The sequence below is a fragment of the Ursus americanus genome, chromosome 10 (genome assembly GCF_024610735.1).
Source record: "Ursus americanus isolate L20-20 chromosome 10, mUrsAme1.1.p, whole genome shotgun sequence".
Taxonomy (NCBI): Eukaryota; Metazoa; Chordata; class Mammalia; order Carnivora; family Ursidae; genus Ursus; species Ursus americanus.
In genome coordinates this window covers 21,406,734-21,550,912 of record NC_142136.1, presented here as the reverse complement: position 1 = coordinate 21,550,912, position 144,179 = coordinate 21,406,734, and positions in this window count along the sequence as shown.

Sequence of the window (144,179 nt, the reverse complement as noted above, 5' to 3'; positions counted from 1 at the left end):
GGATTTAAAATCAACTCTCTTGTTTAAGATTTTATTTTGTAGCATATATTTGTTTTTCTCTCTTAATGGCAAATAACCGGGGACAAAATGCTTTCCTGAAAAGAATGATTCTATTCACTAACCTCTAACCTGTTGTTCCTCTGTTAAGTTTTATAGGGTCTGAATTGAAATAAGAAAAATAAGGTCAGTGTACCTATGTTTGTAAGATGACCCTTTTATCAGAAGAGCTATTAATGTTGAACATATTACCCTATGAATTTAGGCTGATTATAAGTGGATTTCAAATGGATTTGCTTGGGAAAATAAGGTATTCACAAATTTGATGAATATTAAACACAAAACAAAACAAAAACAATAATTTACCCTTTTAAAATAACCACTGCTTCTGTATCGCACCACACATTTTCACTAAATAAATTCACCAAATCAAATCCCATGCATACTATCACAGAGAGCAACTCAAAGATTAGGGGCATTTCACTTGGTGTTAGGAGCTGGATTCAGATTCACATAATACCTGAGTTTGAAACAGTACCCCCCATTTACTATGTTAGGTAAGTTATTCAAATCTCATTTTATTTCCAAAAAAATGGAAACATTGAGATCAAAGCCACTTTTAATGTAAACAATAAGGAGATAATACATACCCAATGCCCAATCTGACTTGAATGTTGTAAAAACAAATTAAATAATACCTATTACTGTATTTTGATAAGTTTTTTTCTAACTCCATTGCCTGAATGTAAGTACAAAAAATGAATTGAAAAGAGCTGGAATTATTATAGGTAGAAATAAAAACAGAGATTTAAGTAAGGAAAAAAAGGAAAACAAAAGTAGATATCATATTTATGTCAAAAAGCCCTTCAAACCCATGAGTAAACAAACAAACAAAAAAACCTCATTATATTTGGTCAATTATTTAATATTTATTGGTTTGATAAAAATTATGTGACTATAGAATTTTCACTTTGAAATCTTGTTTGCATTGGTTTTTAAAATATGTAAATGTAAACATAAACTTTAAAAATGATAGGCAGTTATTTGAAAACTATAAAATAATGTAAATCAAAGAGCATTGAAATATGTTTTGAGATTCATCTGAGCCTTCTATTTGGTAGAATAGTTGTTTGTGCAGCAAAATGAGTATTTTTATAAACTATTATGAGCTGTTTGCTTACCAGTGGAATTTGGGTATTTTACATTTTCTATATGTTGATTTTTTGCATTATCTACATTTTCTCTATATTTGTAATTTCTTTGTATAAAAAGTGATACTCAATATTTTTCTTTTTCTTTTTCCCTTTCTCTTTCTCTCTTTCTCTGTTTTTCTTTCTTTCTTTCTTTCTTTCTTTCTTTCTTTCTTTCTTTCTTTTTTTTTTTTACTTTTGACAGAAAAGGCAGAAACTTCAGAAAGATTAAGATTTTTTTAAAAATATTTTACTTATTTATTTGACAGAGAGAGAGACAGCCAGTGAGAGAGGGAACACAAGCAGGGGGAGTGGGAGAGGAAAAAGCAGGCTCTTAGCGGAGGAGTCTGATGTGGGGCTCGATCCCATAATGCCGGGATCACGCCCTGAGCCGAAGGTGGACGCTTAACCGCTGTGCCACCCAGGCGCCCCAGAAAGATTAAGATTTTTAAAATTTACTACTTGAGAGAGAGAGAACGAGTTGGGGGAGATTCAGAGGGAGAAGCAGACTCCCTGAAGTGCAGCAAGCCTGACACAGGACTCAATCTCAGGACCTTGGGATCATGACCTGGGCCAAAGGCAGATACTTAACCAGCTGAGCCACCGGGACACCCTAATCTGCTATATTTAAAGGACAGGAGGTGATTTCACAGCAGGCCAGATGGTACATGCGGAAGTTTGGAAAAACTCTGTTAACATCATAGTGCCTTTACAGATATAATGGTTGAGCTGTCAACAAAGTTGAAGACTAAAGGGCTTTCTCTAATGCTACAAACAATCAATTTCACTAGTTTCACTGTTAACATTCAAATAGATTAACTTGAGAACCAAAAGGAAAACAGGAATTTGAAAACCCTAAATGAAGACTTCTGAGTTTATTCTTTTTTTCATGTCAATTGGTTGGTAAGAACAGTAGTTGCAAAGCAAGTGGATTAAAGGAAAGACTTTTACTTTTCCACATGGAATATATTTGAACATATTTAAATGCTAATGGGATAAATCTTCAGCAAGAGGTAGAGTTGAAAATAAAGAAAAAAAAGAACATAGATTATTAATTTAAACAGCCAAAGAGAATGGGAAGTAAATCTCAATCACAGTAGGAAAATTGTCCTCTGATCAGGAATAAAGAGTGCTATTAAAAGGATAGAAATGAAAAACAAAAAAGGATAGGAATAGTAGAGCATGGGTCCTATGCTAGTAAATTTCAAGAATTTAATGGAAAGATGGAATATTAATATATGTTTCAACATAGAAAATTGTATCTATTGAGACTGAGAGAAGAAGAAGGATGTGAAGCATGAAGAAAGTGGAGAAAATTGAAAATTGTAATTGCAGGGAGAATGAGAATGCAGTTGAAGATTGGGACATTTGGGGAGGAATATGTGTTCTAACTCAATAGTTTTCTTAGCATGAGAACTAAGGTTTTGAGACATGTAACTTGGAATAGTGTGGAGGACTTATCTTCATACACAATTAAACAATGTCAACTTTATTTCAAGAGTTGGCTCAAATGTCACCTTTAACCTCTTAACTTTTTCGAACTCCCATTAAAAGAATTAATCATTTTTCTGGAGAGCATAAATCTTGGCCAATAAGTATGTTTACCATCCAATATCACATTGTACAAAATATTTTCATGTGTATATCAACTTTATGTCTGTTACTTGAGCAATGATTATCTTTACAACCTTGTAACATGTAGCTCATTATCTGAAATAGAGTCGACCCTAATTAATGTGTAAGATCTTGGTTAGGTTAAATGTTCGTTGAGAACAGGGAGACTCTTGTTCTATAATTTGCTTAATTAGCGTAATGACTGAAATACAGAAGGGCAAACACACACATGCATACACAGATATACACACATACAGAGCTAAACAGAAGACAAACTCTGATCTCCTAATTGATACAATTTCAGAACCAGTACTCTTTTTATTCCATTTGTTATCTCACTTGGTTTGGCTGATCTTCCTGAATTACCATTCACTTACCTGTCTACAACTCATTTTTAGGTTCCCATATCTTTCCAAAATTTGTAAAGATATAATCTATAATTTTTAAGAGCCGGGGGTTTAGAGTGACATAGTAATGGTTTTAGAATCTTGCGTTATGCCTCACTAGCTTTGTGAACACAAAGGGATATTATATAATGCTCTTTAGATTTAGGTTCTTTATCTTTGAAGCAGGATTAAAAATTGTGAGGATTAATAGCAAAATGCCTATAAAGGCACTAGAATGTCTCCATAGTATTTAATACATTGTGTGAAAAAATCTGTTTAAGTATTATGCCATGATTCTTGGTGTTTAGTGTTCCAGACAGTGGAGAACAGGTTGACTTTCTGAATTATTTTGAATTGTGACTTTTTTCCTTTTTGTTACCTAATAAATAAAAATATCACCAATATATGTTTAATCTTAGTGCTATTCACTAATATATTATGGCAAATGGAATATTAACTATGACTTTCCAGTTACTACTACAATCCCAGTAAATTATTTTCTATTGGATCTTTATCCTCTCTACTTATTTTTCTTTTGGTTCATTTTTGAAAATCATAATTATCAAACAGATCACTGTTTTTGATATTGCATATCAATCTTTTTCTTCTATTACTTGAATAAGTGAGTATAACGAGTTTTCACTCTCCATGTTACTAATTTTATTTTTCCACTGTGCCATGTCTGCAATATATTACCTGTAGCTAAAGTTTTATTATACTGTAAGGATATGTCTTCTGTTTTCAGTTTTTTCGTGCTTTAAAAAAATTTTTAATGTGCCTATTTCAAGACATTTATCTTTATTTAAAGTATATGCTTTCTTATGCTTTATTGATATTAAAAACTACATGTATTTTCGAATCATCCTCTATATCCTATATCATAATTTTTACAATACATTTATACTCTCCAATTTCTGAAAACTCTCCCACCTTTTGCCTGGAGAATAATTTAAATCATAACACATTTTTTCTTATTATTTTGACCTTGAGTCAGACAAAGCACATGCTTAATTTGTTATTTTCCTTCAACTGAAGGATTATAAAAATCTTTTTTTTTTTTTAAAGATGTGTTTATTTATTAGGGAGAGAGAATGAGCATGGACAGGGGGAGGGACAGAGGAAAAGAATCTCAAGCAGACTGCCCCTTGAGTGTGGAGCCCTAGGTGGGGCTCAATCTCAGGACTCTGAGACCCTGAGATCATGACCTGATCTGAAATCAAGAGTTGGAAGCTGACTGAGCCACCCAGATGCCCTGAAGCTTACAAAAACCCAACTCTGTTTTCGAGATGGAAGACAGCTGCTAAACTAAATGTTATTAAAGCAGTTGATTTTCAGTTATACTAGGCTGTGATAATGAAGAAATAGCATGCTTTTTAAAGTAATGAATTTCTGTTTATTTGATTGTTTTTCTTGAGAATGTGGATTGTGATTTACTCTTTGATAACCAAAAGCAGTTCAAAATTTTATTTTCTACTCCCCAAAAGAGGATGAATATATATAGGCTGCAACATTAGTTAATTTTGTGGCAAATCTTTTACTGTCTTTTTCCTGACATGTAGCTCACTTCGAAAGCCAGCATGCGATTAACTCTTGCCTTTCCCACCTTCTCTCCAACTGTGTTGAAATAAGAGCTCTGATCTCTTAATGGCTGCCCAAAGACTGTAACTCTAAATGCCTGGCTGGGTGTGGGAGCCTGTTCTATTTTCTTGGGAAATTGTACAGGTGCAATTGTACAAGAGTATGTTCTCTTTCTTCTGGCTGATATAACATTAAGTTTCTGATAAATTGGTCACTAGCTACATTCATAGGGGGTGTTTCAGAATTTGAACTATGCATTGGCTTCCAAAAACTTTATTTATTTTGCTTTACCAATATTGATATGCTAATGCTTTTCAGATGATAATACAATCAGAAAACCTATGATGGATAATCATACTTTTGTTTACTGTTTGTGAATTTGTATGTATTTCTGGTTCTACATGAGTTTAGTTATATAAATGTAAAGGAGATTTAGAAATCACCAGAATAGTCATCAAGAACAAAAAAATAGAGATAAATGTTGAAGAATCTGAAAACTATAGCCCTATGATCTATTCATGTTGATTTCTTTCAAAATTACAAAATCCCATGTAACATTTGGTGCCTCCGTGTGAGGATATTATACTACAAAACTTTATATTCTAGACTACAATCAATCAGAAAAATTTTTCCTATTTTTGCATTTTTAATTATATATTATTAGGTCAGGAAGTTAAATTGCACAAAATCATAACAGCATTGACATTACAATCACCTTCATTAAAGCACAATATATTCACATTTATATATTATAATATATTTTAAACATGTAAGTTGTGTACATATTATACAAATATTGTATTTATTCCACAACACTATATTTTAATTAAATAGCACTAACGTCAAAAGCATTTGCATTTAACATTATGATTTTTTAATAACAATAATTATGCTTTCAGACATATTTCTGGGCTTTAAAAGTTTTAAATGATTCCCAAAAAATCATTATAAGTGAATGAATAAGTAAGTAAGTAAATAATGGCTTACGGGTATATATACACATATATTAAGAAAAACCAATCAGTACAGAAAATCTAATAACATATTAAAATTTTTATTATGGAGTTGTATAAACTGAGATATCAGACATATTTCAGAGCATAAGCACAATCATTTTCTGAGGTCAGGAGGATATTTCTTCAAGAATTAATACAGCCTAACTGCCCAGCTCAAAAAGATTGAGGCTGCTAGTATTTTTGTTTTCAAAAATATATGGAACAAGTCTTGCTGAAAACAATAGCTCTTTGAGTCCTGCTAAGAATCCCATCCTGTCTTTACAATCCCCGAAATCATTTTAAAAGTTTCTAGTTATGGTCCTCTGATATTTAATATAAAGTGAATCATTCATTTTTTTAATTTAAAAGCAACATACCACGTTTCAAAAAAGCATGTTTGCCACAACTTGGTGACATTATAGTGTATACCTTTCTCTTGCAGTCTCTGGAGTTCAATTTGGCAACCCAAGTATGTTTCAAAAGAAAAAGACAAAAGCAATTGCTCATTTCACTTGTGCTTACCTCAATTCGGATTTTTTCCAGCGTCTTAAAAATATGTTAGTACCTGTGGAATTAAAATACAAAGTTGATATTTAATACTTACCAATGTCTTGTGAGTACGATCATCTTTTACAGCCGCATAAAATGCAATTTGCTCAAGTCATAAGTCAAAGCCCAAGGATAAGTACATATTAATATTAAATGGTTCAAGAAAGGTAATAAAAAAAAATCAAAACATGCTCCCATTCAAATTTTTCTTTCTTAGAAGGATGTGAAAATTGGATATATTTGCCTTAAAGTTGCTGGAATAAGTGCAGTAAAAATGTACCAAATAGTGAATTAAAATTAAATCAGGTGTATTCACATCCTTAGAAGAGATAGGAAATAATTTTAGCATGGTTAGTTTTTTCATTTTCATTTTACAAGTGTTCCCCTTTATTATGCTAAATACAACAAATATGAAATGATTGCTATATCCTTGATTCTGCAAAACTCTAGCATTATGGATTTTGCTATACGTAAGCCATATGTTCGGTGCTATAAAACGGTAAACATGCCTGAGATTTGTCATGAAGTTTATAACCTAGATCTCAGAAGAAATGTGAGACATTTACCAAATTAATATTGTAGTAGATACAAACATCCATTTTCTGGCATTGTGGAGGAATGGGGATTTTGTCTCATTAAGAGGACACGCTCAGACTTTCAGAGGAGTGAAGACTTGAAAGAGATAGGAATAATGCACAGATGCTGTGTAAAAGCATCTGTTATGTTAGAAAATGGGAAACAGCATGTGTGCGTGCACATACACGATCTTTGCTAAAACAAGAGATGGTGCAGACTGACCCAGTAGGAATGAAAATATAAAGAACACAATGGACTAATAGTGTACATCTAGTTTAATGGTTATGAAGACCATCATGTCACTAGAAGAAGCAGGAGATGGCTCTGTTTCTATAAGGAACATGATTCAATTTTTTGATATTTGACGGCTACAGCTTTTATGCCTCTCTAACCTCCCTTCCCCTTCTGCACCACAGTTGGGCAATCTATTAGGAAATCCTGGGTGCTCCCTCTTTTGGCACCAGTGGGAGATTCAAACTAAGCAAGATTTTGCTCAAGTGTGGTAACCCACACACCAGCCTCATCCCTAAACCATAATAAAAACCCTGAGCTAGGCTCTTTGCCTATTTTGCAACCACTTGAGCCTTGCTCTGCTCTTCCTAGAGACTCCAATTATGTAGATAATAAAATTGCGCAGGCAGGCTACAACCAGTTTTAGGCAATTCTCACATAACAGTGTTAGGTACCTCTGAAAAAGTTCTTAAGTGAAAGTAATCTGAGAATTAAGTAAAAGTTAGACACATTGTCCTTTGCTTCGAAATATAAAATGTTACTGAATTAAAGCATAGGGTATCTTTAAAATAGCCTACAATGACAATTTTTTAATTAAATTTTAGATCCCCTTTTAAGAGGATTCCTAAGATGGTCAACAAAATGTAAAGGCGGGTCACTTCATTGTCGCTTTATGATAAGCTTCATTGTTCAATTTACCTATAAAGCTACAGGCATAAGGTGCTCAGAGTATAAGACACCTCAATATTAATTTCTAACCTTGCATTTTTTTAAAGGTTTTATTTAGTTATTTGACACAGAGAGAGATAGTGAGAGGGGGGAACACAAGCAGGGACAGACAGAGAAGGAGAAGCAGGCTCCCCACTGAGCAAGGAGCCCGATGAGGGGTTCCATCCCAGGACTCTGGGACCATGACCTGAGCCGAAGGCAGACGCTTAACAACTGAGCCACCCAGGTGCCCCTAATCTTGCATTTTTGACTCTTATAAACAATGCAGATAATAAATCAAAGGTGAGTCGTCTCTATATACCACTTTGTCTTCCCATAACCAGTATTCATCAGTGATTAACTCAGAGTATGACTGACAATTCTTTCTCATGACATCTGTGTGCCATTATAATATTTTTAACGGAAGAGGTAATTTTCATTCTCATCCCATTGAGATTGAGCATAAATAGTATACAGAAGTTGTCTTAGGATATATTTATTAGATACAATTTCCATTTCCTAATCTTTCACCTAGATGTTATTAGCTAAAAACAAAGAAATATTTGTCCAGAATGAGTTAGGAAAGACAATAACATGCATGGGAATCTAACCAATTAGAATGTTCATTTTTTCAGAAAAGAAATGATGGGGGGGCCTGGGTGGCTCAGTTAAGCATCTGACTCTTGTGTTCAGCTCACGTGATGATCTCAGGGTCCTGAGATCAAGTCCCATGTCGGCGGCAAGTCTTCTTGGGATTCTCTGTCTCCCTGCCCCTTCCCCCCATTCTCTATGTCTTTCTAAAATAAATAAATAAATCTTAAAAAAAAAAGACAATATCTTATGTTTTCCATGTATTTCCAGCATTTATTCCCTTATCCCATCAAACATAAAATTCTCCACTTACTTCCACTTCCATTACTGTTAATCGTCTCAGGGATTCTCTGATTATTTCCTTTCATTTCTATCATGAGTTTTTCTCTCTCAACGATCACTTTTGTCAACCAATAGGAATGTTTTGAAATGTTTCATCTTTTAAAAAGTAAAACAAGTGATTTGTTGGAAAAGTAGGTCTCAGTTTTACTATCATATATTTCTTTATCAAGTCACCTCAAAGCTATAGTACGAAGCTAAATCCAGTAGTAGCTCGTCTAAACCTATTTCACCTAATCTTTCCAAAACAGTTATACAACTGAAATTTTATTCATGCCTGAAACTCTTTCTTACTTCTTTCCTGAGGCAACACTTTTTATGGCTTTCCTCCACAATCCATCCCTCATAACCTCGCACTCTCAGAATTGTACGTGGGCTCTCCCATCCTGGCCAGATAACCAAATTTTCGGTTGCTTGAAGGCTTAGTGCTATTATTTCTTTTTAATTGCTCTTATGAATGTAAATGACTCTTAGTGCTATTATTTCTTTTTAATTGCTCTTATGAATGTAAATGACTCCTAAATTAATCTCCATGCCAATTAAGAATAGGTATTAACTTTTCGTTAAATGTTTGGTAGAATTCACCTGTGAAGCTGTCTGGTCCTGGTCTATTGTTTGTCAGAAGTTTTTCATTACTCTGGATTATTTTTGATTGAATTAACTATAAATGTTTCTTACATCTATTTAAATAGACCACATTTGAAAATTTAATTAAATAAACTAAATTTTGGAAACTTACATGCTAGACAAAAACAGAACTGTGTTAAAGCTAAAAGAAAGAAATTTAATATATATGCACCTGAAATAAATCCCCCTTGCTTATTTAAATTTAAAAACTGTTTTTTTCCATATATGTTTATAATTCTCCTGCCATCAGATTTGTTACTTTGGAATTATGATCGCCTTCATTTAAAATATTTAATTTACTTACACCACAAAATGTATATTTACAGTTAATGAAAAACTATTATGATGCCTGTTATCAATAATTACTTTTTATTTATATGTGGATGATTATTTTTATGACTGAAGTCAATAATTATTTTCTAGGAAATAATACTCTGACAAAAATACACTGCACAGAGAAAAGCGTTCACCTCTACTTTTACAATAATTGCTATTCAGCAAAACTTACTTACTGAAATAAATCAGTATCAATCATCCAAAATGTCACAGAAATATATGTATGTAATTACTATATTGTCCTCTCAGATTAATTGGTTTATATATGCACATTTTAATAAACCTATAGTATTTAATGATATTAATTTTTATAAGTTATTCAATTCTAGAAAAATATTTCTTTTTCATATCTAGCTACTTCTCATACAAATGGAAAACTAACTGAAATATTATTTTATTTATAAATGTAATGCAATTACATCTGTTATTTTTTTATAGTTAATGTCAAGTTTTGTAAGTGCTAGTACTCTCTATTTAACAAAGTTGCAACCACACTGAGCAAAGGACAAGTCCTCAAAATGTGTTATACATTTTGTCCCCATATTATCCTGTATAAGAGAACTAGAAAATATATTTTGACAAATTGACTGATGGAGTAATGGATGGAGTGAGTGTTGAGTCTCTTTTCCTGTCTTTGGAAAGGCTGTCCATGTGCTTTGTGTTATTTTGCTTTATTTCTCAACACACCATTACCCTGGGAACTTGGGTATCTTAGTCAGTTAAGTGCCCAACTCTTGATTTTGGCTCAGGTCATGACCTCAGGATTGTGAGACAGAGCCTCACCTCAGCCTCTGCACTCAAAGTGGAGTCTGCTCCAGACGCTCTCTCTTCCTGTGTCCCTACCCCCACTTGGACATTCTCTCTCTCTCCAAAAAGCAAAATCTTTTTTTTAAAAAAGACACCAATGCCCTGTTACATATTGTTAATGTGATTTTTCTTAACATCAATTTTCTGGAATAATGCATGAGCGATCACTAAAACACTCCCATGATACTTATTTTCATTTATCTCAGAGGCTTACGGAGATAAATTGGTATTTTTCATTTATTTATGTATTTCCGTTTTGGACAATTAGCTAATGTTTAAAGGAATTATGAGGGATGCCTGGGTGGCTCAGTCAGTCGAGCATCCGATTCTTGATTTCAGCTCAGGTCATGATCTCAGGATCATGAGATGAGTCCCATGTTGGCTCCTTGCTCAGCACAGAGTCAGCTTGAGTTTCTCTGTCTCTCCCTCTGCCCCTCTCCTTGCTCATGCTCTTTCTCTCTCTTTCTCTGAAATAAATAAAATCTTAAAAAAAAATTATGAAGCCAGTGGTTGGAAGCTATCAACCTCAGGATTATAGAAATCCTTTTTCACTTGACAAAATTAGAATTCATTTTCTTTTTTCCTTTCTCTCTTCATCTCTCTCTTTCCTTCCTTCCTTCCTTCCTTCCTTCCTTCCTTCCTTCCTTCCTTCCTTCCTTCCTTCTTTCCTTCCCTTCCTTCCTCCTTCCTTCCTTCCTTCCTTCCTTCCTTCCTTCCTTCCTTCCTTCCTTCCTTCCTTCCTTCCTTCCCTTCCTTTCTTCCAGTTTGTAATAATTCCTTTGGCTTATATAAAAATTACCACAAACCTAGTGGCTTAAAAAACCAGAAATTAATTATGTTATATACAGTTCTTTAATATATATATTAAAAGTGCAGCACAGTGTTAAATTCATTGTTTCAAAATCAAAGTGTTTGCAGGGCTTCATTACTTTCCAGAAGCTCTAGAGAAAATAAGTTTCCTTTCCTGTCCCAGTTTCTAGAGGCCACCTACAGTCCTTACTGGTAGTCCCCTTCCTCTATCTTCAAAATCAACAACAACAATAGTCTCTCTGACTACTTTATAGTGATACCTCCCTGACTCTGACCTCATCAGAAAAAAGTTCTCTGTTTTTAAGGACTCACATGATTAGACTAGGCAGGCCTGGATAATCTAGGATAATTCCCCTGTCTCAAAGTACTTAATTTAATTATATCTGTAATATGTCTCTAGCCATGTAAATTACCAAAGCCATAGGTTCCAGAAATCAGGATGTGGACATTTTCAAGAGACTGTTACTCAGCTCTCTGTGTAGTTTAGCACCTCTGATTGAGGGTGTATAGTACATAAATATCACCCAGCAAAGATGAGTTGCTAAGTATAATAATAAATTAAGGACAGAGTTTTATATCAGTTTTAGCCATCCTGTCAACCAATATCTATATATTATTGGAAGACATCATAAAGAATTTTTTTCCATAAACTATCTAAAGGAATGTTTTATACATTAGTCCTTTGGCAATGTGTATCATAAATTTTGAGTTTGTTTGGTAGATCATTTGTATATGTTTCATGTTAACACAAATTTTTGGGAATGGCTAGATTTTTGAGCAATGGTTCATACCTTAGGAAATATGAGGGAAATACTTATAATGCATATTATAACATCAACAGTATTGGATATAATTGAACTTATATTTTCAGTAAGAATTAATGGCTATGCATTATAGATAAGTAGTAGAGTATTAAGTGAAATAATTAACTTATAATTTAAAATCAGTTTAGTTTTTTTTTTCACTTTTCAGTTATAGGACCTAAAGTTTTAATTAACCTTTTAACCTATCTGAGTGTTAAACTTCTATGCTCTGTTAAAAAGAAATGATATGGTTAACTTTTGGAGTGTGTGTATGTAGATTATAATTAGCCAACCCAGAGTAAATATTCAATAACTATATGAATAAGCACATTAACATTAACAATAAGTTCCTTATCTAGTGTAATGGTGTTGCTCCATTTTTAATTTCCTGAAATAGTTCTTTAATAAGGAGTCTGACCCCATGTTTGGTGTATGACTGCTGACAACTTTCAAGCCTCACTCCTCCATCTTCCTGTTTGTCCTATATCTGCAGAAGTGGATAAGAATGTTGGTCGCTCCTACCTGTGGCACCAGTGGAAAATTCAAGCCATATCAGCTCTTATCTACGTAGGGGGACCCTCACTCAGGCCTCACCACTAATCATTATAAAATACCCTGATCCATGTAAGACTTGCTTGAGAGGCCTGCCTTCCTTGTCCCAGAGATCTCAAGTATGTCAGTGGCAAATATTTTCATACCCTCTGAATGTGTGTTGGCATCATCAGTCTACACATCTGAACCAAATTATACGTGTGTGTGTAGGGGGCTTCCTCCTGTTTGTGCAGAAGTTGCTAAACACTCCCATAAGTTGCTATAACCTGTCTAAATACTGTTTCTTACCATCTTCCTCATTAACTTCTACTTGTTTTTGATCTTTCATAGGCTCTTTACAGTTTCTGTTTCTCTGAAGCACTGGAATTTATGTTTATGAACAGAGCCCTGTACTTACCAATATTTAACATATTTTAAGAAATACTGAGGATCAGTGGAAAGCAGTAAGGTCATAGAATGTGCCCTATGTCCCATCTAGATCAGAAGTCCCCTAGTAGGCTTTGTATAATTCTTACCTCTAATTTGTATATACATGTAATTTTTTTCTGGCAGCTATAGCCCTATTTCAAAAAATGTAGAAAATAATTAGAAATAGGAGTGGCTTCAGATATATTGTAATTTCAATAGTGCATATCAAGATTGCAGAAGGTTTTTTCTTTTTAGTGAGGTTTCTATGTGTACAGTTATATATCCTCAGTAAACACTATTAATTTCAAAAACCTAAAGTGAGTTGTAGAAGATAACTAAGGTATGGAATTGTTAGCCAAATATGTATTTCAGTAACACCTGTACATTTGAGAAAATTCCATCTCATTCCTTTTCTTATATTCATTAAACCACAATTATCTTAAATATATAAAATATTACTTAAATGATAAATTCTTATTAAATGTCTACTGGATGTCATACATCTTTATGGAACTTTTGTTACCAAACAGATTTTCTCTCTCTCTTCTTTTTTTAAGATTTTATTTACTTATTTGAGAGGAGAGAGAGAGAGAGCACAAATGGGGAGGAGGAGGGGAGGGGCAGATCATGACCAAGATCGTGACCTGAGCCAAAGGTGGACGCTTAACCTACTGAGCCACCCAGGTGCCCCCCCAAAAGATTTCCTAATATTTAGAATTTCAACAGATCTTCCTCTCCCACAGAACTTTTCATTATAATAACATTTCAAAAAATATGACCACAAAGCTCCTTCATAAATGATTTTCCTTTTTTCGATGTTGTAACTTTCAATATATTAGATTAACCTTTTATTTTTCTTTGCAGGTACTTAAAAAAAAAATTGAAGTATTCTCTATGCCAAACATGGGGGTTGAACTCATGACCCGGAGATCAAGAGCTGTGATCTACCAACTAAGCCAGTCAGGTGCCCCTCTCCTCTACTTAATACATGAACCGTTTCTTTACTCACTGTTTTGGAAATACAACCTGGACAATATCTCATGTCCCATTTTTTACATCTGATTAGTAGAAGTCAATCCCCAAAGCTGAATTGGTAATAATTCATAGAATACTTGTCAATACTTGCTAGATTTGGCAGATGGTATCTGCAATGAACCCTTGTTGACACTGTTGGTGATACAGAAACCAGGCATATTGGGTTTTGCTGATTATTATGCAAAGACTCAGTGTGAAATGATGTGAATGATGGTGGCTATCTCTTAAAAGTTTTGGAATTTCTGCTCGGTTGTCAAGCAATCCACCTAGAGGAAAACAAGCTGTGTGCTCAGTCTCAATGCAGAGTTGTAATGGACTCTTCATATGAAAAAAGGATATTTGCTAAACACTATTTAGTATAAGAAATATCCTGTAATTTCTAGAAATGTGGAAATATGAGAAGCTGAAACAAACAAATTCAACTGAAAATATAGCAATAGAAGAATAATTTGCACATATAAAATTTTCCCTACTAAGGCAATACGCATACTGAAGTACAGAGGCCACATAGTCATGAGAGAAATGACTGTATTTGGTCATGATAATAGGAATGGAAACTAAACTGAAATGAACACTGAATATGATTTCAAGTTCCCTTTATTATTCTCTTCTCAAGCTATTTACAAAGTACTTCTATTGCTACATCATTACTATAATATTATTTTAATAATATTTAAATTTATTTAAATAATTAGCTCAACCAAAATTTGAGAGGTTATTTGCTATTTGAGAAATACATTGCATATTTACAAATGAACAAAAAAAGTGTCTCATTTACAAATAAATTTAAGTGGAAAATTATTGGATATTTTTAGATTTCATTTTGAAATTTCAACCATCCTAACATCATCGTCCATAGTCCATTGATAATTTCCATATAATTCAATAGTAGTAGGTCAAGACATACAGTGCTAATATATGTATTTTCCCCTATAAGAGCATATATGACTAAATTGCTGCTTCTCAAATTCCCAATGAGATTATTAACATATAAATAAGAGAAAAAGGATTGCTAGGATATACTTTATTATGATCTAAAATCTTCAATTACACGGGAAGTCTTGATTTATGCAAGAAATGATAATGGAATATTTTTTATAATTTTTATTATGTTATATTAGTCACCATACAGTACATCCCCAGTTTTTGATGCAATGTTCCATGATTCATTATTTGCATATAATACCCAGTGCACCATGCAATATGTGCCCTCCTTAATACCCATCACCGGCCTATCCCAATCCTCCACCCCCCCTCCCCTCTGAAGCCCTCAGTTTGTTTCCCAGAGTCCACAATATTTATGCTATTTTATTTATTCCTAGATTTTTATTAAATTTTATGAAATAAGAAATCAATTTCAGTAATACAGAAAGGTATATATGTAATTAGGTTTAAAAGAATGTCCCAAATAAATGATAGATAAATATATGTTCTGTATTAGTTTACTAGGGCTGTCATACAGATTGGGTGGCTTAAATAACAGGTAATTACGTTCTCACAACTTTGGACAGTGGAAGTTTGAGTCCAGGATCAGAGGGGTTGGTTTCTTCTGAGGTCTCTCTCCATGCCTTGTAGATGGCAGTTTATTCCAGTGTCTTCCCACAGTCTTCCCTCTGATTGTGGCTTGAGTGCCCACCTCCTCTTCTTATAGAGACACCTGTAACACTGGGTTAAGGCCCACCCTATTGACTTCATTTCAATTTAATTACCTGTTTAAAGACACTAGCTCCAAATACAGTGAAATCCTGAAGTGTTGGGGGTTAGGACTTCAACATATGAATTATAAGAGGTCACAATTCAGCCCATAACACATACATGTATACTTTCAAATTCTTTATCAAAAGAATACCATAACTAAAATTATAATAAAAATCAAAACTGGTAAATATGTGCACTATTTTTGGGTGATATATGCCATGTAAAAGATATTCAATTGCAATAATAATCAAACACCTAAAACTCAAAGAACAATATGTGGGATATATTTCTACATGTTTATAATAAATGGACAAAGTTTTAAAAGAATTATAAGGAACCATGTCCTATCCTTGCCACCTGTTACCTGTGTTACCTGAGGCATGTCATTTAGCTTCTTGCCCAATTTCAGATAAAGTAATTTAGTATCTAAAATATGCTGGACATTTGTAGGGTTTTAATGAATCACACAAGTAAAGTGTTTATCATTACTGTCAATTCTAATTACAATTTTGTATTATGATATAGAATATTTTTAAAGAAATTATTCTAAATATTTAAAAAGAACAGTTTTTAAATTTAAAATAGCAATTATTCTAAGATTTACTGAATTAATGATTACTTTTTTAAAATTTCAAACAAAATATGTTATTGACATGCCACATAAATTGGTATCAACTTGTACGCCTTGTACTCACATCAATTTGTCCAAAGTAGTCTTTTGCTAGCTTAGTACTGCTAGTTGTTAGTTATATTCTCTTGATGGGTGAGTCCTTTCATGAGCCTTTTAGGGTTTCTGAAACATCACCTTCTTCTGTATTTTGAAATGTTTTCCAATGCTAATTATTGCTCTTTCTAATATCGTCTTTGAAATAAAAAGCTAGGTACTAGTTTGTTTGCACTCCAATCAGAGATACCATGAAAACATATAAAAGATTCAAGGGAATTTTTTTTAAAGGGTTATTGGGTACAAGATGCCTAATTCAAAGTTGTGAAAAATATCCCTGTCTACCTTAAATCAAATAATATCTTATTAGGTAAGTCCAACACATTCTCTAACCAGAGAACATTACTTTTATTGATTTTCTGTTTTTTTTACTTATTTAATTTTTAAAATTATGCAGCATCTATGTGGTACCTTTCCAAGTTGCTAGCAAAACCCATAAATGTGTTTACATTATCATCTCTTCAGTAGCATTTTCAAGGTATGATAGTTTGTTTTTGTTTTTGTTTTGTAAGGAGCTTACCACCACCACCACCACTAATTGTAAAAGCTTTAAGCCTCATGAAACAAAGATCTGCCACTATAATATATTTTATATACAGAAATATCAGACAAAATGCACATTGTCATTTCTTTCAGTATTGTGACTGCAATAAATCCCTTTCATTTTTATCAGGCATTGACTGACTTGGATTTGTGCTGGGAATTTCTAAATAACTCTGTCTCTCAAGGTAATGCTCCTAAAATAAGGCCGAGGAAGTAAAGATATGCAGAATTTAGGATGATTGGGAGTAGGAGAAAAAATCTGGACTGGATTGTCGTCTGATATTAATAAACTTGTGTAAAATCCAAGGAAGTAAATACGGATATTTTACATAATTGATATAATCAATTAATGATCCACTCTCTCGTAAGTCCTTCCATTGTCTTACATCCATATGTGAATAAGTGTTAAATGAGTATCTCATCTCAGAGTTCTAGTTTTAGAAAAGATTTGACATTTTTTTCACATACTTATGAGAGGGAAACACGTCACTTTTATAGACCTATCACATTCAAGAATGTTAGTTGTCCTCCATTGCTTTTCACCAGATGAAGAGCTTTGGATATGGATTGACATTGTATTACTAACTAATAAATATTAAAACCACTTCTTTATCTCCTACTTTTCTTCCATATTTCTCCAATGATTGACTGTGACTCAGATCAGGTGAAATGGGAATGAAGTACACACTGAACTGGCAAGAAAAATTAATAGAAATGTAATTCACTTCATTTTATAGGAAATTTATTTAATTGTCATAAATTATTCATGATCTGATTTTAACAACAAAGTAATACGATTCTGGAAACGTAAGTGACTATTCCTAATGAATAGATGTGTTGACATATTTTGTATACATATTATATATTACTCTACAGATAAAATAATATTATCTGTGTTTCCAGACTTAATGGCCACCCTACATGTTTCATCAGTACAGCAGATGTTCTGTTATGACATGATTGATTGGTGTCTGTTAAAATAAGTCCTCCACATGCTGTTCCAGCTCATTTACTCTTGAGAAAAATGTTTTGGTCATTCTTATTTTATGTTTCTCGACAAAAATAGCCCTGCCAGAGAGGATTAGAAACTGGAATAACTCCAAACTCGACTCATAAAATTTAATGTTTCAAATTTCTCCTATAAGTAACCATTAAGAAAGTATTCCCTAAACTCTTTCCTCAGTTCCCTGAATACCCTGGAGCTCCTTTAATCACTGGTAATTACAGTCAATAAATACAAAGAGAATATTAAAATAATTTTACACAGACTTTTTACTGTCTAAATATCTGTTAAAATTTGTGTTTACCCCTGAGGACATTCAAATAGGCAGCCTCTTTAACCACTGGACACAATGGCCTATCCACATTATTCATCCTCTTTCAACACTGGAACACTATATATATTTTTTAATTTCCCACTTTCCTTCAGTGACATTATATCTTTGGTCCTTTCTGGTATTATTTACTATCCCTCCTTTGCAGTCAACATGTTTTTTCTCCCATAAAAATTAAAAACTGCTACTTCAAAAATTACTAAAAGCCATAAGTATAAAGTGAAAATATAAGAAAAAATAGACAAAACAGACATTAAAAAGCTAGTTTTGTTGGAGGAGGTGGTGGAGGTTTCTTAAACTTAGAGGTATTCACTAACTGCTTAAAATTAAAAATACATTATACATCAGGTCATAGTAACCTATCACTTATCATTTCCTATAATTCAGACTCTTGGTATATCTAATAAAGTTCTTTGAAAACAAATGTCAAATTTACTTTTTCTAAATACAATTTTAAAACCTACAATAAATTCTGCTCCATTCATCAGAGTGCCTTTCAATAAATGAGTATATGTTGGCATATTTCATTCTTCCTCAAAAAAAATTAATTTGAGTTACTGTAACTCCATCACAGTTAATATTTGGATTTTGATTTATTCTGTATATTAAAACAGCTTCACAATGGTATAATTCATTTTAAAAGACAAGTTGATAGACATATTGAAATATATACAATCAATATATTAGAAATATATTTTAATTTATAAATTATATACATATTTACTTCTAATAAATATTTCAGTGCTTTTAAGTGTATATCCTATAGCAATTTCAAAGAAATTAATTTAGTTAGGTAAAAAAAATTAGCATTATTCTCCATTTTGAAAATCCTGCAACACAGATCTACTCTCCAGTATCCATTCTGGAAAGTGTTTTAGTTCTGTGGGCAGCCAAGAGTAAAAGCCAAAGAGAACCTTGATCATTTACCTCCCATGTTTTTTTCTTTCGGCCTATTTAACTTTCCATTAGCTCACTCAACCTCCTGAGAAGTTATCAGTTAAGTTAAATGGAAATAGGGACTTTTAACTGTTGAATTCAGTTTATATGTTCTTGTTTGAGCACTTAAAAGCTTTGTTAGGGAAATATGAACTGAAACTAAATATTCAGTGGTTCTCCTCACATTTGGATAAAGGGACCTACATTAAATTCAACAGAGCCAGAACAATCAGCTTGAAAACTTATTTTCTTGGAGAGTTATGAAAAATAAATAAATAAATAAATCAAGGTATAAGAAAATATATTGATCAGCTGAGACATAATTTTTTAACAACCTCATAACCATTGTTGCTCAAAACACTTGCCAATATTGTTGAATTTTCAAATTAACAAATGTTATGCATTAGTCTACTGCACTACATTTTTAAAAATATTTCAGAATGTATTTTAGCCATGCATTGTAAGTACTGAAGGACATTTCAAGTTAGAAGGTAAGGTATCATATAGGAAATAAAAATTAATTTAGCTCATTTAACATATGAAATTAGTTCAGCTTATAAGCATAAATGTCTATAAATGATTTTGTGAGCTTACACGAAATTGTGCAATCATTTGGTCAATTACTAGGAGAAAGAATGACTACACAAAGGGCTCGTTCAGCTGGGAGGCACCTGTCCAGCCTGTTGATCAGTGTCCCCTCTGCACACATTAAATATCGTCAATGTCATCTTGAATATTTAGCCTATCAAATGCTACTATTTAAGAAGGCACATTTGTCAAACATGCATGAGTATTTATTATGCGCTTAGTTCATAATTACTAACACACATGTTTTCAAGTCTTTCCTACTAATTTAAAATGAATTTTGCCTAAGTGGCCATGTTTTTAATTGAAATGTAGTTCAACCTTTAAGTTTCTAGATTTCCATTATCTAGCACAAGAGCATAACCATCATATGACACCAACAGGAACAGGGGATGAAAGACGAATATTGCCATGCTGCACCCTCAATGAGAGAAGGAAACAAATTTTCCATTTCCTATCCTCTACTGCTTTCACACCACAGACTAAGCCTCTCAAAACTTTGGAAACAATTAAGCATTTAAAAATATTGACTGTAATTTTTCTCCATCTTGATAAATGATTCTCTAAAATTCTCTTTTATAAAAGCTTCCCCCAGGAGTAGGTTGTGTAATATAATCTAAGAGATAGCTTCCCACCACTCCAAAAAACTATATCCTATATACTTAGACTGTTGTATGGGGTAGATTTGTGTTGATGGTATTTGCCTACATCTTTTGTAGAATGAAGTCAGTCCACCCATTTTCACTTTGCATTTTTATTTCTTGAAACGATCAATTTGTTTTTGTATCTAACAGTCATGAAGCAATGTGAGTTTCATGGGGATAGAGGTAAGAAAGAAAAGAACAAGGTATATTGTGGGGTTATAGCTGATTTAGACCTAATGGGCTATTGACATCCAGAGGTAGCAAGAAGGCACGTATCCTGAGGGATGGGAAATAGGGGTAAAGTGTGTCAGACATATATAAAGTTAGGTTAAATGTCAAAGAAAAAAAAGAATTAACCGACTCAGAACTCCTCTAGTCAACCAAGGCCTTACATCTGCTCTTCTTCTCTAAGATACTAAACAGAATTTTTCTTTTATTCTTAAGTTCTTATTGATACTTGAAAGCACTGCAGCAGTCTGGAAGGGGAAGGCTGTGGGAACAAGAGAAAACAAATTAGAGTAACTCTGATAACAAAGGTGAATTCTGATCCTGCTATGAAGACAGTAACATAAGTTTATCGTAAGTTTATGGTCTATCTACCCATATTTCAAAGTACCTGATTCTGCTCAGGTTTTCCAGCTATTTTATTTGGATTTAGAGGAAAGAAAGAGTGTGGAAAATTGTCTAGTTGTGAGAGTCTACAATTAAAACAACTGTGTCTGGTCTCAGCAGAAAGTGATCCCACTTAAGAGTATTAAATATGTGTTTGTGGGTAAGTAAGTCATTAAAGACTTGATGTCTTGGAGGGAGTAGGTGGAATAACATCATGCCCAGAAGAATTCAGTTAATGAAATACCAAGCTCTAAACCCCATAACAGCTGGAGGCTATCTATCACGAAAGTTTCATTTGCTGCAGGGGCTCTTGGAATCACTGCATCTCAAAATGAACCCAACATCAGGGAACTAAATGGTAGTTCCTGCTTCAGAAAGATGGGAAATATATTTTGGCATTTCTTATTTTTTCTGTAATAAATTATATATGTGATTTCTAATGAAACATGCTCCATATTTAAGAATATATTTGGATAAAATATCTAATTTTCCTAAGGTGAATATTTTAAACACATTGATTAGAAGAGAAGCTCACTACCATGTTTGAACATCAAAGTTTCTAAAATAAGATCTAGAATTAGCTGTGCCAACTGCAAGTGTTTGCTGCTTAAGTGAAAACACACACACACACGCAAATATGAGAAGTACATAAAAACAAAAATGAATACTGGTGTTTTGTAAATATAAGAACTGAAGATACAAGAAGAGATACAGATGGCAGATGAAAACTCTGTTCCTCATCCAAATCCTCACGATTTGCTGGTGGGGGTTGGGGGTAGGGAGAAAAAGTTAAAAGTAGTATCTCCAGGAGGAAAAAAAAAATCATAAAGATCTTTGAGATACAGAAGTCCTGTAGTAATTGCTCTGGGGAGAAAACATAGTCCAGGACATAGGTGAGAAAAACTGCCCAAATGGGGCACGTTTTAACGGTGGTTAAAGATACACTGAGGCACATTAACATTTATAAGAATTATTTGAGCAAGCATCAGTTTGATTCTGGTGGTGCCAGACTGAAAGTGATTGGGAGCTCTCCACCACAGAAACTAGGAGGGAGGTGTTTACAGAGGAGTTGGAAGTAACGCAAAGACATTAGTGGATTACCTACAACTGAAGCATCTGCTTTGTTTTAAAAAAGCCCAGTTGACCGTTTGTGATCGGTTGTTCTTAAATTTCATTTTCTTAGATTTGAGTGCGCTGACTCTGGCTTAGATTTTGGTTTGCCCCGTGCAGGCTACGAAAGCAGAGAACCACCTCAGGCTTATGAGCACCTTGTTTAAGTTCTTTAACAAAGGGCTTCTCCAATCGGAGAATAGGCGGCGGCAGGAAGAGGGAAGCGGAAGGACCTTAGGACACCCTTCAGTCAGTGTCTTGGTCAGAATGCTACAGTAGATCCTTCAAAGTGTGCTTGCCTTTTCCCTCTGCTCACTGCGCCCAGAATCAGAAAGGATAGGTGGGTTTTGTTTGTTGGTTGGTTTTTGGGTTTTTTTTAAGGCTTTTAAAGGCAAAACAAAGATCACTAGGATGGGAGCGTGGCTACTAGGATAGGAGGGACACGCTCCAGGTTTGGTGGCTGGCAACACTCAGAAGGCAGAGGAAACTCCTAGGGCAAGAACTTCCAGATCACTCGTTTGTGCGCCCCACCAAGCAGGAGGACATTTGGTCTTCAAAACCACAGCTGGTAGATTATGTCCAGATATTGTATCAATAAAGCAGAATGGACTTGACATCTTAGAAAGTAACGATGCTCAAGTTAAAACAAGGGCAGAAACAAAGATGTACTGAGCGTCTAAAAGGGTACAGTTGTAGAACACCTTGTGATAGAAAAGATGGAACTGAAATTTGTCATAAAATGCAACAAAAAGGTCAATCTGATGGGTGACATGTTATGCTCATCGTAATAGATCAAGAGAAAGTAATTGATAATTCTTTTTTAAGATTTTATTTATTTATTTGACAGAGAGAGAGCCAGCGAGAGAGGGAACAGAAGCCGGGGAGTGGGAGAGGAAGAAGCAGGCTCCCAGTGGAGCAGGGAGCCTGATGCAGGGCTCAATCCCAGGAACCTAGGATCAGGCCGTGGGCCAAAGGCAGACGCTTAACGACTGAGCCACTCAGGCGCCCTGAGTAATTGATAATTTTGAACATGAAAATGATTAAAACCCTTTGTAAATATATGAAAACTGCTTTTAATTATAAAAAATAGCTTCCAGAAACATACATTAATCACCAAATGTGTTATTACATCATTGGCTGTGTTCCCATAAATATCAAGAACAGTATGTTATCTAGTATTTATATTCACAACTACCTTAAGAAATATACTATAAATATAGTAATCGGTTAGATGCTGTAGAGAATAACAAAAGATAAAATCTAAAGCTCAGAAAGAGGACTTTCACTTATACTAGGAGGAGGGTTCCATATTCCCCTAAAATTTTTGCAAATATATCATCAATAGAGGTAATTTGGGTGGAGAAAGTTGAGTGAGCTAATTCATGGTGAGCTCAATTTCTCTGTAAAGAAAATTGTGGGTTCTGAGAATATTGATGGACAGCACACTGACTTCATCAATGTTCAACCCACTCAATAAATGAGAATTACATTCACATATTTTAATATATAGTAATTATCAGAATCTTCTCATTAAAAAGAAAGAGCACAGTTATTCTTAAATTTATTACACATTTTTACTAAATAAAATCTGTTTTCTTTCTATATTTCAAGTAGAGAACATAGAATATTTATTTATTGTGCTTAATTCTACTTTGATATATGAACTCTAAATGCCTCATGATTTTTAAATATTTAAGTTACATAGTATCAGGCTAAATGTATACTGGCTCAAATCCAATGTCCTCTCTTGATCTTCTCTTAGTTGTTTTAGTTCATGATGATCTCAGCCTCATTTTAAGGTCTTTAGTAATTTTGAAAGTAGCTCTTCATATCACCCTTTACATGTATTGTCATGATTTCTTTTTATTAAGAGCAATAGAGCAATCCATGATCAAGTCTATAGACCTATTTTAGCTTCTACCCTTTACTTCAGTAATGTTTTTCGTTTCTTAAACAAATTAATGCTTATAAGTAAATGCTTACTTTGATGTTGCTTTTTTTATTTTCCAAATTTGATTTGTAATTCATAATGTGTTTTTGTGGATCGAATCAATGATGTGGGGCGCCGGGGTGACTCAGTCAGTTAAGCATCTGACTTTGGCTCAGATCATGATCTCAACAGGGAGTCTGCTTGTCCCTCTCCATCTGCCCCTCCCCTGCTCACGCACTTTCTCTCTCAAATAAATAAATAAAATCTTTAAAACAATAGAATTAATGATGTGAATTTACTAACTTTATAGATTTGAGAAGACCAAAGGGCTTTTTCAGAGTTCAAGTAATCAAATAGCAGTAGTATTTTTAAAAGAATTTTAATTATGATATATATCTCAATTTTATTTTCCAATTAAAAGTAAATCAGAGTATAAAACTGCCATTCATAATCACTCATATGTAAAAATCTTGACTATTTTCAGCACATATATATATGTAAAACTAGATAATATATAGATAGAGATAGATGATAGATAAATGGATCTATACATAGTATAGATAGATACAGACATATTTATAGAATTAAAGAGCTCTACCTTTTTTCATTAACATTGATATTTATATCATAAAATGTAACACTATATTTCATGGCATGTTTTGAGAACTTTGAGTAGGTCCAATAAGTATTACCCTTCTTTTCTGTTTTTTTTTGTTTTTTGTTTTTTGTTGTTTTTTTTTAACAACCTGCAAGATAGTAACACAGAATTGGCTTATAGACTCAAAATGTCATTTTGTAAAGCTGACATTTGGGAATATGCATGACTGGTCATTTCATATGTGGGGCCTGGCCAGGTAGACAGAATGGAAGAGAGAATCAGAGGGAAGAGGAGAGGAAAGGAAAGAACAAGTTGCTGCATGACAGTTTTTCCTGACATAATCACACATCAGATAAGTCGACCTCTCACACACAGCGAGACTAAATATGGGAACAGATGATAGACAGGGTTTTTGGGGCTCCTGAGGTTCCATTCACATGAGTGAATAATAAGCATGGTTTCGCACCTTACATGGAATTAAGCAAGAAAAGTTAAAGGAAAACAAATCAGATATATTTCTAGTCATAGTAATGAATTTTTTCTATATAGAAAATATCTTGAAGTCAATGAATATTTTATAGCAGGAGAATATTTATAAGGTGATATTCAACCTGTTTCCCATCAAATGCAAGATAAATTATAAAACTCTTCCCAAAGGCAGCAAATTATATACTTTGACAGTGCATTTATAACAGGATTTTATTTTGTATTATAGAAAAGTGAGCTTCATTATATTCCAGAATTGTGAGCGAGTTTGTGGAACATGGTATAAGCACAAATACCTCAAGCTAGAGTTGGTGAAAATTCCAAAATTTCAACAGAGTTTGAAGAATTTATGTGGTTCCTTTAAGTTTTATTTTTTGGTTCTTCTTATAGTTTTGGCATATAACTGTTGCACAATGTTTTAGTAGTTTCAGTTGTAAACACTGATTTGACAAGTTTATACATTACACTATGCTCACCTCACGTGGTTTCTTTAAAATTCACATGCAAAGACCTGGTATTTTTAGCACATAAGGCATAAATATGGTAGAGATAGCATAGAATTTCAAAACAAAAAAAAAAAAAAGGAGAGAGAAATTTGGGTAGGTAACAAACTATACCTTATCTACATTTGATAAAAATTTCCCCCATTCTTTAACAAGGAGCTATAGGGAGTTAATTTTTTACCTGTACTTATTACATAAATATCTGGCTTGTGCATATGCTGAAGGAACTTTTTTCTAAACTTTTCTTACTTCATTATAATATTGTGGGATTATTCACCCTATAGGGACATGTTGTACTCTTAAAAAATTCAGTTTGAATTCTAATTGGAAGTCATTGAAGAGAAATTCTTAATTTAGGGATCTCAAAAATCTGACAGGTACACTTAACACACTGGAGCTAGCACTATGTGGGTTAAGCGACTAAAATGGAATCACCATGAGCTCTGTTTGTCATATATTTTGGGGCCAAGGGGAGGTGGGAGCATGTTTCATAAAAGTCTCTGTGGTAGGGAGTGATATTTGTCCACATTTGGAGACAATGGTGGTCTCATAGAAAGAATTAGGATGTGTTCCTTAGTCCTTATTTTTTTAAAGTTTGAGAAGAATTGGTGTTGGTTAATCTTTAAATATTTGGTAGAATTTATTAGTAAAGCTGTTAGGTCCAGAATTTTCCTTTGTTGGGAGATTTTTGAATACTGATTCAATCTCCTTATCAAATCTATTCAGATTTTCCATCATGATTTAGTCTTGGTAGGTTTCATATCTCTAGGAATTTGTCCTTTTAATTTAGGTTATCCTGCTTTTTTTTTTTTTTTTTTTGGTGTACAGTTGTCCATAGTACTCTTTTATAATCCATTTTTATTTCTGTAGCATGAGTAGTAATTTCCCCACTTTCTACTATGATTTTATTAATTGTTATCCTCTCTCTTTTTTCTAGGCAATCTAGAAGGTTTGTCAACATAGTTGATCTTTCTGAGGAACTAACTTGCTTTTGTTGATTTTTTTCTATTTTCTATTCTTCATTTCATTTATCTCTTTTTGAATCTTTAGTACATGCTTCCCTCTGCTAGCTTTGAGTTTAGTTTTTTCTTCTTTTATTAATTCCTTAAGTTTGAAAGTTAGATCATTGAATTCAGATTTTTCTTTTTTAATGTAAACATGAACTATCTAATAATATAAATATTATAAAATAGCTATAAAATTTCCCGTTAGCATTGCTTTTGTCTTTCACACAAAGTATATCCAATGTACAAGGAAGACAGTCCTCACTTTCATTAGCAAATAGGGAAATACACAGGTAAACCATAATGGCAACTGCTATTCAAACACTAAATTTGTAATTATAGCAAATCTAAGGATTTGGATTAAAAATATATTTGGGGGACGCCTGGGTGGCTTAGTCGGTTAAGTGACTGACTTGATTTTCACTCAGGTCATGATTTCAGTGTGCTGGGATCAAGCCCTGTGGCAGGCTCCATGCTCAGAGGGGAATCTACTTGAGATTCTTTCTCTCTTTCTATCTCTCCCCCTCCACCACTCCTCCTGTTCTCTTTTTCTCTCTCCAATAAATAAATAAGTCATTTAAAAACGTTTGGGAAATGCTGTGGTAATTCCCCTTTTAAGTTTGGAGCAGAATTTCATTATAATCGAACTTGAAAACAACACATGTCCATTAACAAATGACTTGGTAAATCAATTGTAGTCAAGTCATTCAACAATAAAAATAATAGATTATAAAAATGGAAACTATAAATTAAAGTCATAAATATAATATTGAGCAAAACTAGCAAGTTACAGAGGAATATGTGTAACATGATGGTGTCAGACAAAGTTAAAAGTGGAGAGGTTAGGTTATGAGTGAAATGATGCAAGTTTCTGTGTGTTAGAGAACTTCAGTTGGACTTTATATCATGCGAAAACCTCTTAAATAGTTGATGATCGAAACACCTTGACAATCATAATGAAGTAGATATATCTTTCCTAATAGATTTTGTGTTAGGTGCAAGCCTCTGTATATAAAATGTGTATCATCGAGTGTATCTCAATGATAAGGTGAATATTTTTACACTAAATTAGCAAATATGATTTCTTATGATGGCTCTAATTAATGCATTCTGTGTACAGAAATCCAAAAGACCATTTGCCTTTTGACATTTTTATTTATGTGCAAACACTGTTTTTTAGTTTCCACAGATTGGTTTTTTAGCTGAGTTCACAAAGAGAGACTTATACTTTGATATTTTCAGAGGTCATATAAGCAATGAAAACCAGGAACTGCCTGCACTAAGTGACATCATAAAGTTTTACCCCAATAAATACTAATGGAAAATGTTGTAACTGCCAATTCCACAATGACCTACTTCAGAGGATTAGAAGAAATTTAAGACTTTCAAAAGATGATGTCATTTTTCATAAAAGAACTTCAACTCTATTTCAAGCCACAAAAGAGTATTAAGGCTGTTGGGAAGAAGAATTTCCTTTATCCTTCAAGATCCTTCTTTTTTTTTTTTTTTTGAAGTTTTTATTTATTTATTTGACAGAGACAGCCAGCGAGAGAGGGAACACAAGCAGGGCGAGTGGGAGAGGAAGAAGCAGGCTCCCAGCAGAAGAGCCTGATGTGGGGCTCGAGCTGCTCTTTCCCAGAGAAAGCACACCCTGAGCCGAAGGCAGACGCTTAACGACTGTGCTACCCAGGCACCCCCTTCAAGATCCTTCTAACTGGACTTAGAATCAAATTCTCATGAAACAAATTAGCAGGAAGGTGAAAGGAAACGTTTAGAAAACAAAAGTTGCCCATTTTGGTATGGCCTGTCCTTGGTCCCTACAAGGCCAAGATAGGCTACATTGGCAGGAACATTATTTTGAGTTAAAAGCCATTCAAATCCAGCAATTCAGAAAAAGCTCTTTACCCCCCTTTCAACTGCCTGCTTGTATGAGGAAGAGAATTATTAATAGACATTCCTCTTTACCTAAGAAATTTATCTGCATAATAGAGCGACATTTGTTTCCCAAACATTTTTACTTTCTGAAAATGTCAATTCACATTAATAACTTTGATCATTTTAAAGTCATTAACTTAGCAAATATTTGTCAACTCATACTCTGTTTTGTTTAATGTAGAACTGTAGTTAGATATATGGTGGGCCTTCTCCTGTGTCTACACACTTCTCTTACGTTATCGTTCTCCACCATAGCTGCTTGAGGTAGAGTGTTCAAAACACATTTTTACCTTGGTGTTTAACAATTTCACTGAGTTTTTCATTTTATTCTTCATATTTTTGTCATAAATTATATTTATGTATCCATCAGTATTTCTGGCCATTTTAATATACTGCTGCTCGTGACTCGTGTTTTTACTCATTCTTGCATTAAATCACATTATATATATTATCCATTTCATATACTAGACATGAAATTCCTGTTATCTGGTTTTGTATTGTTTGTTTTCTGTTGTCGTTACTACCCACTCTCACTTAGCATGATATCTTTCCTTGAGTGTTTTAATTTTTGTTTTGTTTTGTTTTTCTTATTGACTCTATAGTGGTAATTATGTATGCCTCAATTAAGGTGTATGCATGTGTACACTTGTGCATTTGTGCGTGTGTTAGAGTCCATGAAAATAGCATAAAATAGGGTCACAGCCCATGTGGGACTAATCAACAGTGGAAACTTTTCAGGGAATTCATTTTTTCTTTATAGAGAGTTAAGTCTGAGATAAACATTTAAATATTTTATACATGAAGTGCTTTATGAAAAGTGTTTTTCCTATTGTTCCCATTTTCTGTGTTACAGGTCTATGAGGTATAGTCTTTTACTCCTCAAATTTAGCTTTAATCATCTTTCTATGCACTAAGATTCTAAGCTACTTTAATTCATAGGTATATTTGTGATATACTACAGATCCAGAACTCTCTTAGCTTCATAGATCTATGACCCAGGCTTGCTTTTGGCTTCAGATAATTTCTCTTAATTTCTTCAAGGCCATTTTCTCAGTTAGAAATGTTTTTTTAACTTAATATGTATAGTGTTTATAGTGTGAAGTTTTCACAATATTGTTTAGATGTTTATAGTGTGAAGATTTCACAATATTGTTGTAATTAGAGTTCAATATTTTCCTTAAATTCAATCAGCAATTTAGACACACAGTCTTTATAACCAATGTGAGAAAACAAAGACCAATTATCCCATGATATCATTTAATTTATTTTAAGACAGAAAATATTAATATTAGCCTAGATACAAATACATTTCTAGAACAGAGCACAATTGCCATATAAATTTGAGTGTACTCAACAATTTTAGAAATGGAGTTTTTAATTTGTAGCATGGAAAAAATAAAAGTTTTAATAAAACTATGAGTATTTTCATAACATTCAAAACACACATGTGACATTATATTTGAAATTGCATTTGAGGTTCTTTTAAAATAAATATTCTTAAAAAGTAGTAGGGAATATTCCTGAAATCAGAAGTTTTAACACACTACGTTAATAAACGTATTTTGGCTGTACGATTTCTCTTGAGAGCAAATTGGAATACTTAATATTTTTTGGAAGCTAATTGCACTCTCATTTAGTTTAATGAACATTTTCAGTAGCAATATTATGATTCATGTTTCTCTGGGAAAGAGCAGCTCGATACTTATGAAGTGTCGAGTTGTTCTGTGCATGACATGTGGCTACTTTGGGAATTTTTTTTAACAATCAGCTCAGTTTTACATTGCCAATTATTTCTTAAAGAAATCTATTCTTGTATTGAGAATGTGCTGTTAATACTTGAAATAATGAAGCTCATCTTCAACAGCACTGTAACTGTCCTAGAGAGAATTTTACTTGAATGTATCAGTCCCATTCTTTTCCTTTACTAACAAGATTCCCTCTGGAAATGATCATCAACCAGCCGCCTCGGTTATCAGGGTCCGCCCACTGCACTTAATCTCAGGCAGTACTTTGCAGCACTGATTGCTGCATGCCTTTAACTTCCCCTTTGCACAGATTCTGGAACCTCGTATTTCTTCAATGAATGAAGCCAAGCCAGTTTGGCAAGGTATAGAGAGTGACTTCAAGTCAATATCCTGCAAAGAACTGAGACTTTCCGTCCAATGGGCATGAGGACCTAATCCTCTGCAACAACCACTGGCATAGGATTATCATGTGGCTTGGAGGAGAAGAACCAAAAAGAAAGAAGAAATTGCAGACAGAGGTGCTAGGGAAGCACCTCTTTTCTCTCTATCTGCTACTTTAGGAACCCCTGTCGGATAAATTCCAAAATGTCTGGATTCATTCTCAGTTATATCTAACTAAAACATTTGAAATCAATAATAAACGGATAGTATGGTAGAAAAATATAAAGTAACATAACTGGGGTGCCTGGGTGACTCAGTCAGTTAAGCGTCTGACTCTTTCAGCTCAGGTCACAATCTCAGGGCTGTGAGATTGAGTCCTGCATTGAGCTCCACGCTGAGCATGGAGCCTGCTTAAGATTCTCTCTCCTTCTCCCTCTGCCCCTCCTCACTTACAATCTCTCTCTCTCTCTCAAAAATAAAAGTAACAAAACTGTTTGAGGTGTGAAGCTTAAATTAAGATAACATATAAATTCAAACAGTGGATGCGTATCTCATAAGAAATATATCAATCATAAATAATATTAAGAGTTTCCTCCAACCAGTAGGAAATTAAAAATCCCTTTAATATATTCACCAACTTGTTTATAAAATAGAAATTTTGTTTATAAAATAACATCAAATAACAGAAATACTGCACAATATTCACAGCCTAATTTTAAGTATAAATGCATGTGCAAAATTCTTAAAAATTTAGCAGATCAAATACAACTGAACATTAAAAGAAAAACAAAGTCATGATTAATTTAGTGTTTTCAGGAATACAAATGAATAGCCATAAGGTATTCTATGAACATTTTATGCTTTAACAACATTTTACAAAAGGCAATCTTTACAATGTCATCTTTATATTTCACCTCCAATAAGTGTTCCAAGTATTCATCATTATTTATTGATAAATAATAAAATGAATACATCTATAAATATAGAATTAGTTATTCGTGGTAGAGGAGTTGCTAAGAAAAAGGGAAGAGAGGTATATTTTCCCACCTACACATGTACACCACACCCTTGGGAGTATGTTGGTTTGTAACCTAAGGAGCTTTCCGGGTGAAATCTGAAACTGGCCCCCGGTACATGGAGGCAAGGAGAGACCAAAGAAAGATGCAAACCATTCAAGATTGGTAGGTGGCAGTTTTAATAAGCAAGGGAACTTACCTAGGAGGCTTGTCCTGGTTGGCTACAAGACAAGTACATCTCCAGATCGACCTGTCAGAATCTTTAAAGTTTTTATAGAGGTCTTAACTAGGTTCAGTCACATATTTACTCCAGATGGTCTCAACAACCCCCTACTCTCTCAAGGCTATGTCCTTGAAAATGGCTCCAGCTATGGGAATGGTTAGCTGAAAGTACATTCCAAGGACAGAGGAGGGACTGAGGAGCGTCTGGCAGCCCAGGTCCAGCTCAAAGGCCCACTGGCCATCATGTCCCCTTTAATGACCTCTTCCAACAGAGTGACAGAGGCTTTAATATCCTGGCCCAGAGGTTTCTGTCCATTCCATTGCACCATGTAATAATCTTGTAGGTAGACATGCAAAGAGGTCCCAAAATTTGACCAATAAACCATGGTCCCAATACATTTACCCTTATCATACATATTCACCTAGAAAAAACTTAAGGACCTCTACTGTGTTTGCTCAGAAATAGACTTTTGAAAATTTAATTCATTTTAAGAACGGAGTATATGTTTGCTTAATGATCCACAACATTCCCTATAAGATGTTATTTACCTACCTAAGATGTTATTTAATAACATCAATAACTATAAAATATGATTCTAGATCAAGAATAATATTGTTTTATTTCACATAACCAGATTATACCGCATACAATTTTCAGTACCTTAAAAATGAGGTGATGTTTTCACTTTCTTTAGAAAAAAGATAAACACGTTTAGTATTACTAAGTACATTTCCTCTGATAATTTCATTTTCTAAAAACAATTAGATAAATGTTTGAGTGTGTTGTGGTTTTTTGGGATTTTTTTTAAAGCTTCATTTATTTATTAGAGAGAATGTGTGTGTGGAGGGGGGAGGGAGAGAATCTTCAAGTAGACTCCCTGCTGAGAGTGAACCTAGGGGGCTTGATCTCAAGACCCTGAGATCAGACCTGAACAGAAACCAAGAGCCAGAGGTTTAACCGAGTGCCCAGGTATCCCTGAGTGTGTTGTATTTATTGCATAAATTAAATTTCATATATGCTTTCTCTCTACATATTTTTTAAAGATTTAGTCATTTATTTTATTTTCTTAAAGATTTTATTTATTTGAGAGAGAGAGAGAGAGAGCGAACAAGTGGGGGGAGGGGCAGAGGGAGAAGCAGTCTCCCTGCAGAGCGGAGAGCCCGATGCTGGAGTCAATCCCAGGACCCTGGTATCATGACCTGAGCCGAAGGCAGATGCTTAACTGACTGAGCCGCTCAGGTGCCCTATTCATTTATTTTAGAGTGAGAGAGAAAGAGAGCACGAGCAGGAGGGGCAGAGGGAGAAGGAGAGAGAATCTCAAGCAGATTCCACACAGAGTGTGGAGCCCAGGCCAGGCTCAATCCTATAACCCTGAGATCACGACCTGAGCCGAAACCAAAAGATGGTTGCTTAACCAAATGTGCCACCTGGGAGTCCCTGTGTGCTCAATATATTTTTAAAATCATATAGCTTTGGTGTAAAAGCCTTCTTTACCTTCTTTTACATATTTGGAATTATGAGTTTTTTCTTGACAACTATTTTTTAAAGAGAAAATACTATATATATAAATCTCTTATCCAAAATTCTGTGAAAGATATTTTATGCATGCATAATCATAGAGCTAAGAATACAAAGATGTCTGTAAAATAATCACTGTTATTGAAAAGTTAATAAAATAAGGAGAAAACAGAGGTAAAAGAAAAAATGGCACAAGTGAGCAGTCTATGCCATAAGATACAAAATTTATAAGTCATTTATAAAATTATATTTATATAAATCAAATAGAGAGAAATATGTATATATCAAAGTTATATTTATATATAATATAATTTATATTATATTTATAATTTATATGTATATAAACCAAATAGAGAAAAAGAAAAATTTCATTATTATGATATGTGTAGATATATAATCATGTAAGGACACATGTAACAATAAATGTAAAACTGTCCCTTTAGCCAGTAAGAACAGATGCCCCTAACTTCTCATGATTCTCTCAGTCTTGTCTCATCTGTGTTATTCCGTGGCATATCTGGGTACTTTAATAAAACAATATTGAAAAAAATACAATATTGAAAGATCCATTTTATTGAAAAGTTCTAAAGACAAAACAGAGAAATGACCGAATCCCCTGATAGATAATATAAACTAGTGGATAAGTCATACAAAACATAAAACTTGGTTTAATAAGTTATTAGATCATAAAAGGAGTATCTTATAAGGATTTTGTTCATTTGTTTTAATATAGCTAAGTAGATATCACATATTTGTCTTTGTACCAATTGGCCAAGCATAGCCAGCTTTTTTGCTCTCATATATCTATTTCTTCATTACTTCCATAAAACATTTTTTTTGAGTAGGAAATGATGCATACAAATTTTAATTTTATAACAATCAGAAGAATGCTTAGAATTTGTAGAGTACAAAGAGGCTGAGCACAGAAAGAAATATATTTTATTTAGATCATAAAGTTGTACTTTATGGACATAATCTCCTTTTCAAAATGGTAACTGAACTTCTGGAAAAATTGGCTAAAAGAAGGATACTTATCTATGGAAAGCCTTTAAAAGGATGTCCCTCATTAAGAACTGTATATAGGTAAAAAGTCCAGAATCTATGAATTAGTAAGGCATGACTCCTGAGAAAATGATCCATAAACAGTCATATACAATAGAGATATCTTATCAACTAAATGCTCTTCTACTGTGGATATAAAACCATGACCCACAGGGGAAGACGTAGCCTGTTATTCTAGGCCAGATGGTCAAGGTTTGATATGGAGAGAAATGATCTGGGGAGCCACTCTCGATATGCCAGACTGTCCAGGCTTTTTCTGGGACTGTTGATTGCCTATATACTTGTACTTAGATCAAAGTTTAATTTTTTGTAAGAGCTCAGATTTGTGTGTTCGATTTGACAATTCAATCCTTGGTGTTAGTTTAATCAAGATTAATTTAGACTGTTTTCAAATTGTATTTAAGTAGCAGTGAATAGTACATATATGTTTGTATATGATTTTTTGCCTTCATATTATCTTTATGACAGACATTCATTCATTGGAGTCTGTTTTTCTATGCTTGAGCCAATACTATTACTTTATGATTTACTTCTACTTTGCATATATATGTGTATATATACATTCTGAGAGAGAGAGAGAGAGAGAATCTTTCAGCTTCACTCTTCCAAATTGCCTTTGTTGTTTTTTATCTTTTATACTTCCATATAAAGATTAGAAATTGTTCATTAATATTCATAACAAACATGTTGGAATTTTTACTGTGATTACAATGATTCTATAGGTCAGCTGATGACGTCTTAACAATACTGTCTTACAAGTTATGCGTATGGTACATCCTTTCACTTATTTAGGACTTCTTTAATGTCTTCCACATATGTCAAAAATTTATTCTTGGGTATTTGATGCTACTTAAATGGTATTATTTATTTTAGTTTCTGGTGGGTTTTGGTTTGTTTGTTTGTTAAACATATAGAACTAGAATATTTTGTGTTATACTGATCTGGAAACTTGCAAACTTGCTAACCTCAATTAACAATTTGATGTATTACTTCAATACATACATTACAAACTATTTGAAGTTAGTTTTACATTATCTGGGTCAGTTCTGTTGATTTTATGAGAGGTTAGAAGTAGAAAGAAATAGGAATTATTGTTACCTTACTTGACCAAGAGTTAATGCTAAAATTAAATGTATTCACATTAAAAAATGAAAAGAAATAAAATTTGTAAGGAAAAAGAACTTGTGCTTTATGTTCTGTTTATAAACTAGGGGAAATAATTATTTCTGATCAATTAGATTATTTTGAGGATTAAATTAAGATATATACAGCTTTTAAAACATACCAAGAACCGTAATTTTTGCTGGTACATTTTATGCAATATTTGCTCATGTAGACATGATTATAAAGTGAGTGATATTTGCAGAAAAATAAAAACTTAGAAGGAACTAAAACAAAATATTAAAGAGTTATCACTGAGAATGTGACTGTTTTATTTTATTTCTATACTCTCCCCTTTTTACTTTTTTTTTTACAAGTGCCTGTATCACTTACTATTTGTGACAAAGGTTTGTTTTTTTTTATTTTCACAAAATTTATATGATAAAATGGGAAATATTAGAAGCATTTTATTACTTTAACTAACACAAGGTAGAATCATCCACATGAGAGGTAATATTTTTTTAGCATCCTTGACTTTGTTTTTCTCCTATCCATAAAGCTCTTTGGCAAAAACATACTGTCACACTTGCCTGTCAAGCCTGCTGTTCCATCAGCTGATTGATGTCAGCCAATACTGCTGTTTTGTAGTTGGTGATTTATTAGATTGTTATTTCAACCCATATGGATATTGGAACAAGAGAGTACACTAAATTGTATAATTTCCATAGCTTTTCTCAAGGTAGGAGTTAGGGAAATTACCACTATCGAACAAATGGGTAACACCAGTTAGTGATGCAAACGTGAACATTTCACTTTTCACCGCGGGAGCAAATCCTTTCCTCGTGCTGAAGGTGGTGGAGCCAGGTGTCTCTGAGCTTCTGCTCTAGACGACAGTAGACAGAGTGGATTTGATGCTCGCCTTACACTTTCTACCCCTGTGACCTTAGGAAAGGAACAATACTTGCATAAGGATTTTTCATTTTTTGTAAAACAATATAGCAATTACTACATAGACGGTTTAAAAGTTTTCAGAGAAGTGAAGAATGTGGCACATTGGTACTTTATAAATGTTCAGTAAATGTAACTTTAACCAATATTATTATGTTTCAAATAAGATAAATAGATTTGTTTTTAATCTAACATTTGGATGAAGGTTTTACCTAATGTTGCTGTGACTTTGCTAATTGATAAATATCTTAAAATATAAAAGCATGTTAATTAGCTAATTTATAGTCCTTTGTTATTTTCTGGCTGAAGATTTTAGAAAATGTATCAGATATTGATGTTCTATATTGTCTTTAGAACACCACCGGGAAAGCCGTGATAAGTAATGCCCTTGATTTTCTTTTTGGATTTAATCATGGATGCAGGTCTGGGGTAGCAAGGGGATGTCAGTCTAATTCTGATTGTGGAGAATATTGTCACTTGTTGAAAATTCAAGATAACTTCAAATTAATTGTTTCTAAACCATTTCAGTGAACTTATCCATTATTGAGTAAAATATTACTGTTATCATGTTTCAATAAAATGTGAGGCTACAATGATTTTTAAAAAGCAGATCTTAGAAAAACGTCAGTTGTTGTGGAATACATTTATAACTTTTAGTGACCCAATTTATGCCACTAAGTTTAGGCACTAGAGGAAAATATTTTAATATTCCCTTTAAGTTACATTTCATAGTTATTGGGGTGCCTGGGTAGCTCACTCGGTTAAGCATCTGCGTTCAGCTCAAGTTATGATCCCAAGGTCCTGGGATGAAGCCCTGTGTCTTGGGCTCCCTGTTCAGCCGGGAGTCTGCTTCTTCCTCTGCCCCTGCCTCCACTCGTGTTCTCTCTCTCTTTCTCGATCACTCTCTTTCTCAAATAAATAAATAAAATATTAAAAAGGTTACATATCTTAGTTATCATTTTACTCATCCAAGTTAATAATATCACCATCAATATATTAGTTTTTTTAATGCATTCAGCATCATTCAGTTAATCTCTATATCACATAGTCAGATTAAATTTTTTTCTATCTTTTTATCTATGCCAAAAAAATCCATTCTCTTGTGAAACTTCAAATTGCTCAGTAAGGAACTAGCATATTTGAAATATGTAAATATGTTTCTGAACAAATATTTTGGGTCTTTGCCCAATTAAAATGTCAGTCAGGCTTGTGATAAGTGGTATCTTTAAGGAGAAGAAGACCACCTTTATTTATTTTTTTTTGTTTTAGCCTTCTATTTTTTGCTAATGAATGAATTGTGAAGCTTATTTAAATATTTTGTTTCATATAAAATGAGTGCCCAATTAATATAATACTCTAAAAATAAAAAAAGTGGGGGCAGTGATTAAAAATTCATTCAACTCTAATGCAATTTCCAAGTCTTATTTCCAATAGAATTTGAACATTAAATCATAGATTTGCTCTCAAAAAGTTTATTATAAAAGTGTTTCATATATCTTAAAATGCATGCCCGAGGCACAACTAGACAATACTGCTCACTATTAAGGTTTGCATCTACACTGTAGGAAAAAAAAAATCAAAGAAAATATTTCAGAGAGACAACCTGTAACATAGGCTTTGCATGTTATTTAAGATGAAAAAGTTTTCCTGTAGTAAGCAGGAATCCATTATATTGTTAGCCCTGTACCCTCCTCCCAAGATGATGTAAAAACTCAAAACAAAAACAAAAAATGATGAGAAGAAAAATGCCCCACCTCTCATGTCCCACGTTGCAAAGTATAAATCTCCTCCCGTTTGGATTGCATCTCCCATGGCTGGACCTAAACACTTTCTCATCCCTTTGCCTACATGCAGAGCTGAAAGTTGAGAAACAATCTTTAGAGTTATGCTGATAGGGATAATCTTCTTCATGATGTGCTGATCTCAAAAGTATCCCTGGTATCCCTGGGGTTGAATTTGGAAAGATGTAAATCGGTTTCCTAACACTACATTTTGCAATGTGTAAATTAATAACTTGACATTTCACAGCTGTTTTAAAGGCTGTGCTTTAAAGAATGAAATATCAATCACAAATATACATCTACCCAGAAATGTCAAATCCCACCCAAATGAATACCACTGCAAATTAGCAGCAGGTCACATTGTTCTGCTGTCTTTCACCTGTGATGCATTTCCTTCCTCTCCAGGTTAAGAACTCCCCTGGAGAGGCTTAAACCTATTTTCTACCTCATATAAAAGATGCGTGGTGAGCTGCTTTAATAACAGAACATAGTATCCAAATGCTAAACCTATTTATAAGGGGCAATGTGGTACAGTAAAAAGATAAATTAAAATAGGAGTCAAAATACCTGGATTGAATTCCCAAGCCTGTGCTCAAGAGTTACTCAGACCAAGGTCTCTCATGGCCTCAGTTTTTACATCTTTAAAATTGGCCTTGACTATTTTACAGGATTATCTAAAATTGCCTTGTTTATCTCACGGAGGCTTGCACAGTTAGAACAAGCTAATAAATATTCCACTTTAAGAAATAAGCTTGGAGAATTACAACGGATTATTAATACCCTAAAGAACAATGTTTCCTCTCTCGTTATATTCGCTCTTGTCATGCTGTGTACCTTGCTCGTCAAGTCACTAGGGGAATGACAATTTGTCCCACATAAGGAGTAATTTAGTAAAATAAACTGTAATTCAGTGATTGAGTCCATGTGAGTAAGAACAGGCAAGAGCCACTTAATTACATTTCATGTATAAAGGACTTCTGTCTTTTCATTAATTTTCAAAATAGTTTGAAAGTTTAAGTTTAAGTTGTGTGTCTCATATAACATTTCTGATTCCTAAGTAGTGATTAACCCTTGGAATTCTTTCGAATATTCCTGCACTTTTGCTCTATGGATGGGGTGTGTATTGTATTATAATTAGCTATTGCATTAAATTTGTTTCTTCCAAACTAGGTTGTAAAATACGTGAAGATAGGAGTATTTTATTAACTTCTATGTACCCTTGGTATTGAGCAGTGATCTACACACAAAAGGATTCAAAAGAAATATACTTTGTGATTGAATAAAACAGATTAATTGCACATAATCTCAGTTATCCGATTCTTGGGAGAATACCTTGATTTTCAATTTAAGAATTTTAGGAATGATGATGCAAAGCTGTACTTAATCCCAGTCAGCACCAGAATTAACCAATAATTTTTGGTGGTTTTTTTTTTTTTTAATTTTAAAGAGTTATCGATATGAAGGATGTACTTGTAATATATTCCACCATTTATTAACATATTCATTTGAATGAATTGCACTTGATTGTTTAAGAACAGATATTTATCTGGAAAGAGCTATGCATTGATGCACTATTTCCTTAAGGAAAAATTTCCCAAGCCATGGGAAAAAAATTAACATTAAAAAAATTAAATTAAATTTGTCATTTAAATTTTTCGTACTTATTGTGTTATATGTGTAATGAATTTACCAAACACATGTGAAAGAGTCAAGAAATGCAATGAATGTGTTAGTGTCTATACTGGTCAATTGCTTTAAGTTGGAATCAATTATATATGCCAGGTTTATTATTACTGTTTCATAAATTATTTTGATTTAATTCTGTGTTGTATTATATGAAACAAGTCACTCACAAATTAAAATAAAAATAATATTATCTTTCTGTGTCATTTTCAGGACAGCCATGCCCTAAGGAAGTAATAACAAGCAATGTGTCTGTAAACTGGGGTAGCAAATCATAGATCATTCAAAGAAACTATTAAGCATTAAGATTCAGGAGAAATTAAAGACACCCACAGAAATTACAAAAGTGCCTAAAGGATACCTACTTTCACATTTCACAAAATTGTATTAAAATAATAATTATAAAACAAACCTAAGATCAGCGACATCCCTCTCTATCTTTATCAGTAAAGCCATAGAGGATGGCTTCGTTTGTTAATGTGTCCGCAGTAGAAATAATGTTATATATCTTATCCTGCACGGAAATTAGCTTTACATAATTATCTCCACACTAATACAAAATAAAATCTTGTTTTAGATTCTTCACACTAATATAAAACCAGTTTTCAAGATACACCAATGAAATGGAAGATTTTCTGATACACAGTAGGACTTTGCTGATGTTCCTGTGAAGATTCAAACACAGAGCAAGGCTAAAACACCCATAATTAAACACAAAACCAAGTTGAGTTTTGAATGACTATGAAGTCGTAACTTGAAAAAAAAAGATGATTTCTTGCAAGGACATAATTGCTAGATGTATTTGCTTAATTTTATTTATTTATTTATTTATTTATTTATTTATTTATTTATTTTTAAAGATTTTATTTATTTATTTGACAGAGAGAGACAGCGAGAGAGGGAACACAAGCAGGGGGAGTGGGAGAGGGAGAAGCAAACTTCCTGCTCAGCAGGGAGCCCAATGTGGGGCTTGATCCCAGGGTCCTCGGATCATGACCTGAGCCAAAGGTGGACACTCAAGGACTGAGCCACCCAGGTGCCCGTATTTGCTTAATTTTAAAACAAGCATGCACAGCCTAACTTGGACTCATACTTTTCTTTTCTCACAAAACATAAGGCTAATAACACTCTGAATGACACTCTAATTCAATGAACTGTCTTTGGCTGGGACGGGAGAATGGTTTCTTCAACAATTACTAATATTTACCTCCTACATAATACCCTGCTTTGTCGGTAGCAGGATTTAATGTTTTCTGGTCCTATCTACAAATGTTGAAAGAAAGAAAACAAACAAAAAATAAACTCCAGGCATCTGTCCACAGTTTCTAGGCCTGATTTATCTTATCTTGGATCTTTTTTAGCTTGATAATGTTGGAAAGGGAGACCTATGTCTGGCCTAACTCACCTTCATAGTTAGAAGATGCTGGTAAAAGTGGCAATTGTTAATATCTTTCTGAAAATCATGAGTATATATCAAAAGTCTTACAATATCCGTACTTTTCCAAAAAAATCTGTATTTAGGAATTTAGTTAAAAAATAAAATAGAACTTCTATATCTAAATTTATGAATAGTGTAGCCTATTTAAATGAAAAAACAGAAACATGGGTTAAATATATGAAGATGCAATTAGAATACAGTATGACACTTATAAAGTTGAAATTCTTACTTATAAAGCACTATTAAATTAAAAATACAAGACTAATAGGTGATGGGGATTAAGAAGGGCACTTGTGATGAGCACTGGGTATCGTATATAAGTAGTTAATTGCTGAATTGCACGTCTGAAACTAACATTACACTGTATGTTAACTAACTAGAATTTAAATAAAAAACTTGAGAAAAAGAGAATATTATGTACTATTTTAATGAAAATAAAACAAAAGAACTGTTAGTAGATAAATATGCAGATGTTCTTTTTTTTAAATAAGCAGGTGTTCTTAACCACAAATAATTAGGAAAGGAATTATCTTATTACTTATTGTATCTTGTTTATTTTCTAAAATGCACATACATGTGTTTTGAAATTAAAAATTTTGATTAGGAGCAAACTAGAAGAAAAAAACCACAAATAAACATGTTTCTATCATTTGACGATGCAACTCCACTGATGGAAGATCTTCAGAGGAACGGAAGAAGAGATGTTCACTTAGATCCACGCAAAGTGCTGTCTAAGGCAGCTTCATTCATAAAAGTGAAAAAATAACTTGAATATCCAACATTAGGAACAGCTAAAAATACATATGGTAAAAACTTGTAAAACATCATGCTCAAAATATATATTTTAGGAGACTTTTCCTGAAATGGAAAATGAAGAAACGGTTGAAAACTATACTTCAAAATATGTGTAGTATTTCAAGGTTTGGTGTTTTTAAATCAATGTACTATGAGAAAAAAATTGCAATTATAAGACTGAGATATCATTGGCTTTCAGGTGCATATCCGATTTCAGAAAATTTTAAATGTGAACAATTTACTTTTAGAGTAGAGGTCAAACAATATATATAGAGAGAGAGAGAGGAAGAGAGAGAGAAAATATGCAGAACACCAGGCTAAAAAATACGGGCAAAATTTCTTCCATGCCTTTTATATTTTGCCAAAAAGCAAAAGTAAAATTGTAATAACTTTGCTCTAAATATGTTGTCTCACTACTACTTCTATCGCTGGTAGAACTTCCACTATTGTTGCTACTTTGTTCACTATTAATATGAATACAGTTAATTCAATATTACCTTCTCTCCATTAAATCCTTTCCAACTCATCTTATTCTTACAATAACCCTGCTGTCCTGATACTGACTCCTCGTTTTAATAGATAATGAAATTAAGGGTTTTTTTAAGAAACTTTAAGTAAATTACCAATCTTGCCCAGTCAGTAATAGAGAACCAGGATTAAAACCCAGATTAACCTTTTTCTAAAGAATAGAATATGATAAAAAGTATACAATAAATATACACAGTATAGTCAAAACAAAATATTATGATTGTTATTTGTAAAATACTTCGGATGGGTAAGCCTCTTTTTTTCACTAATAAAATAGTTTTGATTTGATATAACATTAATATGTTAAAATAATTATTCAAATTTTATTGTCCAGTTCAGTCATATGGTAGAAAGTATAGGTGATTTTATTCATTTAAAAAATTTAAAATTTTATTACATGTATGTGTGTGTGTGTGTGTGTATATATATATAACCATTTAGTCAAAATGAATAAATAAATATGTATTTTTATGTAGGTTTTATTTTGGTCTTGTCTCTAAGCACATGGCTGACTTTTCTAGTACTGTTGTCCACACGTCTGATGCATAATCACACAAATATTATAAGAAAGAAACATAGAGGGTTGATACACATAGGAATTATTCTGTACCTCTCATTTTGGGGAATTATTAATTTAGTGGGGGTAGATGATGCTTACATTATTCCAAAGAATTTTAAAGATGTGCAAAAATAAATTCACTTATTTTTTTTCCTCCATGTATTGATTTTACAAACATTCCATATATATACTTAAATTTCATAAAGGATTCCCATAGATTGTGTAATTCAAAACTCTCAGAAACCCCTTTGTATTGATTGGTGTAGCAGTTATTATTTTTCAAGTGTAATAGTTGAAACACACGAATAAGAGATGCTTAATACCTACAGAACATGCAGTTGAGCGCTAACGTTTTCTTCTGCTAATGAACTCCATCCAGAGATGAAGGAAGAATCACAAAGCAAGGGCTCCTTCCATCTCTACACTTACTAGTTCTGTGTTCTTGGGTGTGATGCTCAGTTTCTTCTCCTCTGAAAGAGGAATGAAGGAGTACCTGGTAATGGTCTAGCAAAACAATAGCTTCTGACAATGAGAGTCAGGTAGTGGGTGGACATAAATGCTAGTTGTTATTAGTCATGTTGTAGTAATAGTAGCAATAGTGGTAGAAGTAGTATTAGTAGCTTCAGTAGTATTTGTCTTTGGGTATGATACAAATATTTCAGGAACCTTACAAAACCCATATACCCATATTGACAGGGTTACTCCTAATGATGAGAATGGTCCTAAAAAGACCTTTTTAAACAGCATTTTTTTCTAGTTCCAATATTACCTATTCAGTAAATATTCCAGACATTCTTAAAATCTTCCCAAATCATTCTAATTAATCATAATGGACATTTTGTTGACATTTTCCCAAAATATTTAACTTACTACATCAAGAAAATTTCTTCTTTCTGCTCTTACCAACTCCTGATATCCCATAATTGCCTAATGCCTGTAAAAAAAGATTTTCACCTAAATGTTGCTGATGCCTGAACCAAGGAAAGCCCAACCTTCCATCATTGCCAAAGGGGATGGCGACCCACGTTCTCAGGTACATCAGAGATGGTTGCAGCGATGTAAATATGGTAAATTCAATAAATAAAATCTACATAAATAAAAGCTTCTGAGGCCCTCAAAGGTTTTCTTTAAAATGCAAAGAAGTCCTGAGAGAAGTGAAATTATAATGAATATGTTCTTATATAGACTAGAAGTTATGGAATATCCACTGCAAGAGTAAGCCCTAGCTATCAGCCATGATCACTTATGTGATGGATGCTGTGGGGATTGACTGGTTGATGAGCTTCACCTTTAAAATAACTGAATTTTCATGTCCGGCATCAGTTGGGCCAACATCCAACAGGTGTCCTTCTGTTTTCCACCACCAATCACTTCTATCGTGTAGGACAAAGCCCATGTGAGGTGTTTTTTTGTTTTGTTTTTGTTTTTGTTTTTTACCAATAATGAGGAATTGGGAGAAAGATTTGGTTGATGCCACTGCATCCATTTTTCTAAAAGACTCACTTTAAAACATTGTATTTCAACGACCTGTATGTGGGATGATGACCATAATCATTCTTCAGTCTTGTTGTGCCTGCTTTATGTAATCTGGTTAGTTCACCTGTTATAAAAATATGAGGCTAGAAGAATGCTGAGTTTCCAATTGCTTTAATTCACAACTTCCGGTATAAGAACTCCAATGCCGGGACTTTTTGAGTTGAATTGTTAGAAGGAAATATGGTGCCCTGCATTTGTGATTCTTCTTAACTCTCTAACCTTTTTGTGTACTCTGTGCTTCCCACAAAGCCTAAGACTGGCTCTGCATACAATGAATAGATACTGGGAGCATAAATTATCACCTTTTAAAAAAATCCTGACTACGTACATTCCTTAAATTATACCAGTCAGGAATCTACTTTTCCTTTATTCATTTCCTCAATTAAAATATCCCAAGCATCTTTAATATTGCTCTTGAACAACAAATTTTGAATTTTCTTAGCTGCAAAAGAGTTAAGTATTTGGGGAACTTTTGTTCTGGCATTGTGATACTGAGCTGTATATCTTTGTCCACCTGTCTTTGTAATAGCATTGCTATTTTTCTACCCACCAGCATAACCCTTGTTTTATGCAAACTTAGTTTTATCTTTAAAGGCCATAGGGACTTCCATCAATCATTCTTCCCACCTAATTTTCTAAACAGTAAAAGCTGGCGATTTCTCCTCCTCTAGTTTGTTATCACAATACACTCTTGAAATCTTTAATGAGTTTTTTCTAAATCTGAACTTGCTTCATGAAACAAAACCTTATATGTTGCAACTAAGTAGCAACTCTCTTTATTAAATAAAACTAGTGATGTTCTGCAATAAATAGTTTCAGCAAATTTTCATATAAATGGAGGTAATAGATAGTAGAGGGGTAGGCTATTCATTCAGAAAGTTGTCCTTAGAAAAGTAGCCAACATTTTCGTACTGCACGTCTTCCCAAGAAACAGTTTGAATGATCTTACTGGTAGAAACAAAGCATTTAGACTTGCTACAAAATGTATGGCTTTAATTTTTAAAAGGCTAATTTCTAGATTTAGAAAATAAATTTAAAAAGTACTTTGAGGTCAATGGCTCTGTTGCATGACAAGCAAGAACTTCCTACATATTTGCCTTGTTATTTTATTTTATTTATTTTATTATTTTGTTTTACCTTTCCTATGGTGATAGAGTCCACAACATTTCAGCAAGAGTGTTTCCTATTTCCACAAACAGATGAATTTGATTTTAAGCCTAGCCAAGACACCTGGTTATATTCTCTTGCCCATGAAATATTTTCAGTCCCCCAAAGCTCCGGAAGCTCACCTAAATATGCTTCCTGGAAGCAAGAGCACTAAGCAAAATATTTCCCAAAAGATATTTATTTTTATAATTCAGCCATCAATTTAATGTAAACATCAAAGCATTCTTCTTTGAGTTATTTGTATTTATACTCAGAATAGTAAGTGCTTGCTGTAACCATCTTATTGATATTCATTGAAAAATATATGCACAAATTATGAGTAAAACCCATAATTCCTCTCTTAGGCAGACTATTCATTCTTGTTGCTAGACATTGCAACGCTTATACAAAGGCCTTCTCCTTTTATATTTATATTCATCAGCAGATGGCCCAGACCAGCAACTACACATGAGCCTCTCTACTGTCACTTCTTTACATCTTTACAAAAGTTAGTGACTGACGCTCCAGCCTTTCTTCTAGCATTTAGAAAAACCCTCACGTTCTCTGTTTTCATCTCTCTCCCAAACCAACAATTTCTTCTTGGTGGCTTCCATCCTCACCCCCAACCTCTAAATAAATTCTCTACCAGCAGCAGCACCACAAAGAAATGCAAGAAAAAAGAGAGAGAGCCTTGGGAAGCTGCTCAAAAATTTCCAACTTTTTCGGAGGCATTGCTCTTCCAATATAGTCTTTTGAACAGACTAAGAGTTGGACATTTGAGTTGAACACCTAGAATTGTTTACTATACGAAAAATTTTAAAGCAGAGGAATAAGAATTGCCAAATAATCTCCAGAGCTGAATTTGCAGGAATAAATGAGGCTTATTTTTTGCAAGTACTGTGTAGAATTGGTTTTAAAAGGACTGTAATTGGCAAAATGGAATTTTTGAGTTAAAATAGGAAGGTTTCAGATGATAAAATATGATCTCATACATGTGTACTGGAAACATTTATATTTGGGTAAATTCTATTATTTTAATATTATTTTTCAAAAGAAAAGTTTTAAGACAAATACCAAAATCAAGTCTAAAATAGTTGCATATAAAGTTCTGCAAGCCATCTCATCTTCTAGGTACAAGTTATAATGGTAAAGGCGCTCAGCTCAGACCACCAGCTCTTCCATGGAGTTCTACTTCCTGAGATTCAAGAGAGGGGAAAGAGAGAGTGTAAAGGATCATGATGGCTCACAGAAATTTGTTATTCTCTCTCTTTCCCAACCTCATAGTTCTTTCAGAATATTTTCATGGTGTTTAATGCAAACAACTTCAACGGTAGCCACCCCAACCCCTCAAAAGGGCGAATGTTTATTCATCTAGAGGGTCCTCATCTACCTTCCATATATGCATGCCCAAAAGAATGTTTTTCCTTTCTTCTCCCTTCATTATGACACATTAGATGAGGGATTTTTCTGTTCCTAAATTCTCTGCAAAACTTCCTCTTATCTCTTTTGTATCACCTATCTCTTCCCCAAATCTCCATAAGTTGCAGGTTTTGAAGGCATGAACATCAGTCTCATATACTTTCTTTGTAAAAACTCTTCAATTAGACCCTAAAAAAACAAAAAGCCATGAGAACAAATAAAAAAGATGAAAGAGACAAAGAGAATTATTCAAGGAGCTCAGTGATCAATTCATCAAATTGGGGCTTAGAAGACTAAAAGAAACATAATTTAGAAAGGCTCCAACCATATAAATTGGCAGTTTTTAAGATTAATCATGACCATATTTTAGGTATACTAAAAAGTTTTCCACGGCTTATATGGACTCAGTCAGTTTTCCCACAGTCCAGAGCACTGATAAAGCATTTAAGGAGGTATTGACCATTTGAGATTGAGCTCTCATTCAGCCAACGCACCAAGTTACATTCACCCTCCAACCTAATATTTGCAGTGCTTAACAGGTCTTGATGCTCATCCAAAAGTCTCCTTTGGAGGCAATAATGCTGAGCCAGCAGTCTTTTACCTAATGTCAGATACTTATTTGGCTCAGCCATTCGTGGAAAACTGCTTTTACAAACAAAAGAAATACAGACTAAAAAGTTGTTGAAGATTGTTATAAATGAGCTTTCTGAAGATTTTTAAATCTTTTTGACAAGATCTTATTTTTCAACCAAGTCATTTTAGGGTACATGCCGGTCCTTGTGTTTAACTATATTCTAACTTTCAATATCAAGTCTATATCACCCATAGTGTGTTAAAAATTTTTTGAGGTCTTTTTTAATGTACTGGTGGTTGCCAAGAACAAAAGTATAAGATAAGAACTAGCATATGGAAAAGTCAGCCACACAGACTGACGTATCATTTAGCAATACATTTTTCCTCTGGTCCAATATCTACTTTACCTGCACTCTTTCTTGATATTTCCAGAATAACCAAGATGTAATTTTCAGCCAGTTCCCTTAAGCAGTGGTCAATTACAGAGTACCCTTGACCTATTCACCGATCCCATTTTCTGCACAGTTTCCAGAAATTGAGTGCACAGACCTTTGAATTTTACTTTTGGACAATTTCTAGGAAGATAAGCAGGAAGAAAAGAAAGCGGAAATGGAAGGAAGGAAGGTGTGAAAGACAGAAGGAAGGAAGCAAGGAAGGAAGGAAAGAAGGGAGGAAGAAATAAAGAACATAAAAATTAAAACGTGAGATAAATACATATTCATTCTCTATTTTTAAGTGCCTTGAAACCTTTATACAAATAATTTTGAAACTAATGGGAACATGAAATATAGGACAATTTTTAAAAATAAGTCAAGAGAAAATATTAAAATTAAGCTATTGTTGATACTTCCTACCACTGCTGATATGAAACCAATGTCTTTAAACACACACAATATAAAATCTTGGAAAATTTTAGCAAAGTGCTTCTAGCTTATACAAATTGTTTTTGTGAGTAGAAAAAGAGGAAAGATGATCCAAACTATTTTATGTTTTGTCAAAAGCATACTGAAATAATAAAATAAAAACCAAAAGTATATACTAAGTTAAAAATATACTACCTTGACACAATCGAAAAGTTATAAATAAGACATTAGCCAGTAAATTTAGTAATATTACTGAATATATTTGTCTACATGTGGGATCTATAGAAAAGAAGAAAGAAAGAAAGAAAGAAAGAAAGAAAGAAAGAAAGAAAGAAAGAAAGAAAGAAAGAAAGGAAGAGGGAGGGAGGAAGGAAGGAAAGAAGGAAGAAAGGAAGGAAGGAAGGAATTATGCATCATTCATCATTTCTGGGCACAGAACCAACACACACAAATCAAAAGCATTCATCAAAACAAAAATAATCATTCAGAAAACATCATATATAATTTGAAAAGAATCCCACTTATATTGGCAAGAGTTACCTTGGAAGAATATATTTTTAAAATTATAATTAGTGAGAAAAATTTATAAAACTGTAGACATAGATTATCAAAATAATTGGAAAGTAGAATTAATATAGATATTTTTAATGAAAGCTCATTAAAAAACCCAAATAAATAATTACCAAAAAATATTCACAAAACCGCAAATGAAAGCCTGGAAAAAGACATCAACCATATGTGTCCATTCAATTCCCAAATGTTGGCTTTGAGCCACTCAAAAACTATGGGCCTTCATGCCCCACTATATAACGGAAAGTGTCAGTCCTCCCCCTCTGGAAATGGGAGGTACAGTTCTAGCAGACGTGGAATTCAGAGCTATTTTAATTCCATATCCATCTGTTGTTTGCTAACATCTTTAACTGAGATTTACCTTTTGAAAAAAATTGATAGGGGGTCTCTTATGTTCCACAGTTATTTTTCAAATCTCTTACTTCTTCATAGCAATTTTAATTAAATTTCAAGACTTCTCAATTGAGTATAAGAATCACTTATATCTTGTATACATTACTGTGATTTAAATATTTTTATGATGGAGCACCTGGGTAGCTTAGTTGGTTAAGCATCCAATTCTTGATTTCAGCTCAGGTTATGATCTCAGGGTCATGAGATGGTGAGATTGGGCTCTGTGCTGGGTGTGGAGCCTGCTGAAGATTCTCTCTCTCTCCCTCTTCCTCTGCCCCTCCCCCCAATGAATGAATGAATGAATAAATAAATAAATATTTTTATGATATTATCACTTTATTTCAAAATATCCAAAGACATTGACCTTTTTTATTATGATGAAGTATATTTTTATTTTTATTTCCCTGTATCATTCCATCTTTAGACATCTACTTTGTCTGATATTAATATAACCACACCAGATTTCTTAATACAGTACATGTATTATCATTCAAGTTGTAGAAGACACCCCCAAAAAAATCCCAAACAAAAAAATCTCCTTTCTTCTTTTCTCATGTTAGGAAACAATTGGTAGATAGGTTAGTCTGACAGAGAAATCAAAAATTTTGAATTCTAATAAAGACTAAAGATTTAAGCTGCTAGGCAAGTCATTCCAAGATAAAAAAGTCTATTGCTTCTATGACCAGATGGGAATGAATAGTATATGAAGGAGGCCCAAAAGAATGAGAGAAAAACAAAAAGAGCAAGAAAGGGGGCAGAGAAAGGCTGTTAAGTATTGTGCTTATTCTTTCCCCTTTTAGGGAGAGGAGTAGGCATTCTCTTCTTTCTAGATAAACGTGGGAAGTGAGAATGTGTTCTGATCCAACAAATGCCACCCTGTGAGATGATATCCTACCCATCTTTCAGATGGAAAATCAGAATGTTATAGAGTCATATTGATTGCCTTAGTTATAGAACTAGTAGTGAAAGAAGCTAAAGTTAGAAACCAGGATCACCTGGACAAAGACTATTCCTCATTCAGAAAGCCCACATTCCATATGTACACTAGTGTACATATTCATGAAACATTTTTTGGGAGGTCACTAAGTAAACAACTCAGAATTAACAGTAGAAAAGAAGATAATAATAACAGAAACCATGGCTTCCCTTATAAAACTATGATGTAGTGGAAAAGTCAATTAAAATGTTGTGTGGTAAAGTGTTTTGATAGTCAAGTTTGGCAAGTTATACAAATACATGGGAGGATACAGAGTCTTCACCCAGGAGCACCATATAAAGCTGGTGAAAGGCTGTGATCCCTCCACAATGAGTAAAAATTGGCAAGATGAATGAATCATGGATGGAAGTAGGAGTACCAGTAAAAACAAACAAACAAACAAACAAAAAAACATTTTGGGCAAAACATGGGGGGAAAAGAAATGAGTCATTCAGGAAACAAAACACATTTGATTTGTGTGAATAACAGATGACTTGTAACAAATGCAAAATGTGAGGTTGGAGAGGTAAGCAGGAGACACATTACTCAGGGCCATAGAAGCTCTCTTAAGGATTTGGGATTCATTAAAAAAGCAAAGGAGAGCCCTTGAATTTTTTTTTTTTTAGTACAGTAAAACTTGATCTAATTTACATTTTAAATGATTCATTTAATGTGTTATTTTGGAAAATGGATTAGATGAAATTAAGACCTAGTTATATGAAAATAATTAGGAGGAGTTAGTAGCAGTGAGGACAAGAAAGGATGATGCTGGCCTAAACTAGGAAAGTGACATTATAAACAGAAAAATGTGAATCGACTCAGAGAAAATACACAAGAGAAGGATGGGAGGACTTTGGCATTATTTGGATAGAAAAGAAAAGGAATTGGAGGGGAAATGCTAAGTCTTCTCTTGGGAGCAATTAACTGCATGGTGTTTCTATTCATTAAGAGCAAACTGATTTGGAGGGCACAGGATAAATGAATTTTCTATAGTGGACAAGTTGAGTTTAAGGTTTCTGTGAGCCAACCAAGTGAAAATGTACAGTAGAATGATGAATAGTCAGATCAAAAGTGAACACCATCTGAAATAATGATACTGATTTGGATGATGGAAGTTCAGTTTACAATTCGGGGATGAATGCCGAAGGATAATGAAAGGGTAAATGAAAAAGAGAACACAAATAAAATTCAAGAGAAAACTGCTGTGAGGAAAACTGGAAGTGATGCGTTGGAAAAATAACCAAAGATTTTTAAAAAGAAAACAAGTGCTTAATGGAAGTTACAGATAAATTAAGTACGACAGTGTGGAAAAAATGATAAATTTAGAAGCAGCATGGTGGATTATAGAAGACCATAAATACTTCATTGCCCCGCCTGTTAGAGGTGGAGGCGAATTTTCTTTCTCTTGATTTTGGGTTGGCTTAAAGAACATATACTTGACAAATACACGATAATGGGGTAACATGCTAGGACTTCCAAGGCAAGTCCATGAAAAGCTTTGTAGCCTGTACCATAGCTACCAGGATTCCTAAACCACCAGGGAAGAAGTTCAACTATCTTTCAGGAGATATCATGTGGAGAAGTGCTAACAGTACAAAGAGAGAGAGAGGCTCTGGCTTTCGGCTTTCCTCCAAGGCACCTGGCATATGAGTAAAGACATCTTGGAAACCACCCCATGCCCAGCCCAGTTGCCAGCTAAATTCCACTGAGTTACTCACGTCAATGCCATGTGTGACAGAAGAAATGTGCCAGCTAAGCCCTGACTAAATCTATGACTCATAAAATCATAATATATAATAAAATGGTTGCCGTTTTAATTGACTAAATCTGGGTGTACTTTTTAAATGCAATAATAAATAATGTGAACATATATTGGAAGTAAAGTGATGACTTCATGAAAGCCTAATATTGAGCATTGGCTTTGGTACCTGGAGTCAGATGGAAAATATAAAGGCCTAGAGGGGACCGTTAGTGATCCTGGAGAAAATGGGTCTCTCATTACGCAGTGGCAAAAGTATTAGTGAAACTGTATTCTGCGGTAACACACTAAATAGAAAATATGGCTAATTAAAACAGGGGGATTTAGCTAGATGGAATTCCAAGTTGGATGCTAAATGTGACAATGGATTACATTTTCTTGCTCGTGATAAGGAACAGATAAAAAATAATGAGCTAAGAAAGAGCTTACAGCATTCAAGCAGAATTTAGAGAGAATCTAAAGAAGCCAGAACTTGTTGAGTTCAAAAATAAAATAGTTTCTCATACCTACGTTCACCAAGGAGAGAGAAAAATAAAGTTATCACTTAAGGAATGGATTCAGGGCAAATGTTCAATATCCAGGACACGACCAGTAAAGCAGATAAAAGAGTAAAGATAGCAAGAAATGTGACTGTAAGATCTCTTCTTTGTTGAAATTTTAGAACAACTTAAGGGTAGAAGGGGCATTAAGTATATTAAGACACATATATCCTTTTACGTAGACAAAGACATCTGCGAATCTTAAAGAAACAGTCCACAGCTCTGTGCTGCTCAAGCGCAGGTATAGGAGGACCTTTCTTTCAAAGGAGAAACAAGGGGGATTTGTCTAATAAAGCAGATTATAACTGATATGTAAGCAAGTATTGAAAGAGAAAGAAAAAAAAAGTGAAAATGTATCGAAGAGAATCTGGGCTCCCCGAATTCTATAGGCAGCAAGCAGGCTGAGAAGTCTACTCAGTCACAACCACCAACGAGTCATGTGTTATTTAAAGGAAAATCAGACCAGAATGTAGAGCCAAGAGTGGCAGAGAGTCATTTCCAGGGAGCAGAACTTGGCGTTAAAGAAGAAACTGGGGAAAAGGTAGATTTCATAGATCGTTTTCAATCCAGAGCACTATTTTCTTTGTAACCCATTCTTTAGTTGACTTAGGGAACAACGTATTTTTTGGATTTTTTTCTTAATTCATTTTTTGATTGATCTTAGCCTTCTTTGATCTAGCAAAACTTGTATTTCTTCCAAACTTCATCATGTTCGATTACACCAGGTTTGATAATCACATCTACTCTCCTGGCTTCACATATTGCCAGAATACTGATAAATACCAAGTTTAAAACACAAATTCTCTCTTAAATTCTCAACTCTCTTATCCAAATATTTATGTGATGTCTACCATTGGATATGTAACAGATTTTTCAAGCACACCCTACCTAAAATCTAACTCCTATTCCCCCCAAACCTCTTCCCACAAAATTTGCCAACTTATTTGATGGCACCATCCATCTTACAGTTGCTCAATATAATTTTTTGAAATGATTCTTTACTGTTATTTTCCTCTCTCATCCACATTCAAACTATCAAAAAATTCTATTTCCTTCCTCTTTAGAATAAATCCAAAAATAAAATAAAATGAAATATACCCATCTCTTCCTCCACTGGATTCTTCTATTGTTGATTAAGTTGTACTCAAAATACATTTCCCAGAACACTCTTCCTCTAAGATTCAGGGTTACGTTAGACTTGAAGAGGTTCTTACATAAGATTTGGATGCAAAAGCGAAGCAATGGCCATTGCTCTCTGAGGACATGGCAATTAATTGTGATGACAGACAGAAGCATAGAAGCTGGTAGGTTCAGCTTTTCCTAGCACTCCTCAATGCTGTATCCAGTTCTTTAAGCTTTTGACACTGTAGCAGCCCAAGCCCATATCAGACTCTTGGTTGTGGACTCGTCAGTATCTGTCACGGACTACTCTAGCTGTTTTTTGCTTCTCAAACTGACTTAGTGACTCCGCCTGATCCCCTATCCCTCCTCTAGAATTTTAACTTCCAGATTTTCTCCAACAATTATGTAAGGCCTAATATATATAGTATGAACATGGGCTATATATATTATATATGATATATCATATGTCATATACCATATATGATATTCTGTATCATATATTAGCTCTGTTTCCCTGGAGAACCCTAACTGGATTTTGGTACCAAGAGCAATTCTAGAGGAACACATTTTTAAAGAGCTTTATTGAGGTAAAAATTGATATACAAATGCTGCGTGTATTTATTGTACACTCTTTCATGAGTTTTGATACATGCACGCACATGTAGTAGACAGTCATCAGTTGTAAAGCTTTCCTTGCATAAAGAAACCGATTTTTAGGATGAAATTTCAAAATCGGTTATAAGTTTTCTGGAATTGACTCTCTATTATGATTGTATTTTGCAAAATAATGATTCTGTTTCCAGTAATAAAGAGAACAGTGATAATCCATGCCAAGATCTGGCAATATAGATATGCAAACTATCACTCCACGTTATATATAATATATCCGTATATCCTCATAAATTATTTACAGGCTATATTCTTATATGTAGTATAATACACATAAGGAATCGATTCATGTGATTATGGAGACTGACGTATTCAAAGACACGTAGTCAGCAAGTTAGAGACCCATGAGATCTGATGTGTAGTTCCATTCTGAGTCCAAAGACCTGCTACCAGGAGAACTGATAGTATAAATTCCACTCCAAGAGCTGGCAGGCTGGAGACCAAGAGCTGTTGTTTCAAAAGTGTGGTCTGAAGGCTGGAAAAGACAAGCGTCCCAGCTCTTTAAGTGAGGCAGGAAAAGTTCTTTCTTATTCAGCCTTTTTGATCTACTCAGTTCTTCAATTGTTTGGATGAGGCACATGTACGTTATGAGGACAATTTATTTTACTCAGTCTACTGATTCAAATGCTAATCTCATCCAGAAACGCCCTCGCAGACACACCCAGAATAGCGTATGAACAAATGTCTGGGCACTGCATATTCCAGTCAAAATAACACAGAAAATTAACCATCACATATGGAAAAGCAGACGACCCAGAATAGTAATATGATAATAAAGAAAAAGAACAAAGACAGAGGACTGACTCTATCTGACACCAAGACTTGTATAGAGATATTATAACCGAGACATTGTGCTATCAGTGAAAGAATGCATGAATAGATCATGAGACAGTTTGGGAGACCAGAAACACAGCCACACAGATATAGTCAACTTATCTTTCACAAAGGAACAAAGGAAATTCAAGTGAGAAAGAGTAGTCTTTTCAACAAAATAGTACTGGAACAACTGGATCTCCATGAGAAAAAAATTGAACCTAGGTACTGGTGGTACACCTTTCACTAAAATTAACTCTAGTGGATCATAATTTTAAATGCAAAAGCCAAATGTATAAAACTTCTAGAAGATAATATAGGAGCAAATCCAGGTGAACTTAGGTTTGGTCATGAGCTTTAGATATATCATCAAAAGCAAGATCCAGGAAAGAAAAAATAATAAATTGGACTTCATGAAAATTAAAAACTTCTGCTCTGCACTGTAAAAGACATTAAAAGAATGAAAGGCAAGCCGCACAGGCTGGGAGAAAATATTTGTCAAACTTCTATCTGATACAGGACTTGGGTCTTTTTTCCACCTTGTGATAAGAACGTATAGGATTTACTCTTTTCACAGCATTAGCGGCAGTAATCATGTTGTAAATTACATCTCTAGTGCTTATCTGATAAAGTTGAAGCTTGTACCTTTTGACCCCTTCCTACAAGCTTCCCTTCTCCCACCCTCCACCTCTGGTAAACCACAAGTCTGATCTCTTTTTTTCTGTGAGTTCAGTTTTGTTTTGTTTTGTTTTTAGATTTCATAGATGATACAATACTTGTCTTTTCCTGTCTGACTTATTTTGCTTAGCATAATGCTATAGTCCATCCATGTTGTTGTAAATGGTAGGATATCCTTGGTTTTTTTTTTTTTAATGGCTAAATAATATTCCGTTGTGTGTGTGTGTGTGTGTCACAACTTCTTTTTTTTTTTTCTCTTTTATTTGAGAAAGAGAAGGAGAGAAAGACCATGAGTGGAGGAGAAGGGCAGAGGGAGAGGGAGAGGCTTACTTCCCACTAAGCAGGGAGCCTTAAAATGGGGCCCAATCCCAGGACCCCAAGATCATGACCTGAGCCGAAGGCAGATTCTTAACGCACTGAGCCACCCAGGCGCCCCAGTATCACAACTTCTTTATCCATTCATCCATCCATAGACATTTAGATTGTTTACATATCTTGCTTATTGTAAATAATGCTGCTATAAAGATGTGTGTACAGGTATCTTCTCAAGTTAGGGTTTTTTGGTTTTGTTTTGTTTTTTACCTTTGGGTATATTCCCATAAGTAGAATTCTGAATCATATGGTAATTCTAGTTTTAGTTTTTTGTGGATCCTCCATATTGTTTTCTATGGTGGTTATACCAATTTACAATCTCACCAACAGTACACAAGGGCTCTCTTGTGGATGTGGGGAACATCTACACTGACATTTGTTATCTCTTGTCTTCTTTATCATGGCCATTCTAACAGGCATTAGGTGATACCTCACTGTAGTTTTAATTTGCATTCCCCTAATGACTGCTGATGCTGAGCCTCCTTGTAGGTACCTTGTTGGCCCTTGTTGGCATACCTTCTTTGAGAAAAAGTCTATTCTGGCAGGACATGTATCAATATACAAGAATTCACAAAATTCAACAGTAAGAAAATAAGCAATTTAAAATTGGACAAAAGATCTGAAAAGACACTTCACCAAAGAGGATATGCAGATGGCAAATAAGCACAAAAGATGTTCAATGTCATTAGGGAATTGCAAATTAAAACAGCAGCGAGATATGACTACATACCCAGTAGAATGGCTAAAATCCAAAACACTGGAAGTAACAAATGTTGATCAGGGTGCAAAGCAACAGGAACTCTGCATTCATTACTTGTGAGAAAGCACTTGGAAAACTTGGACAGTTCATTACAAAGCTTAACATTGTCTTACCATTCAATCCAGCAATCACGCTCCTAGATTATTTACATGAACTGAAAACATGTCCACACAAAAGCCTGCACACAAATATTTGTAGCAGCTTTGTACATAATTTCTTTAAAAAATGAAACCAACCACGGTGGTTTTTTTCAATCGATTAATGTACAAAGTATGGTACATTTATACAAGAGAACATTATTTAGAGATAAAAAAAATAAATGAGGTATCAAACATGAAAAAACATGAAAGAACCCTAAATGCATATTTCTAAGTGAAAGGGGACAGTCTGAAATGACTACATATTCTTTGATTCCAATGATACATTTTGGAAAAGACAGATCTATAACTAGTAAAAAGATCAGTGGTTGCTGGGAGTTGGAGTAAGACAGGATAAATAGGTGGAGGGTGAACAATCAGAGCACAGAGGACTTTAGAGCAGTAAAACAATAGCATAATATTGTTATGGTGAATACATGTCAGACATTTATTAAAATCTATAGAACTTCACAACAGAGGGTGATTCTTAAAGTATGAACTTTAGCTAATAATTATGTATCTGTATTGGTTTATCAATGCAAAAAAATGAACCACAGTAATGCAAGATGTTAATAATAAGGGAAACTAAGTAGAGGGGATAGGAGATACATGAGATAGGAGATACTCTCTGTACTATCTGCTCATTTTTTTCTAAACTTAAAATTGCTTTAAAATTAGTTAGTGTTCAGGGTGTCTGGGTGCTTCGGTTAAGCATCTGCCTTCAGCTCAGGTCATGATCCTAAGGTCCTGGGATGGAGATTTGCATCAGGCTCCCTCCTCAGCAGGGAATCTGTTTCTTCCTGCTTCCCCTGCTTGTGCTCTCTCTCACCCTCTCTCTCAAATAAATACATAAAATCTTTAAAAAAAATTATTAGTCTTGGGGCTCTTGGGTGGCTCAGTCAGTTAAGTGTTTGACTCTTGATTTCGGTTTAGGTCCTGATCTCATGGGTTGTGAGATGGAGCCCCACGTTGGGCTCCCTGCTCAGTGGGAGTCTGCTTGGATATTGTCTCCCTCTGCCCCTGCCCCTGCTCACACTCTTTCTTTCTCAAATAAATAAATAAATAAATAAATAAATAAATCTTTAAAAAATAAATAAAATAAAATTAGTCTTATTTCAAATAGAATCTTAATTTTTAATTTAAAAAGAATTCATAAATTATTTTCCTGTGGAATAGAAATATTTCTCTAAAGTCCAAGGGAAAAACATGGATGAGTGCTAAGAAAACTATACTCAAAATATGAACATACATAAACGCACACACACACACAAAAGCATATAGATATTTATAAAAGCATATATCTTTTTTATTGATAATGTTTTATATGTGGCAGTATTTTTAAAGCACACTTAGGAGTATTTGGCTAAATATTAAGAACTGTTTAATGTGAAATTGGTAGCTCATATAAACTTTATGAGTATTATAAATAAATAATAAATATGTCAAAAATTCTATTATAATTTATGATGAGAAAATTCATATTAGAAAACAAAAATTCTTGTGTATGTGTGTTTTTGACTTATAATTAGATGTAATTATGTTGTGGCATTATGGCCAAACAAAATATATATGAACCATACATATTGTAAAATGCTCGTTGTAAGGTACAGCATAAGGCAAAGATACAAAGTTTGCATTTCACTGCTAAATAAATTTAGCAGTTTTGTTTCCTCCTCAGAGAAGTTTGTGGCTACTTTTACTATATTTGTGGGGCTGATATCACCTTCTTTATCTGGCAAATAAAATTTTCATTTCAATCATCTATAGTACCTAAAAGAAAACATGAAATTTGTATGACTTATATTCATTGAATGTATTTTTACAAGATCTATTTCAGTCAAATATGTAGGTAATAGTGTTAATAAGATTTATATAAGTAATTTCATTTTTCAACTATTGTAGTATGTATTTAATCTTTAGATAGGCAAATACTGATTATACAATAAATGTGTTTGTAACTAAAACTGATATATTTTGAAAATTCAAGCTTTAGTTACATTATAAGTTTTAATAAAGTTTTGGTGTAATTAGAAAACAGTTAATCTGAGGAAACAAACAAGAAAGAGTTTGTGGGTTACAATTCGAAAGAAAAAATAATGAAAGAATGGGAGGTTTTCCCTCCCATGTAATAAATATATGTTGAAAGGCAGTATTGATGTTTTTCATGGATTCAGATCAGAAAGAAGTAAAAAATTGTTTACCATATTTTTAGTTGAAAAATCTTTAATTATAAACCAAAAAGTTATATTGCCTACACACTTTATTTACCTCTGAATCAAGTTTCCCCCTCATTATCACTGAAGTTCTTAAATAATCATTTGATTGAGAAACTTATTTTATACATGTTAAGAATGGAACATTGTAAAAGCAACATTTTAATTCTACTACTAGAAATGCCAAGTTTAAATACATGAAAAGAAATTTTCAAAAATTTGAATGCTAATTATGAGCATTTGGTGATATTTGAGAAAAGCCATCATTTAGTAGTGAAACATTTGAAGAAATAATGTTTCCTTCAACATCTTCTATTTCTTAGAGATGAATTCCCTGGGGAAACCTTGCTGATATAATTAGCAGATAGTTGACGATAAAGCAATTACATTAAAGGTCATTTGCCTTACCTCTGAACAAAAAATTACCATCCCTGTTAGTCTATTAGTTGGTGGACTAATTTGTTTTATAAATGATTCTGTTCGTGCTGAAAATCAGCCTAACTCTCATAGTAGAATGCCCTGGTTGAACCTGGTATACACAAATTGTAACACCTAGTGCTATGGTTGCACTTTAAACTGATATGTTGTCACTTCAAATTACTTTGCATTGGCATCTGTGGTTATTTAGAATTACAAGTTAATTTGGATGACTTCCAGAACAAATAAATAAGTGCAAAACTGTCTCAATGCATTTATTGTGCTTGAATGATTGAAGGACTTTTTTTTGTGGCTTTAATGTTCCAGAATAATTTTATCTAACAGCAGGAGGTGGCTAGACTTCCAAACAAACTGTTCTTTTATTGTAAATTATATGACATCTACACGAAAAAGGATATTTAATTTTAATTACAGTAATAATAAATAGAACATGACTAAAGCATCTTGCAAGAAGTTCCATGCATAACATAATGACAATAATAACTATAATAACAAAATATAAGTGGCAATATTGATAGAGAAACTTAATATAATAAATAGAAAAATTAAGTATTTTGAATTACTCATAATAAAGAAATCATGGTTGAACGAACAGGATATGGGCTATTCAAAAATATTGAACAAAGGTAATGTGATCCTAAGACAGTAATCTTATTTGGGAAACTAAACAATGTTTCCTATGAGAATTTACCAGTTCAATGCCATCTAAGGAACCATGGACAAAATGAATAACATCCATTATATCTGTGGCCATATCGATGTTCTCAGCAATCTGTTACCGTAAGAGTCACCCCTACTTCGCCATCCATATCTTAAAGTGGTTCCTGCAGCTGTGCACCGTGGATGCTGCAACATGGGTTGGCTTGTTCCTGAGGCACATCTTTTCTCCATCCGCATATTCATGCGGGGAAATCTCCTCAAGTTCCCGCCTTAATCTACATGCATGAATTTACATCTCCTGCCCTGATCTCCCAGTTAACATATAAAACCTCCGAAGTTGAAATACCGTGATGCTTAATTTTATTTGTCAACTTCACGAAACTATGGTTCCCGATCGTTTGGTCAAACATCAGTCTAGATATTGTTGCGAAGATATTTTTTAGATGTGATTAACATTTAACTCGGGAGACTTTGAGTAACGACTGGCTTTCCATTGGCCTTCATAGTGGCAATATGAGACTCATCTAATGAGTTGAAATCCTTAAAAGCAAAAACTGCGATTTTCAAAAGAAGCAATTTTGCCTCAACCCTGAACATAGAGACCATAACGGTTTCCAGCCTGCAAGTTACAGATTCAAGACTGAAATGTCAACTTTTCTCTGAATTTCCAGGCTGCCAAACTGGTCAACATATTTCCAACTTGTCAGCCCCCATCCAATTCCTGAAACTCATATTTTCTGTCTCGCTGTGTCTTTCTGTCTCTCTGCTTCTCTCTCTCTCCAATATATATATATTTATGAATAATATATTTATATCTATATATATATGAAAATTAAAATAACAATACTTTTACCATAGGTAATTATACACGAGTGTTTTCCAATAAATGAATGAAATTTGGAACATCCTTAGAAAATAATAGAAGTGGAAAGAAAAGCAATAGTTGAAATATTTAATAACAAGGGCACCAATAAATCAGAAAGGACATCAGGTCTTTAGAAGATAGATGAAGGTATCCTAGTAATAAAGTGCACTAGTTGTTATCAACCTTGCTTTAAACCTTTAATTAAATTGATTTTATAATACAAATTATTTCAGAATGAAACTAACTCAAAATTTTCTGTTTTAACATTCACAGAAAAATCAACTCAAATATGAAGCAAGCTTCTGCAGAGTATAGTAAAAGAAAGGAAAATTTTAGACCAGCCTCATTCCCAAATTTGTGTGTAATTAATTTTTTAAATTTGTTCACAAATAAAATCCAGTAATATTTAAAAATTACAATACATATTGGCAAAGTGATTTCATCCCAGGAATTCAAAAATTTTTTATATTAGAAAACCAATTAATTTAGTTAACTAAATTAGCAGAATTAAGTAGAACAATCCAGAAGCTATGTTCTATAACCCCTTCTACACAAGAAGAGCATAGATTTCTTTATTTTGTTTAAGTAATTGCCTTTATTTTTTTAAAATAATGTATCATTATTTACAAATGTGTCTGGCACATTTGTAGATCCTCGGTAACGTTTTTAAAATGAATAACTACAGGAAAAAAATACATCAAAATAGAACTTACGTTCATTATTAAAAAGAAAAAAATAAAATAAACTCTTAACAAACTCCTAATAAGAGGGAACTTCCTTAATATGTTAGAGTAACTTAAAAAAAAAAAAAAGAACAAAAATAGTCATATAGGTAACACAATGCTAATTGCTGAAGTATTGAAAAAAATCTGTAAAACTGGTGACTATAAAATCAACATTAAAATAATTTTATTGATAAATGGGCAAAGAGAAATGATTTCATATAATACCTTCTACAATTGCATAAAACTACAAAGTGCCCAATAAATGGCAATCTGAAGTTATTTGATATTTTACACATAAAATTATAAAAAGTTTGAAAGACTAAAAAATTCTAAGTAAATGAAGGTTATATCATGTTCTCTAATTTAATACTTAATAGCATAAAGATATCTACTTCCCTTATTCCTTATTCCTTATTTCACCTTATTATTTAATAAAATTCCACTCAAAATCAACACATCATTTCTTGAGAATTTTCACAACCTGATTTAAAAATGTGTATGCAAGACAAACAGTCCCAGAAGTACAAGATAGTTCTGAAGAAAAATAACCCGGGGAATATGCTTTTCTACGTTAAAACTGTATGTTATAAAGTTATATAGGAATTGAGGTAATGCGGTACATGATCAAGAGTAGACAAGTTTATGTATAAAATAGACCATGTCCAGATGAAACTTCGGTATGGCAGGGATGCTCTGTCATATCAGAGGTAAAATGAAGGACTACTCAGCAATGTAATCAGAAAAATGGATTATATGTTAAAAAAAGAAGAATTTGGATCCCTAACTTCCCATAAACAAAATATGACTCCAGATGAACGAAGAAACTAAATATCTAAAATCCCCAGCAAACAGATGAAGAAAAACCATGTACCTGATTGAAATAATGGGCAAAAAACATGATCAGACAATTCACGAAGGAAGGAATCATGTAACGTCCAGAAAACATACAGAGAAATGTTGAAAACTATTAATGATTAATGGAATGCAAGTTACAGCATAATTAAGTGATATCTTAGTGTATATTCAATTGGCAAAACTTGTTAAGGCCTACCAATGCCAAGTGCTGGGAAAGATACAAATCTACACCTTCTCTCAGGCAGTGCTGGTGAAAGTTGGACTTCATACAACTGCGTTAGAAAGCTTGTTTACATGGGGAAAATTTTTTCCATAAAAACTATGCTCTTCCAAGTTTTTCAGGCCAAAATATTTGGGACCCACCTGCCACCTGTCTTGTTCTCAGGAGTATGGTGACCAACCACCCAGTTTTCTCAGAACTGAGAGGAGTCTCAAGTCTCCAAGTGGTACTTTCCATGCTGTAATTGGAAAAAATCTAAGTTAAATCAAGAGGTTAGTCACCTGAAGTCACACCTCATACCCAATTTATCCAAAAATCCAGTTTGTCTCAACTTCAAAATATGTTCAGACAGTACTCTCAATGCTATCTCTACCATGGCCAGCCTGCTCAGACTCCCAGTGTCTCATTGTGTGAGGTAAGAAGTCTCCAAAGACAAACTGATTTGAAGTCCAGTTTTACCCATTACTATGATTACTGCCAGAGTTAGCTAATTGCCAAATGCAGACACAGGGTTTAGACATATCATAAAAACCCTGAAATGTAGTCCTCAGAGATGCAATTAGCTCCAGCTCGTCACTCCTGGAGTCCAACTCCATCTCAGATTTTTCCATAATTCCTGGAGTTATTGTACACATTGGATTGAGAATAGAGAAAACAGAATCTCAGAGGTTCCCAGTAGTGGAAACAAAGTGAAGTCCTTCCTTTGCTACTTGACTTAGGTCATATCTCATCTCTAGCCCATATCCAAGATTAACAATAAGGTGTGAACGTGGCAATCAGATGCCAAATTTAAATGTTTGCAGCCCACTTTCTTCCTTCAATGAATTTCAGTACTTTGATTACAAGTGAGTGAACAGAACCCAGAAATTACTGGCAAAAATGTTTCCCATTAAATACTTAAGTTAGTAAATTAAAAAAAAAAAAAAACTGGAAATTGCTGAAAACAGGTTTCGATTTTCAAATACCCAACTGTATTCTATTGTTTAGTTTGCTAAATCTCCTGTTTATATGGCTCAGTGTTGATGCGATGCAGTGATTTCATTTTAAGAAAATTGATGCTATTTCTACAACATTTTACCTAGGAAAAAAAAGCAAGTATTTAAAAAAACTAAATTCAAGCACGTTTTACTTTAAGTGTGTAAATAACTTAATCTATTTGATTCATAGTGATCTGTAAACTTTAGGCATTAAATACATATGAAACAAAAATAATAACATGCTTTATTTGTGTCGTTTGAATTTATACATAAAAGTTTTCTCCAGATGCAAAGGCAGAAATGGAGCATTTTTTCCTTTGTGATTACTAAAGATATGAGAGATAACACTGCATTCGAGATACAGTGTGTTATTTTACACAGGTCATATCTGGAATCTATCAATTGGTCAGGTGTTAGTACAAAGAGAATCTCTTGAACTGGAAGGAATTTTTACCATTCCTTCAGAAGAAAACCAACAATCTATTCAGTGCCTTTTATTCTAAGTTTTTAAAAAATGCTCTCTGACCAGTATGATTCCTGGTCTTTTTTATTAATACTTTAGTGTCTTGTGTGAGATAATAGTTTTTTTGAAATTAGTGACCAGTAACAATTTGTGAGCTCCTGTTACTGGGATCCACTTGCACCTAAAAAAAAAAAAAAAAAATAGGCTTGCTAATTTTATTTTGTTCAGGGCTCTTTGGAAAGACACAACTGTCTTTAGTTGCACTGGTGTCACCTTGACAAAATGTTCAAAACTACAAGAAACCCCAAATGACTTTGTGGAAAATACTATATAAAAACATTGGTATTCAGTGATTACCTTCGTAAGACAAACACATTAATCATAACTTTCATGGGAATATACTAGTTTAAATACTGGGCAAAAAACCTATTTATTTGGCATGCTTTCTTTCTTTTGATTAAAAGGTATTTCTTTCTTGAGTATAAAGGCAATGTAAGGTCCATAGTTTACATTCCCATCTGTATATTCCTTGGGAAATGACAAACATAAGACAAGGGCAAAAATTAATTAGTGCTAGAAAGAAGGAAGGATGCCATCCTTGAGAAGCAGCCAGCTAGGATGCTAGGTGTAATGTGTACTGAACTGGATATGTTAGAAAAGACAAATGGGGCATCTTAAAATTCTGACTCTCATTAAAGAGCAGAGTGGGTGTGTGGAAAAGATCTTATCAAGGTCTCATCAATATTGCCAAACTTGGAATGAGGGCAGATGGAGTACAGGCAAATAGCACAGGAATGAATTCTGCATAATGAGATGGGTCCTTCCTTCCTGAGACAGTGGTCACAACAAGCAGAAGGGCAATGCTGTTGGGATTCCTCATGAATAAGTTAGCAATGGCAAAAACTAGCAAGACTTACGAAAACATATTACAAATTTTAAAGAGGGAATAATACTGAATTGGCAGAGGAAATACATTTATTTTAGATTAAATTACTAAAAGAAACCATAATCAAATTTCCCAAAATATTCCCAGGGGGAAAAACTCAGGCAAGCGATAATGAAGAAAGAAAAATTTAATGACCATAGAGATAATGTGACGATGGCCTCTGAAATAAAAGAATTAAAAGTAGATTGCTCATTATTGAAAACTGACTTACGAAAGAGGATCTAAACCTAAAGCGGTTCTCAAGTAAACATTTAGCATAATGTTTAACTATGAAATAACAAAGATAGTCCTGTAGGAGTCAGCAATAAGATACTATATTTACCCTGATCTCAATTTTTAATGTGTGTATTTTAAAAATCCTGACCAATGAAATGGCATAAGAATAGACTTAAGGAAAACTTTTTAAAAAACATAAAAATTATTATTATTGACTGCACATGAAATTACTGTCTTCCTTGTAAACACAAGAGGTTAACTCTCAGGGAAGTAAGTTCCATAACATGCATGAAAATGAATGCATATATGAATAGAGACATATGCATCATACAAATATATAGCTAGTATTTACATAATTTTATTTTTCAATCAACTAAATATCAATAAAGATGTAAAAAACTTAATGGATTTATTTTCTAAATGCACAGGATCTGTTCAGAAAAACAAAAAATCATGTGACATGGAAAAGGAGGTTTATGTATTGGGATACTAAAACTTAGTTTGTGGATCAAAAATTTTCTTCAAATTAGTTCAAAAATGAAATGCATTAATTACAAAAAAGTTAGCATTTTAATTAATTGTGAAATTCAATAAATATTATTGCTTAACTATTTGGAGAGATTTTTTTTTTTTTTTTTTAGATTTTTTAACTTACCTCATTTCTCCATATAGTTTATATGTATTGAGTACAATGAAAACACAAAATTGATGAGTGGCTAGAAAAAGCTATTAGTGATCATCTCTTTAACTAGAAAGGCTTTTGAGAAAACAAATGTGGAAATCATTCATTATGCTAAGTTTACATACTTTGCTTATTCATGAGTTTGAACATTTCATCTAATTATTAATACTTTTTTCTTCTTTCATGAATTATCCTTCCATGCCCTTTGTTCATTTTTCTATATAGAACTTCATGTTTTCTAATTGATCCATAAGATCTTTTTAATAGAGAACATTAGCTTTCATTTTTTCATACATTTTTAAATGTAATTTGCATTATAATCCATCTCCACTTTCCCTTTTTTTGTTGTTGTCGTTTCCTTACATTACTTTTATGTTTAGAATCTCCCTAATTCTTAGTGCTAGAAATTATTGTGTGGTTGAGAAAATCCCATTCAGTAGACCAGGTGGAGCATCACTGATTGAGAAACACGTAGCAATAGGAGCAGTAGCAGGTGTGAGGTGCTTCTCCCCCCCGCCCATCATCTCTTAGGCAGTGCACAGCATTCTAGCAGAGCTGGATGCCACTCCTGACCAGAAAGAAGGCTGTGAGGAATTAGAAATGCATGATTAGGAGAGAAGGGTCTCTCTGATGGCTCAGAGACTAGGATACAGCAATAATATCATGTGGCAAAGCTTTACTGAACCCCAAACCTTCCAGCTCAGCCTTTCTGACTGTAGACATAAGTAGAAGACATCTGATATGATATGATTGTAGGCATGAGTATTCCATTGTTACCACAATGTGGTAAGAAGCAGTAGGATTTGCCACATTGGTGTTCATGATTAAGGAGGCACCAACCTCTTTTCTGCATGTTTGCTGGGTGGGATTCCAAACTTGCAGAAGTCTGCGTTTCAATGATATATGCACTGGGCCATAGCCAGTTTCCTTGGAGCTTTTCAGGGTCCCAGCTTCTTTTTCTGGGATGTAAGTCTGCATGTGGTCAGTTTAACACAAATAAAACTTGACATCTTAATCCACTTCCGAGAACCCAAAGACGAGCCTCTAAGCATGACCATCCATTAACAATTCTTACCATTTCAAATTATAAATTTTGTGAGACTTGTCACTGACAACATGATAGAGGAAGTTTAATGTATTTGCTTCGTAAGTTGTAAACGTAGTCTGAACTGTGTTGCAAAAAATTCCTTTCCCTTTATGCTTTAGTTTGGGTGGGCCACAATAAAGATTCTCATATGAGAGTAAGATGGCAGAAATGAAGCCATATCCATATTGGTTTTAGTACTCACTGGTTATGACAAGATCATCAGGAGCTGGTGTATGTATATACCAAGAGCCCATCAGTCATAGATTGAGAGCTGTTCCTGGGGATCAATTTTCCTGTAGCTCTGGCCTATACTTTGCGTGGGCTAAGTGTATTGCACCACCAGAATAAACCCTCAATATGCACTGGAATAATGTGCTATGCAAATATTACCACCATCATCACAACCCCCAGCCCCTGGGTTACTTGCATACATCCATCTGAAAACAAAGAGAACACTGTGTGGGATGGTTGTACTGAACAGCAGGTAAGTCGGCTTGCCAGGGAATGGTGAATGTTAGGCTGATACAACTTGTCTATGATTTGGTTACTTTGGAGCTGTATTGATTCCACTCTGTGGAAATGAAGTGCTATGGGATAGAAAACACATTTTGGGGTTACTTGAAAACTAAAAAAAAAAAAAAATATTTCAAGAGTGAATACTAGCTAGATATTCCAATACTAAATAGGAGTTCCAACATTTACGCCATGTGTCATGGCATCGGCAGTTGGACAGTCAATGCTTCAGAGTCAATACGTGTATATTCAGATTCTCATAGTCAAAGCAGTAGTCAGCCAGCAATAATTCAAGGGACTGGTTATCAGACTGGTTACTTTACTCTCTTAATCTCACAGGAAAGGTGCAGCAGTCCCTGGCTGAGACCTTATGCTAAGGATATAATAGGAAAACATGGTTTGTGACCCTGTGGGCTCTAGCGTAAACGTCACAGCATGAGCAGCTGGGAACTCCCGGCTTGCTCAGGGTGGAACACTGCCCTTCTGGAAATCCCCTCAGATAACCAGCGGCCAGGAATGCCTGGTCTGCTAAAAGGCGGAGCGCCACCCCAATGGAAACCCGATTGCTCTTGACAATAGCCCGCGAGGTCCATAGAAACATGTGTAAGAATAGGCCTCACTTGCTGAACGTTACATCATCTAATCCCATGACCTTCCCCGTGATGTACTACTATTCACTAGGATCACAAGACTCCCCTTGATTATATTTGATTGTTTATTGCCAATAAATACGCGAGGTTGCAGCTGTCCGGGGCGATCGCACTCTTGGCGGTGGCACGCCTGGCAGTTGTCCCCTCCACCCACGCTTTCTTTCGCAGCTGACCTGTCTGTGCCTCGTCCTTCTCCTGAATCACGCTGTGGCTCTATGGGAGGTGTCGTGGCAGGAAGGGATATAATTGTTAAGGTCTTCCTTATCTATGGACTCAATATTCTGTATCCTTCCCCATTTTCCCCACTGTCACATGTGTGCAAGCCTTCAGTGATTGCAAAATGAGCGCCACGTATATCTGTGCATTATTCAATCAGTACTTCTGATTTAACATTCTATGGTGCCCTTTCTAAGCAACTCACACCAAAGTCATTAATAACAATGACCAAACGCCATCCAAGGTGAACTTAATCCTTCCATCTCCTATTCCTAGAAGTTTTGCTGAGATAGTACTCAGAATCAGTGACCAGCAATCTATATGCCTGGTCGTGTTGCCCCAAGTAGACTTACATACTTCCAAAGTGAATCATTGATTTCTAATATCTTGATTTACTTCTAAAAACCATCATGAGTGGTCAGGCCAGATATCTACCCCACTGCACCAATTGCCATCTTATTAAGATAAATGGCTAGATAGCACACAGAGTAGATTAGCCTAACAAACAGCATGCATCATGGAAACTTACAAATAGAGAAACAGTAGCACATATGTGAGTACCTTACTTTTCTATCACACTCTAATCAACACTAGGGCCTAGGTATACCCTGAAATCAGGACCCATGACCCTGGCTTTTAGGCTTCAGGACTTTTAAGCTGCACAATTAAATAGTGTCCCCTCTCCTAGAGTAATTGGGGGTAGAGGTAGACTAGCAGTATGAAGTGACAGAAACTTAGTTCCAGTCTATCCTGCCAGTCCCTTATATACAGATTTCAGTTTGGGTGGGGGTAGGATGGGGGGATTGGGTAGGGTGGACTAGCCCTTTCCCTGGCTCTGTTATGAATCTGTTTTGTGACCAAATGATTCATCCTTTAATTTTTCCTTAAAGATGATTACAAACATCACACAATGTCTATTAAAGGACTTCAATCAAATGACCCCCTGTGCTCTCCCATTCCTGTGTAAATATTTAAATGTATGAATCTTTTTTAAAAAAACTAAAATCTATTAATTCTTTTTGCTTAAATTGAATTTAAAATTTATACTTTGGGTGATATACTGGTCCTTTCTGGTTTCCTCTCTTCAAAGACATTTCAAAATACCCAAGATATGGTGTGACTCTCATCATCGACAATAAAAGTATACAGAAAAAAGGTACGTGCACATTATAAATAAAGGTAAAGTATATAAGTGTTTCCCAGCTGATCTCTTAGAGTTTTACTTCAACATGTACTGAAAAGCCAAGCCATTAAAATCCAATAATGAAAGAATCCCACTGCTACAAATCATGTGATTTTTTCCCCCTTACTCTTCCTTTTCCTCCATCTCTCCATGCTTGAACATCATACTGAAGGGGTTTGGGACAGCCTCCCAGCGGAATGTGCTGCTTTGACATGTGGATTATTTGGAGCTGAAGGCTCACAAGAAACTTTTGTCCTCCCTTAACCACAGAGAAGCATCTATATTGGGGGTCTTTCCCAGAATAAGGATTATTAACAGAGATAAATTTTATCTGAGTGACACATCTGCATGGTAGGGCCAACATCTAATTAACAAATATATCCTTTTCTTATTGTCCTATGACATGCATTCCTTTTCTCTGAAGTCCCTGACCTCCACCCACTTCTTCTTAGTTCAGAATGACATATATACTTCATTTTGCCTGTGTTTGGAATATCCATGTCTATGTGGATTCCCCATAGGTACACCTATTAAATTTGATTTTCTCCTGTTAATTTGTCTCATGTCAATTTGATTCTTAGTCCAGCAAGAAGAACCTTTGAGGGAACAGGAATTCTTGATCATTAACAAATCTCATTGTCTTTGTTTTGATTCTTCACTGCTACCACTTTATACCAACTGCTCCTCAAACTGCAACTCCAATTATTAAATTAACAGTAAATTATTTTCTATTAAGTAGAGAAAGGTACATATAAAGGGAAAAGAAAACAAATGTTTTCCTCTGATGAACAATCATAGAAACTACATTTGAGGTATTTTGTCAACCAAACTCCGTAAACTTGTTGACCAGTTAAAATCCTTTTTAGGCACTGTAGAGGAAGAAAAATAATTCTCCCTCTCTGTTGCAGGTTCTTAGCTGAGGCCTCTTAAAATAAAAGACAGATTAACAAGAGAAAAAGCAAAGAGAAGTTTATCAACATGTATGCCTCCTGTATACACAGGAGGTACCCAGGAAAACTAAGCAACTCCCCAAATTGACCCCTATAAATGTAAATATCTCTTACAAAAGGGCACTTCTACTTGGTGTTCAGTTTCTCTTGTGTTTGCTGTTTCTTAAAAATAAACAGCACAAGATAATCCTTACACAAAAGAAACATATATTAAGGTAGCAAATTCTGCTCCCCTTCAGCACAATATGCTAAAATTCATGTAAAAAGATGTATAATTTTTATTGTATGTAGGAAATCAAGTAGAAAAGTAGGAAATGATCTAAATTGATCAGTGATATAATTAAATGTATATTTCACAGAGTTTTGGGTCCATTTCATATTAAATGCTTAAAAAATTATTTCTATTTTGAATCAATAACAATTAATATGTGTGATCTTAGATTGTAGAAAAATCAATGAAAGGTTATTTTTTGTTACCTGGTTAAAATAAGGACTATCGATAATGTTAATTGAATTCATTTACAGTAAGTCAAGGAAAACGTGTCAAAAAAACATAACAAACCAATCCACATATTTACATTGACTTTGACAAAGATTATATGTAATAAAAATCTATTACTCTTGATAAAAGAGTCAATTATATAGAAGACAATAGAAGCTAAATGTTTTGGGAATGGAAATAGCTAAATTCCCAGGAAAGTAAAATAAGAATAGCTTTTTTTCCTTTAAAGGAAGAAATTTGGGTTTGCTATTAAAAGACTATTATTACAAATTAGACTTCTTAGCAAGAATTGTTTTTAAACCTTAACGAGTACAATTTGTATGTAAATACATTTGAAGTTTTAATAGCATGTAGATCTTAAAAGTATTTACAAGTGAAATATAGTTTCCTTTGTGGCTATATATCTTCCTCAATATATCTAACTTTATGAGTTTTATGAGACAGAACTTTGCATACTGCATTACCAAATGAGAATAGAGTAGGCCTTTATGGCAATAGTTTCAAAAAGAACAAATACTTTAAAAAAAATACCCTTTCCTACTTCCAAATGAAACAAGTTAACATTAATATCAACTTATAAAGAAGCAGGAATATTTTGTTTTACAAGTTTTTGAATCCTTTTTTCTAGATCCTGGCACTTTGGGTTATGATTTATGGACCTGCCCTGAATGCAGGTGAGAATTGCAGAACCTAAAGGCACACTCCAGACTTATTGAATGCATCTGCAAGTGATACATATGCATATTAAGGCTCAGAAGCATCTTTCTAGAGAATTCTAACATACTTAAGCCTATTTCTTGTTCCATCAATTTTGGTCAGGATCTAGCCTCTACCATATTTGAGGATGAGAAGATACTTGATACAAACTTCTCTCCTCTAACTCAACTAACTTTTTTATTGTTTGTTTCTTGGTCAAGGTCAAAAATAATTCAATGTGTAGTCTCCTATAATTAATTCATGGGTTAACTGAAAAGCCTAAAAGTGGAAAAGTTTACATCATTATGCTCTGAAGGGATACAGAATAGACTTGACTGTAAACCGGAGCAGAATGGAGTGCTTCTGGGAATTTTACTTGCATGAGCCATTAAAATTCTTTTTTTAGATTTAAACCAGTTCACTTCTTGCTTTCTGTGAATTAAAACTAAGAAAACCATAGAATTTATCATTCAAATTGGTAGATTTTTTGAGAGTGAAAAGGTTGGAGCATTGACTACAACAGATGTAAACTAGTACTGTCCTGGATAGACTGAGACATATGGTCATCTCTCATTTAATTGAAAGTCTTAACTAAGAAATATCATTCATACTAAATGATTTCAATCACAAATAAGCTGAATGAGTTTTTAATTGTCATTTTAGAGGTAAGTAACAACTATGGTCTTTCTGATATTTATTTACTATAAACCATATAACTATAGCCTATGGGACAGAAGAATTTATTTCAAGAATCGAAAATAATGAATTATAGAAGTGAAAATTATTTCTATAAGTCATATTACATTTTGTATATATATGTACTACTCCAAATGGAGAAGAAAACTCAAAACTATTTCTATATATCCCTTCAAAATGTCTAAAGGGATTTACAAAAAAAAGTAATTTAAATTGAAACTATACAGGCTTCTATGTAAAAGAGAGAAAGATCATTTTAATATATACAGAGATAGATTCAAAGTGGGTTTGTTACTAACTTTAAAAATGTTTCTTTTTTTTAAATTCGGGACCTTAGAAAATGGGGATCTTTGATTGAAGTTGAAGATTTTTCATCAGGTAATTCTAAACGAAGTTCCTCTTTTGCTTTCTAATTTTAATGTAACTTTTGCCTATAATATTTCTATTAAATAAGACTATATAAAGACTTGATCTTCAAAGATGCATTCTCAAAATCATAATTTTAAATTTTATATTACAATTACTTGTGTACATTTATATCCAATGCCAGGGCCCCACTCCCATGACTGCATCCATCGGCTTTGGTATACTTCTGTCATGTGAACGTTCCATATTTGACTCTAATGCACAGACAGAGTTTAGAACCAATCTGTTAAAATATGAAACACAAAATTTCCATTCAAATGGACGTAACTAAAGCCATAACTCTTATCTCTCCTAATCTCCCTCAAAATGCTGATGAAAAACAAAAATAAAGTTACGGTAACATCAACAATGAAGAAAGTATAAAAATAGGTAATTTACAGATGCTGGAAGTAATTTTCACCAACTATAAATCAGTGGAACTGGAAACGAAAACTCTTATACTTGATCTAAGAAACAAAACTCAAGTTCATAGACACAGAGAACAGATTGGCGGTTGCCAGATACGGAGTGGCGGTGGGCAAAATGGGTGATGATGGTTAAAAGGTACAAACTTCCAGTTAAAATATAAAGTCATGGGGATGTAATGTATAGCATGGTGATGATATTAATAATATTGTACTGCATATTTGGAAGTTGCTAAAGAATAGATCTTAAAAGTCTTCATTAGAAGAAAAGATTTTTGTGTAACTATGTATGATGACAAATATTAGCTAGACTTATTGTAGTGGTCATTTTGCATACACACACAGATCAAATCATTATTTTGTACATCTTAAACTACTATAATGTCCATGTCAATTATATCTCAATAAAATAAAATAAACTTATTAAAAAGAGATTCATGTATATCATCAAGCCACAATTTTTGCATTGATAAATAAATTAGAGTTGGATTTCTTCACTTTAGATTTACTTCTCCCTCTGTCCCTACATTTGTAAATTCTTTATTTTTAAACACATTAATAACTTGCTACCTGTCAAAATCAAAAGACATACCCAGTGTGAGTTTTTCAATTTTTAACACTTTGTGTGTCTTTCTGAAAAATCTTACCCATTGCTATATTTGAAAGAAAGCTGTATATGCTGACATCTCCAAATTATTGACCTGGATTCCAGCCTAAAATCTAGACATGCCATGTTTTTTTTTAACTCTTTAATTTATAACTATAGTTACATGTTTCACAAGTACTTCAAATTAAGATGTCAAAAATGAAAGTCAATATCTTATTAACCCAACACTTCTTTCTTCTAAATTGCCTTTCTGGTCAATTAATTGGGTTTTATTCATTTATTAAGCTAGCCAATCATTAATTTAAAATATATAAAATATTAAGCATTTCTGAGTATCAAGTGCTGTTAGAATCCAAAAAAATATGGCATGATAAAATAGATACTTTCACCACCTTCATGAAATATATATTGTCCTGGAGTAGAAAGACATTAAACTATTCACACAAGTAAATGTAAAATTGTGATCTGTTTACTGCCATGAAGTACAGGTACTTGAATTTATGTTCATATATAATAAAGGAGACTTGGCCTGGTATGGAGCAGTCAAAGAGAAGCTTCTCTGATAAATTATTTTCACAAGGCAGAGTGTATCTTGGTGGGAAGAAGAATAGTGCAGACAAAGGAAACCGCTGGCAAATATACTGTGGTGGATAAAAGATGATAATAATTTAAAAATCTTCCGTGGTAGACAGAATTTAAATATGGCCCTGTATTAAGTTGCTAGGACTGCTGTAAGAAAGTTCCACAGCCCAGGTGGCTTAAACAGCAGAAATTAATTTTCTCACAGTTGCAGACACTAAAAGTCTGGAATGAAGGTGTTGGCAGGGTTGATTCCTTCTGAGGGCTACAGGAGGACCTGTTCCAAGCTTCTTTCCTTGACTTATGGGAGGCCGACTTCTTGTTTGCATGGTGTTCTCCTCGTATGCATGTCTGTGTCCAAATGTCCCTCTTTTAAAAGGACACCAGTTATATTGAATTTGGGGACCACCCTGCTTTAGCATGATGTCATTCTAACCAACTTAATTTACAATGACTCTATTTCCACATGAGGTCACATTTTGAAGTGCAGAGGATTAGAACTTCAACATATGAATTTTGGGGTACACAGTTCAATCCACAGTAGTCCCCAACATCCTCACTGAAGTACACACGCCTTCTCCCAGTTAGTCAGTGAAACACTAATGTAAGTGCTGCCATGAGGGGTTTTTGCAGATGCAAATAAGGTCTGAACCCAGTCCAGTGAGCCACTAAAAGGGACGGAATTCTTCTTGGCCAGAGATATTCCTATGATATAGGTTTTTCTATGATGTCGTTTTTGTAGTGCTACAAATTATTTTTACAACCTTCTTGTATTTTTTACATTCCTCTGCAGAGTACCATTTGCTACAGGCTAACATTGTATTTGGTAATCTATAAGCCCACCCTGATCTTTACAGAAATAATTTTTACTACAACCCCTTTCATTTTTTTCCCACAAGTTCATTGAACCGGAAGAGACTCTCGGGTGTACCTTGGTATGTTATGTCTATAAATCTCTAAGCACACCTTTGTCTCTTCCTAGAATGTGCTTTCTTATTTTAGCACCTAATAAGATTGCCAATCAATCTTTTAGAATTTAATTGCTAACATTTTCTGTGATGTCTCTATTGCTTTCTCTCACAGCCAAAAATAAGCTTATTCTTTTTTTTGACATGTTTCTAATATAATTTATTTAATTGTAAGCTTATGTAACTTAATTTTAAACAAAAGCAATGTTTAGCAAACTGCTCACATTCCTTCAGGTTAAACAGTTGGCTCTCCTGACCTGATACAAGCCAGTTTCAACATGCCTCTATTTACCCGAGGGAACACAAAGGAAAACTTGGCTTCTGCCTATGCAGACTGCAAGATTCTAGGCAAACTACATAACCTCTCTATCTTCAATTTGTTCATGTAAAATGGGGTTAATCATATTTGCTCACATGGAGGTGGGAGGGTCTTCTATATTAAACAAGATATATGTTCATATACACTTGGTGCATGATAGGAATTCATCCATTTGTTGTCTTTCCTTTACCTCTCACAAAACTCCAATCTCCCTCGTTACATCTCTGATTCCCTTTACTGTGAGGTAGGGATAATTTGATAGAGTATCTCCAAATCAAGATAACGAGCCCTGACAGAGTTGCGACTTTTTCTCTCTGTGATAAGCGCGTGCATACCCAAGTGCCCACATGTGTATGCAGCATTTCTTGTTTACATTTCCCTCTTAAAATTGACTCTATCACTCTGCCTCACTCCGCTTTACACTAGGGCTTAAGCAACATTTTAGGCCAAAGTTGTGAGGCCTCGGGGGATGCTTATCTTGTGATGTCTTAATCCTGTGAAGCCAAAGAGAAAAATATATTATGTGGTCATTAAAAAATTTGTATTATTTAAATGTATATAGCTACCCTGGCCCTGTATTAGTAAACAAGAAATATGAATAAACTGAAAAGAGGCATTTCAAAAATAAATCTTATTATTACTACATATTCAAAATTAAAAGTTAAATGATGTTGTATGCATCCTGGACATTTGTCTTAAGATAAATGAGACATGTTTGATGATTGATTTCACACAAATCCCACCAATCTGTTCTATTGTAAAAGGAGACAGAAAAATTCTCTCACGCATCGGAAAACAAAACAAAGCAAAATTTGGTCTAGGAAACAACATGTTCATTAGTTTGTAGTAATTCCTTCCAAATCTTTTCTATATCTTTTTCATAACCACCCTCCATATGCCTCTGATCTTCTTTGGCACATCTCCAGCTTTCGTATTCTCTTTTACGTAAAAAATATATATGAAATACACTCTTCCTCAAAACTTGCCCATTGCTTACTCTTTTAAAAATGCTTTTGGAAAAAAATACTTTTGGAGTAGCGTGTTCAATGTATTATACAAACTGAATTAACCACAACTCTCATAATGATAATAACTGACTTATGATCATTACTACCATATTGGTCTCAATATTTCCCATCTTTGTGAAATACCAGGTACTCCATTTAGTACAAAAATGTCTAAAAATAAATTTAAGATATTTAATTTTCTTTAAATTGTTGAAAAAAACACTTAAGCAAAAAGTTGCGCAGTTTATTTTATCACTATGTGAGCAAATGAATCTCGAAAGTGACCCTAACATATGAGAAGATATTTTTATATTAGTTTTGTTTAAGGTAATTGCATATAGGTTTGCATTCTGATTTTCAGTGTATTATATTTAGGTTTAAAATGTCTGATTTCAGTAACATCTATGATTTAACCATTAAAATGTATATTTACATTTATAAATTTACATTTTCTGTCTCTGGTTATTCTGGTGATGATGAACTTAAGAAATTGGAATAAGTAGGCAAAACTGTTTAATCTTTACTCTGCCATTCTTTTATTACTAAGTCCCTGTAAAAATTATGATTATTTCTGTTGTTCTCTTTTCATCTTGAGATTTTTCTGATGTCTTTGTCTTGCTCAAGCCCAGCTGCCTGCAATCTGACTGTCACTTACCAGCCTGGTCACCTGGCTAATGATGTTTCACAGGCATTTCCACTGGTGTCACATAGTCTGAGCTTGGATGCCACAGCTTCTGCCAGCCATTCCTGCAGGTCCTGTCCTGCTGTTCTCCAACCTTTGCAAATATTCAGGCTTGTAGAGTTGCACTGGAGCAAACAATGCTGACAGACTGGCAGTGTCCCAAGTCCTTGTTGGTACAAAGCCCATCTTGCCATTTGGTCCCTCTCTTAGGGCTGACAGGAGTTCCAAATCATCCTGCATTTCTTGGCCCCCAATTAACTATCCTACTTCATAGAAACCTTCCTTGAAAAGTGTTTCCTTAAACAATAGTGGTAGACAACTCTATATCAGATGAACACGTAAATAAAAATTTAAGAGGAATTATTTTTAACTTTTTATTTGAATAATTTCAAACTTCATAAAAAGCTATAAGCATAGTAAAAAGATTTTGCATATGCTCCTCAAAGAGATTGACCAAATGTTAATATCTTGACACATTTGCACCACATTCTACGTGTGTGTGTACATGTATATAGATACATAGATACCCTATATGGAAATAGGCATTCAGCTACTCAGCTTCCCAAAGGCTGAGGTTAAAACTATGTATATAAAAACTATACATATGTGTGTGTGCATATGTCTATATCTATATACACTCTCATATAGCAAACATATATATATTTATATATTATGTATATATAAATATACACACACAAGTAATTTTCTTGCGAATCATTTGAGAATAACAGGCTTTTTAATCCAAATACTTCAGTATTTCTTAGAACAAAAATACATAAGCGAATCATTTGAGAATAACAGGCTTTTTAATCCAAATACTTCAGTATTTCTTAGAACAAAAATACAAATTTAGCAAAAAAATGTATTCAATGCTATTTATATAATTAAGTAATATTATTCAATTCTGTCAATTGTCCAGTGATGCTTTTTTTTTTAAAGATTTTATTTATTTATTTGACAGAGATAGAGACAGCCAGCGAGAGAGGGAACACAAGCAGGGCGAGTGGGAGAGGAAGAAGCAGGCTCCCAGCGGAGAAGCCTGATGTGGGGGTCGATCCCAGAACGCTGGGATCACGCCCTGAGTCGAAGATAGACGCTTAATGACTGCGCCACCCAGGCACCCCTACTGATGCTTTTTAAAGCCCTTGCTTCCTTCATCCCCACATTGGTTCTGGAGTATACAATGTATTTAGTTTTCACGTCCCTTTAGTTTCATTCAATCTGGAATGGTTCTTTTACATTTTATTTTTTTATGAGTTTGACAATTTTTGAATAGTATAGCAGACAGCCCAAATGCTTTTTATTTGGTAGAATATTGCTAAACTTTGTGGGGTTTGTTTCCCACCAGATGCCTTTGCAAGATTAGATTCATGTGTAGTATTTTTTGGCAAAAGTGATAAATCATGTTTAACTGGAATAATCCTAATAATCAAGGATGTTTAAAATATTCCCTCCAGAAACTTTAACTATGTAACCTCATTATTCACTAAAATAATCTGAAAAGACTATGAATAGAATTTGTGGTTCAATGAAAAGACATATTATTTAAAATAAAATGGAATATAGCTTGGAAAACATGGAAAATCTATAAAGCTAATAATAGTTTCATGGTGTAGGTTAGTATGTTGAAAAAAATTTAACTCATTAAAAATTAATGTATATTACATGAACATTTTCAATGTGCATTTCCAGAGAGCCAAATATGTAGAAAGCATTGCACTAGGTAATGACAAAAACAGACAGAACTTCTGAATTCCAGAAGCTTTATTTCTGGTGTGGAAGCATGTACAAATCAAAGAGTTGTACAAATAGATTTAAAATAAAGAGTCTGGTGGATACCAATGAATGGTTTTTCCATCATCCATTTCAACCACCTTCTCACACAAAGTAATTGGGAAGCTAACATAATATTTTCCAGACTTTGTAAAATTTAGAGTTCAGGGCAACTTATTTTTACCTATTGACCATACTTGCAAGAGACTTTGATATGAAACTGAGTCACATGGGAAGAGGAGCTAAGTGCAGGGTCTCTCTTTTGATCTCGCACCTTACAGTATCAGTGGTAGTCTTGTTATTCAATGATCAACTATCACAGTAACAGATTCTTGCAGTGGAGTTGGATGCTTTCTCGTCCTTGTCAAGCAACATGCTTCTGGATAGAAATTCTCCTGAAAAGTTCAAGTTAAAGCCTCCTTCAGCTCTACCAATAAACTTATATGCCATAAAACCCATGTGTTAGATTCCTTTTTGCATCACCCATCAAAAGTAGATTCTGTTACTTGGCATCTGAAATTCACTCAGTGAAATTGTTACGCAAAACAAAGGTAGGTAACGGTCATTCTAGGATTTGGGATTCTGGGCAGGTTGTTTCTCTTATGTGACTTAAATGTTTTTTTAAAAAGGTTTTTTTTTTTAAGGTATATTTTATATACCAAATAAACATAAACATGTAATTAATGCACCGTGGTAAGTCATCCGTGACACTATTGCCACAATCGGGTTAATAAACATATCCATCACTTCCTGAAGTTTCCTCCTGCTCCTTTTGTTTTTGTGATAAGAACAATTAACATGAGGTCTACCATCTTAGATGTTTAAGTGTACAATACTGAATTGTTAACTTTGGGCACTAAATGTATAGCAGACCTCTAGAACTTATTCATCTTGTGTGACTAAAAATTCATACATGTTGAACATTTTCCCTTTCTCCTAGTCCTTGGCACCCACCATGCTACCCTCCATTTCTGTGAGTTTGACTACTTTAGTTACCTCATATAAGTCAAATCATGCAGTATTTGTCCTTTTGTCAAATACTGACTTCTTTCACTTAGCATAATGTTCTACAGGGTCATCCATGTTGCCGCATGTGGCAGAATATCCTTCTTTCTTAAAGCTAAATAATTTTCCATTGTACACCACATTCTCTGTATTCATTCATCCATCAATGGACACTACAGTTGTTTCCATATTTTGGGTATTGTGAATAATGCTGCAACAAACGTGGCGTGAAGATATCACTTCAAGATAGTGATTCAAATTCTTTTGGATTTATACCCAGAAGTGAGATTGCTGGATCATGTTGTAGTTCTACTGTTAATTTTTTGAGGAACCACCATACTGCTTTCCACTGTGGCTGCATTATTATTTTTATTATTTTTTTATATTCCAACAAAGATCATACAAGGATTCTAATTTCTCTGTATACTCAATAACACTTGTTACATTTTTAGAAATAGCCATCTGACAGGTGTGAAATGATATCTTATTCATGGTTTTGATTTGCATTTTCTTGATATTGAGCACCTTTTTATATACTTGTTGGCCATGTGTATGTTTTCGTAGAAATGTCTATTCAAGTCCTTTGCCCATTTTGTAATCAGGTTATTTGTTTTTTGCTATTGAGTTGTATGAGTTCCTTATATATTTTGGGTATTAGCCCCTTATCAGATATACAGTTTGCAAATACTTTTTCTTATTCTGTAGGTTGTCTTTTTATTCTGTTGATTGTTTCCTTGGCTGTGCAGAAGGTTTGTAACCATTGGAGAATTGAGTATTGGCACCAAGTAGCAATTTAGATTATCACCTGTGGTCACACACATTGAAATGCCTATTGAAAAACTAGTTTTGGCAGCCTGAGTAGCTACCGTGTCAGATGCTCATGGAGATCATAGGGGACAGGGGGATGTCAGAGATGGGCTTGAACGTTTTAACTGCGCTAGAGATATTTTGAAAATAAATGACAAACAAAAGGTTTTAATTCTTGCCTAAAGGCATGTTCAGGAAGACAGGGAATTTCTATGAAGAGTTTAAAAAACTCCAATCTCACAAATTTCTAAAATTTGGACATTAAGTTTGTTCCATATTTACTGAGTTACAACTTAGGTTGTATTTGCAGCCCAAGAAATCCACCAATTGAAATATAGGGCATTTTTTTGGGAAAGTGTGAGATTCTGAAAAGTAGAATTGTAATATTTGAAACTATTCTGTTGACTGTACCTATACTTAGACTCCAAAAACTCATTAAGCTTTCTAGACCATTGGATTAGTTCGATCTTCACCTGTCTGATGAAATTTATCCTGCCTTGCCTGAAAAGCCTATAATGATATTGTCAGAAGTAGTTTCCCTGTAAGGGGACAGCAATTCTCTTTATATTCCATGCCTGTCATCTTCACTGCCACCAGAACATATAATTAGTATCAGATTTTTACATGTTTCTTGAGTTATTTGCAAAGCAAAAGATTACATATAAATAATAATAATAAATAATTGCTAAAATGTGGTAATATGTCTTACTTAAGCCTTAGGGATTACAGTGCAGAATATTTCTTAGGGTATTTAGACCAGTGAGGGGAGAATATAATTTTATTTCAGTTTGAACTTATCAGTATGGTTAAACTGTCAGATATTAAGAATTCAATTAAAACCTGAGCACTTTGGGTTGGTTTGACATTTTTTAAAGATTTTATTTATTTATTTATTTATTTATTTATTTATTTATTTATTTATTTATTTGAAAGGGGTGGAGAGGAGCAGAGAGAGAGGAGAGAGAGAGACAAGCAGAGCAGAGCCTGATGCCAGGCTCGATCCCATGACTCTGAGATCATGATCAGAGTTGAAACTGAGAGTTGGATGCTTAACTGACTGAGCCACCCAGGTGCCCCTGGCTTGATTTTTTTTTTTTTAACTCAATAAAACCTTTACTTAAAGATTGTATTTATGGAATGATTTTGCAATATCCAAAATCTATAATGTCAAGAAGAATGAAAGAATCCCAAAACTATGAAGTTACCATCACCATCAGCCCACAACCTTGATATCTGATAGGGTTGTTAGAAAGCGTCCTTCACCAAAACACTGAGAAACACACACCAGTAACTCTCTTATTTGAGATGAGGGGGAAAAAACCCAAATAGTACATGTAAGTTTTTGTCTATATTGCATTTTTATCTCAAGAGGGTGGTAGTTTCACTGGTATTTTTACTAAAAGTAATCTAATAAATGTATAAAAGGAAGTATTTATATGAGTTGATGATGAGAGTATGTGAAGAACCAATGTTTATGATTCATTAAGAAAAGAAAGGAAAGAAATATATTGATAAGGAAAGCAAAAACATCATTAAAATGTAAAAGATGGGATGGTCTGTATGGTCCAAAGATGAATATGGATGGCTCTATGATTAATATGAGATTTCTGATAACAATGGGATCCTAGGGCAATTTGAGCCAAAAAGTTGCATTTAACCACCAGAAGCAAGATGTACATTGTTATTGTAATAGACAGAGGTATATACGTATAGTCAAAATATTTTCACATGGGAATCATGAGATGTTACTCAGTGATTATGGGAAACTTCACAGTTTGAAATACTGGACAGCATATGAAAGCACTAGCTGTTTGTGTAATCAAAAACAAATTCTATTTATGAGGAAACCTGAATTGAGTTACCATGATCAAAAGTGATCTCTCGATCATTAACTATGCCTAAGTTAAAACAGAGATTTAAAGTCAAGTAATCAAAGGGAGAAGGGTAATCTTTGAAAGGACCCTTACCATCACAGGAACATTTATAAATATTTTCATAATCATTCCTAGAGATGCTTGATACCATTTATTTGGTAAATATGCCGTTGGGGAAAGAGAATTGTCCATAATGTTGGAATAAGAGGACATTGGCTTTGAGGTAATTCTAGTCACTATTGTCCAAACAAATGTGGTCCCATGTTCAGTATAGAGATTTATGGAAATCATAAGTAAATGGATTGGGTGAAAAACTATCCCTATGGATTCAATGATTTCACTTAGTGTTTATTTTCTTAAATCCAAAATGTTCATTTAGTGTTTATTTTCTTAAATCCAAAATGTTAGCTTGAACAAACATACTTAGAATTTGGTTGGCAAAAATGCAAGGTCCTCTAGTTTTCTTGGGTTACAGAAGTAGTGCTTTCAATTCCCACAGTTGAACAGCAACTCCATCTCCTCTTGATATTTAGATCTGTTATGTCAGCCTTCAATATCTTTATTTTTCTGCTAATTTGCTGTTAAAAGGGGTCTCAGATGGCACAATGTAGGTCCCTATGTCAGGTTCTAAATATGGAAAGGAATAAAAATGCCAGGTTCTATATTAGGTGTCAGATTTACGATGATCTCATATCCCAGGTTGCCTGGGACCATCGGTCCCTTTTTATGTAGATTGTCCCAGCAAACTATCCAATTAAGCATTCATGCCGGATTTTTCATTTTTAAGGAAAGTATCATTAATATTAATATTAAAATAATTACAAATGAGCTTGATGGGCCTGTACATAATACAGTCAACTGCTGCCATGAACTCATACAACTTATACTAATCTTTTTCCTATTCCAACCTTTCTAGATATTCCCACAGATACTGCAGAAAAACCTATTGATCATATAAAGTTAAGTGTATTAAAATTTTTTCAAAAGGGACAAACATTATCTTGATAGAGTCTCTACTGTAGTGACTTAAAAGATAGAAGCAAGCAAAGGATACATAGAAGACATTGAGAACTATGACTAGTCATGGTGATTTTAGGGCAGAAGTTGGTAAGCAAAGTCTGGGCAGGGATCACCAGAGTTTGAAAACTATAGGGTTACTGAAATTGCCAGAGGACTTATTTTTGGAGCATAGCAGTCTAGGGTAATCACTGTTGCTGTGTTTTATCTTGGACACTTAGATCTGAATAAACTGGTATTAAAACAACCTGGACTTGTATACTTCAAGTTCAACATGATAGTTTGGTATTATTTAGTTTGTGAATCATAGATATATTGAAAGCTGTGATTTCATTTTATTTCTCTACACTGTGTAATGAACACCTCCCTTTCAAGAAAAAAGGTTTAGTGACACTAATTTGTAAATGAATATAAATATCAAATATTATATAAATTTTTATTATTTTAATGTGCCTCTTCACTCTTAAAATTTTCCATTTTAATGAGATAAATTACATATAATCCTATTTTTTTTAAGATTTTATTTATTTATTTGACAGAGAGAGAGACAGCCAGCAAGAGAGGGAACACAAGCAGGAGGAGTGGGAGAGGAAGAAGCAGGTCCCCGGGGAAGAGCCTGACGTGGGGCTCCATCCCAGAACTCCGGGATCACGCCCTGAGCCGAAGGCAGACGCTTAACGACTGAGCGACCCAGGCACCCCTATATATAATCCTATTTATATTCAGAAGTACTATTCTTATTTTCAATCTTGTTCTCAGAGCCATGTATTCAAGCAATAGGAGATATGGATGGTGTTGTACCACATCACGAACCTCATTCTGTGAGCCAGCACCCCAAGCTTGCATGATGCTGTTTTCCAACTGGTATCATAACTAAGGCTCCAAGGGAATATTCTACAATTCTATAAAGCCAACCTCACGTGGATACTGTGGAACATAGGTGAGAATAGTGAATGTTGCAAACAGTAGTACACAACTATAATTCTTGTTTTGAACAAAATTTCCTTGTTCAGAATCATATTGCATGGCATAGCATATTAAGGATATAATTTCAAAGGAAATAAAAACAACAGAACTTTCACAAAGTTAAAAAGGTCTGTCAGCTTAACACTTAAAACAAATCTATAATCACCAACCTAAGGAGAATGGAGTCAGGCTGCGGTATGACGATTACTTTTATTGTAGATTCCTGGTTGAACTTTCAGACTTTATGGTCCACTATTGTCTATGTTGCCACTTTAGAAAAATCTGGCCCTCATAAGGTTTACACCTTATTAGGGAAAATAAACATTTGTATTTTATCTAGATTCAAAGAAACTTTGTCCCTGTGAGCCAGTGATTTCTCATCCCAAAGTTGCCTCTTGGGAAACCATCTCACTCCTGAATCTCGATCTTTGCTGTTGGTGGAGTATAAGGTTGAATGTATCTCCATAGTAGTAAGCATTTGAATCAAGATTGGCTAAGCACCATCTCATAATTCCTTGGCTCCATTGACTGGTTCAGGAAAGACAGCAATATACCTAACTATGCTATATGTTGATAACAGTGGACCTCACAAAATTTGTTATAAAGTTGAAATTTGATTATCATTCTACCAATCTTTCTTATGTCTTATGACTTCATTTCTTCTTTTCCCAACCAGTTTAATATTATAGGTATTTAGGAAAGGTATAATAGATACTGTTAACTCACATTCAAGTCAAATGTACATGTTGCACTGGATGTATTTCTCTCAGTCTGGACCATAAGCACTATACCTTAAAGCAATATCTCTGATCTGGAGATAAGGCATTATGTCAACTGATATGAATATATTGATATTTCTGTTTTTCAAAGAAAATATTTTTTATATTGTTAATATATGAATTATGAAGATTAATTTTCTAAGTTCTCATGAGTTGTTTTTCGTTTTTCTCACTTCATGAAAAATTTCCAGAAAAGTTAGAAAAGGATGAATCACAACATACTTGTCTAGACCATCACAAAATCTTTTTACTTTTGCAGTATAGTAGAAATCTGTTATTTTATCTATTTGTTTTAAAAAGTGTTAGCACTCTCATTTTTATAGCTTTATCGTATTTTTCTTTCTCTATATTTATAGTTTGGTTTCCATCTCCAATTCTTGTATATCTATTTATCCTTTCCCTTTCATTTATTGCTTATATTGTAGAAATATAAACCTCCTTATACAGGTTTTACAATTTTTTTAAATTGTTCTTCTTAACATCTATGTTCTACTATTGTCAATTATGTTTTTCTTGTGTCTTGCTATTATTTTCTATTTTCTGTTATCTTCTACTTTGAAAAGTATAAGTATAATGAATGAAATTTGTGCATTTGTGTTAAATAAGAAAATTACACATATCATTTTATGCAATGGTTTATCAATTAAGTGCCCACTACTCCATTCTTTCTCTCCTTGGATGCTGGACACTTTCTCTTACAGGATATAAAGTCAGAAGTCAAGTTGGTTGATGCATTTTGCTCCTGTATCAGTTCTTAGTGTCTAACAAAATATCATATGTTGGCCCAAGATGGGATTTGTGCATTCTCTGACTACCTAAACTGTGTAAACTCTAAATATATCATGTAAATTAAAGCTATAACATAAAATCTGCCCTGGAAATAGGATTCTTTCTGTCTCTATAAATGCTCTATGTAGCACCTATATATTTTAAACTAGAAATCTGTGCTTCTGCCACATGGCAGTTTGGAATATGTAGAAAATAAAGAGACTAGGGAAACAGTTTTGATGTGACAAAATGGAGAAATTGTGCAGAGAATGAACAGCATAACAGTTGTCAGTTCAGTACTGTCTTTATATCTCTTCGGTATTGATATAATGTGGATTAAGATTTCATGCTTATGTTTCCCAGTCATGCTGTTGTGTCACTGCAACCCAACAGTATCTACCGATCCAGGCGATTTCATTCTGGTAAATAAAAGTTCCTTCCGGATTTGCTAATAAATTGATTACCAGACTTAGTTTTTAGTATTGTTGTGTAAGTTCACCTGTTGTCACCTTCATATGTATTTTAATCACCATTTGGGAGACACTTGCATGAGATCCCAAAAGCCAGGTGACATTTTAAAACTGAAATCTCACTGGTTAAAACAAAGAAAAAAATAGAACAAACTAAGCAAAACAATGCTTTCTAGCTCAATGTAATTCAGTTCAACTCATCTGAGGTTAACATAAATTATACTCAGTAAATGTTTGTATTTTGCAACTCTAACACAACTCAGATAGTGGTTTGATACCAATTTTCACAGCGGATATATCCTTAAATTCATACGTTCTAATTGGATAAAAAAGAATATCATATAATCAGATTCATATTATTTACTTTCCCATTCCTACTTTTCCTTTCTGGAAACTTCTTTTCCTCTCTTTTCTCTTCTCTTTTCTTCTTCTGCTTACTGGCAATGTCCATTATCATTTTTCTTCCTTACGATGCGTCTTCTTAAAGGCTCTTTTGTCATAATCTTGCAGAGTAAGCCATGGGCAACCTGACACAAATGCCTAACACAAGCTGTTTAACATAGGGATGGACAGTTAACTCAAAATCATAACAACAGAGAATCTTTTTTCCAGGGGTTAGGAATGAGAACGCAAAAGCTACCACTAATTATACACACCTTAAGAGATGATGCAGGGATGTGACTACTATGGAGTTGGTAATGAAGCAAATCAAGAAAAGGAGCAATGGCAACAGACAAGTGGATTCAGAGAGACAGAAATAAAACAATAATTTAGGTTTCTGAAGTATTAGCAGTTCCTTGACTACATTATAAGCCAGACTGAACTATTGAGCTTGGGTTCACTGTGACACTTATGTAACAGTCCAACACATTTTCTATTTGTCTTAAGCTCATCTGAGTGAGCTCTGGTTCCTGGTAAACAAAGAGCCTCACAGAAAGATAATAGTCATATTTCTTTATATTTCCTATATTTCCTTTATGTAAGTATTATATGCTAAAAAACTCTTGTTCTGATTCCTATTTCTTACTGGCTTCTATGGTTACTAGTTGTTTTTCTCACTCATCTCTCATAATCTTTCATGATTGTCAAATTAGCACTCCCACTATGCAACATTGGTTACTTCAAGATGTCACTCTCATATGGAAAGGTTTTGTTATAAAACGTTCACTGTTTAATTTTCTAAATAACAGAAGTATGGATTATATCTAAAAAAAAAAATTTCTGAAATGAATAAATGCAGGTTCAAAGACATAAAAAAATAGAAATCCTTTTAACTTGTTTTCACCTTAATATCTCTATTTCTATTGAAATTAAAATTTTCAATGAGGTTTTACAACTTAAACTACCATGGGAAAAAAATCAGCAAAATTCTGCCCAATAGATAATTTTAAGGTAAAAAAAAAAATGAGATCATATTGCTCCTATCTGGGGATTATGATATATACACCAGGTAGTAATAGAAGAGATGGAATATGATGGAAAAATGAGAAAATGAAGTAGAATGAAGGTTGAGGGTTGATTGTGGTTGAACTGCCTGTATTTCATGAAATTATTATATATTACACTTTATCTCTAAAAATGGCATGTATGTTCATTTCTTTCAACCTTAAGTTATCCTTTTACAATTGATAAACTGAACTTTAGGAAATACGATTTACCTTATAAAGATCACAGAACTGGTTATTAACAGAACACAGTCTCTTTATCCTTTGTCCAGGGTTTTTTGACTTTGTGTTTCTATTGTAACCTAAAAAAGTACCATAATTCTACTTTCCACATTTTCCTGCTCAGACTCTTTCAATCCATCACTTATTTTAGGCACTCATGACTTATAGTTCTCAGGTAATAGGGAAAACAACAACAAAAACAACAATGTTGTCTTGTGAATCATCATGCATCGTATGCAAATTAAAATATTCTGTCATATTTACATTGGTAGCTGTTTTGTTATTAACATAAAATCAGGAAAATAGATTTATAGCATTTAACACTATTGAAATGCCAAAAATCATCACAATGAAGAGATAATTGTGTACCTTTGCTATATGATGCTAGCTGAATATGTTTAGAATTACAAGGCACAGAGAACATATAAGCATAAATATCAAATTGTTCAGTTCCTATGAATCTGTTGCATTTTTGCAAGCATCAAATCAATGTATTTCTTCTTTCAAATCTACTAATTTATGGTAATCTGTACTGCTACCAGGCTTTCTGAATATCTTTGCATATTAAATGTATTTGGATAATACAAGTTTGTTAGTCATTAAAGTAAGGGTACTCTTTTTTCTTTAATAACAAAAATAAGATACTTTTTTCCTAGTAAATACAGTTTAACATATTTCTTAAGAGATTATCCTTCAAGAGAGAAATGACTTCAAATGTTCAAATGAAAAAAAAATCAGTGAAAGCCAGCTCTCTTATTCTCATTATTGAAGATAGTCCACGGTTCATACGGAAGGAACTATATCATCTCCTCATTTCAGGTGCACTGCTCTTTTTTACTTAGTCCAGAAGCTTTGTAAATTTCCAAAGTCTGTGACTCTAGCAGACAGAGCCAACGAATAGACCCATGGTATTTCCTTGTTGTTAAAATACATGTAATACTTCACTCTTTAGGTTTGCTCAGAATATATTCTTTATTCCCAAGGTCTCAGCTTACTACCTGCTCAGCCGAATGCAAAATTCACAGTTCGGCATTCTCTGGTGGGAATCCTGATTGTGGCAAACAAGAAAAAATGCACTGAAAGTTTGTGTGTGTGTGTGTTTGTGCGTCTCCCCCTGGAATTAAAGAATAATACCACTAGGAAAAGATCTGCGTTGGCTCTGTAGATGAAAGGTGGATATATGAGAGCTAGGTAGATAGCTAGATAGCTAGATAGATAAGCAGACATAAATTTCTATAGCATAGAGATAACTAAAACCCACAAGGTTTTTCAAAGATATTCAAATTATAAAATAAATATGTTGTGAGCCACTCAAGACATCTTTCCATAGACCTTCTGATGTTAATAATGATGTTCCCAAGAAACAAACTAGACTCTCTTCAATTATCTCCAATATCAGTTTGCCATAAGTATATAAGTTCTCCTTATGATAACAAAATAGTATAAAATCACAAGAGGATTTCTATTGCTAGATAATAATTTTCAAGTAAGCAATTAATAGAAACCCACAATGGCCTCACACTATAGCAGGTATTATGGAAAGCAAAGAAATGTATGATTTAGTCACTAATACTGAGCAGTAATAATGCAGTCACAAAACAGGAAACAAAGAAAAAGAACTATATTCCAAGTAGTCAGGAAGACTCCCACTTTCTCCACCCATAAGATAAGAGGAAGACAAAAGAGCTGCACAAAGACTATATTTACACAAAGATTCAGCTTCATTTTCTTTCCATGAAAACTTTCAACGAATATGAAGGATAATTGGTCACTAAGGACACATATGTTATGATGATCATGATATTTTTTAAGGAGCAAACATGAGTTTTAAAGGGAGCATCTTATTTCAAAATCAATTTTAATTAAAAAGGCTAAAAGAATACAGATCTCATCTTATGGACAGTTGTTTTTATTTTTCATTTTCAAGACAGTTGTGTCTTTGGATCATTGCAACATCTTGTGTTTAGTTTTGACTATTATTTAAAATGCTGATTTTTACATTTGAAGTAAATTAATTTATTGAAACTGTCCTCTGGATGCTGAGTGCCCTTGCTCGATTCTATTACTGAACCCTCAGAATTTTCCCAAGATTGTACTCATTTTACCTCTTGCTGATGTAAACCATTCAAGAGGATAGTAAGAGATTTAGTGGAAGGTGAGGAGAAAGATGAAATGGAGAGCTGAAATCAGTAGGAATGTGCATATCAAGGAAACGTGATGTTGAACACTTCACTAGGAAATTCCAAAATCATCCATCCACTCCTCTCAAAAGAATTAGTGTTTCTTTTCTCCTGCACAAAGGGAAGAGAGCCTAAACTTTGTTACAATCAGTAGAGAAAGAACAGAAAAAGCTTTGGGTAACCAAGAAGCACTTACTCTTCTTTCTTCCCTTCCTTGTATGAACTCAAATGACCCAGAAGATGCAAAAGAAAGATATGCATGCATGTACTGAATACAGACAATGCACCCTCCCCTCAAAGCTAAGGAATGGAGAGAAAGAATAAAATAACAGACCACATTCCCGACTCATACCAATTCACTGTGCTGGGGGATGGGATCATATTTAAAATTGTGTATTAGATTAGAGTTTATAAGTACAATCAATGGAGTTTTTCTATAATAGCCAAAACACCTGGAAAATCATATTATCCTAAAATATTGATAAGATCTTCTATAAGGAAGGAAAAGTACTCATAGCAGAATGAGGATGAGTGGAAAAAAATGAAAAAAATTTCATGTTTGTCTTTGTATGTAGCCCAAAGTTCAGACTGTTTAATGAATTGCTATATAATTATTTCAAAAGAAATTCAGTGAATGATTTTCTGTTCTAAATCTACAAATATTTGAAGGGATGTGATTTATGCACTTTCTTTGAACTAGGTTTTAAAAATACTCTGTTTCTTCATAAATCATTTATGAAGGTCCTACATAGATGTTTAGTACAAAGAGCATTCAATTACAAGTTGGAAAACCAGTTTTCTAACCATAGCTCTGATATTAAGTAGCTGTGTGGTCTTTGACAAGATTAAACCTCCTTTAGTCTTAATTTCTATATCTTAAAAAATAAGGATATTTGGTGTAAGGAACATTCATTGCTAACACATTATAATTTAAAAAATTATCTATCTAATGGATATTTAATGATGCTGGAGAAATAAAAACACTAGATAATTATAAAACTAATGGTCATTGATTTTAAATATGTAATTTTATCAATTTTCATAAATATGGATAAGAAAATACAGTTGTCTACAAATTCATGAAAATTCAAATTGATCACTAAATATTTTAGTGGGTTAACATATTAATAATGCTTCTGCAGTTATTGAAAAAAAAGATAAATATAAAACATAATTCCCTCCCATAAAAAGATGTCATAACCACCTAAGCATAACGGAGGAATCCAAAAATCTATTTCAGTTCAGTAAAATAGTAGAAGTCATATCAACAAGCAGTATGACATGACTTCAAAATAGGTTGTATAACAAGGAATAGATATAAGAATTCACATATAAAATAAGATGCAGTCATCACAGAAAACATCAAAGAAGACAGAGGGTATAAGAACTTTGCTAAAGACAGTGATAATTTGGAATGGACAAACAGGAGTGAATTAATGCATTGCTAGAACAAAAGCCTGAAGCCTGAAAGCCAAAGAGATATGCTAAGTGATTTCTATTTTTATTTTTTACAACTTAATAACTTGGGCAGTTCTGGTTCCAGCTATGATGGAAAAGTGGGTACCAGGACTCCCCCTACAACATAAACAAAGATAACACTAAACACATTATATGAAACAACTGTTTTCAGGCCTGTGACAATGAACATTCCAGGTCGATGATATATTTGATAAGGAAACCATACAATCGGAGGCGCATCCGCCCTGGCTTTCTGCCTCAGATACTCAGATTTCATACAACAGGACAGGGAAGTGGAATCCTAGAGAGATCAGCAGTCTCAAGGGCAGAACAAACATATATCGGAGTTTAGGGGTCCGGGGTTAGCTAAAACTTGCATATTAGGGTACTGAAGAGAAGAGAGCAAACAGAAAAAGAGTACTAAAGATATGCATCGATGTCTCCATATGTGTGTTTGCCCAAACACAGACCTATACGCGTACAGAGTGAAACACTGAGATACTTGAAAGAAACAGCTGCTGGGGGCCCCTGAGCCAAATGTAACAATTCACCCTGCTCCAGAAGACACAGGAGGTTCACACATCCGGTGTTTAGAGATCTCACTAAAAGCTGACGGAAACAAATAAGACTACGAAAAGTCTATGCCTTCGAAGTAGACTAATCGCGCCCCAGAATACGAGCTACAGGTATATGCTATTTCATTCCTAAATAAATTGTTTTAACAAAATTGTGATTTTAAAAATAAGTCATTCCTTCTAAAGTTAGCAATAACTTAGACATTGATCAATCTTCATCTCTTCTTAGCTGAAGACGAAATGTTGCTCAGAAGAAAAAAACATTGTATCTTTTGCCGTAAGACTTTTGTTACGAATGTGCTTTACTAAATCTACGTATTGTAGTCATCAGTTTCCCCTATTCTTCTGTTATCTCTGTTTATACTACTTTAGTGAGTTAACACTCTGATCCTCTTTTGCTATGGTATATACTCAGTTTATTTTTCCTGGTGGAAAAATATTTTCTGGAAGTCTAGAATTTGGAAGCTTGTTAGCCAGCAAGGCTTTCTAAGCTTTCCCCCCAAACCAGTGCTATTGTCAAGAGTTTTCCTTTCTCTCAACTCGCACCAATATGATATCTTCTTAATGAGATAACTGAATGCAGACATTCATAGATAACTTCAGCCCGAAGGTGACACATTTTTAAAAGAGAGTCCCCATGAGCTTTGAGCCCAGGCACCATATCTGGTCTGTTCATTGCTATTTCCTCAGTGAAATACCGAATGCTTTTAATCCTGGAAGAATCAATAAGTATCAATTACAAAAAGGGATTTGCAGAATTGTCAGTTGTACGGCTGACATTTTTGTTCTTTTCCTCTTTCATGGTTGAAACATACATCTGCTTAGATGTCTGTAAATTAAGAGACACTCTAAGTGTCTCAGCAGCTTTGGTAAATCTACTTCTTCCATTGGGTGGGGGAATCAAGTTCATTAGTGTTGAAATCTTTGACTGAATGTATGTTTTAAGTGTTTTCCTCTGCTGACATATAGGTAACATGTTTTGTAATTCAAGCACACATTTTCCTTAGTTATATAAAGTATTAGAATGGACATAATATAGTCTTAAAAGAAAGGTGTAAGCCATGTTTGGTGAAATATCATGGTGACATTTATCTAATGAGTCCAATCTTGCCACTACCAAATTATATTATGGCTTAGCTTTTTGCAAAAAACCCATTAACGACTCCCAACACACACATACAAAATTAAAATAAGATGAATAGTTTCTTGCTTACTCCATCTAAAAATTCATCCGTTGATTTTTATATTCTCACTACAGGTAAAGTATGTTCAAGAGTTTACTCAGTATTTTGCTTTGTGTGAAAATCCTAACAGGCAATACTGCATGGCTTAAGCATTCCTTTACAAATTATTGATCATGTTGTTTACCTCTATTTTGTAACATTTCAAGAGAGAAATGTACTCGATTAGGATTTTTAAACTTCTTCTTTCAACAGTAAAAATAGATACCTTTGTTTTACCTATAACATACTTGATTATTTTGCACTTGCTTTAACATATTACACTTAACATTTTGAAAGTACCATGCACTTAGAATTATTTTTTAAAATTTACCCCCATTTTTGGCATACCCCACCATAATATTTAATTTACCAATTTATAACTAAATATATTTGACTTATTTTCTTTATTGCAAAGGATACATATTTGTGTAATTTCTACATACCAGTGTACCAGACTATAGATGAGTCAACACATTGATTTACCTTTATTAGCCTCTGGATCTGTTCTTAAAATATAATTATTAGCAGCTTCTATCTTTATCCTTGTGTTTTCAAAATCAATGTGTGTCCTAACATAACTGGTCTTATACCAACCGGTCAATAAAACTTGAACCTTTAGCAGAATTTCCTTTACCCTCCATCTATTACCAACACACACCTATTATCAGTCAGTAAATTCAGAGAATTAGAAATTGCTAACTTATTAATTCTTCCACACTTCAATACTCCTCTAAAAAGTTTTCTGAGAATACGAAATAGCATGCAAGTCAAGGAGTTTGGGCAATTTTATAGTGTTATGAAGCTGTGTGAGCCTGCATTTAAAAATTCTCTCAACAGCTATTCCCTTTTCTCGTCTTCTCAAGTTGTGACCCATTTTACTGTGTCTATGTGGACATATTTCAAACCAAGTAAAATCTTGCTTCCTTGTGATAAAGTTATGCATCTATTTTTGATGGCAAAATAAACACGATACTTCATGCAAGTAATTTTCCTTGAAATTGGAATATGATATAATTACCCAGAATTGCATATGAATAAATTTTGGATATAATGTGCCTTCAGGGAATAGTATGTTTTCTGCCAATATCCAATTTAAGTACCAAGAATGGCTGCAGAAATGATATAAAATTCGAGTCTTTTCCGTATTTTCTTTTTCTCTACTAGAATGTCAGCAATTTTTCTTACTGATTTTTGTATCATCAGCATGTAACACAGAACTTGAACCTAAGCACAAAGAAAAAGAGGGAATAGCTATTAAGTATTGTATAGGGTAATGATTAAGGGGCTCTGGAAGTGACTTACTAGATCTAGCATTTTTAAAAATTACTGAATATTTCTTTGTGTTAAATTTGTCACTTGTAAAATGACAATAATAGTAGAGCCTCCATCAAACAGTTGAGAAGGAATTTAGAGAAATGACCTAAGTGAATTATTGATTAAGGGATTGCCATGAGAAATTTCTCAAACTATACCTGATATAATTATTCTGTAGCTGATGTAATACTAGAAATTTTACATGTGTTATTTACTCATAACAAATCTCTGCAAGGTAAATAAACAAAGTAAATTTATACCCAACATGATACAGGACCAGAAATTAACCAGAGAAGGCTATCCCCAAAGTCTGTACTGTAATAACTATGTTTTATCCCTGTATAATATAACTGACAGATTAAATGATTAAATAGATACAGAGTTATAAGATTCTTTATGACGAAAAACTAGAATCCATTTGTACCAACGATATATATTTATTTAATGTCCACTTCATGCTAAGCGTAGAGTTAAGGGAGGCAAATATAACTACAATTTATGTTGGAAGATGCAAATCCATAAACATAGAGCTGCCAAACACAGTTTCTCCTTCCTCTAGGGTCCAGGTGACAAAGGACACATACAAAGCCAAAGCAATATCAATATATAAGCTCCATCAATGGCCATCTAGGAAGAACAGAATTACAGAAGGAAACTGGTGCTATTACTTTGCACTTCAAAATTAAACCGAATGCTTGGCTGTAGATGAATTAGTAAAATAATGGTGGATCTCACCCAAGTATTTCCAGAAAACTCTCCCTGGTGGGTGGGGCAGCAGGGCCAGAGCACTTACTGTATAAAGGTTTAAAGGAAAAAGACTACAAGGGAAATATCATTTCAAAGATGGCAGATACTTATCCCTTCAGGTGTATATCTCTCTTACCTTGGGGAAGTGAAAGTGGAGGATGCGTGGGGAAAACAGATGTGGTTTCCCCAATTATACTCTCAATGAGAAGAGTCATGATATCTGAGGCATCCCCCATGGAAATGTGAAAAGGAGAAATAATATTCATTGTTAACTGTAAGTTAAAACTTATATACTATTTTTCCATTTGTTTTTTGCCAAAAAACAAAATCATATATGGTGTATTTTATGTTACATCAATCAGGAGGAGTAAAACATGTGGCTGTCCCATGATTCAGGAAGTTAATTTTGTTGGTGGCTTCAGTTGCCAAATACCCGATTCCTGGACGACAAAGTTGCTTTTTCCCTATGACCAGCAAACAATCTGTGAATTAACTTCAGCATGCTGTGAAGAGTGATCTCCTCACTAATATTTGACCTACATTTTTTAGCACTTATTCATGTTCTTTTCCTAAATCACTTATTTCATTAGTTTTTTGCAAAATGTTGATTTTGCTAATTTGATTTTGCTTCTGCGTTCATTAGCTGACAATAGTCTGCAAAGAAAGACTTAGTCTAATCAGAACATATCCTTTAAAAATCATAAGCATAAAAAACCAAGTAAACAACTACAAGCATACTTAAGTATATTTGATGGTAATAAAAAATTATTTGGACATTTCAGACTAAATAAAATGCCTATTTATGGTTGGTAGCCATTTCCTCAAATTCATTCTTTTAAACTATCTAAATTGAGAGCATGTTCTTTGTATAACAGATCCTGTGGATTTATATATATATATATATAATCACAATGAAATCCACAGATGACTTCATATTCCTCACACAAATAGCCATATGTATATTTATAAGTCAGGCAGGATAAGTCTTGGGACAAGATGTATTTTGAAGCAATCCAAGTAACATCACTTTAAAGGATCAATCCGAAAATGCTATAGATCTTCAAATAATTATGTCTTAAAATCCCGCTGTGGTTAATTATCTCCAGGGAGTGTATTTATTATTTCAGAAGCATCTGGAGAAAAGAATTAGAAAGGAAAAAATAACTTTCCGAAACCTACTTTTTATCAAAATCATTTTGACAGATTCAGGCTACCTACAGACTCAATTCACCTGAAAGGCAATGATATAACATTTATGTCAACTGTAATATAAGCAAATAATCAGCAGTGAAGCTTGGAAGAGTTACAGGAAAATATAATTTTTGTTGTATAATTTTATTACATCAAGTAATGCAAAATTTTCTTAATACATAAGAAAATGAAGTGATATCAAAAGTTGGCAATGTTAAAGATATATTTTCACAGTTAATGAGATGTTATAATCGTGTTTCAATCATACTTTTTAAGCTTCAGCAAGTTAGGACTATCAAAAATCACTACTTATCTTTATGAGGCATATAGCATGATCCTATTAGCATTACATAAATTTAGGTTATTTGTAGAGAATTTACACTTATTACCTGATAGTTCAAATTTATTTTAATCATATTTTAAAAAATTCTTTTGGCCATACATTTTATTAAAATGAGCTGCTTTCTGACTGAAGAATGGCAATCTAATAAATATTAATTAGACATTCACTATCCAAAAAAAAAAAAAATCCACAGAGGCTATAATCCATATGGTTAATCCATAGGGAGGAGTGGCGTCTCCACACATCAGCAATAAATAAGGGATGTGAATAATGCATATTCTTATAACTAAAATATAGGAAAAATAAACAAATTATACTAATTACAGCCAGGTTTCTCAATGTCGGAGTGAGAGATTACAGATAAGCTTCAATGATCAAGTGGTAATTAGTGCTGAAGACATCAGTATAAACTCAGGCTAATATACATACAGATTGATACATACAAAATATTTTGGATTATGTGTGTTTTCACAGGTTAGCATACACACATGTGTAGGAGGCCTAGAGGCAATGACACCCCAGCAACATCAAGCACATATGGTCCACAGAATTTTGTTTCTCATATCATTCTCTGGTGAAAGAAACCAGGGCTTTTAGAAAAATAGCTGATTCCAGGACTGGGGCAAGGAATATACAATATAAACTAGGAGTATCTTTTAGTGACAGAAATTAAGGAAATATTTACAACAAAAAAGTATATATATCTTATATATATATCAAAGGAACAAAGAAACCAAGAAAGAATTGCAAATGATCAAAGCTGGACAACTTGAGCAATAAAATAGAGTGGTATTGGATTATAACCCAAAGTACAAAGTCAATACCTATGAACCAATACCGATAAAAGTAAATAATTGATAAATAAATAAATAAATAAATAAATGAGTAAATGCACAAGTCTCCTGTGCAGAATGATTTCAAATAACTTATGGCAAGTGGCTCTTAACTTCCCTCTCATTAAGGGTTGGCAGCATATTGTATGGAAAGGGAGAAAAAAAAAGAATAACTTTAGAAAGGGAAAAACCTAAAGAATTCCATCAGATGAGATCGACATTAACATCCCCAGCCATAAGTCATACTGATTGTGTATGCTTTTGATATGATGTGATGAGAAAGGCATTTTACTTCTGTGGTCTTCTTCCCAGTGACCCATAAACCCAGTTTAATCATGAGAAAAAGCATAGGACTGACTTCATTTCAGCTACAATCTACAAAATACCTATCCGGTACTCATCAATTGTCAAAGTCATTGAGAACAAAGAAAGTCTTAGAGACTGTCACATCTAAGAGGGGGGTCTAAGGAGACATGATGCCTAAATGTAATTTGGTACATTCTGGAATCCTGGCACAGCAAAACATCATAAAATAATTAAGAAACTCTGAAGGAGTTTGGACTTTAGCTAATAATTGTCAAGCAGGATGCCCTGCGCCAGTTATTGATTGCAAGGGAGGACTCCAACTACCTGGAAAATACCAAAAAATCATCACGATGCCAACCACCAGGAATATCAGTCCCACGCTACCCATTGCCTCTCGGTATTGGAGACATCAAGGAAAACGCAATGTAATCAAGCACTGGCTAGAACAATGCTTTATTTATAGAAAGAAGAGACAGAGCAAGATCAGATTCAGTAGGAGGCATAGGTCCCCCAGGACCAATGGTTCTATCTTGTGCCTGGTGCAGGGCAACGGGTCTATGTGCACACCTCTCTTGCTACCACAGAAGGATCTTAATTCCTCTCTGTGGTATCTAAAGTACTGAAGCCGGGGGCGCCTGGGTGGCTTAGTCGTTAAGCGTCTGCCTTTGGCTCAGGTCATGATCCCAGGGTCCTGGGATCGAACCTGGCATTGGGCTCCCTACTCAGCAGAAGGCCTGCTTCTCCTTCTCCCACTCCCTCTGCTTGTGTTCCCTCTCTCACTCTCTCTCTCTGTCAATAAACAAATAAAATCTTTAAAAATAAATAAATTAAATAAAATACTAAAGCTAGGGGCTTTTTGAGGGCCATCAATATTTTTGTTTTAGTAGAATGAAGGACTGACTATACTTTGTGGCTGAAACAGAAGAGATATTGGCACATAGTGTGATAAGCCCAACACGGACTGTGGTCTCTTGGTAAGGAAGTGTTCTAGGTCCAAGGACCATTTTAATGCAGCTGATTGAAGGTTGAAAAACTGCACGCACCTCGCTTTTTTTCTAACAATAATAACATATCAATATTTGTTCATTAATTGTAACAAATATGCCATACTAATATAAGCTGTCAATATATAGGAAATTGGGTGTGGAGTATACAGGAGTCCTCTGTATATTCAGACTGGCCAGCACCCTAAATTTCTTGAGGTTAATTCCTTAAAATGACTCTTTCTTTTGCTGTGCGTGTGTGTATAATCTCCGTCCTAATATGTATCTTAATATCTGTACATGTATATATCTGTCTATCCATCTCTCTATTATCTATCTGTCAATCTCTCTATCCTATTGTCTTATTTGTTCTGTTTCCCTGGATCATCCTTTCTGAAACAAAATTACAGTACTAATATTGCTATTCTTCAATTTGCTTTGGTGTGTTTTTTGGGGGGTATTCTAATACTGCAACTCCTGTATCCTTGAAAACCAGGATTCACGGTGTGGAAAAAAGGAGACACAGATTTAATATAGAAGTGTTTCAGTAAAAACTCTGTAGTTCAGTATTTCAATTGAAGCTATATGAACACACAAATGTCTGTGTGTGTGTGTGTCTGTGTGTGTGTGTGTGTGTCTGTGTGTGTGTATTATATATTTTCCTATATGTAAACACTGAAAATGCCTAGAAATGTTGACCAACCTAGTAGCAAATGAGCATTCCCAGGGATCTAATTCTGGTCATAACATGACATCTCATACTTTAAAGAAGTAGTGCTTTTTAGAGAAATGACTAATTCCAGTTCTGGAGCAAAAATAAATGTATAAGATTAACCTGAGTTTCCTGTTAAATCAGATATCAAAAAGCTATTAATGTTTACTGAGATACTGTCAAAGGTTGGAAAGTAAGCTTGGAAAGATTTCTGCTGTTAAAGGACACCATTTGAGCCCATTAAGAATAAAATTCGCAATGCATTAAAATATCAATGTGTTCAAATTTATCAGTTTATAATGACATTAAAAATATTTTAAAAACCTCTATAGGATAATAAGCAACCTTTTCAGAATCTTCAAATATAGAGACTAAAATACATAACCAAAATATTTATACAGTCCTTCCTCTGACACTTACCACTGCATAACCAAAGAATAGATAAGGATAAGTGATTATTTATAAAATTATTCCATACATAAATTAAAATACATGATAGGATCAGAATATTACAAGTTGTCAACTTCCAACAAATTAATGGATCTAGCAATGAACATTAAAGGCTACTGATACTGTGTTCACCTCATTAAAATTAATTAAACTATATTTTATTTTGTATATTTTTCTTGTATCCGTGTTTTATTAATAATAAGAAGGTTAATACTAAAGAATATATTACCATGTTAGTGATTGTATCAATTATCCTATCAATTTATTCAAAATTGACTTATCCAAAGGAGATACTTTATAACTTTACATAATTTCAAAGATAGAGATATTTTATGCCGCTCTAATCATTTGAGTTTCATTAGGGAATGTTCCATTAAAACATTGTTAAAATCTTCATTTGCATTTATAAAATTTTAAAGTGTACTTTTTATTCTTAACTATTAATTTAACTCTTTTCTGTAATTTAGTGTAATTTCTAGGTTCACTTTTTATGCATTGACTAGGTATTAAATTGTTCTTCATAAATACCATTTCCATGACAGAATGTTTTGGTTTGGGCCTACCTATCATCCCTAATTCCTTTTTGGAAATGTCTCCCATATGCTCACTCTTGCAAGCTACGTGAACAAAAACGGTCTCTCTGTGGCACCAGGCTTAGGACGTGTGGTCCACATTTCACCAAGCCAAGAACCAAATCCTCTTCTCCATAGGGATTTTATTAGTGGACACCAGATAACACAATATTCATAAATTTGTAAATCAACTAGCTCCTGGCCACGGTGGTTATTGAAGAAATAGATGTATTAGCTACTTTGTAAGCAAAGTAAACATGATGACTATCTGATAATATACTAAAATAGCAGCTCTGTTATTCTGCCGGTTTGATCCCTAGGAGGATTTAGAATTGGGTCTGAGGGCAGAAATTCTGTCGTCACTTGATGCTGGAGAAAAGCCAATATGAACAGAAGAATGAGATAAAGAAAAAGTACTCTTTCTGATGACAGTGTTTGACACCCAGATTAAGACAGAACTGATGACAGTTCTTGGCTTTTCATTTAAATAATATGGTAATTGCCTTTTTTGCGTTAAGTCAATTTGAGTTGGATTTTGTGACAATTGCACCTATTATATTTGCCACGTTCCATTCAAATAATGGCGTGTCCAAATAGCATAATTGTTTGTTATGACAGTTGTCCTTGACTGTGTTGGAACACATCAGAGAAAACTGATAAAAAAATGTTTACATAAAATATTTTGTCAAATACTGTGGTAGATAAACAAAATTTGATGAGATTATTGTTATAGTTAGAATCCCACATCTTTGTTCATTTACTTGAAAAGTCTTATAATCTCTACTATGTGAAGTACATCCCTCTAGGTATGGGACATGTGATCCACGTGAGACCAATTTAAGACTGAAGGGATATATCAGGAAAAGATATACAGTTGAAGAAGATAAGATTTGCTTCAAGAACGTTATGATATCACACACACATACACACACATGTTACATGAAAACATTAGGTTTGACATTGTTACTTGTCTACTTCTTTCGTTTGACTACATTACCACTTCCTCTCCTTCCTCACCACTATCCTGAATACAACCTAAAATGTATTTTCTATGCACTGTCTGGGTGTGAAACCCTTTATCTTTGATTGGGTTCCCTAGAAGCAGAGCCTGAGAGAGAAATTCTTTCCAATGATTTAGAGGAACACGTTCAGAAGACAGGGAGTGAATGAAACAGGAGAGATCAAGGTGGGGGGGGCACACTAAGCAAGAATGAGTTCTTAGCTGGGAATTAGTTAACCTGAATCACTTGAAAGTTCTGGAGCACAATTTGCACCACAGATTTACTCCTTGTACGCAAGGGGGAAGAAATGCGTACCCTATGTTGAAGAGGTCTGCCCCCAGCAGCAGCAGGGGTGCACGTAGCTTCCGGTGGGGGGGAGATATTTGGCAAGGCACAGGGCCAATTCACTGGAGAAAAGGCAGCTGTGCGTGGCTTCTAGCCAACACTTGCAGCAATCAGGGGTGGGTATCAGCTCCAATGTGGCTCCAGCAAGGCACCAACAGTGTCCAGTTCTCCACCAGCAGCCGGGCTAATATGGCTGTGGGCATGCTGTTTCTCCCCCCCCCAGGCTGTCCATCAAAGTCTGCTGTGCCGGAGAGAGTTGGGCACTGCTCCTTTGTTGCTTACACAGCACTTTGGGCCTCTCTGATCACTTAAAGCAGTGTAACATAATAACTTGCTTACAAGTGTGGCTTTCCCGGTCTGAGAATTAATTGAAGATAGTAATTAAGTCTGATTAATCTCTATTTCCCCAATGCCCAACACAGTGATGTAATCGTGTGTTATTATTGATTGCACATATGTTAATTTTTTAATTGTTTGAAGCTGCTGACAAAAGGATAAAGACAAAGCTGAAGTTTTGGATACCTAGACCAATTGACATAGAATGCTTTAGAGCTGAGTCTCGCAGAGTAATAAACCACTGACCCGACAGCGACCTGGGAGTTCCTTTAACTCTCCGTTTCTTAATGAGAAAAACAAGGATGATAAATATTGCTTCAGGCCTGTTTCCAGGACTAATTGAGATAATGTATATACTTGAGATAAATGTATGTAATGCACAATGAGTAATAAATATTAAGTAATGAACATATACCAAGTATTACTGATGACTTTACTGAAAATCATAATGACTGCAAGAAAATTTTAAATGTCACAGTGTCATGCTGAAATTTAGTGCTTTTAAGGGGTCAACAAAAGAAGGGTAAAGAATGAATTTGATATTTTCTGTATCTGTGCTTTGTTAGATATTCGACTTTGTGGTACATGACAGAATATATCATAGATGTTGCTGTTCTTCCTGTAACCACTGGTATCACTCAGATATGTATTTATCCTCTCATTGCTGAAGCTAGAATTTGTCCTGGCTGAGGTCAGTTTAATATATTAATGTCATCATGTTACTGGTCCCCAAAGGAGATTTTCATGTTTTATTTTGTTTTTTTAAGATTTTATTTATTTATGTGACAGAGAGACAGCCAGCGAGAGAGGGAACACAACAGTGGAGTGGGAGAGGAAGAAGCAGGCTCCCAGCGGAGGAGCCCGATGTGGGACTCGATCCCATAACGCCGGGATCATGCCCTGAGCCGAAGGCAGACGCTTAACGACTGTGCTACCCAGGTGGCCCGAGAATTTCGTGTTTTGATCTCAAATACTTCTCTCAGTTTATAAAAGATATTTAAGGAGTGGTGATAGAAAACATGAAAAATAATAAAGACCTAACTCCTGCAGCTTTCTTGTTTAATTTGATTTTTTAATCAATTATTCCACAGGATTGTGGAATAATCTACAGCAGTGATTCACTCTGCTAGAGGATCGGCAAAGACCGTTATACTGTTGTTGAGGTGGTTTTGAGTTATAACCTAAAAATGTGTTTTCAAGAAATAAAGCTCCTGATCCTGAATATTGATTATTAGAATGCATTCTCTTTCTTCTGAAATCTTTACCAAGAAACACCATTAGAAATTGAAACATCTGATCACAGAAAAAATGATTACAATTTTTCGGATCTATTTTCATCTGCTTAATTTTCTTTGCTTTATTCTTTCTTTATCACTTCTTATTAATCAAAATCTGGGACTATGTAGATTAAAAATTTGATATGTGTAAATCAGAGAATGTAAGGACTGTTTTAGTTTTCTGTTTTTACTAAAATTTCTGAATGAATTAAATATAAAATAAAAATGTGTTGGGTTAAAACACGGTTGGTTGGTCTACAACACTGTCACATGCGCAATGCGTGTGTTTACACTATCAAAGAACAGAGATCTAGAAAGACCACTGTCAATGGAGCTTGGACAAAAATGTATGTTTTCATATTGGGGCTCTGTATCTTGCTTGATTACTATTGCATATCCAGTACATAGAGGAGAACTTGGCTCTTAGAAGATGCTCACTGAATGCTTGTTGACTGACTGACAGATTGATGTAATACAATATGTTTTCATGTAAATAAAAACTAGAAATGTAGACAAACCATTCAGTTTCATTAATCTAATTGCTAGTCGATTCAGGTTTCCACGATCCGTAGTCTAATGCCCTTGTACATCGTGCCAGTCTTTGTTTTGGCCTTTTACAAACTCTAAGTTTAATTTTTCATGGCAAATTTTTTTTGTTTATTCATTAATTTATTCTTTCAATCCGGTGACAAATACCTAGTGAATACTTATTGCTTGTCTGACACTGTGATAAATACTGAGGGAAAGATTACGTATTTATAAATATTTACAATAAAAATAGAGGAAAACCAGGCCATTAACAGGTAACTTGCAAATTAAAAATTAGCATAGATCATTCGGGTCCACCAGCTGATGACTCCCATTACATGATCATAGATGCCGGAGTATTAATATCGTAAATGGGTTAGAGAAGGCAGAGCCAATGATGTCACAAACTTTCTCATCCTAACTTCAAATGCAACAAGGAGCAGACGGATGCTGTAGAATAGCTTCTGAGAGCTCATTTCCATTCTCTTATCTCACCTACGCAAGTCAATTATATTAAACACTCTAATACAATAGGTATTAAAAGATGCTTTTAAAGGCCCAGTTTTGACATGTGGGTACAATTAAAATACTGAATTCACCACTTTTGGCCCATCCTCCAAATTCTACCTCTCCATTCTCGGGATTCATATTGTATACCATCCTATATTGTTTTCAGTACTTTTTTATTGCCCAGGCTCTGTTCTGGGCAATATTTCCTAGACACAGTATGAACAAGATATACAAAGTTTCTGCTTTCAGGCAACTTGTATTTTAATTGGGAAGACAAAATAAATCTGAAAATAAAACAGTTGAGGCCATGAATGCTGTAGAGAAAAATGCAGGAAAGCAGTCAATATGTTATGGGATGCTGGAAAGGCTACTTTATTTATTTTTAAAGATTTATTTGTTTATTTTAGAGAAGGGTGGGGGAGCAGCAGAGGGAAAGAATATCGAGCAGACTCACTGCTGAGCAGGGAGTCCAATACGGGGCTTGATCTCACTGCCCTGAGATCATGACCTGAGCTGAAATCAAGAGTTGGACGCTCAACTGACTGAGCCACCCAGGTGCACTGGAAAGGCTACATTAGATAGTTAGCAGATACGGCTTGGTAAAGAAGCAACATTTAAGGAAAGACCTAAAGGACGCGAGTGGGAGCATTGTTTGCTAGGAACATAATGTGTATAGGCCCTGAAGTGGACATGAACTTGGAATGAAATAGACACAGGAAAAACACCCCATTGTGTGAGAGAAGGGAGCCTTAGCGAGAGCAGGAGATAGGAACAACGAAGTTCTCTTGGCTGTTGCCGGACCTCCATTTATGTACTTTTACAAATGAGGCAAGCCCTAAACACATTATAGTATTCTTCCCCTTTCTTCATCAACCCCAGCATTTTTTTCTTTTAACATCAAGCCTGTTCCTAAATAGTCCTACATCAGGGCCTTCTTTTTTCACTGATCCCATTAGCCCCAAGGTCTAGTTGGAGAAATGGGAAGTTGAAAGCTATTCCTGGATCAAGAAACCTCTCCTAGGGGTTTAAAATTTAGTAATACATAAATCGATGTTTCTCTGGACAGATCACTCCAACCAATATAAAATTATATATAAACAACTCACTTTAAAACAAAACACCCTACCCATCTTATCCCTACAGTAAGATAATGTAGTTGTCACCTCTCTTTTGCAAGAGGGGGGAATTATTAAATGTTCTTTAGGGAAATTTCCTAAGCTATGCTGCCCTTATTTTCATCCTCCAAGTGAAATGGTCACAAGGAACTTCAAATGATGCTCTGTGGGGTGCAGAAGAGCATTTCCATCCCTCTGACCACGTTCCCATTAGAGAATTATTAGTTACTCATTGAAAATAGCGTCCTTATACTGAATACTCACAAACCAGAAAATCTTGGAGGGTCCTATCATTTGGCCTTTGTTTTTGTAGGACATCCACAAGACACTCGTGGCCATGATACTGGTACCGTTAGAGTAAATATAAATAGAAAAAAAAATCATCCAGTTGTAAATAAAGGAAGAGACCCTATCCCCACCCCCGCACCCTTTCCTCATTCCCCTTTCTTCACTTCCCCTTTCTTATTTACTTGAGAACATTTGCAAATGTAAGGTTGTTGTTGTTGTTGTTGTTGTTGTTTTTCTCTGTGAAATGTATGTAAATCTTTTTAAAGCAAAATCAGCCTCTCCTCAGTTTTAAGACCTGGGAATGCTTTCTGTAGCACCTGGGACCATCTCTTTGAAATCAAAGCAGGTGAGAAGGTAGGTGCCTAACTTTAGTGGGCACTTTCCTCCGACTGTGGACTACCATCTGTCATAAAGAGACGTCTGTTCTTACTCTGGGGAAAGCCACTCAGCTAACAGAGACTGACTCTTCTTACCAGGTGGAGTGCGGACGCGCTAGGTGTCACCGATGGTGCCGTCCAGTCCACCGACTTCAGCCCTGGCTGTCACTTATATTGAGTACGCACGTGTATGTAAAGAGTCGTATCTGCTTGGCCCTAGAAAGGGGTGTAATTTCTTTCAGTCTTCACGATTTCCTGTGGGTTGCCTGTGATGCACGTTACATTCTGGTTGAATGTTTATCCAACAACAAAACTGCGTTCTTTCTCTTTTGACTTGGTGGACAGGTTTTCTGGGGTAGAAAAAGACTTTGGCTTTAATTATATTTCCCCAACAGTTCATAGACCGGAGATCCAGAGCCAGGTCTGAGACTGAGGAGTGTTGTGGTGTTTGACTGGGACTATAGGAGCTGACAGACATTCAAAGAAAACAAAACAAAACAAAACAAACAAAAACAAATCACTAAGTTGAGGAAAGGTATTGTAAGAGCATGAATCTAAAGGTGCAGTTATTGGGTTCAGGAAATGAGAAATGAATCCGAGATAGAATGATTCCAAACTGTGACTTGAAGACTGAATATAGATTTCCTAAGGTGCTGTAGCAGGGGGATGATGGCCTCAGAGTGCCAGTATTGCTCAACATGGGGGTACCTGGGTGGCTCAGTCTGTTAAATGCCTGACTCAATTTCGGCTCAGGTCAAGCTCTCAGAGTCCTGAGATCGAGGCCCACATCAGGCTCCCTGCTCAGCAGGGGTCATCTCCCTCTGCCCCTCTCCCTGTGTGCATTCTCTCTCTCTCTCTGTCTCAAATAAATAAACTTTAAAATAAGATATTGCTCAGAATGTGGTGGAGGCTCTGCTGGATTCTTGCACTTAAGCACATTTTTAAAAGCAAGGTCCTTCTTACTTATTTATATTTTTTTCCAGGAATAAAGGCCTTTATGCACATTCACTTTTCATCAAAATTCCAACATAAATGGATTCCTTGGTGGCTCAGTCAGTTAAGCGTCTGCTTTGGGCTCAGGTCATGATCCTAGGGTCTGGGATCGAGTCCCACATCAAGCTTCTTTCTCAGTGGGGAGCCTGCTTCTCCCTCTGTCTGCTGCCCCCCCTGCTTGTGCTGTCTCTCTGTGACAAATTAATTAATTAAAAAAAAGTCCGAGATAGATTTCCACAGAACTCTTGGTATACCCAACAGGTCATTAAATAAGCAAATGTTTGAATCGAACATGACCTTTTATTTTTTAAATTTCAAAAGAATTAAGATACATTCAATCAGTTCATAGTTTTCCTCCTTTTCCGTGACTTTATGCTAGCAAGGAGAAGGCAAGCAATTATGTAGACATTCTAAACGTGTGACTAATATTTTTCTTGCCACTTCTCCTTTGCTCTAAAGGACTTAAAAATTAAGTCCCTTTAATTAATGACCTTAAAGGAATTCCACAAAATTAATGTATAAAACAGCACCTATTTTGCGTGGGGGGGGGAGGAATTATTAGTTTTTATGTCAAAAGAACAGAATTGTATTCCAGGTTTATATAGATGGGATTATAATTCTAAAGGAATATTTTCAAACCATAACACCTCAATTGGCTGTCTATCCTAATTGGCAAGAGAACTCCAGAATCTAGTCCAAATCTGGGAAGATCAACAAAAATAGAGTGAACAAGCAGGTCAAAAAATAAATAGGATTTGTTGTCTAACAGCAGGAAGAGTTTGTGCTGCCTTCTGGCTGATGTTCCCTGATGTATGAGCGGACAGAAACTTCCAGGTGTGTGCTTGTGTGTGTGTGTTTGTGTGTGTGTGTGTGTGTGTGTTTATTTTCTCCACCAGTAACAAGTTAAACTATAGTTATCCTTATTCATAATAGTTCTGTGGGACTGGGATCTCTTGAGGTTTGCAATTAAAAGTATGATAGGAGTTATAATTTGAATAGAAAAGGTAAATTTTATTTTCATGTGTGTGTGTGTGCATGTGTATATAGTATTTATTTTCTTATAAATCAAATAATTCAAAGTTGCATTTAATCCAAGCTCGTTATAATTATTTATATCTCTGCCTTGCATGCTAAAGACATAGTTTAAATTTCCATTCTTATTTCTAACATCTCATGAAATAAAAAAGTAATTCCGATTGCTCTAAATGACTTTGACTTTCTCATAATGTGAATATCTTGTATGTATGTTCAATTACCTTATTTTGCATAAATATGACATAATTAAACTTTATTGCTTGTAATTTACACCATGCTTAATCATAGCTGAAAGGCCACGCTTGCCTTCCACACAGTGCTTTAAAATAAAATGCCTTTCCAAATGAACAAATGTTCAGTATTAATAATTGCACTTGGAAGTGCTTTTACCCAAAACTACTTGTATGATTATTCTAGAAATAGTCGATGTCAGTAAGTGGCATTTTAACAGATAAATTACTTTCTATAATAGCAAACCATTTACTTAGTGGAATATAAAAGATTTGGGAAAGTAACTCCCTATCAATAAATGCAACTTTTGCATATAAATTTGTATATTACTGAAAAAAAAACTTGCTATGTTTTTTTCTTTTAAAATATTTGGCTCCTTTAGTTTTATACCTCAACATTTTTAAAACATGAAAGTTTAGCAAGCAGCTGAGCATCTAAAGCACTTAAAATAAGTAAATAATGTAGATAAGGATCCCATTTCGTTGAAGTATAAATTTGTCATTTGGCAATTTATCTATCCATCGTGGAAAAGACACCATAATGAAGAAAACAGTGTTATTTATGAAACACAAATTTTTTTTGTTTTTCTGGAATATGTTAAGAATCTATTTTTAAAGGTATCACAATACTCATTAAAACACAAATTTATTTTCTTTAGGCAAGTGGTCAAACAGTTGTGAGTGAGGAAAGACAAAGCTTGGGTAGCCGGCCAGGAATTCTCTGCCACCACTTCCCTGCACGGACCCTGTGTATAGAAAGCAGGACCCCAGGAAACAGCAGCACAGACCTACTCTCCCATTGTAAGCCGAGGAAGGTCGTCAGAAGACAAGAAACCACACTAGTGACTAAACGAAGATTGGTAATTGGTTTAACATACAAGAGAATTGAAAGGAAAAAGGGAGCACAGAAGTAGCTGCAGGTGAGCCTGGGGGTGTAGGAAATGCCGATCTGCCTGGCCAGATCTAGAACTGGGGAGGAAGGGCCCTGGGACCACATGACTGGGACCCAGACCTCTGATGAGAAGACGCTGGCCAGTGCTGGTACCTCTGAAGGGATGTGATGAGGGTAGGCCTGGCACCAAGAAGCTGAGCCAGGAACCAGAGGCTGCTTCCAAGGTAAAAGATTATTGCTATGGCAACACCAATGAAGACCCAAAGCAGGAAGGGAGGGGGCCTCCCTTGTGCCCTCCTCCTCTCTTCTAGTCACCGTCCATTGCTCCTACTTCAAACCCTGACAAGGTGCCACCAGACACAGGAGAAATCAGTCTGCAGGGTCCCAGCCTAGTATCAGAAGGGAACATTTAAAAGGGTGGGTTTGAAGGAAAGAGGAAATCACTTAATTATCTCTATTTGTATCTTGCATGAGAAAGATCACCAGATCAAAGGAGTTTCAAGGTATAATCTCAGTGAGATATATATATATAGAAATGGGAAAGATTTTAAATTGGGCTTCCCTAATCCTACTCACCACCTTGAGCTGTGGCAAGTCATTGGGCTAAATGGGAATACCCAGAGCAGTTGAATGAGAAGTTGTATGTCAACCAAAGCAACCTTCCCTAAAGCAGTGAATGGATTTGTCAGGAGGGGTGTTAGCACCACTAGGAGCAAAGGTCAGACACAGACTGACATCCAGAAAACAAGCAAACGAACAAACAAACAAAACATGGAGTGGGGGAGACTAAATCTGAATTAATTTGGCAGTGGATCCATCCCTACACTCCCACAAAGAAACTGTGGCCCTCTTGACACCTTTCTATCAGTCTTGTAAGACCCAGAGCAGAGGAAGCGGGTACACTGCTTGTACCCACTTGTACCCACTGCTTTGTACTTGGACTTCTGATTACAAAAACTGTGAGACGCTGAATGAATGTTGTTCTAAGCCGCTAAGCAGGTAGTCATTTGTATGAGCAGCAATAGAAACCTAATACAGAGGGCAGTCAGAGGGGGTTCATTTGCTCAGAGCAGGCTGCTTCTTATCACTTTGGGACAATTCTAAATTCTGAGAAGAGAAAGAGAAACCTCTCCTATAGCTAACAGGGCAGTGGACCCTTGAGTAGCAACCTGGGATATCCCTTCAGAATGAAGAGCTGAACAGGCAGGGCCCCACTGTGCCTCCCTCTGGGTATGGAGCATTCTCATACCCAGCAGTGAATCCACTGCAGTAAAATGAAGACTAGAGACAAAGCCTATTTCCCTGTTACCTTGAACTGGAATGTTGACCACATTCTTCAACTTACGTACATCAGAAACATCCTACTCGTAAAGGAAACTCAGGTTCTATTATTCCTGTGGTGTCCCGATAAACAAATCTCCCTCTGAACATTATGAAAAGGCCATTACTCTTGGCCCAGTGATGCTGGCTACAATTATTTTGGGGATTCTGGATTTTTTTTACTGGATTATGATTGATGGTCATTTAATAAATACTCTATTTGATCTGAACATTTGATATTTGATATGAACACTGGGTATATGAGCCCAGTGCAAGCACACAGACCAGCTGGTTGGACACATTCCATGAGCTCCTGCCGACAGGCTCATAACCATATCTGTGGTGCGTTGCCAGGTACCTGCTGTACTTAAAAAGCTTGTCAAGATTATATAGTTGAAATAAGAGAAGAGAAAGTACTAGTCTTCTCACAAAAGATTTAATAAAGGCAGCGGCCCTGTGTGAAGCTATTTCATTCAAGTGGACATCACTGGTGCTTGGATCTCGTCTGTGGAATATCAAAGATGAAACCGTGAAATCACTGCCACACGGGCAAGGACTGATGTCATAACCGTGACTGAACAGACTGCTGCCATTATGGTACCCGGTATGAAGCCTTGGACTTTGCCAGCACTTACTTTGTGTGTGTTCTTCCAGAAAAAGATCAGGATCAATTGGCTTCCACGTAGCCAGCCAGGCCTGTGATTTATCTGTACACTCCTTTCACAAAGCTATTTGGGTTATTCTGCAACATTTCATCCGGGGGTCAGACATGTTTTAACACAATATGAGCCACTGGTAGGTGTTGAAATGTTCCTTTGCATTGAAGAGATTGTGATGGTGACTCCCACTGAGGAAATTGCTCACACTGCAGTGATTAAAGGTGGTCGGGCTTGAAAGAGGAGGAAATTCAGAGCTCTGATGCGCCAATGTCCTCTACTGTGAAGTGGAATTGGCACATCCTACTAGGAGCCAACCCATGTTCCTGAGGCCTTGGTCAGTTTCAAGAAGAGGTGGCAACACACTCATGAGTCACAGAACCAGTGCCGCTCACCACATTGCTTACCCTACTGGTACAAAAGGACCTTACCAGTGAACTTGTCACCTATCCAAGAGAACGTTAGTGCAATTGGCCATAATAGTAACATATATATCTTATTGTACATAACACCGGATGCTCTTCATGATGGGTGAAACTTTAGATCCAGCTCTTGGATGTGAAGCATGCCATCTCGAGAATAACAGAAATATGTATTGACGTAGACATGTGGATGATCACTAATAATAGCTTTAACTCTTTGATGAGAACATTGGGACACCAAAATAGTAATTACTGAATACATAGTGGTACAGGCTACATATAACTTAGACTCTCTCCTTCACATGCTCTCATTCTCACTCCATCTCTTTATCCATCCATATCAATCTATCACTCTATAAATCTACCTACCTACCAGCTAACTAATTAACTTGTACTCTCACACAGAGAGCAACCGCATTTAAAGGAAAGTGTTCTAGAGTGAATCAGCATATGTACTCATCATTTCTACTACAGGCTGGTGAATTTGTGCTCGAAATCATTACAGTAATGGAATTATCACAAAGAACTATAAAATCTGTCCTATTTGTTAACTATGCCAGCGTCTATGAAGAGGAGTTCTATCGGAACTGTTTTCAGCTATTTTTGTAAGTTACATGCAATTCTTCCCACTATGATTTGTCTGAGTTCCCAGGTGTCAGGGGTGTGGAATTGGCAGGTATTTAGAAGATACAGTGAGCCTTCCCTTTTGTTCCTTTTTCATGGCTAACTTTAATTCCTAATAGTCCAACTTTTATAACTTATCCCCTAACAGAATCAGTACTTCTCCATAAGATCTGGGAACAAACCAGGACTTCTTCATAACGCCCTGATGGCATTCTCCTCCATCAAAGAGCTAGCAGATATATGCATAGTTGATTAGACTCTCAAATAGCACCCAACCTGTATCCCCATCAAAGGAAGTATCAACCCTAGATAGACACAGATGTTGTCTTGAGTTAAACTGTGGGCAATGCTTTATGCCTCCAGAATTTCTTTTCTTATATAGATGGCAGGCCCTTCCCTACCTCTCATTTGGATCTGAATGAGCTGAATCCTCTGGAAAAATGGTAAAGTCTTTGATACTGACCAAAAAACCAAGCAGTCATTAGTGACATTTCCTTTTACTCTCTGTTGCTAGCATCGTGGCATTCCTGGAGCTGTCAGCGACTCAGGCTTTTACAATACAATCATTCCTCCCTTGGTTGGTAGTTACAAAGCCCAGTGTGTGATCTCAGATTTAAGGGGCATTATATGGGAAACTTGCTGATCAGACAGCCTAGTTCTTTATTGCTAAGCAGACAAGCATTAATTCTTTGTCCAGATTGTATTAGCCCTGGACTCTTTATGGCTCTCCAGGAAAGAGTATCTGAAGTGTCCAAATATTTATACTACTTTTGAGTCAATATCTTAGCTTAAATTGAGCTCTCAGTGCAATCTCCGGAGGAGCAGCTCAGATGACTCAAGGTATTCCGATCTCAGCCTTGGGTGTGATAGATTTTATAATATGTTTGCAATCTATCAGATTCTGCATTATTTCTTTTGGCCCTGCCAGCAAATGTTGAAGCTCTTGTTAAAGTCCAAGTGACTATGGTTTAAGATTGGTTCACATTTAAAGGAAAGTGTCTGGACTGAATAAGCGTATGTACTCATAGTTAGTTCTCAGATTGTACTTAGCTTACATGTAATAAGAATTTAAGAGCTGGCCCCAGAGTGGAGTAGAAGAGAAAGTCCTTGGGATGAATGGCTCTGCGCATTCCCCTTCCCATCCCACATAGTCTGGCAAGGAGCAGTTTACCTGCACTGAATTAGTTTTTAGATTAACAACCAGAATTGTGGCTGATATCAGCAAGATTGATATGAATCTCTTCTGCTGAGCTATGGATTTGTTTTCTAGGCCTGAGTTCTCTTGTGATATCACTTAAAAAAAAAAAAGATGGAAGTTTCCCTACTCTATCTTGGGATAATCTACACATATAGCAAGCTGTGCCTGGGATATCCTGTAATAGAATGCTCTTTTCAACAAGTCTGTTGGCCCAAAACACCTCTTAATGGAGTAAGTATGAAGCTCAAGGGACACTGTGTCTTCTGCTTTAACTCTGCTTCTCCATTGTCATTGCTATCTTTTAACACTTTGCTATAAGTGATTTGGGTCAATGTGATAACAACTTTACAAAACCCCATGATTATGAGGAAGGACATGGCAGTATGTTCTCATTTTCCATTTAGACTATGAATACCTTGAATACTAAAGTAGATTTTTATATTCTATATAATCTAGAAATGCCCATGCATAAACTATTTATAACAGTTATTTCTGGATAAAATTCTAAATTCTTATGAGTCATTTACTTAAATTTTCAGAAAATTCAATCTTATCTCTCCAACTTGATTGTATGTATTATTGAAACATGGACATAACTTACATCTGAATAGTTTCCTTGAATCAACTACTTCAACTTTTAAAGATAGTAGATAATAAATATATGTTGGTTGACAGATTCACAGATTTATCTGTTTTGATCATATTAAATATGTTAATAATAGAGTTTCATTATTCTGAGCAATATATTCATTTGGGGATATAGGACATATATCCCTTATATGTACATATGTGCAATACATGCATATATTCCTTATACAAACAAATGGAATATACATTGACAGTGCAATAAAAAAAGATCTCTCATAGCACTCATCCAGAGTCCCTGTATCCTCCCTATTATCATTCTTTCTGCTTATGTCCAGACTATTTCAGAATAAACTATATATTCTACCCATAAATATTATTCCACCCAAATAGTAGCATATAAGGCACATTGTCTGCATTTTTTCCACTTATTACTGAGTAATAGCTTTCAATCCATATTAGTACATCTACAGCTTAGAGTTGCTTCACTCTACTTTTATCTGTTTTGTATTTCTTGTGAGTGTTTGTGTATATGTGGAAGTGAATTAAATAGGCAAAATCCCCACTACCATGAAGCTAGCCATCTAATTAGGAGAGACAGTCACCTAATAAATACATAATAACACATATATTGTATATTTGATGGTAATAAGTGATATTTAGAAAAAACAGAAATGTAAGAGGAGTGTTAAGATATAGGGGGTGGAAAGTGGGACTCTTCATTTCTACCAGAAAACTACTAAAGGTGTCAGCGAGAACGTCATATTTGGCAGAGGTCCAAAAGGAATGAAGAAGTGAGCTGCGCTGCCTTCCAATGGCTTACGTCCTAAAGGATGAGCAAAGCAGCTACAAAGAGCTGAAAATGTCCCAGCTGCAGCCAGGACGGCAGAATAACTGGGGCAGAGTGCAAGAGGAGATTCTGGTAGATCAAGTCTAAGAATGTACTGGAAGCAGTTCAGTGAGCAGATACTGGCTTTTACACTGAGAGATAAGAGGAATAATAGAATCATGAGTAGGTTTCCTTTAAAAAATATATATATCCTGATGTGACTTCACATTCACAGGGACACTGGGTGTTAAGAAAAGGCTATATAAGGGTGAGGAGAGAAGCAGAGAGAGTATTTGGAAGGTGACTTTAGAAATCCAGATGAGAAATGATGGCGGTTTGACAGGGTGGTATCAATGGAGATAGGGATAACTGGCCATTATCTGTACATATTTTGCAATTAAAGCCAACAAGAAGTAATGACGGATGGGATGTGGTGAATGAGAAATAAAAAGGAGTCAAGGATAAGCCAACAATTTCTGACCAGAGTAATGGGAAGGATGGAATTGTGAGGAAGATAAGAAGCTCTATTTAGGGTCTTTGAAGTTCAGGATGACTACCAGTGACTCATAAACTAGGTAAAAATGGTAGTGAAAACGTGAGTGTGGTAGGAGGGAGAACAGACAAAGTGAGGAGAGTAAGTCAGCTGTGGTTTGATGCATAGTAGAAGGAATGAGCTAAAAGAATATAGTGATTGGAAAAGAGCAGATCTGAAATTGAGATTATTCAGGGTTACAGTTATTGGCAATGAATAGTTTGGCTAAGTCATCACTGTGGAAGTTGGTATCTGAGCCGGGGGTATAACATCAATGGAAGAGATAAGTCTAGAAACTGGAAGAGAGGGAATTGGAGGAATCATTTTGAAATCAGCAAAACTTATGAAATAATACAAAATGAACAATTTAGTTGACTAATGCAGGCCCATCTATAATTATAGCTACAAATGCAATAGATACATATAGAGAATACAAACATATATTGAATTCGAAATGTTGTTAAGAGGCAAAAAATACTATAGTTTTCAGAGTCGTGTTTTCTGAACATTAAAGTACAAAGATGGCTTACTTACTTTTTATCTTTTCCCCTTTCAAGATGTCATTTTCACATTTTGGCATTATGCAAGCACATACTCGTCATTTCCATCTGAAGGATAGCAGTTCTGATTGACTCATGGTAATCCACTGTGGTCTTGCAGTAGCTGAGATTTCTTTAAAAAGTTATGAAAGACATTTGTTCATATAAAGCCTTCTGGTTTTATTGATGTCCGTCAACGAACACAGCATCGCATCTCTCAGGACTGCTACTCATCAAAGGGGTCTTTAATAATCTCCATAATTTCGTCATTACCCAAACTTCGGTGCGTCATTCATTTTACTCCCTTTATTATTCTTTTTTTTTTTTTAAAGATTTTATTTATTTGACAGAGATAGAGACAGCCAGCGAGAGAGGGAACACAAGCAGGGGGAGTGGGAGAGGAAGAAGCAGGCTCATAGCGGAGGAGACTGATGTGGGGCTCGATCCCATAACGCCGGGATCACTCCCTGAGCCGAAGGCAGACGCTTAACCGCTGCGCCACCCAGGCGCCCCTCCTTTATTTTTCCTTTTGAAATATTCTGATTAAACTCCTTTATAGTGATCACTTAACTGCATCGTGTTTGTACACACGCATGCACACATGAGCACACGCATGGGAACTCTGCCCACCTACCCCACCTTTCTCCAGTTTTAACAATCATTCCTTTGTGATAAGGACCCTATTCCTTTCTATCAAATTATACTGTATAGTTTCCTATTGCTGCTGTGACAAATTGACACATACGTAGAGGCTTAAAACTACATAAATTGATTACCTCACAGTTCTGTAACTCAGAAGTCTTGTTTGGCTCATTGGTTCTGTTGGCTTCTCCCCTCAAAGTTGTAAAAGATGAAAACTGAAACAAAGTGTCAGTGTCTGCCCCCTGGGCTCTTATTAGGAGACTCTGGAAAGACTCTGATTGCATTGACTCAGAGTTGGCAAAAACCACTTCCTTGAGGGAGTAGTACCAAGATCTCCATTATCTTGCTGGCTCTCTGTCAGAAGCTGCTCGCTGCTTCTGGATACCTTTCTGGTTATTGCATGTGGTCCTCTATGCTTGAAATCTTTCTGAATTCCATTTTTGCTGTATTTCTTCTGCTCCTAGCTGAAGAAGGATCTCTGGGCCTCTGATTAGATTGGACCCACCTGGATAACCCAGAAAAAGCTCCCTATTTTTAGATTTATAACCTTAAATACTTTGACAAAGTCTGTTTTGAGATAGAATGTAACCCATTCCCAGGTTCCAGGGATTGAGGTGTGGTCATCCTGGGGACCTTGTCCTTAGAACCACTTTCAGCTTCATCTTCGGCATTTCCTGTTGGATTAGCACCTTCTGCACTCTTCGCCAGGCCACTACGAAAGCCATCATCAATAGCTTGAATCTAACTAAGCTTTGAAATGCCAACCTTTGTATATTTATTTATTTTTCTTCCTTTCCAAGTCTTCATGAGATTAGTCTCTTCTCTGCCTATTTCCTGCACTGGTCTTCTTAATTTTCATCGGCCATAGGAATTGTGCCTTCTTATTAAACTTTTGCTCTTCAACACAAACAACAAAATCTAGAATCCACATTTGCCTGTTACCACCTTCACGTGAAGGGCAAGACATGTAATTCCCTCTTGATTCAGTTACGAGAAACTCTGCGCTTAAAATACTTTCCAAAATACTATCCTCATTATTAGTCAGTGATCTTATAGGCATTCTCTGTGCCAAACCTTGTCTTCGGATACCATCATTATCTATCACAGTTTTTCAATTCTAAACGAAGTACGTTCACATTTCTTTAACTGCTTGCTGAAGTGTGATTTACAGAAAAGTTGCAGCATGTGGTACCAGCTGTGTAGGACCCAGAGAAGGATTGTATTCCATGCTGCTCTGTGAGTACGTGCAACCTGGAGGCAAACAGCAGATCCCTCCATGCTATTAATAAGGCCTCCCACAGAGGTCACTGTGAGGACTACATCAGAAATGCACGTTAGGAAAAATTTACAACCTAAAAATTACCAAGAACATTTTCAATAGCTACATCACCTCTATACTAGAAATCCTAAACCCAGTTTCTATCCACTTTGAGAGTTTTCAAATGGAAGTAACTGTTTTTTCTATTATAGATAACCCATATTTTTAAAAATTATTTAGACAACAGAGACAAGTAGCATGAATATGACATAATCATCCTTAATATTTTGATAAGTATATATGTATGTAGACACGTTTATGCACATGCACACACATATGAAAAAAGTATATATGCACATACAGAAATATGTATTTATATTATATATTTAAATATGCATACATATAACATGCATATTTTTATTTCTAGTCAGAATGACATATAATTTTTAAAATTAATATCTATTGTGGCAATATTATTTAACAATACATCCTGAGATAATTTGCTGTATTTATCATCTTTATATATAGGTTGAATCCTCATGCTTATCTGTAACAATTTTGTAGAAATGCACTTTTGGGGGCAATGTACATTTTAAAGCTGTATGTAAATGTATTTCTAAAATCTATTTGATGATCTCATTTTAGTTGAGAAAAGAAGATACAGTTTTAGTTTGCTTATTAACTGTGAGACCACCAAGTGGGAACAGGCAGCATATTTCTAAAAAAGCCAGAGTGTCAGGACCACAAGAATGTTGAAATCTTTAGTGTGGTGAAAGATTATCTCATAAAACTCCTCAATAATAAGTACACCCTTACTTATAATTAGTAGACCTTTTTTAAGGTTTTTATTCCAGGTATCATACAGTGTAATATTGGTTTGATTTGTACAATATAGCGATTCAACACTTCCATGCGACACTCGGTGCTCATCGCAATAAGTGTCCTCCTCTATCCCCACCACCTAATTAACCCATCCCCCCACCCCCCTCCCCTCTTGTAACCAGCCCTTTGTTCTCTTTAGTTAAGAGAGTTATGGTTTGCCTCCCCCCCTCTTTTTTTTTTTTTTTTTTTTTTTTTTTTTATAATCTTTTTGCTCATTGGTATTGCTTCTTCAATTCCACATGTGAGTGAATTCATCTGGTATTTGTGTTTCCCTGAATGGCTATTTCACTTAGCATCATACACTCTAGCCCCTTCTAGGTTGTTGCAAATGCCAAGATTTCATACTTTTTGTGGCTGAGTAATATTCCATTGTGTATATATGCCATGTCTACCTTTTTTCTTTTCCCCTCACATCTAGGGTTACAGTTGGGGATAGGGTTAGGAAAAGCGTGAGGGTGAGGATTAGGGCCAGTGTGAGGGAATGTGCCTTGCACACTGTAGTTCAGAGAACTTCTCCATAGGATTTTGGTTAGGGTTAAGGCTTAGGAGTAATGTTAAGGTTTGGGTTAGGTTAGGGTATGAGCCTGATGTCTGAATTTCAGAGACCTCTCCAGAGAATAAAACCCTAGACTTTTGTTTGGGTGTGATTATACATGGCATCCATCCACCAAGCTGAGGCAAGGAGTGGATTTAGAGTTCTTAATACCTTTTATTTTTTGTTTCAAGTTTTTATTTAAATTCTAGTTGGTTAACATGTAGTGTAATATTGGTTTCAGGAGTAGCATTTAGTGATTCTTCACTTACATACAGCACCACTGCTCATCACACAATGCCCTCGTTAATCCCCATCACCCACTTAACTCATCCCCCTGCCCACCTCCCCTCCCGCAACCCTCAGTTCGTTCTCTGTCACTAAGAGTCTTTTACAGTTTGCCTACCTCTCTTTTTTTTTCTTGAGTAAAGAAACCAATAGAAGTAGTTCTCCATTTAAAAAAAATAATTTATTTTATTTGAAAAAAAATTATTCTCATGAAAGAAAATTTGCTAATTCCAAAAATGTATCCAGAAAGGTAGTGAAAGAATGAATATTAGTGAGAATCCTTTCACTACAAAATTATCACCGCAACAATTCAGTGACTAATTTCTGATTCTCTCTCCCTCCTTCTCTCTCTCTTCTCCTATCAACTTAGCTTCTGTTGTCACATTTCCATCTCTATCTCTGACTTTCTTGTTTCCCTTCTGTAAGGACCCTTGTGATACATTAAACCAACCCATGTAATTCAGAAATATTAATCACTGCTTCAATGTCCTTTTAGCCATGTAAGGTAAAATATTCATAGGGTCTGGGGATTAAGATGTGGACATATTTAGAGGGCCATTATTCTGTCTACCATGGGCTCTACACAAGAACAATTTGTAAAGATAGTTGGCATTTTATATCATAGTGCCTCATAATACAACCTCTGGAGTCAGATTTCTGGGTTCACATCCCATTGTTACCATTTAATACCTGTATTGCTTTTTGTTTTACTTAAGCTAAATGAGCTCAATTTCCACCCTGTTATCATTTATAAAATGTATTAAAATAATTTCAAAAACATAGTATAGTACCTTAATCATAGCAAACTATTGTTATTGTTTAAAGCTTTATTTATTTATTTATAGAGAGAGGGAGAGAGAACACGAGTGAGAGGAGCAGTGGGAGAGGGAGAGAATCTCAAGCCGACTCCATGCTGAGCAGAGAACCCAACATGGGGCTCGATCTCACAACTCTGTGATCACGACCTGAGCCAAAACTAAGAGTTCGATGCTTAATAGACTGCAGCACCCAGGTACCCCAAACTATGATTATTATTGACCAGGAACTGAAGTATTCCTATTTTAATAGCCTGGATTTAAGAATATTTAATCCATACCACCTACATGGGTGTGTTAAAAAGGAAGAAGGATACTTTCAGCACTTTTTCCCCAGGTATCCACCACTAATTATTTGGAGTTGATTTATTAATGAAATATTTGGCATTGGTGCCCTAAAGAATCTTCACGGGATTCATAGAAACTGAACAAAAGCAAGAACAATGTCTCTCTTATGTTTTTTCTTTCTTGTATTTATTTATTTATTTATTTATTTATTTATTTATTTATTTTGCCAAATAATATATTGCATTAGGTGAGAATGTATTTTCTGCTTTATTCCAGGCCAGGTTTGAGAATAAAGTGAGGATCATTAAAATTATGCTAAGAAAGGAGGTGCAAACCAGGATATTTTGTCACTTTGATTAAATAAAAATAAAATAATGTTAAATGATGTTACTCATCCCATCAGTATTTGATTTGCAGTGTATATTCATGCATCTGCTGAAAGAAAAAAAGAATTCACCTACAGGTTTCTCTTGCAATGGCTGTATATTTGAGCCATTTTATGTCTGCCATGATCTCTAACATACAATGCAACCTTAATTGAAAATCCTATGCTTTCCACCACATTCGTTATCCAAGATATTTCCATGGAGCTATTGTCACTTTTGATTTTGTGTGTCATTATATTTAAACCCTGAAATTCATTTTTATTAAGAGAATTACACAGTAGTGTCTCCATATCGCTCTGATATGTATTAAATAGGACACAAAGTTATTGATCTTATCAAGAAATTGTAAAAGGCTGTGCATTGTGCATGGTAATAGCAGGTATATTTTGAATCTTAAATGGTCATCAGTTTTGTACTCACATTATGCTAGCAGAATCAAAGATGCTAAAAATGTCTTAGGTCTAGGACATAAAGCATATTTTTTTCAGGGATTTTAGGCACATGTGGACTTTGCCTGACTTTGTATCAAGAAACAGAAGAAGCCTTAGTCTAAACTAAGTACAAGTAGTTTACATGATGAAAATATACTTTTAACAATTTAAAACACAAGGAAATTAGATGTTATTTATTGGTCCCCTTCCAAAAACCAACATTTGTCAATTGTTCTCTTCTCCAAATTTGTATATATTGGATACAAACATAATAAAATTTGAGTGTAATACAGAACACAGACATTTTAGATTGTAATTTAAAATTGTAACTGTAAAAAGCATTAATCTAAAGATTTTTCCTTTGAAATATATATAACTGATACATACTGGGCTGGATTTTTGAACAAGCATAACAAACTTTAAAAATATCATAAGGACTATTTGTTTTTCTTTGAAACATAGTTGTTCCTGTCTCTGACAGGTAGACTGAGCTTCCGAAGGGCCAGAGCTATGCTTTAAGGCTTTTGTGTCCAATAAACAACCACAATACTTTAATCAAAAAAGGTTTATCCATAATAAATATATGAATGGTAGGTATCTATAATTATTCTGCTTAAGAAAACCTTAGGCTATGCTGTTCTGGGGACAGTGGTCTAAGCCAGGGATTTTTGATTTGGGCCCAGAGCTCCAGCACAAACAGTTTCCTGAATTGAATCTAAATGCTCCCTTGGAAAGAGGTGAGAATGTAATCTGCTTAGGTGTTGAGATTCAAATCCGCATTTGATAAGGCGTTTTTGAAAATTTACATATAAAATCTTCAAATAAATCTGCCATTACATTATCATTCCCAATATAGAAGTCACTTGAAGAAATACATTTATTTCCATGATTTCTCCTATAAATCCAAAGATTGCAGTTATACATCAAGATTTTTATCCTTTGTGAGCACTATCTAGGAGGCAAATGCATTTTTATTAAAGAGCAAATCAATAAAATCATTAGTTAAAGACTAGATAACATTTAATTAGCATTAAATACAATTTATGGATGCTGTATAATAAATATGACAGATCACCTGTTTTAAAAAAAAACTTAATTCTATTTTTAATAGGTGCTACAAAACACATCCTTGGTTTATCATTTTCCTTCTTCACATCTCCCATTGCTTTAATATGTCTAGCAATATTCCCAACATAAGCGTTTGAGAAACACATGTAATTTTTTTTCTTCTGTTAGCTTTTCATTATCTGTCATCTACCCTGACTGGCATTGTTGACTTTACTCTTTCTTTTATACCAATGTGCCAATACGGTTGGCTATAACTCAAAATATATCGATATACTGCCAGTTCTCGTTACTCTCACTGCTAGTACTATGGTTCAAGCCAGCAACATCCCTCGTCTACATTACTTCCAAAGCCTTCTCACTTGTCTTCCTCCTTTTGCTCTTCTCCTTACAGTAAGCTCTCCCACAAAGCAGCCAAGGTGATTGTTTTAAAACATCACATGGTAATATGTGTGTATCTGCCAGAACAGTACAATGGCTACTCGTCTCACTTAAAGTAGACCCAGAAGTCTTACCATAACCCCAGAGTCATTACATGATTTAGCCCCACCCTAGTTTTTGGAATGCTCCTCGCTAACCCAGGTTTATGACAACTAATCAGCTCTCTACACCTGTTGGCAGCAGAACTAGGTGTCGATCTCCAAATGTCCAGTCCATAAAGGTCTTTAGACAGGCATGAGAATGTCACACTCTTCATAAAGTGGAGAGATGTCGTTGGGTTATGAAATCTTTTCCACTGTGTCTCCTCTTTTGTGCAGTGGATGTGACCACATGATGAACTGTGTCTTCCCTCCTGGCAGAGTCCCTAAAAGCGTCTAGGAACATTCCACTAAGCTCTTTCCTCTTCCCAAGGAGCACTGATCTCACGTTAAGAAATATTATGTAAGTATGGGATGACCTTCTATTGTGTTGAGGATAAATTTGTTTCTACCACTTTGCCTATCCTTTTGTTTTCCTTTGCCTGTTACTCATTTGTCATTTCTATTTTTTGGCCTTAATTTGTTAATTTGGCTAAGTTTTCTTATCAATAGCATAGCCTTTTCTTTCATGTAGTCTGAGAGTATCTTTTAGAGGGTGATCTTGTTTACTTCAACTTTTCAGAAGAATTATTACAGTTACAAATTTAAATGTATTTACCACTTGAAGTACATTGTGTTTCCTATGTATTCTCCTTACTTACCTTTGCATTTATTTTTGATTTCTTCAATTTCTTATTCATTAGGGGGTTTTTAAAAGTGTAATGTCTACCTATTTTCCATAGCACTATTGTTAACTTCTCTATGTTGAAGGGTAAAAGAAGGTCCCACCCCAAAAGATGACTATAGGAATTCAGAACATATCATCCCAAAATATGTCACTTTGATATATTGATTATATTGAGCTGTAGGTACTGGAAAAACAGAAAATGCAAAAGGAGCTTTTCTCTGAATTCCCCTTATCTGCCTAAAGACAGTTCCCACAAAGGGAACTCAATTGTCACAAATACCCTCCCTAGGAGTTTCATCAATCAGAGAAGATTGACTCCTCACAGGAGAACAATCTAGATGTTTATACCACAGCCAGACAACCTTTGCCACAAATTATCATGTCTCCTACCTATTCTATTAAGGCCCATCTACCTTTCCTAAAAATCACTTACTCTTCTCCCAAAGGCCTACATCTCCTCTTTCTTTTCCCTATTAACTGGTATTTAAGCCTGAATTCTAAGGCATCTCAGGTATCCCAGGTATACGTGTTAACTATCTTGTTTGTTTTTCTCTTATTAATCTGTCCTTTATGGCAGAGGTTTCAGCCAAGACTCAGCAGGGTAGAAGGAAAATCATTTTTCCTCTCTTTCAATATTGACACATAATTTTCTATGACTATCTGAAAACAAAATACTATTATTGTAAAGATGCACTGTTTCCTCCTCTGTACTATTCTTTATCTTCTTTGGAATGAGAGCCATTTAAAATATGGCCACTGTATTTGGAGTACTTGTAACCTCTCTGCTTCCTCTTTCTACCAATGAGACATTGAAATGACTTTACATACCATCCTCTGCCTCAAAGCTTTAGGTTTTGCTGAGAAGATTTATTATTTTTAGGTCTAGAATGTACTTGGCAATTTTTTTTTCGGTAAAGGGCCAAATAGAAAATATTTCTGGTTTGGGGGAGCATGCTGTTTCTGTCAGCACTATGCACTTCCGTTGTAGTAGGAGTGAAAGCAGCCATAGACGTTACATAAATGAAGGGACATGGCTTCCTTTCAATAATAGGTTACTTATAAAAACAGGCAGTGTGCAGGCCTACTTTGCGGACTCCTAGTCCAGATCAGTAATGGCATTTTTCCTATACTATAGCTCTTCATTCTTAAGACTTCTTATTTAGAATTTAAATCACACATTCCCCGTCTATCATCTTCCATCCAGATTTATCGTGAGGTCCTTTTACTGTCACTGTTTGTGCATCTTCCTCTTTAAGTTCCATCCTGGAATGTTTACATGGTCTCAATCCTATCTCAAATATTTTCCTCAGGTAAGGTAGGGGGTAAAATGTCACTGGATTTTTTTGGAGTGTGAAAATTACTTTTTTCTTATTAGTCAATTGAATTATGGGTAGCTGTAGAATGACTGATTTTTTATTCTTTTCTCTACAGAGTCCCTCTCCCTGACTTTTACTTTCTGTCACACCACTGACATGTCCAATGCCAGTCTGATATTTTTCCCCCTTGCAGGTAACTTTTTTCTTTATGGTGGTTTTTAAGATTTTCTCTTTAACCTTAGAATCCAAGATTTTCATCTGTATATGTCTTTTCTGATCAATCCTGCATGAAACTAGATAATTCTTTCAGCATAGATCAGATTTCTGTCATGGGAAATTATTTTCTGTTACTTATGATGCCATTACCTCTTCTTCATCGTATTTTTTTTTCCTTTGGGAATAAATATCACTCACAATATGGGTCTATAGTGTTTATCCACTAATTCCCTTATCTTTTCATCATGATCTCCAACTCAGTAATTTTACTCTGTGCTTCAAGATACTTTTCTCATTTGATTTTTATAGCCATTGGAAAGCCTCAATTTATGTACTAATTAGAACAATCAGCATTTTAAATGTATTATTTCAAGAAGGTTTTATGATTCACTTGGATCTTCTTATATATTTTATTATTACTATTCATTTATTATTTCTTGTTCAAAAATGTCATCAGTGTCATGTAATTGAAAGGCAATTGTTTCCTGAATCCTGCTTGTCTTTCCATTCTGTTATTGCCAAACATTATGCAAGTTAGGAAAGCAGATTCCTCAGCCCTTCAAACTTTGCCTGTGAGGTGAGTGGCTTTCAACAATGTACGTACTTTCCAAAAGCTTGGAGCAGTTTTCTCACATGCAAATATACTTCTGGGGGATGCAAGTTTTCATTATCTTGATGGTAGTAATGGCTTCATGATGTACACTTATATCAAAACATGAAATTGCACTCTTCACACATGTGTCATTTGTATTATACATAAAGTTGTTTTTTTTCAAAAATTATAGTTTTCAGCCTCTGTTCCGGTGGAGGTGACAGTACTGACTAGGGGACCTGTCCCTGTACTGAGGGATGGTTTACGTATCATGTAAGATATGTAATAGGCGCTGCTCAGCAACAGTGAGGTCAGTACTCAACGGTGTGCTGGCCAATGATACTCAGACTATCACCACATGCAATGTCTTCAGCAGGCAACAAGGTGACAGATGTGTGAAACGAAGTGCACTCCTGAATTGTATGTGTGTGTGTGTGTGTGTGTGTGAGAGAGAGAGAGAGAGAGAGAGAGTATTTAGCCTAACTTCTGTGAAGGTACCCCAAATATTTAAACCCCCCCTGTTGATCTTATCTCTGTGACAGAGTTTGTTGACTCAGTTACCTTTTTGTCACCAACATCAAAAATCTCTAGTCTTGGTTCCAGCACAGCCACACCCCTGCCCCTTTCACCTCCCTGATACCTCTCCCTGCCTCCCTTATATTACTCAAGGTCTTATGGAGAGGACTGTCTGGTTAAGGTTTTGATTAATTAAATGTAATTTCTGTCTCTTCCTGAAGGTTGCATGAATATTAATTAGCTGAATTGTGTTTTTTAACTCCCATCCTACAATGCTTTGCATATATGAGTAGATAAGCACTTCCATCTTTAAAATAGAAATAGTAATGCCTGCCTTATCCATTCTCAAAAATTATTATATAAAACAAAGATGGATTAAAAAGAACAGTGATTTTAAAACTGTAAAATAAAAGCAGGAATTTATAGAGAGATGTTGCAAATCATTGATGTAATAGGCAGTATGAGACTAGATTATAAAACACAAGACTACAATTTGCATATTGCCTGTACTAATTTATTGGAATGGAATATGCTTTTCTCTGAGGAAATGACACTTCTAAATAGCATCTCTTCAATAACTGAAGATATTAAAGATATTATTAAGTGAATGCCACAGAAAAAAACTTAGTTTAAAAGATATTTCAAAAAGTGGACAATAAGGATAACTTTCAGAGGGTCAGAAATACTTTTTTAAATCTTGCTAATGTTTTTTTAATCTTTTCAGGTCAGGAGAACAGCATACGTAGTTTTAAATTACATTCATTTTCCAGAAACAGGTATTACCTATCATCTTAACTCTCTCTTGCCTGTCAAGACATGTCACACTGCTTTTTAACAGGAAAGCAAAGAGATCTGTCCATAGCTATCAATTTTTATCCCATAAGTATTCACAAAGAAAAATATATTTTTCTAAGAACTCACAGATTAATCCTGAATCGAATTGCCATTTCCTACAAGCCCTATGAAATTTTATGGTTTTAAAAAATGAAACAATTTCAGCCACTAGAAAGAAAATCATGTATCTATCTGAATCTTCTAAGGTGAAAATACATCATCTCTCTAAAGATTTTGTTATCCTTTTCACAGAAAAAGGAACTTTTTATGTTAAGATGATGATGAAAAGACTGTGCTGGTACACCTGCAAGAGATCAGAGGCAGAAAATACTTTTATTTTTATTTCTATGTTCTGACATAAAGAATATAGTTACAATTCGGTGTTTTCTTTCACATATTAGAGGCAATCGTGTTACTGTCTTCATCCCTTTTTATTATCCCCAAAATGTGTGAATGAGTGAAAATGTTAGCCAGATTAAGAACAATAAAATGTTCTTTCAGTTACCTAAAAGGGAAAACGTTGGTTTGAAACAGAACGTTACAATATTCCAAATGGAATATTGTAACTCTTTAAAGTTTCTGCTGTGTAGACACCTCTTACTTTTTATCCAGTGCAGTTCCATTGAACCGTGAATTTTAGAAAAAATATATCTATATTATCCTTATCTATCCATCTATGTCTGTCTATCATCTATCTATCTATCTATCTATCTATCCATCCATCCAAATAACATTTCAATGAATTTCATTATTTTGGTTTTTTAATAACTTTTTTTGCACATATTCTTCTTTCATTTCAGAAAAAAAAGTTATGGTAGCTATATAATGTACTTTTGGAAACATCACTCTATTTGCAATATTTTAAAGCTTTTAAATTGTCTTCTAGTATTTTGGTTTCTACAAAGCCACATTATTGGTGTCCTTCAGAATTTTTCTCTCATTTTTTTCAAATGTTTGGAGGAATTTAGATTATAAATCCTCAAGAATGGAGTAGTTTGAAAGAAGTGATATCATAAGCTCATAAAAAGAGTCTCCAGGAGATACTTAGAGATGGAATTAATGTGAACTGTATGTAAACTGCTGTCACCAATGAACTTGCCTCCTGGCTATGGATTTTCATATATGTCATTTTCCTTTCAAACTTTTGAACTGTCGCTCACCTGAATATATGAATGTGAGTATATGCATGTATGTGTGTGTGTATGTGTGTGCATACATCCTACATATGTGGACGTACACATGCATTTCCATCATGACAATAAAAGAAGGTTTTGTGCATATGTAAAGATTTTGAATTAAACATTTTTAAACGTTTTATTTTTAATGTCTTGAAGCATGTCAAAACTCATAATAGGATTACTTCAGAAGAGCCTCTAGACTATGATATATTGGGATGAGAATCTCTACTAAATATATCCTAACACTATTTTTGTATGTGCAATAAAGAGCGTATAGCTTTGCTAGAAGACTTGTTGCCTCTGCTCCAAACGGTCGATATGTAGTCCCTCTCAAAAGTCTCAACATTTTCTTATTAACAAGGTACAGGAGAAGGGGAGCTGAGGAATCACTTTCATTGTACCACACTTTTGTGAAGGTGCTTCACGCTTACAGATTCCATAGGCAAGAGTTTGGTGAGGCAACACAAACGTCTTATACAAAAGTTTTTACCTACATCAAAACAAAAACTAAAAATAAAATTCCATGTGAACTCCATTTTTGGGTACCTCTTTATATTAAAGAGGCACATAAATAAATTGTACACTAGATTAAATCTCACCATAGAAGTGCCCGGAATCTTCTTGAGTTAGCCCTAGGGCATGGAATAAGTTTGGTGTGCCCCAATTCAGGGAAACGACTCTATTTTTATCTCTAATCTAGTGCTCATAATAAAATGTATCTCATGAAGGCCCTTTAAAAAAAAACTTTCATATCTCGTTCATATGTTCCCTAGTTTGAGAGTTATTAAACTTCCATTTAACAAACAAAAATATAGTCATTGGCAGGCATTAAAACACAAGTGAGATAGCTTGGAACTTGGTGTGTTGCACCATCTGCCTCTCATTTCTCCTATCTTCCCTGGCATTCTGAGTTTTTTGTTTCGTTCTATTTTGTTTTCATTTTTTTACTGGTGTTCTTTATACTTAATATTAGGGGATTTGCACATTGCCTCTCAACGGTTTCTTTTTTCCCTTATTGAATAGGGAACTATTTGCATTTGCCACATATATTTACAACTAAGGCCGGAATTAGCATATTTTTAAATGTTTCTTTTTGTTTACAAATCAATACTAGTGAAACACCTTTGATTATTATTAACATTAACGCATTAAATATTTGTCTGTGTTTTATTTATTTTTAGTTTTGTTTTTGTAAGGTGGTTGACATCTTTATCGTCTTGGAGGTGGGGGGCGGTGCTCAGGCCCTGCGGGTGGGGCAGCCTGCTTCCTCTTCACCGTCCCAGGCTTCTGGCGGCGCAGGAGGGCGCTGGGTCTGCGAATGGAAGCCGTGCACAGATCTGGGGGATACTTGTTCCTGTGGAACCACTACACCTTTGTCATGGGCCGTCCACTCCATGCCCACAGCCTGGCGGTGCATCAGCTGGTTGTAGAGGAAGGAGTTAGGAGCCTTCGGGTTGTTAGGCTTGCTGCTGTATGTCTGCTTGCTCCTCTTGATCAGGAAGCTGCAGCAGGGCTGCAGGACCATCCATCTCTGGTGGGCAGACGTATAGGCAGCTCCTTTCACGACGTGGGCAAAGACGGAGACTGCATCTTCTTCTTCTTCTTTTTTTTTTTTTTTAATTTTTTTATTATGATATGTCATTCACCATACATACATCATTAGCTTTTGATGTAATGTTCCATGATTCATTGTTTGCGTGTAACACCCAGTGCTCCGTGCAATAGGTGCCCTCCTTAAAACCCATCACTGGGCTAACCCATCCCCCACCTCCCTCCCCTCTGAAACCCTGCGTATGTTAGAGGCAAACTAGAACTTGAGCTTGAACTAATCTTCAAAATCATTTAGTTCGCTATTTCACATATTCTATTTCATGGTGCCCGAAAGCTCAGGTACTTCAGATGTAAGACTAACAAGAAAGATAGTCATTGAGGAAAAAGCTTTTTGCATTTCTGTAGCTTAAAACCATCTGCTGTCTTCCGGTTTTCTTATTTTACCATTAAGAAGCTTGACGACTCCAGAGCTTCATAAATCATTGGTCGTTGTCTCAGTTAATAGCCATCTACTAGCAGAAATTTTTTGTTACAAAAATAATAAAAGAACAATTATTAATATTCTCATGTAGAGTTAATTGAATATTGACATATTGTCTAGTTCCCAGCAAGCAGATATATTTAATTTTTTGAAGAAATGATCGTTTTATTTCAATTTTACTTCTATGCTATAAAAATAACCAAAGCATAATTGTTGCTAAAAGCCAAAACGTATATTCATTGAAGCAAACACATTTTTCACTTTCACTATTTGGAATCAAATTGAACAATTCTCGATGCATCATTAAAATACACATTTTATGCAGGGCAATAGTCAGGAATTAGGCAATAGCAATTAAGAGGTGGTCCTTAAATGTGTACAATGTAAAATGGCCATTTGCAATAAATTAATGTTAATCTTGTAAATAAAGGATAATGTCAAGACCTGATCCAGTAACAAGAATTAGATAGAATTGTGTAAATGTAACTGTGATATCTTCCTATCTACTTTCCTAATTTTTGTCAAACACATACTCTATTGACTGTGGACATCCATGTATCCATACCTCATTTGAAAAATTGTTTTGAGACATTATGTATGTGAGCACACGTATATGAGTTTGTATGCCTGCCATAATTGCTACAAAAGAAGCTACCAAGCATATTTAAAAGATTTTGTGTGAAGCACTTTTAAACATAGTTCAAAAAATATTTGGCTGTCATGACTGGTTATTACAACACAAATCATGTGTTGGCCTATAGCTGTTGAAATCCCTAGCTGCGGAATGTCCTAGAAATTAAATTATATTTTTCTTTTTCTGCACTCTACAGAATTTGAGTCTGATCTCTGAGGTTAAATCACTTTTTTGACCTCAAAGATCTTTCAAGAAGTATTCATAAGAAGCTGTCTCTGGAGGCTTCCACTTTAAGGTAACAAATGATCTGAACTGCGTAGCTAGTGGGGAAAAAAAAAGCAAGAAAAGGTTCGGTAATAGAATTTAAGCTCACATGAATTCGATTCCTTTTAGCAAATGTTTGTCCTTTATTCATTTTCTTATTTATAACAATTGCATAATTTCTTACCAAAATAAATAATAATAATAGTTCATAACACTTTATTAATTTTTTAAAAGATTTATTAGAGAGAGAGAGAGGGAGAGAGAGAATCTCAAGCTGGCTCCCTGCTGAGCACGGGGCTGGATGTGGGGCTACATCTCAGGACCCGGAGATCATGACCTGAGCCCAAACCAAGTTTCAGAGACTTAACCAACTGTGCCAGCCCGGCGCCCTAGTTCATAGCACTTTAATACCTTGGAAAGAAATAAGATTACACTTGAAGTAGTAACCATAGCTGGTAGGGGAAATGTCTTTTCCCTACTTTCATAAAAAGAGGTTTCCAGTAAGTACCCACGAGCTTGAGTTCCAACATTCCCTTCTCTGGACAAAGATGATCTGAGTTCTCTGGTAAGTGCCCTGCAGTGTCTACATGGCTTAATTAGTTCAAAGTAGTTGACCACAAGTCCTGCATGTAGGGTAAACTTGTCTCTTTATCTTTTTTTTTTCTGCTAGATACATGTGGGAAGTGATAATGTCGGTAAAAGATCTGTTCTACAAATTTAATTTTCCCTTTAATTTTCCAAAGACTAGACTAGAAGTGCAGTGATTATATTTTTTTCTCTCACACTAGATAATTTTAAACTTAAGTTTAATCAGTAATGTAAGTGATATAAGGGTTCTCTATTAGTTTTTTCTTTCTTATTTTTTAATTCTGTATTTGATTGTGGAAGTGGTCTACTTCCTCTTCACTGGGTCCAATCACAGACATTTATCATAATAATTGTAAAAATATTTACTTAATTCTTCATAAGTTTTATGGTAAATTTTAAATTACATAAACCTATTCCCATTTACTCTTAAAAAACTGGGTGAAATATTTGCTTAACTTTTATTTTCTTAGTAAAAACAGTTAAAAGGTAAATGTCATGGTTGATACTTTTGTCATTTCTATTTTTTCTTATTTGCACATAATGGCTGTTCTTATTATGGATTTATATAAGAACAAAAATCATGAAAATTAAATTTCTAAGGGGTTTCTGGGACTCAGTTCACATACCATAAAATAACATCAAGTTAGTAGACAGAGCAATGAATAAAATAAAACTTTTCTGATGCACATATGACCCACATTTGTAAACGTAGCTAAGTATAAACATGTATGCATTACGATGTTAGAGTAACAAACCTGATATAAAAAATCTGAGAAAATCTAAAGTCCTCACAAATCCTATTTGCTTAAAGAGATCCAGGTGGAGCAGCAAACTATTTTTACCAAAGGGGCTACTAAGTCAATTTCCTGAAGGTTGTTAGGAAAAATGCCAGATAGTATCCAAGAGAATACGTCTGGTGAATTATGAATTTTTAATTTGGTACAAGTGAAATAAAAATCGCATTTGCATGTGTGTGCTTGTGTGTGTATCTGTGTGTACTGACTGCGCTGTAGAATGAGACTCTATCAAATCCCCCTGACATTGAAATTAAAGAATTAAACGTTCAAACAATTAGGAGAAAAATAAATAGTGACAATGATTTTTTTTTTTAATGCTGACTTTGTATAGAGCACTAAACAAACAATACTACTACTACTAATAAAACAAACGAGCCAGAAAGAGCTGTCAAGGCAGGCCCTGTCTCTTGAGGGCAGCATGGTACTGTCTTCTTCACTGACATTCAGTTGGGCTTCAATGTCAATTTGTCAGGCACTGGCCTTCCAAAGTATGTATGAGCCTAATCATTTTATCGTGGTTCAGAATACATTGAGGTTCAATGTTTCTTCGGAAAAGTGCACCAAAATTTTGGTTTTAATGTTTCCCCAGGAGTGTAAATCCATCAGACTAGGGACTGTATTGAATTCTCCATTATGAAAGAGCAAGAAACCCTAAGGGAAGGGAGGGAAACCTGAATGGGAAGAAATCAAAGAGGGAGACAAACCGTGAGAGACTCTGGACTCAGGGAACCAAACTGAGGGTTGCAAAAGGGAGGGGCTTGGGGGGATGGGGTAACCAGGTGATGGGTATTAAGGAGAGCACATGATGTGACGAGCACTGGGTGTCACACGCAACTAATGAATCATTGAACGCTACATCAAAAACTAATGTACTCTATGTTGGCTAAATGAACTTATTAAAAAGAAAAAAAGTAAAAAAAAAATGAAAGAGCTAAAAAAATAGGAAAATGAGGCAAAAACCTTCTCAGCATGCCATCTGTTAGTGATGGTGCTTGCTCTTTTTACACGTCTTCATGTGGCTGCAAGACCCCAGTGCATTCTGGGAGTGTTGTGCAGGTAGACATGGTTTGTCTTTGAGCTACTGACATTCAGTTCTTTGTGATATACTTATCAATTTGGATTGCTTATGTGGAAGACTAGAAATTTTGTTTCTGGAAATCAGGTCTCAACATTGATATCTAACTTATCACCCATTTGGGGAAATCCAGAATTTCACCTTATGGATAGTTTTCATATTTTATACCTGTATTGATCATGACTTTTGGAAACCAAAACAAGACTCTGGGACCACACCCGTTTTGCTCCTTATGTAACTCTAAGAACGTATTCAATGGAGTTTCTTCATTCCTAAAGCATCCTTTTGTTTAACACCGATTTATCATCATCAAAATGTCTGTACCAGGAAAACACTCACCTAGAAGATACCTGAACTGTTTAAATAACATAGAAAACAATGTCCCTTAAAGAAAAAGTATATCTAAATCTATGTGAAGTAGAGTGCGAGGATATTGAAATGAAAGATTGAGGTGAAGCATAATAAATATTATGTTTTAAGGTGATGCAATAGAGACTATAAGAAGTATTCCAGTATGTTCTACTTTTTCTTTTTTATTAAAATTCCTGAAGCTATGCTGGGTTACAGTTACAGAGTATAAAAGGCCAGTTTTTTAGCTTCCCTTGTCATATAAGCAGGTTCTAGTAAATGGGATGAATGAAGAACTGGGATGGTGTAATTTTGGGGAAGAGGTCTTATAGGAAGAGGGGTGTTCTTCTCCTTCTATTTTCCTCCTTGCTGCTGGATTTCCAGATGCTTAACCCCTAAAGTCCTTATGTGGTCAGAAGGCCAAAGGGCGATTTGGAGGTGTTATACTGGGAGTCATTTCTAGATTCAGATTTTTTACCGTTAAGGCCAATGAGAGCTATACTATAGTGATGATGGCATTGAGATCTGGAAGAAACCTAGATCTTTGGTGAAACATAGAAATTGAGTAATGGCCTTGTGACTTTTTTTTTTAAGATTTTATTTATTTACTTGTCAGAGAGAGAGAGAGCAAGGGAGAGGCACGCAGAAGGAGAAGTAGGCTCCTTGCCGAGCAAGGAGCCGGATGCGGGACTCGCTCCCAGGACCCTCCTTCCAAGGACCATGGGGTCATGACCTGAGCTGAAGGCAGATGATTAACAAAACTGAGCCACCCAGGCGTCCCAAACTTGTGACATTTTATAAGAGATACACAACAGGTCCTCAGCTACCATTTAATGCTTCTGGGGGACTAAATTTTTTCCAAACTAAGCTCCCTTTGCAAACCCTCCAACCAGTCTGTCTCTCTCTCTACTTCTCTCCCATTCCAAAGTTCTTCAGCCAAGATGCAAACTTAGGGTAATCTTTATTCCTTCTACCTTTTCTGAACTCCTTTGTCCAAGATTCTGTGGTTGAGTAAATGATCTGGGAATTTTTGAAAATACCACCTGACAATTCTTTTTGCCACTTTATACCCTCTTAAAGGGTTAACTTATGTATGGAAACTGATTTAAAAAACTGATTTTGGTGAATTTATTATCAGCCAAATGCATATTAACTCCTAGATAACATTTAAGTCATCCTCTGTTCGGTAAAGACCAAATTAATAATGTGAAAATTTCAGGCAAAGTGCGTTATCAGTAGCAAAAAGAGTTACATTTCAACATGGAGGTAACTGCCTTGTCTTCCATGTGTAAGTCTGGAACTCCTATAAAACAGGTGCACATTAATAACTACACGATGTTAAATATCTTGCAAAAATACATAACATTTGACTCTCACCTCCGAAACAGATACCATTCATTACTCTACAAGCACTGAATTCTCCTACTTCATATATACACTGTTGACTGGTACTAAGTGAAAAGTCAAAGAGAACAAGTCCCCATCTGACAGCCCAGATGATAGGAGGAATAGTCAGTTTACTGTGACAAAGTAGGCAGTTCTAACATAAATAGCTCCTAGCTATGGTTTGGAAGGAATATTTTCCTTAGATGACTCTGTGGAAACCTCTGTGACAAGCTGTTATATCTTTTACAAATCTGCCAGCTACTTTTTATGAGCTTCAGTAGCTCTTTATGACTATAATAAAAGGAAAGTAGCAGCCATGTGTGTATCCAATGGTCCCCAAAGCAGGCATCCTTCTACAGAAAATGTAATGAGATCTTTGGATGTTCTTTCCCTTCTGCTGGCTGGTTGCTATCCTCACTCTTGTTCCCAAGCCATTCTATTGTTACTTTAATAAAAATAGTATGTGTGAAGTACGTCTGACAGTTCTCATTACTGTTAATTAATAGAATAATTGTCAAAATAGTATGCCCACTATCAAAAAAGAACATATAAATCAGTAAATTAGAATTTCCAGTCATCTAAATAGTACCATTAGACCCCTTGAAGTAAATTTACTTAAAAATGTATTTATTCACAGTGCAGTACAATTATATTTCCAAGCGTTAATTTGAGACCATAATAAGTTTAAAGGACATAGTTAAAATAACACCATGTATATAAAAATATCCACTATTTTTCAAATTATTAAAATAAGTTCACAAATTTGTACCTTCCTTTAATGCTACCTCTAATAGATGACATTACAGAATTTTAATACTCATAGGCTATTTACCAAATTAAACTTTGTCATTAAAAAGGTTGGTATAAAACTATGCCAAAAAATCTGTTAATGTGCTTCACAGTCACTACATGCCAAATATATTCTTTTTTATTTTTTTAAGATTTATTCATTTATTTGAGAGAGTGAGTGCACAGGACAGAGGGAAAGGGAGAGAGAATCCCAAGCAGACTCTGTGCTGAGTGCAGGGCCTGACGTAGGGCTTGATACCGTGACCCCAAGATCACGACCCAAGCTGAAACCCAGAGTCCTATGCTTAACTGCCTGCCCCACCCAGGTGCCCCATGCCAAATATATTCTCTAAATTAACACAGAGAACTTATATCTACTAGATCTGAATTCCAAATGTTGGTGTGGTTATTTTTTAAATTTGTGTTTATTTTATGGGTACATAAATAAATGAGTACATACATATTTTATGGACTTAATTTTCTTTCATCTCTAGAAAAATCAGAGCTAATTGATCTTCTTAAACTTTGCTGACATGCAGAAATTTATGATGTGAATTTTGAACTCTGTCCTTATCCACAAGTAGGGATAATTTTATATCCTTTCCTCTCAACTTCCTGTTTATATCTATTTTTCTTTGTTTTTTTTTAAACTTAGAGCAAACAGAACACATGTATTTTTATAAGTCATCACAAGTTTTTCTGAATGAGGTATTGTAGAGCAAACGAACATGTAAGCATTCAGTGCATCTTACTCAAGATTTTTCCTTTCTTTCTCGAGGTCAACCCTGTGGTTTTTATTTCTCCCTCTATATATGTCTACATTTTTTCACGAAATAAAATCTAAAGGTAATAATTGATATGCAAGTAGCTCTGTGACCCCATAGTCCTCCTTGTCACTCCTACCAGATTGGTGTATGCTTTGTGCTTTAACAGCATCGGACTGCTTTAAACCCCCATAAATAGAGAATTTTTGCCTCCTTGTTGCACACTCGACCTATAATGCGTTATGCACTTATCTCCGTCTCCCAGAGCTCTACCTTAAGACATTACCTTTTCCAGTAAAGATGTTCTTGACCTCCTCTTGAGTACATTTCCTTGAGTACATTGAGTATTTTTCTGCACTGCTCTTACTTTTATGTGATCGGTCCTTCCACATTAGCTGATACTTAAATACTGACCTCCCCATTTGATCTGATCACCCTGCCTAAAAAATAGCCAGGTGTTGGTGGGTTTTTTTTTAAATAATATTTTTTATTATATTATGTTAGTCGCCATGCAGTACATCCCCAGCTTTTATGTAAAGTTCCATGATTCATTACTTGCGTATAACACCCAGCGCACCATGCAATACGTGCCCTCCTTAATACCCATCACCGGTCTATCCCATTCCCCCACCCCCCTCCCCTCTGAAGCCCTCAGTTTGTTTCCCAGAGTCCATAGTCTCTTATGCTTCATTCCCCCTTCTGTTTACCCCCCCTTTCTTCTTCCCTTTCTTCTCCTACCAATCTTCCTACTTCTTATGGGTTTTTTTTTTTATTTCATTTTTGTTTTGTTTGTTTGTTACATTCCTGCCTCTTCTCTATGTGCTGTTTCTATTGAGCTGTCTCCATTCTCTATACTTTCCTCCATCTTGTCATTCAGTCTCATCTCCTCCATAAACGTTCCTTGATGTCTGAGATTTTTCTGAACTTTCATTCCTCTGAATCACTATAGTCTTTCTTGGTTATACCATTCAACTGGTGTTTTTGCATATACTACATGTTATTGTTGTTAAGTATTATTATTTGCTTAAAAAGCATGTTCTGTGTCTTTAACTAGTGTGAAACTTTGAAGCACTAGCAAACACTGGCTCTTCGTCCCAGCAGATCTGTGGATGTTCGTCAGAAGATCTATGAACTTTTAAAACTATACACAAGAAAATGTATATATGTACATTTTTATAAACTTTCTTTTTTAAAGGAACAGTGTCTAAATATATCAACCTAACAAAGGCACCCATGTCAGAAGTCTATCTATCTGAAGTTTAAGAATCATTGGTTGCATTTCTTTTCTCTCTTCCATCAGGCATACAAATGAAAGTATTTACTAAATATTTGTGATTAATTCTCCAAACCCTGGAATCTCAGTTTGGACCCCCAGGAAACCACTCTCTAGGAGTGGAGAAAAACCAGAGATAAACCGAGACTAACAAAAATGCAGTAGAGTCATGAATAAGCTCAAATCCATATTGGTCTTGTCTCCTATTGGGTTGTATTAGTGATATTATCATCTTAAGGTTGTTTTTAAATGTTTTATTTTACCACGAGATAAAAGGTACAAACAAATTTTGTAAAATATGTATATATAATGTAAGGACTAATTATAAAGAGAATGTCCATGTAAATGCCATGAAGATTAGGATGTAGAAAATTGCTTATACCTAAAAAATCCCTTAGAAGACTCTCTAAATAAGAATTTTCTTGTTTTCCCATAAAAATAATATTTATTTGAAATCTAGATACATTAATGTAGAAATAAATAAAAAGCGAGATATGCTATGATCCCATGGATAGAGAGATTCCAGTTGGGAAGCAATACCTCATTGGTTTGTCATGTTTCTGCTTGTTTCCATGCAGTCACAAGTCTATTTTTTGTTCTGGAATATCTTTTTCTGGAATATGTTTGTATGATAAACAGCATTGGTAGATAGAGATGGAGTGTCTCCTTCCTGAGCAAAGGGAAAGTTTGTTTACTCTCCAGTGGAACAAAGATAATGTCTCCCTCTTGGACAAAGGGTCATCAGGCTTATTGTTCAGTAAAAAGTATATGCCTCCTAGACCAGCATCTCTGAAATTGTGGCAAGTGAACTTGATAGCTTACATGAGAAATAAAATTTCAGATCCTTCATAGTTCCTGCCAATTCCATCTCATAAGGATATAATTTTCCACGAATTTGTATATAGAGTCAATGTAATCTCAATCATATAATAAAGGATTTTTTAGTGAACTCAACAAATTTATTCACATATAGTGTAATTAATATACTTACATAATTTACATGCATATAAAAAACAAGAATAGGTGAGGTATTTTTGAAGAAAAAAGTGGAAGGAGAGAATCTACAAGTTATCATAACTCACACAGTTAATGTGATTAAGACAATGTATAATTGGTGCCAGTAACAAAACAGACAGTGGCACCAAAAAGAGAGCCCTAAAATAGATTCATACTTGAATGGACATTTAATATATGAGAGACATGTCATGACAGATAAATGAGGAAAGAACAGACTTTTTAATAAATGGAGATAGTACTACTTCATACTGAATTAAAAAGAAATTGGTGTCGTATACCGTATCATTTCCCAAAATTAATTCCAGGCTTACTAAATACATAAGTATGAAGGGAAAAATACATAAAGCTTTTAGGCAGTTAATACAGCTAATATCATCAGTAACTTCTTTGGAGTTGGGGAGGATTTTTTAAACAGTGTGTAAAGCATGAATGATAAAAGAAAGGATTTATAAATATAAGTATGAAGATTTTGCTCATCAAAGGCACTATTCAGTGGTTGAAAACACAACCCGCCAAATAGAAGATATTTGAAAACTTATATTTATATATACGGTATAACAAAAAATAGTAAAACTGAAACCATACATATGTGAACAAATATTTTATAATATGTTACTATTTTCAAATGACAAAAACTTGAAAATTTGTAGGAATGTTTACCAGAACTAGATGATAGTAGGACATTAGCTACAAGATGCTATCAAAGTAAGTCACAACTATATTATTAACAACTTTTATTAATAAAATAAAATTTAACTTAAAATGGGCAAAGAGGAAAGATGAAACAAAATACATAAAATCTTATAACCATAAGGAAATTGAATTATATCTTCTCGATTATAAAGCAATTGAATAATAAATAATTAATTCAATTATAAAACATTTATATTAATACAATGATAACAACATTAAAAATCTTTACCACAAAGAAAATTCCAAGCTCGTATGATTTCCCCATGAAAACCCTAAAAACACTAAAGGAAAAGCAAAACACCTAGCTTAAAATTTTTTGCAGTGTATAGAAAAATAAGGAATATATCACAAATCGTTTTATTAGGCTTACATAACCTTTCCTCCAATAACTGACATGACATTACAGGAAAACAAATCATAGGCAACTCTAATTCAAGAACATAAATAGAAATCTTAAGCAAAATTTTAGCAAACTGATAAAAAAATAATACATCATAGCCTCGTTGGTTTAATCCCAGTAATACTGGATTGATTTTTATATTACAAAATCAATTATTGTAATACATCTCAGATAGAGTGTGGAGAAAAATACCACATCTGTCACATAAAATGCAAAAATGGCTTTTGATTAACTGTAATATATATTCATGATTAAAAATACTCCTGGCAAATTAGAAATAAAAGTGAACTTTATCACCTGAAAATAGTAATTTCCAAAAACCAACAACAAGCATCATACTAATTGTGAAATGAAACTTTTCTTTGAGATCAGGAAAGAAACAAAATACCATCAATGACAGTTCTATTTGACAATGGGCTAGAGGTTTTGGCCAGTGTCTCAAATGGTTAACCACTTATTCTTTATCATTTTACTGCGTATCCACCACACAGCCCCCCCAACACACACACACATAGCGAAATACCATTTACGCATGGCTTATTTGCTTTATATAGATGAACTTGTCCGTTATGTATCCTTCTGCACTCGCATTTTTCTCTCACATGCGTGTTTAGGAAATAAATCCATGTTGTGTCTGTAACTCCAGTTGCTGTGTATAGTTCCATTGGTAGAAAGTATTACCTTCATATATTCCAAATTGTTTTCCGTGGTTCAGTTGATGGAAATTTGAGTCATTTTTAGTTTGGGGTTTTTATGAATAATACTTTTATAAACATTTCTGACACCTTGGTGCGTATGTGCAGGAGAGCTAGAGTTAATTCGGGGTACCTATCTTTAATTGAAGTGCTGAGTCATATACCATATGTGGACTGTCAACATTGCCAACCTGTTTTCCAAAGCCACTACACATTTACGCTCTCTACAGCGGAGTGGGAGAGCTTCATCACTCCACATGGTGTAACTCACAGTATTTGTTATACCCAGCTTTAAAAAAAAAATATGTGTCATCAACCTTGAAACCCATTTGAAATATGTGTTGGCCATCGAATAGGCCTTTTTGGGGTATCTGTTGAAGACTTGCTCCTTTTTCTTTTTTTCTCGTCTTTATTATTTTGAATTATACATTGTATACACATACACAAATGTATGTATGGTGAGGTTGCATATATGTATGTATACATGTATATATGATGAAGTTGAAAACACAACCCACATATGTAACAAAAATCAAATATATATAAATATCAAGTGTTCTTTTTTTTTTAAAGATTTTATTTATTTATTTGAGAAAGAGAGAGTGAGAGAGCACAAGAAGGGGAAGAGTCAGAAGGAGACGCAGACTCTCCATTGAGCAGGGTGCTTGATGTGGGGCTCGATCCTGGGACTCCAGGATCATGACCTGAGCCA